Consider the following 144,179-nt stretch of genomic DNA (forward strand, 5'->3'; position numbering starts at 1 on the left):
AATTAAACCGAAATGAATAACAAAACATACACTATTCATTATTCGAGTATATTTTTTAACACAGCAGGAAATGGCAATGCATTTTCTCTCATTACGTGTGGCCGGAAAAATTGTGAGGCAGGGAAGCTTAAAAACACACAATAAAATATCGCAATAAAAATAAGCGGAATATTTGAGATTCTGTGAGTCTACCATCCCGACTGTGATTGCAGCAGCGTGACATCTCACTCGCCTGCTGAAGCTCCCAGGCTCACACCCTCCATCTCTCTCTCTCCACTTTTGTCTCTGCCCATTCCGAATCTCTTGCCTGTCTATCTGTCTCCCCCGCTTGTCTGTGTCTCCACCCACCTGGCTAGCTGCCTGGCCCCCTCTCTGTGTCTCTACCCACCTGGCTAGCTGCCTGGCCCCCTCTCTGTGTCTCTACCTGCCTGGCTAGCTGCCTGGCCCCCTGTCTGTGTCTCTACCTGCCTGGCTAGCTGCCTGACCCCCTGTCTGTGTCTCTACCTGCCTGGCTAGCTGCCTGGCCCCCTGTCTGTGTCTCTACCCGCCTGGCTAGCTGCCTGGCCCCCTGTCTGCGTCTCTACCCGAGTCTCGGTCTCTCCCCTGCGTCCTACACCCCGTCCGCCCCCCTCCACACTAATCCTCTGGTGGGCGGAGGGAGACGGGAAGCCGCGTGCTGTGCCCCGGGCCTCTTCACCGCCGCCGCGTCGTCACGGCGATTGCGCCGCTTGCCGGCTTGTGGTGGAGGTGGGTGGGAGGGTGGTGGTGGTGGGTGGGTGGGGGAGGTTCTCACAGCAGAGCCATTGCCTCGCGTTGCCTGGGACCGTCACAGCAAACGGCGTGGCACGTCCTGGAGAATTCCCTGCCGCTCGTGGCACTCTCTCGGACCCATGCTGCCCTCATGATGCTCGCTGTCACCTTCGACGGGAATCTCCCACCCGGCATGGAATCATGGCTCGATAACAAACGTTTCCTTCCGCTGGTAAGACGTTTTTTTTGCTTATTTCTCTGTGTATGTGTGTGTGTCTATCCTTCTCTCAGCTAACGGTGTTGTGATTTGAGTTTTGTGTGGTGTGTGCGGATTGATTAAGGTTTTTTTTTGCATTTGTCAACATATTGATAAAGCCGCGTCGCGTTATAACGCACGCCGACGTCCATCGTCTCTGACATCCCGTGTGCACTCTGCTACTTGCTTGAATGGATTCCATTTATATTCAGCACCCACTGCAAGCCATTTTTGGGCATATTTATTACCAGGGTAATTAGGCATGGGGCTGCTGGTGTCTCAACAGATGCATTCGCTTGGTGACCAATATCAACACGATTTCTGTCAAGATCGTCACCAAATGTGTTTCTCGATTAAAGTGAAACTAAGCTGTTTAGGTTGTACGCCTATTGCATTCACAAGCATTGTGACTAAACGTGGTTATTCCTTGATTTTTTTTTTAGCTTTGGCGATCAACGGCATTATGATGGTCGCGGGGTACCGATGAACGTTGCTAATATCTGACAAGGTTCCACGCTTCAGGTGTCAATGTGAGATTAATGCCCGGTGCTGTGTGCGCGTGTATCCGCTTGCAATTTCCAAAGCCCCACACTGCGTTGAATGCAACCCTCCACTTGATGAATCTGTCAGGCAGAATATATGACCTCGAGATTCCGAGGTGGAGTCTGTCCCGTATTGCTGTACGAGCCGCGTCGGTCCATTTGAATATCATTAGCGATGCAACGTGCCTTATCAGGGATTTGGCATTGAGCAGCGAGGCATTTTCAGACCTGATACTGGTAGCAATCTTAACGCAGTCATTTGTGTTTATTTATAATAGCAAGGGATGGCACGGGGGAGAGGATTTTATTATTCATTATATATTTTGTTATCACGACCGACACACTAATTACATTTAGCGAGAACTGTATACAGTGTATAAATAGTCACACGCGTGAATGTTTCCCACCCCCCTCCCACCACCTCCCCTTGCCGATTCGGGTTTTTTTTATATTTGACACGGCGGTCAGCCAGATGAAATGCTGTCGCCCGAATGAGAATGGCTCATTAGCTCGACCCGTGCAGACGTGTTCAAGCAAGGCGCTCTGCTCGTTTGACCGTGAGTGACGAATGGGGGGTGGGTGGGGGGGTGGGTTGCTCCTCGTGAGAAGGAGCCTGGGACCTGCACTGCGGTACGTCCCCGCCATATGCGCGGCTGAGGAGGAAAGGGTATCTCTCCGAGGAGCCTAATGGCTGAATCGGATGCCAAACAACGCCCCGCAGTCTCCATCGTCGCGTGGATGGCACCGCTCGCAAATCCGACGACCTCTCTGTGCGCGCGCGCGGGCGCGCGCGGTTTAGAAAACATTTTTGAGATTTATTTATTTAAAAAAAATTTGCGGTCAACTTTTATTTTGCACGGCCTCGTATATACAACAACAACAACGGCAACAACAAAAATCGCAACCTTTTTGGTATTCATTTTCAGTGATCGATTTTTGGTTCTTATTTTGAATGATCGATTACGATCGGAGCGTGCTCTGGAAATGGCACGATGCGCGTTACTGCGTTTCATCGCGAAAATGTGGCCAGGGTTCGAGACGCAAGTTCCACGACTGGCAGTAATTTACGGACGAGCATCGCGATCACCTCACAATTACGGGAGCGCACGGAAAGAAAATAATACACTCATCAATCAATCGCTCGTGTCCTCTATTTATTACCAGGCGAGATGACAACGATGACCGCCAGTAAATTAACGGCCGGAGAAGCCGTCCGAGAGGCGGTACTCACTGCAAGGCACAAACACTGTGTGACTGTGGGGAAACTGTCCCTGTTGTCCGCCAGTGGCTCCATGAATCTTCATGCGCACTGGACTGCCTTGTCAGCATCCAAACGCCAAGATGGCAGGTGTAGAGTTAAACGGCGTCAAAGTGTTTGTTTTTTTGCCGGAGGAGTGAGAAGATGCGACGGCTCTCGCTACCCCTCCCTCTCTGCCCTGCGGTGGCTGCGTTTAAGTTTGAGCTGCAGTGCAGTAAAAGCGAATTAAAAAAGAGAGAGAGAGAGAGAGAAGAGGCAATGTGTGAATTAATCATTGAAAGGGGGGCATTGCCTCAGTAATATTAGCAGGTGGGCAGAGGTGGGAAGTTAATAAGTCATGAGCTGCCCCTTTGCGTGATCTCGCAAAACACTCACAAATTTAGGCACAGCGGGTATTGCCAGCCGGTGGCGTCCGTGCCAAATTACAGTGGGGGGGGGGGGGGGGGAAACTGAGAGCAGGTAAACATGGGATGAGAATGACAGTAGAGCCCGAGGAGCTGAGACAGAATTGGTGTCATGCTAACAGGTGTTACTGTCACATGTTGAAAAATGAAAAAGAACACAAAATAAAAAAACGTGGCAATTATTTCAGATTGTAATTTCTTAACACGAGTGGCGACTGATATCTGAACTGGTCCTGGGTGACACCTTCGCCGAACCGCACCGGACAAAATACAGTGAGGGAAACAAATATTTGATCCCCTGCTGATTTTGTACGTTTGCCCACTGACAAAGAAATGATCAGTCTATAATTTTAATGGTAGGTTTATTTGAACAGTGAGAGACAGAATAACAACAACAAAATCCATAAAAATGCATGTCAAAAATGTTATAAATTGATTTGCATTTTAATGAGGGAAATAAGTATTTGACCCCTCTGCAAAACATGACTTAGTACCTGGTGGCAAAACTCTTGTTGGCAATCACAGAGGTCAGACGTTTCTTGTAGTTGGCCACCAGGTTTGCACACATCTCAGGAGGGATTTTGTCCCACTCCTCTTTGCAGATCTTCTCCAAGTCATTAAGGTTTCGAGGCTGACGTTAGGCAACTCGAACCTTCAGCTCCCTCCACAGATTTTCTATGGGATTAAGGTCTGGAGACTGGCTAGGCCACTCCAGGACCTTAATGTGCTTCTTCTTGAGCCACTCCTTAGTTGCATTGGCCGTGTGTTTTGGGTCATTGTCATGCTGGAATACCCATCCACGACCCATTTTCAATGCCCTGGCTGAGGGAAGGAGGTTCTCACCCAAGATTTGACGGTACATGGCCCCGTCCATCATCCCTTTGATGCGGTGAAGTTGTCCTGTCCCCTTAGCAGAAAAACACGCCCAAAGCATAATGTTTCCACCTCCATGTTTGACGGTGGGGATGGTGTTCTTGGGGTCATAGGCAGCATTCCTCCTCCTCCAAACACAGCGAGTTGAGTTGATGCCAAAGAGCTCCATTTTGGTCTCATCTGACCACAAAACTTTCACCCAGTTCTCCTCTGAATCATTCAGATGTTCATTGGCAAACTTCAGACAGGCATGTATATGTGCTTTCTTGAGCAGGGGGACCTTTGCGGGTGCTGCAGGATTTCAGTCCTTTACGGCGTAGTGTGTTACCAATTGTTTTCTTGGTGACAATGGTCCCAGCTGCCTTGAGATCATTGACAAGATCCTCCCGTGTAGTTCTCGGCTGATTCCTCACCGTTCTCATGATCATTGCAACTCCACGAGATGAGATCTTGCATGGAGCCCCAGGCCGAGGGAGATTGACAGATCTTTTGTGTTTCTTCCATTTGCGATTAATTGCACCAACTGTTGTCACCTTCTCACCAAGCTGCTTGTCAATGGTCTTGTAGCCCATTCCAGCCTTGTGTAGATCTACAATCTTATCCCTGACATCCTTGGAGAGCTCTTTGGTCTTGGCCATGGTGGAGAGTTTGGAATCTGATTGATTGATTGCGTCTGTGGACAGGTGTCTTTAAGAAGCACACTCTTAAAGGGAGTGCTCCTAATCTCAGCTCGTTACCTGTATAAAAGACACCTGGGAGCCAGAAATCTTTCTGATTGAGAGGGGGTCAAATACTTATTTCCCTCATTAAAATGCAAATCAATTTATAACATTTTTGACATGCGTTTTTCTGGATTTTTGTTGTTGTTATTCTGTCTCTCACTGTTCAAATAAACCTACCGTTAAAATTATAGACTTATCATTTCTTTGTCAGTGGGCAAACGTACAAAATCAGCAGGGGATCAAATACTTTTTTCCTTCACTGTAACCACCCTGACCAGCACAGCGCCGGGAGGCCTTCATCCAAGCAGTAGATTTTATTTAAACCGTGCGACATTCGGTTGGGGCAGGTTTTTTCGTTCAATTTATTTTTTGCACCATCTGCTCGGGCCAGTTGCATTGTTGCTTGCATTTGGAGAAACCTGCAGCAGCGTCTTACCCCGTGCATTGGGAGAAACCTGCAGCAGCATCTGACCCCATGGGATGACAGTCGCGTAGCTTAGAGGTGGCCGAGGAGACCCATCAGAGGCTCCAACAATAGCAGAAGCCATCCGAAGGTATTTTTAGGATCCCAGCAGGGAACTCTGATGAGGCCCCTGGGTACCATGTGTGCCACGATAGATGTTTTTGCTGTGTCATACAGTTAAATGCAATAGCTAAACAATGAGGAGGTGAACGGTGATCATTTTGGGGATATTTAAAAGAAAATCTAATCGATGTCCTGCTCAAATAAGTATCGAAGCAGTGCTCATTTCTAGTTTACAGCCCTGACAAAAGTGGTGGAAATTTCACATTCTTATGCTAAGGGCAAGCCTAGCTATACGACGAACACTGTCGACTCCCCAACAAAATGGTACTCATCATTATTAATCCCAGAGGGATGATAGACTGAGTCAAACGTCAACCAGAATTTAAGACAATCAGAGTCGTGAGATATATTTAAGTCTATCTTGAATACTCATCTTCTTTAAATTGGCATTTACTCCCTGGTTCTGGCGGTTTAGTCTGGACCTGTTCGTTTCCTGCTTTCCAAACATGGATGCATTGGTATCTACGGATGAAATACGCCATACAAAATGTCAATTAATATTAATAATTTGAACTTGCAACGGTCTGATTGAAAGCCGCTCACCCTATCACTGAGTCACTTGGCCATATTACAGATATTCTGGTCCTTGCAATAGGATTGTGGAACATCCACCCTTGGCCTAGCGTCAAGCAGTACTCATTTGAGCACACAGAGACGCTTTGGCTGGAAGTATGAATACAGTGCTCACGATGATGATAATAATAATAATACGGGTTGCACACAGCCGCTTATTAAACAAGAGAGGCGTTTAAACTACAAGATCAAGATGCCATCGTGGCCAAAGCCGTTGACGCCACCGTTTAGACTTCACTGAGGATAACAGTCGTGATCAGACCCGAAACTAAACATCCACACCATTGTGATGGACACTCTCCGGTATTTCGGATGCAATGTGTCACATTTCAGATTGAGCTGCATACATTACTGCTCACCTGTCCTTGCCCCTGCTCCGCCCAGAAACGACTCGCCTCCACGTCTGCTCAAGGAACACTGCGACATATTTGCGACACAGCCAAAGTGTTCTTACTTCTTAATAAATAGAGGCATGCAAATGATTTGACCGACGACTGCTTTAATCAACTAGAAAAATAGAATAAGTTATTGAAATCCACAAACTGAGACTTGCCTCAGCTTCCACCCGTTGTCATCGACTCGACTCGGACTGTAACTAAAATAAGAAATGCTGATTAAATTATCACTGGCAGGGAACCTTAATAATACCCCCCCATAGAGCCCCCCATGACCCCCCACGACCCCACCCCCATCCCATCCCCATAAGAAACACACAGTGACCTCACGCACACAGTGCCCTCGAAGCAGCGAAAATTAACAACAAACCACACTGTCGCCCGGGTCAATAAGACTGCGAGGGCCTGGAATTGGAATTGCCAGTACATCAGGTTAGATTAAAAGAGCACACTGCATGCCCCGGAGGATAAGTATGAGACCGCAAATGTGTCCCGTTGCCCCAAAAATGGTCTGGCATGGTGTCCAGAGATGGTGAGAAGGTAGCCATGAGTGCCGCGGTATTTAGATGTTTTCGTCTTGTGTACGCAAACGATAAAACACTTTTTTAACTAACATGCCGAGGGTATGAACGGATGCGAATGACACATCTATTTTCGTTCCATGCAAAGTTACTCCACCACCACCAATAATAATAATTATGGCAAACGGAATGGTTTGTTATTAACGAGTGAACAAATAAATCAATTCACTGTGTCATCATGGAACGGCCTTCATTCAGTGGTGGATATTGAGTGGCTGATGCAAACATCTCCTTAAAATGTAATTGGCCAAATGTTACGATGCCAAAGATGACTAAGAAAGCAGATTTGATTCGGCAAAGAATATTGCGGTGGGTGGGACATGTTTGCAAAGATTGAGGAAAACCAGTTACCAAGACAGGAATTGGAGTGGTATGTATGTTGAACTTCTTTCGCACCGTACTTAGCCGACCATGCTAATCCGATGACTAAAAGGAAGACCTAAGAACAGATTGTGGGATGCTGATGGATCAGATCTTGGAGGTTCATTGTCTACTCTGCAGTAGCTGTGAGATTTGGCACAATGTATAAATAATTGTCGAGATGTGGTGCCAGTGATGGCTCTGGCCATGATGATATCTTGATCTTAACTAAAAACAAGTTTTGAGTCTCAACCAGGTCTTCCTGTGGAAATAAATACATTAGCGCTAAAATGAAAAAAATGTCTAACGATCACACAATAGATTATTACTGTGCAGCCGTCGAACGTCGTTAAGATCTTCCGAGCAGAGTTTAGTTTCATTTATTTGGTATAGCCCTGTGTGCCATTTGGTTCTTGAATCGGGTGCAACCACAACAAACAAAAAACAAAAACATGAACAAGAAAACATCTTAAAGTGACTTTGTGCACGTGCAAACAGAAAATCCAGGACAAAAACATCAAAATATTCCTGAAATAGCACCGTACACCAACGCTGTGTGCAAAAATCCCAGTGGGATTTGAGTTGAAAGCCCTTTTGTCACGAGAATCACTCACAAAAGGGAAAATTAGTGATTTTGTGGAATTTGGCTATGACGTAAGCATAGAGCTTCTGCTACGTTAAATGATCCCATGAGATAGTTAACATTTGCAAAAAAAATCTGAGTTATTCAGATAGCGTTCCTGCATACTGCAATCGGGTTACTGCAGTTGGAGTTAAAGACTAGGATTCTTGCCTGAAATACCCGAACCAGCAAGTCACCGAGCAGAAATGAATGATGTTAATGAATGTCCCATTGTCAATCCATCGCTGAATGAAGACACTATGTCAGTCATGGTGGCTGTTTTACCATACTTTACTGCACTGGGCCATTTGGTTTGGTGGGTGTGGGGGTTCCGATAACACTCGTCAATGACGTTAGCTATGGCAAGGAATTTAAACTCGGCTCACCCGCTTCATCGCGCGGTGCGCAACACCCCACCACCGCCGCCACTGCTGCCACCCGCTCCAGTAAATGAATAATAAGGATAACGTTGTTAATAATAGCACACCGGTGAATCATGGCGCGTATCCTCCGCACCGATGGAGAAGAAGCAGTGGCTGACGCCGAATTAAAATAACGGCACCGCCGACGGCGCGGCGTGAGGCTCGACGCGACGGGAAACCGCAACCCCGTCGCGGCGAGCCTTGTGTGAATGTAAACTGCTTTCGGCGCGAAGCGCTGTGAGCATTCCTCTCAAAATAGACTGTTTGGTTTTGAGCTGACCGTAAAGCATGCAAAAACCGAGCCAGCGGGGACAATTGCTACGGTCCTCCGTGCGGGAAACTCGGCATTTGACCGCCGCCACCGCCGCTTTGCACCCTCGGGGGATGTCTCGGTGGTGCGGCAAAAGTGGACGCGTATTTGCGGCCACAGGTGGAGCGTTTTTTCGTTTTTTTTTAATTTTAGGCAATGTGTGGGCCCGATCCATCACGTTGTGACACACGTACACACCGCCAACATAAGCCAAACCGCTTATGTAAAGCAGGGGGATACAGAAAGATTGTGGAACCCCAAACCGTACGGGGTCCCACCTAGGGGGGAAATGGTAATTGTTTTTTTTTTAAGTTAGGAGGAAGGGTTGGCAAGGGGAGAGAGGGATATAACAAAAACACAGCTGACATAAAGAAAAGAAAAACATGAGGGGGCCTAAACTAACTTTTTTTTCTTTCCACGCCTCCGAATCCGGCTCCCATCCAATCTTGCAGTGATTATGTCCCCTTATCCTCAGTCCCGGCCTCCCGACCCTCCATCCTGCTAACTTATTTCAGGTGCTGTATGAGGGGGGGGGGGGGGGGCATCTGGCCTCGAATACAGGTGGAACGTTCTTAAAAAAGCAACAGCGGGCAGGTGAAAACGAACAAACCCCAAGACGTCCGTTTCACCGGATTATTGTCCCGTAGATAGAGGCACGACAAATAGTTCATAGTTCCATTTATTTGGTATAGCCCTGTGTGCCATTTGGCTCTTGAATCGGGTGCAACCGCAACAACAACAAAACATGAACAAGAAAACATGTTAAAGTGATTATGTGGCTGTGCAAACACAAAATCCAGGAAAAAAAACATCAAAATATTCCTGAAATAGCACCGTACACCAACGCTGTTTGCAAAAATCCCAGTGGGATGCAAGTCAAACAACAACAATACAACTAAGATTAAGGCCATCAGTCTAACTCCGTACTACAATAAACAAAAACATGGCCAAACCAAAAAAACTTTTCGAAATCACCAAAATAAAAGCCATAAATTCAATGAAACAGTGATCATAGGGACTGTGACCGAATTTTTAACAATAAACTATATAAATAGCATGTAACACCAAACCCAAGAGCCATATTTTAGGCCACTGAATAGCAGTGGCAGCTAGGGGTGTACAACTCCTCTAGAGCAGTTTTGAGTGAAGATCTCATAGGTAGTGATTCAAGTTGCAGTTTATTGGCAATAGCATTCCAGACCCTGGGGGCATCAATAGCAAATGCCCTTCCTTCGGTTTTTGTACGGCAATAGGGAATGTGAAGCTGGTAAATGAGCGAAGATCTGAGGTAAAATTTGTTCTTTGAAACAGAGAGGAGATCCAGTAGGTAGTCTGCGGATTTTTTTGTAAGTACATCGTGAATAAATAAGATCTGGTGCGCAAGCCGTCGAACATTAAGAGATGTTAAGTTTGACCCAATGTAGAGATCACAGTGGTGAGTCCTATATGGGCAGTTAAATGCAAATCTTAAGGCCGAGTGATAGATGGAATCAAGCTTCTTCAGTACAGTACTTGGGGCTGATTTATACACGATGTCACAGTAGTCAAGTAGAGGCAGTATGGTAGCTTTTATCAATTCCAAACGGAACATTGGGGGGAAGCAGTGCTTGTGTCGATACAGAAAACCAATTTTTATTTTTGTCTTTTTACCAATATAATCAATGTGATCTTCAAAATTCAGTTTTGAATCCAGGATGACCCCAAGATACTTATAGATCTTGACTTGCTCTATTTGATAATTATTTAAGGAATGTAATTGGGGAAAAATAACTTCCTGCTTTAGTCCCGGTGAGAAGCATAGCACCTTGGTTTTGGAGGTATTCAGGACTAGTTTAAGAGCAACTAGCTGATGTTGTAGTTTGTTGAAATCACCCTGGGGCTTAGCAATCACGTCATCCAGAGAGCGGCCAGCAGTAATCAGTATCGTGTCATCTGCAAAAAGATTTACCCTGGAATGATCCAGGTCAGTGCCCCAAGTCATTGACATAAAGAGAGAACAAGAGGGGGCCGAGGATGGAACCCTGTGGAACCCCTTTTGTTATCTTAACACTGTTTGACCTCCAACCATCTGTGAATACAGTTTGGGTGCGAGAAAAGAGGTAATTTTTTAACCATTGTACTGTGTTTTCGGAAAAACCGAGGCAACTTAGTTTACTAAGCAGGGTGTTGTGGTCAACTGTATCAAAAGCTTTGGACAGGTCAAGAAAAAGACAGGCACAGTACTGCTTATTATCGAGGCTACTGTAAATTTTATTCAGAGAGTCTAATGCAGCAGATGTGGTGCTGTATTTTTTTCGGAACCCAGATTGTTTTAGATGTAGTAGATTGTTGGTGGACAGGAATCTGCTAATTTGGTAGTTCAATAATTTTTCAAATCATCGCCGTCGATGTACGTTATTCTATAGGTATACAGTACAGCATTGATTTTTACAAATAATATGCTAATGTTATATTTAGGCTGGGTGGGCACCAGCGTGGCTCTGTGGTAACACGTGTGCCTCACGGCAAGTGGCCCCTGGGTTCAGTACCAGACTTGGGCACCTTTCTGTGTGGCGTTTGTGTGTTTCTCACCCCGTTCTGCATGGGTTTCCTCCCATAGCTAAAAAAATACAGCGTACAATGTAATTGGTATTGGCCAAACATCCCAATGCTGAAAGATTACCTGTAAGTTCTTCAATTTGGATTACACACAGCAGAAGCAACATCACCCCCCAACTGTGAAAACGTAGCAGGACCCTCCTGAACATTAATTTGAGACTCATTGTATGTATGCATGTTGAACTTCTTTTTGCAACGTACGTAGCCAACTGTGCTAATCGGAGGTGCGGGGGAAGGACAACATATTAAACACAAAATGCAGTGCCAAATAAATGAGTTTTCAATCCAGATTTAAAAGTGCATAGCTCCAGTGGCTTCTGAATATCGTAAGGAAGAGCGTTCCAGACGGCCGCAGAAGCGCATCTGAAAGCGCGCAATGCGATGACCATCTTTGTTCGATGGTTAGCCAAAAGCTGGTGCGAGGATGACTGGAGTTTGCGTGATGGTTTATGCTACTTGACCAGATCAGCAAGAAACTGTGGTTTATTTGTGGCAAGTACTTTGCGTGGAACGAGTGCGACCTTATGATGTAGACTTTCAGCAACCGGAAGCCACTGCAGCTCAGTGAGCACTGGACGGACATGGTCACATCTTGCAGTTCCCGTCACAATGCGTGCCAAATAATTTTGTACACGCTGCAGCTTTGTAATGTGTTTTTTTTTTTGCCAGATGTTTCGTAGAGTAGTGAGTTCCAACAATCGAGCCTTGTCAATAACTGTGCTGCATGCCACCGTCTTGGTTGCGTCACGACTCAATAGTGATCGAATCTGTTGAAGAGCCCTAATGTGAAAATTGCAAGACCGAACTATATTTTGCACGTGGTGAACAAAAACATATTCTGGTCGAGTATGGTGCCGAGGCTCTTTAGATGAATAGAAAACTGATTCCTGTGACCGCCACACCTGATCCCCCCCCCCCCCACAAATGTTTTCGCCTGAGCCCAAGTGCCAACCACCAGCAAAATCTCCGATTTTCCCGGCTTAAGAAGCATCTCGTGTATTGCAAACCATACGTGCGCCGCTCGTGTGCAATCTTGGAGATTACCGAGGCAATCCACATCTTCACTGTGGTTTACAATTGTGTATCATCAGCATAGTGACGGAACTTGTTGTCGCGTGATGGGATGAGATGGCATGACATCGGCGATTGGACAGACGTATGTCGAAATAGGATGGGCCCGGGGATGAACCACTATGGTACGCCAACTAGGCACGGCATGGGCGGTGACTGTTCGTCACCAAGCTTGACGGACTGTGATCGACCATGTAGGTGTGACTCAATCGACTCCAGTGCCGTACCCGGAATATACCGAAGCTCATTGATGCTTCTGAGTAAACAAGTGGAGTGATAATAATGGAGTAAAAAGACCAACAAAATCCAATGCAGTACATCATCCTCGTCATCACCCATGATTAAACCACTGCTTGATGAAGGCCTTTCTCAGCCGCGATAGCAACAATGCGCCCAGCTCATGCACACAGAGCCGATTTCATCGCTCCATCTACGCAGTGGACATCCTCCCGGATGCGTTTCCTTCCCTCCTTTGCCCTCAACTCCGTCGTTAATCTCGACCACTGGCCATCGTCTCTTCAAGCAATGTCTAGTTGCCCAAGCCCCTCTTACTTGAATTCTCAAAAACAGTTTAACAGAAATAGACAGCTCAAGCTTACCGATATTTGAATCGTTGATGGGACCATTCTCTATTTGCTACCAATTGATGTTTTTTTTTCTTGAATTACAAAGGCATGTAATGCTATAAACTTGAGTCATAAGGTTTTATGATACACCGTAATTATATTATTCACAAATGATCTTCATTAACATCTCCACACACACCCGTCACTGGTGAATATGGAATCAATACTCGTGCAAAATTAATATGTAAATTATCGTGTCAAGAGGGTTATAATTTCCCCGCATTATTATATACAAATACATTCCAGCAATATTTTACATTTTGAAAAAATATATATTAGGTGGCTCATGTAAACAAACAAACATTCATAATTGGGCATTGCAGATCTCATAAATTATTAAAGCTCCATCGTCATTTAAGATGTTGCTCGTACTGATCGATACCTCATCCTCTGTAGAAAAGAGAAATTGGCACCAACATTACATTACTTTACATTACACCTCTCAGCCTCCCCAATAAATCCATGCGCGGCTTTATTATGTATTTGTTAGGGCCTTCGCTATTTCACATGACTCAACTGTGAATATGGCTCATTAATGGGGCGGCGAGACAAGGGTATGGCACAATAGGTACAGGTGCTGTGGCGGGCGCTGATGAATTATCTGCGTGGGCCTGAGCACTAATAAACACCGCAAACAGCTCTCTAACGGAGCTCTCGGTACACAGCTGCCATTCATCATTGCCAAACGGGAAACGAGTGACTACTCGTTCGTTTGTGTGCAGAGCAATACCTGGCACAGCAGCCTGTTGGCACGGCGGCCTGACGGCTCGCAATCGGAAGGTTGCAAGCACAAATCTCGGTTGGTGGTTGACTCAACCCATCATCCTTATGGGCTCGATAAAATAGGGACTACTTTGTGGGGAAATCAACAGCTGTGGGACTTCCTCCTCGCTCATAGGAATCTGGAATTTTCCACCACTGGCTGAGGGCTGTAAGCGGGGAGATGACCGCTGGCTCAGTGCTTGCTTGAGCAGCAGGAACCAACTTTGAATATCTGATGAGCATCGCTGCGACTTTAAGGATTCTGTGGCTCTTAATCCGGGGCACTAACACAGGCTATGCCGCCCCCCCCCCCCTCTGTGCGTACGGTCGCTCCATCAGCTGCCTCGGCTTAGTCTGGCAGACGGTGCGAAACGTGAGCAGTGTGAGACCTCAAGTGTCGCCGGTTCACCGCGATTACCATTTTTATGAATTTTTTTCTATTAAGGCCCATTTTATGATTAAAATAAATACATATTTTCGGAGGATTTTTTTTCTGTTGTTGTTGCTCACGAATTCTTACTGAAGGACTGTTCAGAACAGAACCATGAATATCAATAAGCCACTGTAATTAACTTTGGCAAGGCAGAGAGCCAAAGCAAAATAAAACATTCCCAAGGAGACTTAAGGCCCGGGGTTGAGCCTGAAGAGAGCCTGGACCGGCAACCACCATGCATGCCAAGCTGCTATAGGCTGCTGCGGGCCTAAGTTGTCAGCAGAAGGCAGTGCAGCATTGTCTACTGTTGCACCAACCCGCACTGCTTCAGCTTGGTGAAGGCATCATCGTCGTCATCATCATCCTTCCCAAGCAGCCCCTATCTCTCACGATAGTGCAATGCAACAATCGCGTCTGCACAGAGCCGATTTCATCACTCCTCTCCCCTCGGTAGCCCCCTTCGACGCGCGCTCCGTTCCATCGATAAAGTATGGTCGGATAACCCCGATCACCTGTGCGGGCGCGGAGGGGATTGACAAAGCGTCTCGCGCGCGTGGCCCCCGCTCCGCTGGGAGTGAAGCCGCTCGCTGGCTGGCTCGCTCGCGGCGTTCGTAATGCCACGGGGAAGCTCCAGCCTGACGTGACCGGAATACGCTCCGAGGGTCAGGCGTGCGAGATAAAATAGCGCTTGCCCGCAGGTGCGGCTGCGATTAAAACATGACTCGAACGGCCGAGGACCTCGCAGAGGGCCGGTTCAAAGGCGCCGGTGGAGCTCTTGCAACCCACCTCTGGTCAGCTTGAAGGCGACTTTAAAGTGTCAACGCACAAAGGAGTTGGGCCACACCGCTCTCGCCTTTTGAAACCGTCGTCTGTGATCAATTTTGCATGGCCGTTGCCTCTGATCCTCGCGTGACCTCTCTGTGCTGACCCCCTCCCCCCCCCCAAAAGCTTCCACAACTTTCCCGTGGGTGGCAACTGCTGGGCATGTGCCAGTGTCTGGCGGTTTGGCGGCGTTGCCTTCGAGTGAAAGGACACCCCGGGCGTTTGTTATTATTTTTAACATTGACATTCAAGGCGATTCGTGGACCCGAGACTAACAATCTTGTGGAGATCATTATCGTTGTGTGGCACTACGATCAGTGAATTCTCCTGGTGAACCGCCAACCCCAATCTGGCTAGTGCCAGTGACAGGGCGTCTGTTCAATTTTACCCAGTTCATGATCTCAGCCGGGTCACCAATGACTGCAAATAAAGACAAAGATCCCCGGTGTAGCCTTCACAGACCACAGGCTGTTGGGGTGAATGCTGTTAGCGAGCACCTATGCAAGCCGGAATGACACACGAGGGGTGGGTGGCCAGAACCACGCCCGGCCGCCTTTGTCTCCCCAGTTGTGATGTTTACACATCGCATCAGGTACTAGTTTTAGGCTGAGTCGACCTAGGGGAGGCCTAGTACCGGTTCAGATTATCGTCACTGGTGTTGGCAATGAACGGTAATAAAATTCGGGTCACCGGATTCATAGCGCAGCACGCTAACCGCTACACCCCTACACACACACACAATATCACATTTAACTTTGTTCTGCACTTAAAGTGGCAAAATGCCAGCTCTTGAGAATTAAAATATTCTTTTTAATCGTCCTGCGATGACCACTCCTCAGCAGGTGAGAAAGCCCTGCTCCGTACTGTGTGGATTAGTGCTCCCTTGAAGGGATCTCAGAGGTAGCTCTGTGGTTTCCACTCCGTGGGACATTCCGTAACGTGCAGGGTTGCACGAGGCTGACGCCGATAGCAGAATCGTGATAACATTGTGAAAATATCATAAAGCGTTAACCCCGGCATTGCGAAACCTTCTTGCGCTGCAACGTCGGCCGTGCCCTCCCTTGATTTAAAGTCAGACCACCAAACATGGCTCTGTCGCGGGGAACGTTCAAATGAGTTCGGCCTATATGAGAAAGTGCGGTCACTGGTTGAATGCTATACGATTAATAGTTCCGTGCGGTGGTGCAATGTTGTAAGAATAGAATAGGTTTATTACTCTTTGGTTCTTTCGGTAAAGTCATGTAGAAATAAAATTAATTAAGTAATAGAATACGCAGTTTTGATTGCAACATAAGCAATCGTCATCAGGAAGGACTAAATTTGAGAGAGAGGCAAAACACAGACACGGAGACACACAGACAGACACACAAGCAGAGAGAGACAACACAGAGACACACAGAGAGAGACACAATATAGACACACAGACAGACGCACAAGCAGAGAGAGACAACACAGAGACACAGAGAGAGAGACACACAACATAGACACACAGACAGACACACAAGCAGAGAGAGACAACACAGACACACAGAGAGAGACACACAACATAGACACACAGACAGACACACAAGCAGAGAGAGACAACACAGAGACACACAGAGAGAGACAACACAGAGACACACAGAGAGAGACAACACAGAGACACACAGAGAGAGACACACAACATAGACATACAGAGACCCAATGCCTCTGTGTCGGTCGCTTCGGGGTGGATTTCCACACAACTCTCTCTAAAATGTTGAGACTTTCATTGACATGGTAATTTCTCTGCTCCAGCAGCTGCTCCAGCAGACCCACCTTTCTCTCTGCCTCACCCCCCTCTCTCTCTATTTACGGCCTCGACACAGAGGCATTGGGTCTCTGTGTGTCTATGTTGTGTGTCTCTCTCTGTGTGTCTGTCTGTGTGTTTATGTTGTGTGTCTCTCTCTGTGTGTCTCTGTGTTGTCTCTCTCTGCTTGTGTGTCTGTCTGTGTGTGGATGTTGTGTGTCTCTCTCTGTGTGTCTATGTTGTCTCTCTCTGCTTGTGTGTCTATCTGTGTGTCTCCGTGTCTGTGTTTTGTCTCTCTCTCAAATTTAGTTCTACCTGATGACGGTCGCTTGTGTTGCAATCGAAACGTCGTATTATATTATTTAATTTATTTTATTTTCTACGTTACCTTACCGAAAGAACCAAAGAGTAATGCTTGCAGTAACGAAAGCTTCAAATCAAATATGTTTATTGTAAGTTTGTACGATGACAGGTTAACGTAATTTAACATTGTTACTCTTCAGACCGGTAGCATAGCGTGGTTGGCATGCCTCCTGGTGCAAGGAGTGAAATGGATACTCTTTGGTTCTTTCGGTAAAGTCACGTAGGTAAAAATAAAAAATAAAGTTAATCAAATCACGACGTTTCGGAGGCAACACGAGCTTCCGTCATCAGGTGTAACTAGCACAGTTAAATTACTTTAAAGAGAGCTATTTGTAATAATAAAAAAAATTGCTCTCTTTAAAGTAATTTACTGTGCAAGTTACACCTGATGACGGAAGCTCGTGTTGCCTCCGAAACGTCGTGATCTGATTAACTTTACTTTTATTTTTACCTACGTGACTTTACCGAAAGAACCAAAGAGTATGGATCATTGCAGTCACGAAAACTTCAAATCTAGATTGACATGGAGTCACCCAACAGCCCCCCCCCCCCGTGTAATTGCTTAATTGCCCCCATCTCTTCATATTCCGGTGCCTGGGCCCCTTCAGTCCGTGGGGCCCTGGTGCAGTCTCACCGTCTGCACCACCCTCCTCGATAGCTCCGCCACTGTTTTACACTACGACCATGTGAAGTCATGCCGTAGGTGTTGAAGCTCGAGTCGATAAAAGCCCCCGCAAAAAAAATGGACTCTTAGCTCATAATTATGACTCACCATAGTCGATATGCTAGCTACCTCGTCTGCAGGAGGTCGTGTGTTCGATCCCGAGCCTGACGCCGGCGTATTCGGAGTTTGCATGTTATCCCCGTGGTCACATGGATTTTTCTCCGGATCCTCTGGTTTTTCCCTCCATATTTAGAAACACGCGTTTCGGTGTATTTGTCTGCAATACATTTCCACGCGATAAGCCACTTCATTGAGTTATCATTTGTGGCCCAGGTCGCTTATATTTGAGAGCTATGTGGCCCAGTGGGCATTATTTGGTAAAATAATACAAATAGGAGTAGTAGGTTTGAATGTGCAGATGACTTGGTCAGCAAGAAAAATATGGAGCATTACCCTTTGTTCTTTCGGTAAAGTCACGTAGAAAATTAAATCAAATAATAATAATAGAATGCGACGTTTCGATTGCAACACAAGCAACCATCATCAGGTAAGAATTAATGATAAAACACAGACACGGAAACAACATAGGCAAACACACATGCAGAGAGAGACACACACAAAGACACACCGAGCGAGACACACATCAAGACAATGGAGCATTAATTGTACAATGTGGAGTTGGTTGATCCAAAGATTGAGGCTTATCACAGAGCAAACGCACCGTTCACCTTACAGGCCCTCGCACAGTGCAGCAGTTCGCAGTGTAATGTGACAAATGTTCACCCGCAGACCTCATTAGAGGTATCGTAATCTGTATGGGCTCAACATTTGTTTTAATTGCCAATAAAACTTGAAAGTGCACTGCATATGCTTTCATTCATCTCTCACAGCAAAAAAATCCCAGCCGGGTAAACACTCCTTTTCGATTTCTGCAAAAATGCCCTCGCTCTACTGTTTTGAACACACCGTTAACCAGTGCCATCTCTCAATGCCAGAGCACAGTATTAAAGTGACCCTTTGGATAAAAAAATATATTTTTCAAGTTGCTTCATAATATTGGTCTGGATAGCAAATACACCGATGGACTGAAATATATTTGTATTTATATTTGCAGAGACAGAACGGACTTCTGCTTATCCTTGCTTATATCCATGATGCCTCAGGGCAACACAGAATGGGTTTTTGTACAGTTTGGAATATATAACATTATTATTATTTTTATCAAATAAAGCAACAATCGTCATTGTGAATGTGGAGCTCTTCATCTGGGAGATGACAAAGAGTAACATTACAGAGAGTACTAGAGGTATTCGTACTCTCCGGAGAGAGAACTAGAGTTATTCGTACGAGAAATGTTTAAGATAACAATTTGCGCACCGTTTATTCATGGGCAGCGCACGTGGGAAATGTAAATCTCCCTTTTGAGTATTTTAAACCAACACTGCCTCCCCCTTCCTCTTTGCAGGGCTGCAACGATCGCGGGATAATGAGTCTCGTGTCACGTTGATTGCCGCTCGGGCGAAAAACACAATTGTACACCCACCCACCCGCCAGTTCACAGCCCACGTCCTTGACTCATGGCTAGCAGTGACTGCCGGTGAGCAGAAGTCAAGGGCGAGTGAGAATGTGAACGAGGGAGTTCGGGACAAGCGGCCAGCGACGATCGACGAGCGACGCGCGACGAGCTCTCCGGAAAGCAAGCGTCGCACCATCGGAAGCATCGCGCCCGTCAAGCCCAGCGCCGGCAAGATGAGCGGGAAATGGACCACACTGAGTCCCGCGGAGTTCTCGTTGCTGCAGAAATGCACCCAATGTAAGTCCACCCGGTCCGACGGACAACCAGATCCATAACGCCGGCGCGAGATTTATGCCGCAAATTATTGCACTCCGCTGGTTATTCCACTGGGAGCAATTCGCCATATGTAACAGGGCTTTTAAAATTTGCTGGCTGCTGTAACGTGTGTAATAGATTTATCACATTTTTTTTTCTCCAGATTAAAGTTACAGGGCTGCAATGACGAGCGAATGGTAGAGGATAAGCGTTCAAGACAATTCATTCTGAATGCAATGCCTTATGCAATGATGATGCCCAAACAACCCCATCGGAGGAAAGTATTTTAATTTGCATTACAGATAAACGTATGCGTGAATGCAATTATATGGTACCATACCAAAACCACATTCCATGTGAAAGCGATAGCTCGTAAAGGCTCTGAAGTATTGCTTTCTGCTCAGCATATTTTAAGTCATTGCTTTAATGAGATTTTTTTTTAATCTTCAAAAAGCATAAAAAGGGAATAAAACTCAATATAGCCACTTTTGAAATACTGCATCTTTTTATTAAAATATATATGCGGAATGCATGTCAGATTTAAATCAAAGATGATGCTCGACTTTGTGTCTGCTGGGGGGGGGGGGGCACAGAAGTGACACGACCATGTTATTGCTTTCAATTTAAATTTACAGATCAATCAACAACAACAACAAAAACAAACGAAACGTTTTGGATCGTCCGAATTTTCATATCGAGGCCTGGCCTGATTTTCGTTATCTCTAGACGAATATTAAAATCAGGAGCAACATCCCTGACGCGTGTTAATAACCGTCGACACAATAACGCAGCTCGCAATTCAGGGAAGCACCCGGTGCCGGCTTTACAATGGATATACAGCCCCCCCCCCGCCCGGCAATGCAGCCCAAATAATCCCACGTCCCTCGTCCGTGTCCTGACAGCGGCACGCGAAAATCCCGGTCATGAATAATTGATGCGGTGAAACGTGGCCCCTTCACTGTACCCCGCATCGCGGTGGGGAAGGGGGCTCGTCTCGTCGCGTCGGCTGTGGTGGTGGTGCTGCCGGTGGTCACAGCAGCGGCGTCGGACCGCTGTGATTAATCCCAGCTCACTGTCAACTTCCCACGGACCCTGCCTGAGCCTCCCACGTCTCCCGGCCTCCTCCTCCACCCCCCACCGTGACAACCGCGGTGCCCTGGGTCGCCTCCACTCCAGCGCCGATCGATGATGGGTCGGCGCGGTGGAGACTGCTCCTCGTTTATTTTTTAATCACAGTTGTTGAGCACGTACAGCAAGAGGCCCCAAAATGTCCAAGTGGTCCAGCAACAAACAGCGCTATGAAAGGTGTAAACCCTGACTATTAAAGAGTCGAGGTTTAATTTCTCACTCGATAATTTTCCCCGAACGCTGGCTTGCAGCAGGGGTTATCAGAGTAAGGCACAAGCATGAGAGTACAAAGTATGCCTATGAATAATCCACATTATTGTAACCTTTGTTCAGTATAGGATATAGAGGCGAGATGGATGTGGCGTGTCAAAATAATTTGGGGAACAACATTCCGACTGAAATGAAACACTTAAAGGAGTCGATACGTATTTTTTGGGCGGGAATTGAGCAAGGTTACGATGAGAGCTTGGGAAAGAGACGGTGGGAGCAAATTCCAAAGTGGAGCAGTGCGAAGGGAGAAGCAGATAAGTATTGTGACCTGCAGTGTTCTGGTTGCACACAGTATAGATGAGACGGAGCTGTCACGAGCACACACACACCGCACACGTGAATATTGGTTTTGTCTGTGCTCCTCTAGCCGGAACATTTTCCCGAATCGCTGGCGCCACTCCTGTAAAATGTGAACCATAAAACCTGGAGTGGCTCATTGAGCTGTAAATGACGTGGCAAATTTACAGCGCCAAATTTAATTTTCTCTCCTCTTTGCCCCCCGAGGGCCTGATTTTTTTTTTAAATGGCACTGTTTACTCTGAGGCAGAGCTATCAATCGGCTTACAGTGTGAAGGAAAATGTTTGCTTCTTCTACTCAATGACAGAATGGCGATGCGTTGTATGAAATTTACCGCAGATTTTTTCATAAACCTTTGCAACTAGTATTCACCGCTGTTTATCGTCATCGGCTATGGTTAATCCAACTGCTTGATGATGATGATCTGCTGCTTTCTCCTCGTGAGCCTGTGATGTAAATATCCACCTGGCAGCCTGCAAATTAAACAATTGAATCACCACTCAATCTCAGTGAACGTCCTCTCGGACAAGTTCCATTCCTTGGCTATCACTCCATTATTATTCTTGACCATCGGCCATTCCTTTTGGCGGCGAGTCTTGCCCAAGCCCCACTACACTTTCCTTTAACGGTTTGAATGATGCACTGTTTACTGGCGTGTATGAATTACATATTTTCAATAATGTGTTTTGCATAATTTCTAGATGCCTTTTATTTCCATCATTTTGAGCTGCCTTGGTGAATTTGTAAAGTACATTTTTTATTTTATCAAGTCAGGCCCACTGAGCTATTTAACTATTTTTTAGAAGCGACCTGGCCCCAGATGATAGCTCAGTGAAGTGGCTTACTACGTGTAAATGTATAGCAGCTAAATACACATGTTGATTCTAAATGTGAAGGGAAAAACCAGAGGACCCGGAGAAGGAGCCACAGGACACATGTTAAACTCCAAATATATATTTTTTTACTTTAAACTTTCGTGACTGTAGGAATTCATATTCTTTGGTTCTTTCGGTAAAGTCACGTAGATAGAAAAAAAAATAAAGTGAATAAAAATGATAAATAAATAAAAACACTTAATAACCCGGCTATAGGCTACATTATAGATTGCCAGTACACTCACTCCTATTAAGAACCAGGCAACACTCTACATTAGTGTTTTTTATTTACTTTATTTTTTATTATATTTTTTCTATGTACATGACTTTACCGAAATAACCAAATAATCCAAATATACAATCATCAGGGTCAGGATCAAACCCACGACCTCCTGCACACCAGGCGAGGTAGTTAACATCTCGTCACCGTAGCATATATCCTCTAAGTAGTGTCGTCCAGCACAATGAGCTGCACATCAAGTGATTCCCCTGCCTCTCCTCCCCGCAGTGGCAACATGGGATTATCCACGGATGCTGCTTTCATCTGCCCTTGTTAGGCAATTATCCATCGGCTAATAAGGCTGCATCTCCAGCTGAGCTCATTAGAGACAGCTGTAGGTGTTGTCAAGCAGCTACCACGTTGCAGATCGTTGTCTACAAATACAGATAATAATAGTATAAAGTAAAAGCCTGCTGTCAATCCACTTCTCAATGAAGTCCTCCCCACGCCGTGTTGGACACGGGGGTTGTTTGACCATTCTTCATCGTGCTGATCGGGTTGGTGAGGGCAGATGATGACTAATTCAGATGCCCCTGATGTTATCCGTGGCCAGGAATATAACGCAAGTAATCGGGTTTATGGCCCAGTACGTTAACCACCGCACTACTATCACCCCACTCCCTGTTTATTAATATTTGTAGATGTCTAATTATACAATTAAACATCTACAGATATATTCTGGCTACCTTAACGAACGGCTATTTCCCAAAAATATTCACCAAAGCACCCTGAACGCACCCATTCCTGTCATATATCAGAAGCCAAGCAGGTTTGAGCCTGGTTAGTACTTGGATTGAGGATAGCCAGAAATTGTCAATAGAGCGATACATTCTTAAATGTGTGGAGCATTGAATACGAAGCCAATTACTCAATCATGAAATTGTCCAAACATCCCAATGGAATCAGCACCCTCTTGACAAAAGAGTCTCAAGACTCAATGAGGTTTTTAAGGATAAATAAATGGCATCGCTGATATATTAGTAACGTTTATATCTATTTGTGGTCACATGACAGTGGTAATGACATTGGCAGTGCTTTATTTTCGGTCTGCGGTTTTATTGATTTACTTTGGCACGGGAAAGCTCTTTGTACCTGCGACTAACAATCATGCCCTCTTTTCTAGACTCCAACAAGAAGCTGAAGGATGTCCTGGAGGAATTTCAAGGGGAGGGAGTGCTGGCAAAGTACAACCCAGAGCAGGTAGACAGCAAGTTATCATCGTCCTACGATCTGTCACGTGTCCAGCTCAATAATAAAATTATTCAAGGTCGGAGTAGAGCTGGGATATCTCATTATTTAAGTACAGCAATCAATTATTCTACTGATTATAGGTTTGATTACTCGGGGAACATGAAAATAGTTGAGAGAGAAAAAGTGTCACATCTCTTCCCACGTGTGATGCTGGACGCGATGTTTTGGGAGGGGGCTTTGTGATATCAGCGTCGTCACGCTGGACGTGGCTTGTAGGGGGGTTTCCCACCTTCGGGTTGCAGGATGTCAGGCGGTCGCCAATATTAAATGGGACCTGAGCAAATTCATGAGAAAGTGGTCGATTACAATTTTGTGTTCGATTCATCTGCTTCACCGACTCATAGTCCTAGCCGTAAGTCGGCGTGTAAATCTGGAAGGGACGTGAACCGCCTGCGATCAGTACTTGGGTCAACACTTTATTCTGTCCGACTTCCTTTGAGTACTTAGTTTACAAGATTATCTAGGGAGGGATGTAATCATTTTTCAGAGATGTGATCTCCATATTTTTTTTGCCTCTTCTCAAACCTATCCTAAGATTTAGATTTGGATGACTATTCCCCTTCAGATACTGACCACATCAGGCTGACGTCCTACGAATTGATGATGTGCCTTCGGTTCCCCCCTTCTCCCCCTCCCTTTCTATTTCTTTTCCTTTTTTCCCCCGGTGGTTAAAACGATTCTCTATTATCTCACCAAGTTGGAACACTGGATATTATTTCTATTAATTAAGGAAAAAAATATCAGTGCCTCGGTTATTCAGTGTGTGTTTTTTTTTCATTGCAAAATTTGTAATATAATACGAAAAAATACGTTAGGAATTTTACGCTGGCGGATTTTGGAAATTTTAATTTCGCTGTTTCATTTGGAGGTCATCCACATTTCTCAGTCGTCCGCCGCTAGTGTGGGGCTGTTGCTGCAGACACAAAACGTCTTGGGAGGGCATTGTCACAGCACAGGTTAGGTACTCGGTGTACTTAGAAGACGGAATCTCAGAGAGAGAGAGACAATCTCACCAAAGTACGGCGTTTTAGACGAAAAAGGGGGCCACTAATGGGCGGCAAGATTGTGCGCAAATTATTATGCCGCGCGCCGCCCTCTTGTTTGCGGCTATTACTGCCCACTAGTAAAACGGACATTAGCAGCGAGTGAAACGTGGACCGTGTTTTCCCCGTGGAAATGCGAAACGCTGAATAGCGCCAGCACAATGAAGCGCCGCAACGAGGCTGGGGCTCGTTTTTTATAAAAACCGTTGACATGGCGGCGCTGTGCAATTTATCAGCCTTTTCAGACCAAACTCACGGAGAAAATTCAAATTAAACGATTCATGTTTCAGAATAGTTGTCTTCCAACCACGTGCATGGTCTCCTGTTAGTTTTGACATTTTAACCCCAAATTTCTTTGCTTTTCTCACTGGGTTATAGGGAGGATTTAAAATATATTAAGAACCTACATTTGTATTACATTAATACAACCCGAAGATTCATTTTCCAATTTTTGACCAAAGTTCTCGTATATCACACACACATGGGGTTGACACAACATCGAAGCATTCCAAAGACTAATTGTCACTCTGCTCTTGATTTAAAATGACATCAGTTCATTATGGAATACCAGTAGTTTTAAATAAGGTGAGCAATTAAATTAAAAGGAAAATTTCGTGGGAACGATTAATTGGTTTAAAAACGAGTTTAATACCTATTACTGCATTTGAATGTCACCTTACCAGAACTCCTCAACCATGCTATGTTCACATCGAGTCACCAGCTGTCACCGTTTTGTGATTTTAACTCTGCCTAAATTTTTTAAATCTGCAAATGCCCACAGAAACCAGACGTTCTAAATCAGGTGAGTGCATTCTTTGGGGTCACCTGCATGCAATTAGTCACCCCATGAATCACATTCATATTTCACCTCCAATTTTAAAACAGCAATCTATTTACATTCATATATGCTCCATTTCTTAATGCGTTTTTTGTTTGGGTTAGATAGTGGAGGTATAATGTTCATTTGTAACTATAACTCTCCATAATTTGTAAAAGCTGAGCCTTTTGTTCAACATCTGATGGTGCTGGGTATAATCTCCAGTGAAATGTCGTACGTAAAAATTGTCAATCTTTTCATCGCTCTTCGGACCATTTCTCCTGTTTTGCTGATAAAAACAAATCATTTGGGTGTATTTGTCCATGACGTGATGGCACGATAAGATTGATTTTGTCGGGTGGTGGAGGGCTATAGTTAACAATTGTCATCATACCTAAACGATCTAACCCAAAGAAAACCGATCACGAATCATGAACATTGTTCGCGATAGCCGATCTAAAATAAAATGTCCCATCTCATTTGCATACAATCCGGACAAAATCTGTCTTGCCAAAAATTTCAGTTTGGGAGTCTTAAGCCTTCGTTGAGGTGACGGCTCTGTAAATGTCTTGTTTTGTTTATCACCTGCGCCAGGTGAGTCCCCCGATCCAGCGCCGGCGGAAACACCCGGCTTGCCCCCGTGTCTGAACCACCTCCATTTGCCCCCCACCCCGCTCAATGTGCAAGAGCACAGTAATACGCGCCACCCTCCCCGGACACATTTTTCCAAATCCCACGGCGGTCCCGAGTTGCTCAGCGCGCGTGCTCGGGTACGCGCGGTTGGGCTCCGCTCCTTTTCAAGTGAAAGCAATGCCTGTCCAGCCGTGCTGCGGTTTTTGTTGTTGTTGTTGTTGTTAAAAGCGCTCGCCTTCGCTCCCCAGCCCATCGACCTCGAGGGATTCCGTCTCTTCATGAGGACGTACCTGGAGACGGACATCCCTGAGGACCTGTGCCGCCACCTCTTCATGTCGTTCCAGAAGAAGTCGAGCCAGGCCAGCCCCGCCTCGCAGCTCCACCGAGCCACTTCGCTCTTCAGCTCCACGGGTACAAGCGGGCATTATATACACATCCGGCACTCCATATCCAGTATAGCTCTCACTATGGCTGTGGTTCCTAGTCACGTGCCACCTACTTCAGCCTACCAGCGACCCATACAATTATTTTGCACCCGGCACACCACCTATTTCACTCTACCAGCAATGTAGAAAATATTTAGCGAGAAATTAATCCCTTGGCCAAATCTCATTTGAACATTTTATTATAGGAATATGTAACATCTTGACGTATTCGATTGTTCCAGCTGCTCCTTTGTTATTGAATATCATTTTAAACAATGCGTGCAGCGGTGGGGGGGGGGGGGCGCAAACATAACCAGTCGACCAACGACCCATAATAAACATTCAACGATAAAATTAAACTAAACTTTTTTTTTATTTTACCAGGCAAGGCCCACTGAGCTAAATAGCTCTTTTTCAAAAACGACCTGGCCACAAATGACAGCTCATCGAAGTGGCTCATCACGTGGACATTTATATCAGCAGCCAACTACTCTAAACGCACGTTTCTAAATGTGGAGGGAAAAACCGGAAGACACACGTAAAACACGACACAACCAAGGGGAGAACATGCAAACAATGTAGTGGCTTATCCGGAAATGTAGAACAGCCAAATGCTCGTTTCTAAATGTGGAGGGAAAAAGTGGAGGACCCGGAGAAAAATCCAGGCGACCACGGGGAGAACATGCAAACTCCAAATATACAGGCATCAGGGTTGGGATTGAACCCAGGATCTCCTGCATATCAGGCAAGGTAGTTAACATCTCGCCACCGTGGCAGGTAGTTAACATCTCGCCACCGTGGCAGGTACGAGTTCTCCTTGCTTCAATTGACCGCGTGCACTCGCCATCTGGGCCGAGTTGCAACAGGCGCCGTATCTCAGCGACACTTCCTGAAAACAATCGTTAAAATTTCGTCGCGAACATTTGAAATGTGAAGGAGAACAAAAGGGCATTGCATGCAATCACGCACACCCACTAGAGAGAGAGACCTGTTGGATTCGTCACGAGGTTGTCAGTAGTCTGCAAATTTGTGCAGTGTGAAATTGTTAATATTTTTTACCTAATGATCTGTGAATTACGAGAAGATAGTCGCAACACGGGTATGTTTTAATTGATTTGCTGCCTTTCAATTTGCCTGAGTTAAAAATGCTTTGACAATCGATGAAGAGCATGACATGTCACGTTTTTCTTCATATTCTCATTTCAGAAGAAGCACTTTACGATTTTGTCAACGATGGGCTCTGATGATGTCATTAGCACATCTTGACACATGCCTTTAAATAACGTCTGTAAAAAGTAAATTGTCAGTAATTTAAAACGTCTACAATGTCTCTCTTTAGCATGGCTGAATGAGTAGAATACATCTATGTCCAGATTAATTATCCAGCAAATTACTCTTCGGCATATATTGGGTGCAATTCTTCAATGCCTCCTTTCAATTGCAACTATTAACGGTGGTTCACCCCGATGTGGTCTCACATAGTGGCACGTTGAGAGTGATAGACTCTCATAGGGGTCAACAGATTAACGTAGAGACCCTCAGGCTCACACAGGAGTCACATCGCTTCACCATTCTGTGGTCGATGGTCCAGTTGGCATATCTAAAATCCCACACAGGGCTTTCTCTAAACTTCCACTTGTGAAGGCAGTGGTGGTGGGCTGATCTGCAGTGAGACGTGCAAATTCCATTTAATGTGGACTGTTTGGTTTTCGAGGTATGGATTCAATCCTGGAGGCCCTTTGGTGGGATCGGCAATCAGGCGCTTGTTCAGGATTACCGGTGTTCGCCCAATCCCACAAAGTAATAAACCCTAATTCGTTAATTCGTTGGTGAAGCCTGAATTGTTAATCTGTTGGTAAACGTCGTTTTCTGAACCCTAATTGGTTAATTGTGTTGCAGAGATGCGAACGATCGACAGCGGCATCACAGCTCACACAGCGGTGGCCTGTGCTCCGGTGACGGGTGAGCCCTCCCACACCCACCCAGACTGGGCACCTCCCTACTCACAAATCAGAATAAAACAATGCCAAAAAGAAAATGTATTTTGCTCCAACAGCTTTGCCTAGTGGTTGGCGCCACACGACGCCGGGCAGTGCCGGATTAAGCTAGTGCGGGGCCTGTAGCATATGTTATAAAGGGGCCCTATTTTTTTTTTTAAACATGTTAAAACACACATTTTTAACTTGCATAGTAAAGTTATTGATTTTTTTTCAGCCAGATAATACGACAAATCGCTAACCTTAAACACCCAGTCGTTCATAAAAGTTGAAGGCATTGTAGTACTATAGCAATAGAGCAAGTGCAGAATCACTGAACCGGAATTGATAGCTTGAAAGCGTTTAGCGCGAGGCCCGTAGCACATGCTACTTTTGCGACCAGGATAATCCGGCACTGACGCCGGGCGTTATGCGAGGGGCTCGCTCCCATCTTTGGACGTTTGGGGGAGCGGGAGGGGGGGCTACTCGTGAACGCCGCTCGGTTTGTTGTTGGTCACATTACAGACGCGATCCGCGAAATTCACCCACGCATGATAATTATATCAGTTGTATGCAACGACTGGCTACTGACCCCAAAAAATGCAGAATCAAAAATACCATTATTTTCTGTGTCCAAGATGTCGTGGGTGTTTCTTTATAAAGCATTTTGGAGGTGTCCTGACATCCATAACACCCCTGCTGTCAATGTTTTTTGTAGTAAATTGAGAGTGCATTACCCTGACCTTTTGAAACAACTTTCCTGTGACTTTGACATCACACATGATGATGTTTGTTTTTAAAGACGTACTCCTCTTCAGTTTTAAGCCCTCCGAGATAATGGTGCCTCCCTTATTTAATTTCACACACCTCCTTGCTCAACCGCTGACCCCATTTTCTGCCCGAATGGCTCCACTGTAGTTTCCCACAGTGGAGTGAAGTGTTAATGAAACGGCTCTTCCTTTTGTCAGCAGTGAACTTCTCAATCTGGTCTCACCTTTTCTTGCAGGCGTTGCTGAATTGTTAACCACATCCAAAGGGTTTTGTACCGACTTAAGGATTTTTCTGCATTGCTCACAAATTTGACCGTGAGTGATGCTGCATCAACCCTTTTTCTAACCACATGTGCAACAATATTGACGTTGCTATCCGAATGCCCTTTGAAAAAGAGACTTGTTAGTCTCAAATTGCCATGTGTTTTAAAATCAATTATTGATAATAATAATGATGACGATAAATCTAAAAGTTTCTCCCAACAGCTACAGCCAGATACAATCAAGGCTTTTAGTCGAAGCCCCCAGAGTTAGCCATCACTCAATATGAGGTTGCTCCTTCTCCTCTGCTGCCCCATGATAAAGTATGCCCGTGGGCGTTACAGAAATAGAACGTGCTACCTAAGACAAATTTTGTTTCCCAAAGTCTGAGGCCAGCATTTTCTATTTTGTGTTACATCTGGAAGCGCCCTCTATCACGAACGGGATGGAACGTCTCTACATTTACATTCTTGTAACATCAAGATTTTTAGATAGCAACGGCTTGGGGAGGCCTTCATCCACCAATGGTTAGATCACAGCCGATGATGGTGAATCTCAAACATTTTAAAGCTTCGATCGGCTCACGTTTCTGAAACCTAATCAAGGTGCCTCCTAACGAATGCAATAGAGCTGAACCTTATAAATTATAAAAAGGAAAAAGTGATTTTTTTTATTTTACCAGGTAAGACCCACTAAGCTATATACCTATTTTTCAGAAGCGACCTGGTCACAAATTATAGCTCAACGAAGTGGATTATCACGTGGAAATTCATTCCAGCCGGAGAAAAATCCTTGCGACCACGGGGAGAACACGCAAATTATAATATACAGCAGGCGTCAGGGTCAGGATCGAGCTCACGGCCTCCTGTATCCCAGGCGAGGTATTTAACACCTCGCCACCATGACGCCCTCTGACCGCCCCAGGCCTGAACGGCAAGAGCATCATCCAGGCGATGAGGCAATCGGAAAAGCGGAGCCCACTCGTGTTCCACGGCGAGACGCAGGGGGCCCAGGGCACGGACGGCGCGGCACGGCTCGGCCAGTCGGACCAGCTCTCTCTGCAGGCCGTCGCCTCTTCAACGCCCACCTCGTCCAGATCCTCCTCGCAGCGCTCCACGGGCACGCCGGGCCTCAACAAGTCCCGCGGCTCCTCCAAGCTGCCCCAGTCGCTCCTGCCGCCGAAATCGCCAGGTATAGTGCGGAGACTTCTGCCGCCAATTCAAATCGGCTTAGCTTGGATTTCGCCCGTCCTTAAGTCATAAAATCAAAATTCTTCGGCGTGCGTCACCCTCCGCTCAATGTAAATCCCAAGAGGTCTCTGCGCTCCTTCTCTCCATTAAGTCAGAGCCCTTTTTTCTGAGATGGCGAGCGGCACCCTGGTTTGCAGCCAATTCACCACCAATGGCTCCTGACCTCAAAATTGTTGCGATAATTTGACGGTGATAAATTCCAAAGACAGTGATATTTACGCCCGTGCGAAACCATACGCTCTTCATTATTCCCTTCCAATTTTCACCGGACAGATGGAATTACCGCCTTTGTTTGCTTTAACAATCCCGCTAGGTTAAACCGGCGGTTTGAAGCACAGTCTGACGTTCAAAATAAACACGGCTCTTTGGACAAGCATATTTTTACAGGTGCCGGCGAGTGACTGTGTACATCTGATAACTGGCTCATGCGCGATCGCTAGCGCTCAGATTTTACGGCACAATGCAGACGAGAGCTACGCACAGTGTTGAGCATCCCTTACAATTGCGCCAAATTTCCTGTCTGCTCCGTCAGTAATGCAAGACGTTCCAATTACGCGCAGAGAGCAATAACGGTGGATGACGCGCCAGTGGCAGTGGCCAGAGTTTGGACGAACGCTCGGGCTCGAGTCAGGTTCCACTGAATAGCCAGCAGTGGCAGCGCGTGTGTACGTTACGGGGAAAGCCGATTGATTCGGAGCTCAATTGGAGGAGGCTGCAAGGACCGACTCAGCCCTCGGTGAGCTTTGGTTGCTCTGCCACCTGGTGGCGGAGATTGAAAAATGCAGCACGGAACGCTGGGTGATAGTACCTGGGAACCACAAGAGACGCTTTAAATGTTATCAACATGAGTAAGGGGATGCGCGAGCTGTGATTTTATTTGACCGGTTTGCACTCGTGCCACTCTCGAATCCGTTGGGGATTCATTTTAAAATAAACCATGCTAACATCACAGCAACGCTCTACGATCCGCTGTTCAAAGCCGTTATTGTATCATCTCCCCCACATACGGTTGCACAATGTATTTCATCATTACATTTATCCATTGACTTATATCTGCCCACATTCATCTAACAGTTTGCTTTCTGGACAATGTGAATTTCTGGGGTATACGGGTTTTCCAAATTTTTATATTTCATACAAATTCAAATGCCTTAACAACAGCCGTCATTCGCCACTAAGTGGCGGTGACATCACCACAGCACTTGTGCCAGGCTAGGTGCACTTTGAGGCCACGTGAAGTGTCCAAGGCTCGCTAACAGGTCACAGGGCAGACCAAAGTGACCGACTGAGATGACTGGCAGATACATAATCTGTGCTTCCGACTGTCCCAACTCGCGCTGTATTTTAGGGTCCGGCACTCCACTCGTTGTAAGTGTCGCTCCTCTGCCCTCCACTGTTGTTGGATGGCGGCTGCGTCCAACTGCCCAGTAGCGTCAACCACAGAGGGCAATCTTGACACCGCTGCTGCCGGTCATCGGTGATGACTGCCTTCATATCACTCTGTTCACACACGCACATGAGACCGTGTTGGTGTGGATTAATGGAGCCCGTAGCCACCGTGGCATTCCATTCACAGCAGGTGCGTGCTGCGCTGGACTGCACACAACTCTGGGCGTGCGAAAGGTTTTTTTGGCAGGGAGTTCCATTCCTGGACCGTCACGAGGAAGCCCAAACTCCTCTGGTGTCGGCTTTCGGGATTTCACAGATTTGTAAATGTTACCTCCACCTGGTAAATGTCACCCCTATGCAAATGTTGTGGTGACCCGTCTCGCCAATGTGTTTGGTGACACGTTCACGGAACGTTGTCTTGTGGCGTGGTGGAAAGCTTCATCATTACCGCTACCTTAAGTCACGATCTATCCACTCCTGGATGAAGGCTTCTGCAATGATGTGGTTGTTTTTAATCGCAGTTTTTTTTCCGTCTGTCAATTACGGTACAGTAAACTGAAAAAGAGGGAATGATAAATTGTATCATTTACACAAATAATTATATTCCTTCCACTAAAGTGTAAATAAAACTCCAATTTTGTTTGTCCAGTGAGAATAAAACTAAATTTTAAACAGTTGTTTTGGAACAGGTCAAAATATGGTGTAACCAGAGCTTGATTTCCCACCAAATATTTTCCGCGTTGCTGTTACACTTGAATAGGCACGTGACAAGCAGGCACAGCGAGTGGTTTACCGTTGGATGTGGTGTGCCGAGTACAGAAATATTTCCTCCGTCATCAACCCGGATATATTTGGCTGCAATTAAGCCCCGGGTGTAAATAAAATTTGTCCATTATGGTTTGGTGTAACACTTGCGGGAAATGCCTAATGCACACTGCATGGCCATTTCTGAAAGTAATCAGCAGATGGCAATCGAGTCGAGGAGAAGATGCTTCCCGAGTCTGCCCGTTAATGATGCCGTGTGCTCGATGTTAACAGAGCCACATGCCAGGCCTCCCAAACGAAAATAAACATTTAAGTTTCAATGAGCTCTCAACTGATTTTAATAATAATCACATCTACCTACCAATCCAACTACTTAACATGTATTCTTAGTTTTTCTTCAACGTGACTTTACCGAAAAAACTAAGAATATGAATTACTGCAGTCACGAAATCTTTAAATAAAAAAAAATACTTAACATGTGTTAGATGAAAACAGTTTGGCGTTTGTCTGCTTAAAGCGATGGTGCCGACCCACGTTGGTTAATTGAGTCCAATGTTATTTTATATTAATGATGGTGATACAGACCTGTTTCTCTTTATTTATCCATGGATATTATTATTTTTACCACAAACACTCCAAGACGTTATAATTACTTGCCTGCCCGTCTAACCACCTACCTTAGCTACCTGCCCGCCTACCTCTTCACCTCTACCCACCTACCTACTTCTCTGCCTGCCTAACGACTTGCCTGCCGACGTACTTGCTTGCCTACCTGCCTGCCTATACACCCTTGAATCTACATACCTAGTTCCTAGCCTGACTATATACCCACCTGAGTATTTACCATTCTGCACCTGTGAAGGCCATGCGGCCGCCCTTCACTCGCCCCAACAGTCTGTTAAGGCTACACGGTGGGGGAGGAGGAGGGATCTTTGTCTTTGGGGCCGTCCATAAATGACGTCACGCGATTTTGGACGATTTTGGACCCCCCTCCGTCACACGGCGTCACAAAAAGTCAGACCCCCCCCCTCAAATATGACGTCACAAAGCTCTGCCCCCCCCCCCCAAATGAAACATGCTTCAAATCGCTTTAAACTATTGTCATTGTAGTGCCTATTTAATGTGGCGCTGCACTCTGATGTTGTAGGAGAAAACAATTATTAAAAAGTCTATTTAATTAAGTAGAACGTGTTGTCTATATTTATTTAAAGTTGCGCATTTTGATGTGACGTCACATTTCTCAAACACCACCCCCCCCCTCGTCACGCATCGTCACAAATGTCTGACCCCCCCCCTCCCCCCCTTTAGGTGCGTGACGTCATTTACGGACGACCCCTTTGTGTGTGTGTGTGTGTGCGTATGTCGCAGCCATGCGGGAGCGCAAGCTGGGGCTGAACCTGCTGAAGGGAAGTCCCGGGCGGTCGCGCTCCGTGTCGCTCACGCAGCCCGCGCTGCCCCAGGTGGTCTTCCTCAAGGACATCGTGTGCTACCTCTCGCTGCTCGAGGGCGGACGGCCCGAGGACAAGCTCGAGTGTGAGCGCCCGCGACTTACGGGCGCGGCGTCTTCGGGCCGCAAAAAATATCCGCGGACGTTGCAACGCACGTGGTCGAGCGACACGCTCCCCGATTTGTTGGATGAATCCGTAGAAGAAGTCGCACCTCCAATTAGCACCTGTTGGCCTACGCGTGGTGCGAAAGAAGTTCAACATACGTACAGATATTACATTTGTGGATGATCCGAATTAAAAAAAAACAATTTCGGACTGTTAGAAAGTATGTCACGGGAAATTATATCACGTGTTACGTTACTCCCCCCCCCTCCCGCACAAAAGTGGCGGTACGTGGTATCGGGTGATGTCACTTTTGTTAGCACAAAGACCCGTGAAATTGTCACGTAACATCTGATTTTAATTCATATGGAATTATCTTTAAAATGAAAAAAATCCCAAATCTCAAAAGTTTCAATCCGTAACTCATCGCTGCTATAGTCCAAAGTTGCCAAATTAGAAAAAGTCCCACATAACTCAATTGAGAAAACACAGAGCAACAACCCCACCCCCTCCCCTACTGCCGAACACAGCGGAACCCTCCTGCAAAAAAAATGAGGAATGATACGATCCGATTTTGTCTGTCGTGCATTCTGTTCTAGCTCACTCTCTCTCTCACCCCCTGTGTACATGAGGAATATAGCTCCAACACGGGCATCTGAGCTTCCAGCAGGAGGGGCGGAACCCCTGCCAGCCCCACAAAGACAAAGATCCCCTGTGTAGCCTACGCAGCCTGTTGGAGCAAGTGCTGTGTTAGCAAGCACCTACGAATGCCAGCGGTGCCTTGCCGCCTTTGTCTCCCCAGCGGTGGCTTTTTTTTTGCGCCACACCAGATACTCATTTAAGACTGAGATAAAACTAGGGGAGGCGCAGGGCTGGTTCAGATATCACTACTCACTTCCGATTAGCACGGATGGCTACGTATGGTGCAAAATAAGTGAAACACATACATACTCATGTCCGTCACGTCGGGGGAATCAAACTCATGGTCGCTGGGTTTCATAGCTCAACGCCCTAACCACTGCACGACCACTCCACGCAATCACAACAACAACAACAACAACCCAACGGTCCACGACTCCGCAGCCGCAGCTCCCAGCGGTGGGAGTCGCACGATAGCCACGGGCCCTGTTCAAAGGAACGAAACGGGGCCCTTCCGCTCTCTTCGCAGCGCCGGCGACTGGGCCCCTTCGGCCGGCCTCGGGCGCAGTGGTGCCGCCTCCGCATTCGATAGCCAGACGGCGCTGGGTGGCACGAACTGCTCCCCACGTGCACGCCGCCAGCACGCGGACGGCGGTTCCTCAAGGGCCGCTCCTCAGCGCGCATCTTGGTCGCGTGTTCGAGGCGGGGCGGGTCAGGAACAAAACGCGCCTTGAACCGTGCCAAAGCGGTTGATGACAGACTCCCTGCACCAACGCAAAAGAGGCGGCGTTGATGCGTCGCGGTGTTTTGCGACGATTCGTCGCGCAGAGCAGGCTCGGGAAACTCCGAACGGATCGATGAGGGTGTTCCGCCTCATCGGGGCGGGGGGCCTGGTCGTGCGGAGTGACCCCCTAGTTGCCTCCCTGACCCCGTGCATGACTTGCAAGCGCCTGCCGTGTTCCACCTCCAGTGATAGGGGACGGCTAATGAGGCATGTCAAGTTTGAGCGGTAGGCAAACCCTGAGGGCTTCCTGCCACTCCTGACCCCCCCCATCTCCCCCCCGCCACCACCCCCATCCCTCCTCTGACCCCCATCCTCTATTCCGCTTTGTGGCCCATGGGGAGCGAGATAAGATCTCAAAAGAACGCTCGCTGGGATGGCTTGTGTTGCTGCTGCACATACAGGCGAGGGGTAAGAAACCAGTTATACCAAACGCCTCGTCTTTTACAATTGTTCAAATTCTCAGCGCGCAGACTCGTATCGCTACTCGTATCACCGCTGGCATCAGTGCCATGTGCCCCTATTTCATTACTTCTTACCTATCACCAATCTGCTTTGTAAAGGTTCATTTTACATCGGCAAACAGGAAAACTGCACGCTACTTTTTCTGGGGGGGTTAAAACATTTTTTTTTAGCGGGAGAGATGATAACGGGTGTTTACAAACGTAAATAAACACTGCCTGAGGAAGTTGAAATAAAGACCTCTATTCATTTCTCCACATATAATAATATATTTCTATTCCCTCAGCCGATTGGACTGCCAAAGCAAAATTCTGCTGCATTTGTTTAACCATGCAAACTCTGGACTGGTTTCAACCATCTGGGTATCATCAGCAGAGTCAGGCCAATTAATTGAATACTGCTGTATTGCCAGAGGCGGTTGACTTAATATTATTGGTCAAGAAAGCCCATAGGCAAATAAACAAAAACTTATTTTATGTGGAGATAATACAGATCTGTTTATTAACAGGGAACAAACACGAGTTAAATATCTCATCTTGCAAGTTGGCTAGGGCAGGACATGTCACTAAAAGGAATAGTGGCTCGTGGTCAAGACTAACAATGGAGTTAGCATCTCGGCTCCGTGGTGGCGAGATGCTATCTAGCTCACCTGGTACACAGGAGGTCGTGGGTTTGATCCCGATCCCGACCCTGACACCTGTTTATTCGGAGTTTGCATGTTCTCCTCGTGGTCGCGTGGATATTATTTTATCCGGGTCCTCCGGTTTTCGCCTTCACATTTAGAATCAACATCACGCGTTTAAGAGTATTTAGCTGCTTTCATTTCTTCGATTCCCACTCACACGCCTCCGATTATCACGGCCGGCTACATACGGTGCGAAAACCTCAACATACATATATACTTGTGTTCAGGTCACTTCTGTTAAAAGAGCTATATAGCTCAATGGGGCCTTACCTGGTAAAATAAAAAAAAGTTTAGTTTATTTTTAGACATGGTGGTGGTTTGTGATGCTGTGAATTAATGCAGATTGCATTTATTTGCGTTCCGCAGTCATGTTCCGGTTGTACGACACCGACGGAAACGGACTCCTGGACCACTCGGTGAGGAAACCTCAACATCGTTCCTCAGTAATTCAAGGGGGTCTCCCCTTTTGTCCAGTGGTGGTGCAGCGATGGAGCGCGCAGGCGGTGTGCAACGGCACTGCGTTCTACAGGTCGGAGCAGGGAATCCAGGCACGAGGCTCTGAAGAGAGATAGGGGGAAAATTAGGATGGGGCCCCCATTTAATTCCCTGCACCAGGGCCCAGCGCCAAACGCGCTACGCCACTTATTAACGCGGCAAAAACAACAGCTGTCCCATCGCCTCTGTGGTAGAGCTATCACAGCTATCACAGCATGTCACTGTTTGGCTGCAATACCCAGAAACATAAGCTGATATTTTATTTGTCTCCCAATTTCACTCTTGGCACCATGTCATGAGGTGAAGTTGCTTTTCAGAGCTCTCGCGGAGGGATTCATCGCGCCGTGTTATGGCACGGCCTGCGAAAGGGCACATCACAAACCTGATTGTGAAATTCCTTCATATGGGCTATTTTACTGTATGTATGTTGAACTTCTTTTGCATCATACGTAGCCGGCCGTGCTAATCAGAGGTGCGTAGTCCATCATGCTGTGAGGGAAGCTGCACTTTTCCACACACCCTTCTACGGAAAAATGTCTGTCCAGGAGACTGATATATTTCCATTCACAGTCCTGAAATGTAGAAGGAAAAAAATCACATTAAAAAAGTCATTAATGGACATTGACCACATCATTCTACACGGTGCAGGGTGGCCTCATCCTGCAGTGGAGTGATAAAAGTACTTTATATGTACACATAAACGTCGGCTATACTGCACTAGAGATACTAGTACTTGCGTCTTGGTCCATTCTCCGAACACCTCGCCGATGTTTTAAGCAACGCTGAGTTAAGGCTGTGGAAGTGCCTCAACGGCGGAGGGCGGACACGGGAAATCAAACCCATGAGCGTCAAGTTAGAACGCCATTGACACCTAAAACGTGACCGCGGCACATTCACGACGGTACTAAAGACTACAGCCGCGCTTCGCACACAGTTGCTACCACCTGTGCCCGACCGCCGTGACGTTGTCGCGCAGGAGCTGGATCGCATCATCACGCAGATGATGCACGTCGCCGAGTACCTGGAGTGGGACGTGACGGAGCTCAAGCCGGTGCGTGGCCACGGGGACGCCGGCGGGCGGGAGGACGCGGCGATCGCGCCGCGACAAAATGCCCACGCTAAAATCGAATCCGCGTGGACGCACGGCAGATTCGCCACCCCCCCCCCCCCCCCGCTGCCGCTATCTTCGCGAGCGGACGTTCGAAAAATTAAACTAAAGAGAAACATTTTTTTTTATCTTACCAGGTAAGGCCCACTGAGCTAAATAGCTCTTTTTCAGGATCGACCTGGCCACAAATGATCGCTCAACGAAGTGGGTGACCACGTGGAAAATGTATGGCTGCGAAATACTCTAAATGCACGTTTCTAAACGTGGAGGGGAAAATCGGAGGACCCAGAGAAAAATGTACGCGGCCATGGGGAGAACTTGCATACTCAAAATATACGGCTGTCAGGGTGGAGCTCGGAATCGAACCCACGACCTCCGGTATACCAGGTGAGCTAGTTAACATCTCGCCACCGCGGTGCCTCAAAGAAAGCACGGCATGCGATTGCAGACACACCAGCCAGACCCATCGACCACGCAGGAGTGAACGGGGCTTGATTTCAACTGAAGCTCTGTAAAATATATTTTACCCTCCCCACCAACCCCCCTCCTGCTGTCGGGAAGGGAGGGCAGGGTCCGAGAGGTTTAGAGTTGGGGGGCCCTGGAAAATATTCCGCGACAAATTGGGCAATAGTATTGAGCCGATGTGAAATCTGAAAATGTATTCAATGGAGGCGATGAAGCAATACACCTCACATCAGCAAAAGCCATTCTCTGGCCAATGAGTTTGGACACGTCGCTATTCATTCAACCACAGGCAAGAAAGCAACACTACGTTTGTATGTGTTGAACTTCTTTTGCACCGTACGTAGCCAACTGTGCTAATCGTAGGGGTTGGGGGGGGGGAAGGACAAAACCCGTGGCTCTCCCACATGTGCTGATGTTATCGGCATCTGCAATGTGCAGATTCTGCAGGAGATGATGGAGGAGATCGACTACGACCAGGACGGAACGGTGTCGCTGGACGAGTGGATCCGGGGAGGGCTCACCACGATTCCGCTGCTGGTGCTGCTCGGCCTGGAGACGGTGAGCGAGCAAGATCGCGTGTGCTGGACTGCAGGGTAGGGAGGGGGGGGCGGCCGTTTTCCGCAGGCTACCGATCCGAAGGGGGCCCTTGTAAAGTGCAAAGGGGTTTTCACCCCTCACCTCCAAAACCTTTCTGCAGCCCAGCCCACGTGCGCCTGTGTCCACTCGTGTTGTTGTTTCCTCCATCACCCCGCCCCACCCCCCTACACACAGACAGCTCAAACGAGCACTCGCTCTAATCCAGCTCACACGAGCACTTTCTCAATGTCTACCCCAACCCACGTGAGCGCTCGCACGCTCGCTTTGTTACACCCAGCTCACACGAACACTCGCCTCCCTCTGTGTAATCCTCCGTGCAGAACGTGAAAGACGACGGGCAGCACGTGTGGAGGCTGAAGCACTTCAACAAGCCAGCGTACTGCAACCTGTGCCTCAACATGCTGGTTGGGCTTGGCAAGCAAGGCCTGTGCTGCTCCTGTGAGTCCGTCCGATAGCCCACATGCTGACACGAGCACGCATGTCCTCGCACACGCACCTCCGATTAGCACTGTTGGCTACGTACGGTGTGAAAGAAGTTCAACATACTGTACATACATCCAGCAGACCGGCCTCCTGAGCACAAACTCATGATACATATGAGATATTTTGGGCTAGATCGCATACATATATGTCATTAAACCCGCCACCACCCAATTAGTAAGGTTTGTCACGTAAACAAACCATGCCAGTTCGTTACTAGTTCAGCACACTGGTGTGTTGGAGAGTAAACCCACAACATTTACTATTCGAGTATGACGTTTCGCTGATAATTACAACCAGCCTCATCAGGCGACAGACAGAGTCTATGGGCCAGAGCAGAATTCATTACTGCAATAGGTGGCAAATATTCAGTGATTACCAGTTTCTGTAATATGGTTAATAAAAAAGTGTATTATGTGATATTGCGTAATTCACTTTCATTGGCGATGTAAAGATGTTGGTGCAACTCCAGTGTTGCCATCTCAGCTGTTACAATCGAGTAAAATATTTGGTCTGCTTCCCATGGACTAACATGTGTTGCTGTGGAGCGTCAGGAGTAATTCACAGACCTCCGCTCTGCGTCTCTACGCACAAATAAAATGCGTCTTAATTCATCGGCCACTTCTGAATCAGAATGTTTATTTATACTGGAGGAATCCGATGAGCTATAAAGCTCTTTTTTTAAAGATGTCCAGTAGGGGCAGGTAAGAACGTCACAACAACGAGTACAAAGACATGATAGTAATGTAAAGAACAAGTAAGGTAAACAAATCACCAAAACACAAACACAACTAAACCATTCCCCATCCTACCAGGGAAATCTTACTGAGGTATTAACTTATTATTTATTATATAAACTTAACATTTATACAGCAGCATTTGTTTAATCCAGCAAACGCTGGGCCGGTTACCACCTCCTAGATCTCATCAGCGGAGCCACCCCCTGAATAGTGTTCTATACCTGCTACAAGGCTTAATGACGGGTTGTCATAGTTCAAACCAACCTAATTTAAGTACAGCAAAGTTCTAACGCAACCGCAATCAAAATACTGCGCATTACCTGGGTTGTACGTTTTCCTACGAGTAGACCTCTTAAGTTCCATTCACAATGAGTGTTGTTGTCAGATCTGTGCACGTGAACACTGAGAAGTCAACGAGTGGCTTTAATTTGCCCAGAACCCCTTGAAATTGGTCGCTCAGGGTGACTCGTGACTCTAGACTTCGCGTGCTCTGCACCGAAGCATAATTTTCGCAAACAGCTCATCTTAACCTCGACGCGAGGTCGCAAATAGCTTCCGTTTGACGTCGCGCGGGTTGTCGAGCGAGCGATCGCGCAGAGTGACTCACGTCCTCGTAGCGGCCCTTGACACACCTGCACGGCACCTTGCCGTGGCGCCTTCAGAGAGCGACTTCCCAGATGACCGCACGAGCCTCCGCAGAGGGGCCCCAGCGTACCTCGGAAAGGTTTCGCGAGTAACATCGCGACTCCTCATGCTCCCCCCCCCACCCCCAACGGTGTTGTCCCAGTCTGCAAGTACACGGTGCACGAGCGCTGTGTGGCACGGGCGCCCCTCTCCTGCATCACCACCTATGTCAAGTCCAAGAAGGATGCCAACGTAAGCCCTCGCCCCGTTATACTTCACCTGTGCGCCTCGCTAAACAGTGGAGTGTGTGTATACGCAAGCCGTAGTGTAGCATTTAGTGCACTGTGCTATGAACCCGGCGACCCAAGTTCGATTCCCACTCACGGCCAACACCAGTGACTATTATCTGAACTGGTCTTGGGCCTCCCCGAGATCGACTCAGCCTCAAATTAGTACAGTACCAGGTGCAGAGTGTAAACATCGCCGCTGGTGAGACAAAGCCGGCCGGGCATGGTGCTGGCCAGCCACCCCCTCGTGTGCCATGCCAGCCTTTATCGGCCCTCGCTAACTAAACGTGCCCCAACCGTCTGTTAAGGCTACAGGGGTGGATCTTTGTATAAGCAATTCAGAGTTTCTTATGGTCATTTTAAACAAACCATTGACAATGGAATTTGTTTTTGCCAGGTTAGGCATGTTTACATTTACTCCGTGGTAAATACATAACTCACTCTTGTAACCCCGCGATGAAATCACACGTGTATAATCATGTCAGCCTCTTTGCCAAAGCCACTGCTGGATGAAAGGCCCCCTCATGCTGTCGGCAGTGAGGGTTGTTTGACCATACTTCACCACGCTGGTCAGTGCGGGTTGGTTAAAGTAAGTCGGGGGGTTGGCGGGGAGGGGAGCCTGGGACCGGTTCAGATATCAATCAATCATCACTGATGTTAGCCGTTGCCGGGAATTAATTGAGGTAATTGAGTTCATAGCACAGTGCGCTAAACCCTATGCCATCACACTCACCCATTTGTTAATTGAGAAGGTGTCCCTAAGAAAGCAATGGTAATTATCTCCAGCTACTTTCATGAAGTTCTTCAATCATTTTCTGCAGCTCAGTAACGTTGGTTGTGATAATGACTTTGCCATAGGTTTAACCTGCCATGGTTTAATACTTTTACCGTTTATGTCAAAGCAAATAAAAATTGTACAGCTGGCCCATATATGACAAGGAGAAAAAAAAACCGTCTGGAGAATGGGATGCTTAAAAATTAAAGGGGGAAATCAATAAATATTTCCCAATTGCCTAATGCTCAATTTGGTTGAAGTCCCTCTCTCTCCAAATACTGTCCTCTTCTCAAACTTACGTGGCTGCCCATCGAACGTTCTGCACGCAGATCTAATTACATTTACTAAACCTGACAAAAAAATAGCTCAACTTCGAACCATTCTCAAGATTTGCCGATATATTTTCTTGTCAACATATTTCAAAATAACAATGTAATCACACAATGTTAGTGCATTGCTTTATAAACCCCGGTGATTAACGGTGGCGTGAGGTTTCTAAACCGGTCCCGGCTCCTCCTACACCCACCTGCACTGACCACTGCTGTGGTGAAGTATGGTCAAAAAAAACCCTCGACCTGCACAGTGTAGGTGGAGGCACTCACTCAACAGTACATTGACAAATGGGAACGGACATGTACATCATTATCATGATTAACATTACTGACACGATGAATATCTATGAACCACAGTTGCATTTTTCTCCGTTTAACGTGGCCTTACAGAAAGTGATGCACCACTTCTGGGTGGAGGGAAACTGCCACACCAAGTGCCACAAGTGCCACAAGGCCATCAAGTGCTACCAGGGACTCACCGGACTCCACTGTGCTTGGTGCCAGATCACCGTGAGTCGGGGACACGGGAGATTGGGCGGCAGAGACCAGCCTAGCGAGCCATGCGGGCAGCAAGGCTGGATTAACCGAGATGCTTTAGGTGCCTGTAGGCCCAGGGCCTTGGATGTGTTTTAATTATCCCCAAAAAATATGTATAACTGTACTTGTTTATCCATAGTAATGCGGGGTTTTTTGGGGGGTTATATCACAGCCAGTAAGGTTTGTAACGTAAACAAAACATGCCAATTAGTTACTACTTCAGCACAACGGTGTGTTGTAAAGTAAACCCACAACATTTACAATTCTAGTGCGATGTTTCGCTCCCAAAAAAAAAACGTCATAGATAATATTGGTCACGAAAGGCTACGTGTTATGCTGCTTTTTAATAGCTGAAACGCACTTCTGTTTGCGCTTTGAGAAATCCTAATCGGTCACGTGGTCATTCAAGATGTAGACCTAAAAATGCGTTATTTTTTGTTTGTTTCAGATCTGAATTGGCTTTACAATTCGTACGCCACAATTAAAAGACCAGAACTGAAATAACTGTGGCGAAATTAACAAATGCAAAGACATTGGGCATACAATAGTGGTCAAACAGTAAAGGGATGAAATTTAATATTACAAAGCGGAGGCCCTTCTAACTCTGACAGCCCTGGGCCCCCATCAAACTTAATCGCTTAATGCCTACAGCAAGGATCATGGGTCGAATGGAAATGCTGCCATTTGCCATTTAATGTCTTGTTTAAACGATTGTTTACATGCCATATATATGACGGGGACCTACAGCAAACTACGCTACGTACATGAGGGTATGCGGGCGTTGAGTGTGCTGCTTTTTCTTGTGATCACGGCACTGGGTGCGTTTTGAGATGCAGTGCGGCGTGCATACGCGATGTAATCCCACGTCATATTATATGAGGGTCAGTGTGTCACACAGCTGCAAAGGGCTTATAAGACTGAAAATAGATTGCCACCACTCTCATAATGTCATTCATGATCATGTGCATGGTCCACCATAAATCGCATCTGCACATTTGATGCACAAGTGCGAGTGTGGGCATCCAGAACAAACCATACAATATATAACGATGGAATGCCCAAGCCACAAATACGAAGGAGACATCACAGCGATACACTTCGCTGCTCCTGACGCAGTTATCTGGCTTGACCACCTGAATGTGAAATTGTAGTTGTTGCTCTCCATCTACATCAGCCATACTCAAGAAGATTTGCTAAGATTTGTTTGATGATACCTAAAAAACACAATTTCTGTCGTTTTGAGAGATTATTTTGTAAACCATTCCGAATTGGTCAACCTAGAACTCTGTCAACCCGAACAACTCCCCACACTTAGTACGGTTCAACGTGCCAGAAAGAGGATCAGAACTTCTCATTGACCTAGCTACGCCATCATTATCCAACGTTTAACACTCTGGCAGCAGTACTGATGTGAAATAACAAAGGCTCATCAGAGATCGTTTCCACAAGCAAGCACGCACGTTCGCGAACAAACAAGCAAGCAACGCGGCCACGCTAATTCGTCACATTCTGTTCCAACAACAACAAAACCCTGAGTCACCCAGCGCCAGCACATTGAGAGAAAAGGTCAATATCTAATCTGCTGGGTCAGGATTTGGGAGCGCAGCAGGAGTTGAGTCGCCGCTATGCTGTGTTCCCGTGGGCGTAAAGGGGTGGATGGGGGTGGGTGGTGGGGTGGGTGGAAGGATGATCGAGGCTGCAGCGCCATTACCTTCAACCGCTTAGCACCGTTGCCAGTGTGACCGGCAGTGCGGACGCAATTACCCGTACGTACGTTGTATGTACGTTGAACTTTTTTCGCACCGTGCGTAGCCAACCGCGCTGAGGGGAAGCACTACAGACTAAACACAAAAATCAGTTCGAAAGAAATTAGTTTTAAATTTAGATGTAAAAGTGCACAGCTCCAGTGGCTTTATAATATCGGATTGGAGAGCGTTCCAGACAGCCCCAGAAGCGCAATCTGATGAAAAAGCCACCACTGCTGCTGCTGCTGCGAGGATGACCGGAGTGTGTGCGTGATGGTGGTTTACCCGATCCCCTCCAGCTCATTAAATTAGGCCGTGCGTGCCGCCACCATTCACAGCTGCAGCTGCTGCTGTTGCTGTGACACATTTCTCACATGGCCTTGCAGCCGATGCTGCCATTGGGGCATTGCCGCTGCACGCAAATATTCTCTGTTTGTGTGTTCTGTATACGTTGCGTGTCATGTGTTGTGCAGTGTCACTGTTTGTGTTGATAAACAGCACGACATGCATTCATATTGTTGCAATTATTATCGTTGCCACATTTTACTCGGCAGCACAGATAAAAATAGCATAACTGTACGCGAAAATGAATAAAGGGGATCGTTAGTTGTTATTGTAATTATAACCTGAAGCCTTTTTTCAGTCATACATGATGTTGGGTTGTGGTGGTGCACGCCAGTGATCCGGCGCTTTGGAGGCAAATGTTGGTAGATCACATAGAGATTTGTGAAACTCCCAAACGTGCTGGGCTGCGAGGTCGGCCATGAGGTGACAGCAGAGAGAGTGGGTCCACGAGTCCAGTACGTGTTGTCCCCTTACACGTGTGGGCTTTCTCCGGTTACTGCCGTTACCAACGATTTGGACAACACTCCGTAAAAATAATAAAAACGCGAGAGTAATGGGCCCACACATTGCCTCAATAAAAATAAATATCTTTTAAATATGCAAGGTACCCTCCTGAAAAAAATGAGTTGTTATAGAGTTAAGAAGACCCGGGTAAATATAAAGAATAGTATGCTTATGATTATATCGTAGTCACGGGAAAAGTTGCTCATTTTGCTAGGGATTGCTCAGAAATCCGTAGCAATGGCACTGATCGACAGCTGAGCGAGTGCGAGTTTCACGCACTGTGCTTCCCACGCCACGCAGCTGCACAACAAATGTGCCTCGCACGTGAAGCCGGAGTGCGACTGTGGGCCCCTCAAGGACCACGTGCTGCCCCCCAGCTCCATCTGCCCCATCGTACTCGTGAGCTGCACCCACCCTCCTACCCCCCTGCCCCCGCTCCCACACTGAACTCAAGCTGTCAATGTGGCTTTATTCCACATGGATGTAGTCACCGGCTCCAGTCTCTGTGTTGTGCTCAGCACATCCACACATTCATACGTGGGTGTACGTGATTTTTCCACCTTATGGAAAATTACGCCGCTACTGTATTTACAAGTTGTTCTCGACCACTGTGTGTAAAGGAAAAACTGGGTCGCTAGCTCTCTGATATTGAAGACATTTATAGATGCAAATATACTCTTTGGGTCTTTCGGTAAAGCCACGTAGATATAAACAAAATATCACGCTGTTTCGATCGCAACACAAGCAATCGTCATCAGGTTAAAAAATATAGCGGGAGAGCCGCTGGAGCAAAACCCAAAGGGGATGAATTCCTGCAGTCACGAAAGCTTTAAGTCAATATGCAAATATCTTAGTGCGAACAGCACTTGCCCCAAAAGTCTGTAATGACGCTCCGGAGTTCTTTGACTTTTATTGCCATGCAGCATTGATTGTACAAATTGCATCCATTAAAATGCCTGCATTTCTGTGAAACAGGATTACGACCTTCCAATGATACTAAACTTAATTTTATAGATATGCATAGCTAAGCGTATGCACCCCATAATCGATACTTTATAGAACTGAGCAAGTTGATGTACATTTTTTTGTAAAAATAAAAAAAACTGGAAGTGAACGCATAACACAGGTTCGTTAGCAAAGGCAGCAGTGTGTGTTAATAATCATGTATATGGGCATCGTGTTTGTATACATGTGGGGAGCGGTGGCGCAGCGGTTAGCGCACTGTGCTACGAACCCGGTGATCTGAGTTCAATTCCTGCTCACGACTAACACCAGTGACGATAACCTGAACTGGTCCCTGGTCTTCACTCGACTCAGCCTCAAATGAGTATGTGGTGCGGTGTGTTAACATCACCACTCGGGAGACAAAGGCGGCCGGGCGTGGTGCTGACCACCCTCCCCCTCATGTGACGTGCCGGCCTTTATAGGTGCTCGCTAACAGCACTTGCCCCAAAATTCTGTTAAAGCTATACGGGGGAATCTTTGTCTCGTACATGCCACACGACCTTCATATGTGCTCGCTAACAGCACTTGCCCCGGCAGTTTGTTAAGGCTATACGGGGGATCTTTGCCTGTGCCACATCTGCCGGGCGGCGGCGGGCAGGACAGGAAGGCTACGCTGCAGAAGTCGGAGAGCAGCTCCCCGACCCAGCAGCGGCGGACGAGCGAGAGGAGCAGCATGCGGCGCGAGAATTCAGTGACGCTGGAGGGGCAGGGCCTGCAGGTGTCACTCTCTCTCCAACCGCGTCACCCACACAAAACCACCCAACAAACCGCGCCGACCACTCAAGAACCACGCCGACCACCCATGCAACCGCAATAACCGTCCAAAATATTCATGCAAACTACTCTACAACCGCACCAGCCACTCTGCAACCACACCGACGATTCCACAACAACACTGGCCACCGTCTGTGACAGCAACGAGCACCCCTCAACCGCACCAGCACACCAACCACAACGCAACTTCGCCAACCCGCCCCCCCCCCACCCCAACCTCACTAACCACCCTCTACCGCAACAACCACCCCCAACCTGCCCCAACAACATTAACCGCACCTGACCACATCGACCACACAACCTGGGCCCCCCGAGTTTGATAGAATCTCCCATGGTTTGTGAGAACGCCGATCCGGCACGTCGGCCAGGAGTGCTGATGGGAGTTCCCTGGAGGGGCGCTCGAGTTGTGAAGCAGTCCCAGGGCTAGACTCGGGTGTTGGCTGAACAGCAGTTTCCGCAACTTTTGCTGGGACGGATGGTCAAATGATTGATGTTTTTCTGCTGATTTGGCATTTTCTTCTTTTTTTTTCAACGATGACTAACAGAAGAATGGTTTCCATCAACACACGAATGTGGCGCCAGATGTCAGAAACAAAGATGTCAGATGCGGCGTCTAATTCTGGCACTGGAAACTCGTAAATGTACTTCCTTCTACGTGAGCCTGTGTTAAAAAAAAAAAAACAATAAGACCGCTATCGCTGTTTAGTCTTCAATTGTTTCGTCGTTTTAGCAATTATATTTCAATTGTGCTTATCAGCATCCATTCAGATCCCCCGGCGAGAGCAGTGACCCCCATGTGAGAGATTGGTCCGTGGAAGATGATATCGCAAAACTAATTCTCAGATCCATTCAGTTGCATCTTATCCACACTGGATTAATTGAATGATGTAGTTCATTTGGTATTCGCGCCATTCTTACAGTGCAAGGCCATCGCGATGGATGGCGCAGTTGTTTCACGGACACAGTCCTGCAGCTGTTTCCCAAGCGAAGAATGCTTCGTACTCAGAGTTGGAAAGGCACTAAACGAAGTGGCGCACCAAATTAAATATGATGGGTGTGGGGCAGGGGGTGGATTCATGAAGTCACTGGTGACCAGGCTGAGACCACCAACTCTCTGCACTTAATAACCCGGTTTTGATCGTGGGTTGCTCCGTGGATTTGATCGCTGATCCAAGATCTCAGCGGTTGCTAGCTCATTGCTCCAAGCCATCTGACCACATCTCACTGTTTCAAATGTATAGATCTATATCTGAACAATTTTTTGTTGAATAAGGATTATTTTTCGTCTAAAACTGCCACCCAATTGGTGTAAATCACCTTGAGTCAGCAGCGGAGATACACCTTGCTATTCTGGATCAACCGTTGCTTTAGAATTGCTGTGTTCAACAAGAAGTAAACATTTTTGGAAACCGGTACAGTATTCTTTCGTTATTCGTGAGGGATACATTCCGGAGATGCTCGTGAAGAGCAGATTTTGCGGATAATGATATTGGCCTACAAAAAAAAACAATCTTTTGAATTAATTACCTTAAATAACCATGTAAATAAGCTATTAAGTACATGAAAAGTATCATAATAACACATCTCTTTAGCTCATCACATTCTCTCTCGTCACATTATCTCATCACTTTCATTCTCTCCCTTCCTCTCGATGCAGTCGTGTAGAGTTCCAGATGCGATTCGCGGCGAGCCAAAATCGCGGATAGTGAGTTCGTGAATAACAAGGGAATGCCGTTGCTTGCAGAAAAACAGCACTCAGCAGACGGTGCCACAAACGAACCAAAAAAAAACTGCATTGTGGATCGGCAACCGTTTGTCTCCTTTCTCAGATCACGCCTGTGCTCGGGACTCATCCACTCCTGGTGTTCGGGAATCCCAAGAGTGGCGGGAAGCAAGGCGACAGGTGAAATACCACTTTTAATCTTGATTTGAGGCTTTCGTGACTGCAGGAATCCATACTCTTTGGTTCTTTCGGTAAAGTCACGTAGGTAGAAATAAATTAAAATAAAACAAATCACCACGTTTCGATTGCAACACAAGCGATCATCATCAGGTGGGAAAACCACAGCAAGAAAAACTTTTTTTTTGCTGAAGTGGGAGAGAGAGCTGCCGTGGCAAGAGGTTATATACAGTGAAGGAAAAAAAGTATTTAATCCCTTGCTGATTTTGTACGTTTGCCCACTGACAAAGAAATGATCAGTCTATCATTTTAATAGTAGATTTATTTGAACAGTGAGAGACAGAATAACAACAACAAAATCCAGAAAAACGCATGTCAAAAATTTTATAAATTGATTTGTATTTTAATGAGGGAAATAAGTATTTGACCCCTCTGCAAAACATGACTTAGTACTTGGTGGCAAAACCCTTGTTGGCAATCACAGAGGTCAGACGTTTCTTGTAGTTGGCCACCAGGTTTGCACACATCTCAGGAGGGATTTTGTCCCACTCCTCTTTGCAGATCTTCTCTAAGTCATTAAGGTTTCGAGGCTGACGTTTGGCAACTCGAACCTTCAGCTCCCTCCACAGATTTTCTATGGGATTAAGGTCTGGAGACTGGCTAGGCCACTCTAGGACCTTGATGTGCTTCTTCTTGAGCCACTCCTTTGTTGCCTTGGCTGTGTGTTTTGGGTCATTGTCATGCTGGAATACCCATCCACGACCCATTTTCAATGCCCTGGCTGAGGGAAGGAGGTTTTCACCCAAGATTTGACGATAGATGTTTGACGGTACATGGCCCCGTACATCGTCCCTTTGATGCGGTGAAGTTGTCCTGTCCCCTTAGCAGAAAAACACCCCCAAAGCATAATGTTTCCACCTCCATGTTTGATGGTGGGGATGGTGTTCTTGGGGTCATAAGCAGCATTCCTCCTCCTCCTCCAAACACGGCGTCATTTTGGCCTCATCTGACCACAACACTTTCACCCATTTGTCCTCTGAATCATTCAGATGTTCATTGGCAAACTTCAGACGGGCATGTATATGTGCTTTCTTGAGCAGGGGGACCTTGCGGGCGCTGCAGGATTTCAGTCCTTTACGGCGTAGTGTGTTACCAATTGTTTTCTTGGTGACTATGGTCCCAGCTGCCTTGAGATCATTGACAAGATCCTCCCGTGTAGTTCTGGGCTGATTCCTCACCGTTCTCATGATCATTGCAACTCCACGAGGTGAGATATTGCATGGAGCCCCAGGCCGAGGGAGATTGACAGTTCTTTTGTGTTTCTTCCATTTGCGAATAATCGCACCAACTGTTGTCACCTTATTCTTAGTTTTTTCGGTAAAGTCACGTTGAAGAGAAACAACAAAATAACAAAATATATATAAAACAATAAAAAATTCTCACGACGTTTCGACCACCTTCTCACCAAGCTGCTTGGCAATGGTCTTGTAGCCCATTCCAGCCTTGTGTAGGTCTACAATCTTGTCCCTGACATCCTTGGAGAGCTCTTTGGTCTTGGCCATGGTGGAGAGTTTGGAATCTGATTGATTGATTGCTTCTGTGGACAGGTGTCTTTTAGGAGCACACTCTTAAAGGGAGTGCTCCTAATCTCAGCTCGTTACCTGTATAAAAGACACCTGGTTGCCAGAAATCTTTCTGATTGAGAGGGGGTCAAATAATTATTTCCCTCATTAAAATGCAAATCAATTTATAACATTTTTGACATGCGTTTTCCTGGATTTATTTGTTGTTATTCTGTCTCTCACTGTTCAAATAAACCTACCATTAAAATGATAGACTGATCATTTCTTTGTCAGTGGGCAAACGTACAAAATCAGCAGGGGATCAAATACTTTGTTCCCTCACTGTAGGTAAGAAGGGGGGAGGGGCAAGGGGGGAGAGAGAGAGAGAGGGGGGTGTGGGGTAGGGGAGCACTGCGTGAGCGCTAGGGAGAGAGAGGACTTGAGGCTGGGGGGGGAAGTGGTCGGGGCTGGAAGTGGGAGGTTGAGAGAGCTGGGGATGCAGGGGGGAATTCACTCGGAAAAATAGACTAGTACCCGGCAGATATGATAGACACAACCATAAAGCAGTTACGGTTTTACCTGCTTAATAACATCCTTCCAATAATTGCTCAATTGGTATAATTTATTTCTAACTACGTGACTTTACCGAAAGAAACAAAGAATATCGGGGTTTTTTGGGGTTAGATCGCGTAAATATAAATGTGTCGTTACAACAACCAACGTTGCCAGTATATGTAATCTTGTAAGTCAGGCCTCAGAACATAATGAGATGGATGCTGCGATGGTGTGACAGTTATCACACTGGACCTGAAATCCATAAGTGGCCCGGTCCTTCTTCCGGCACTGCAGTTAAAACAACGGGGCAGGTTTCTTAAATCCAGACATCTGGCCACTGTGGAAGAATATGTCGAGAAGGGCTCTCCTCGAGTCCATCTAGTGGAGGCCTTAACACCAGCAGTGGCATCAGCACCTTCACCTGGATAAGGGGTCAGCAACCTGCGGCTCTGGAGCCACATGCGGCTCTTTAAGGACTGCTTTTTTTACCGAACTCGAAAAAAATGGCTCCTGTTGTTATTTTGGTTGCTGACCCCTGACCTATACTGTCCATTATATCTGCTGGCATGCAAAACTAAACTATTTTATTTGCCAAGTAAAGCCCACTGAGCTATTATCACTTTTTAAGAAGCGACCTGGCCACAAATGATAGCTCAACGAAGTGGCTCATCATGTGGAAATTTATAACAGCCAAATACTCTATATGCACGTTTCTAATTTTGGAGGAAAAAAAACAGAGGATCCGGAGAAAAATCCACACGACCACGGGGATAGAAATGCAAACTCCAAATATACAGACGTCAGGGTCGGAATTGAACCCACGACCTCCTGCATACCAGGCGAGGGAGATAACATCTTGCCACATCAAACCTATGGCGACTCCACGGTCAAGCCTCAGCACGTCGCTCTGCTACAAGGAGTTTTCAGTCTGATCAGGGTTTGTGTAGCGAGTGACTGAATGTGCCACCTGAGTGAATTTGCATGGCCGGCAGTGGAGTGTGGCGTGAAGAGTGCATGAAGGATGTGCGTTACGGTGAGGCACCTCGGAGTCGGTGTTGAACAAAAGGTGTGGTGTGGGTATGATTTATTATTATTATTTCCTGTGGGATGTTTCATAGGTCATTAAATGACTTGTTTTTCTGTTGCTATATTTAGTTGCTTTTTTTTACATTTCGCTCTGCAGGATATTGAGAAAAATTCAATATCTCCTGAATCCAAGACAAGTTTACAACCTCGCCAAGGGGGGCCCCATGCCAGGGTGAGTATCTTGCGCGTGTCCAAAAAAAAAGTTAATTTATCTATAAATCACCTGCGAAACAGCTTTCAGACTCAATTAAGCATGAAAAAAGCGATTGACGGAAAGAACAAAACAAATGCGGCTCGAATCCAAGGGAGAACTCGCATTGCTTGCCAGAGAGGGGTCGAGGATGTTCTGCTAAATTCACAAGAAAGCAATCTGGCACGTATTGTGTCATGTGGGAACACGGTAAAGGAGGAGATTGTAGTCCTGTATTGTCATTGAGGACCTGAAAGACAAACATGGACACTTGGAATGGGTGGACGTGCGTTTGTTGGCTTTCTACCGCAATGCGGACGTGAAAACAGAGCGCCCTTTGACATTCGACTACACAAAATAAAACTGAAGTCTTGCATCTGTTTGATTACATGAATAAATAACCACCGTAAGTGCATGTTTATAAGCACAATATAAGCACCCAATATGAAGGGAAATCTTACTTTGTGACGTATACATTATTTAAGCGTAAAAAAAAGACAAAAATATAAAGATGTCCCCGAAAGCTTTTAACGGACTGTTGGGGCAAGTGCTGTTAGCGAGCGCCTAATAAGGCCGGCACGGCACACGAGGGGGTGGGTGGCCAACACCACTCCCAGCCGCCAGTACTAATATTGAAACACCGCACCAGGCACTGTACTCGTTCTCTACGATATTGACGTTTGTGTCTTTGTTTTGTTGTTCGCCATTCTCACGGCACCTCGGATCTCCCTTGTAAAATAGCCGGGCAGCTGGCTCTAACGGGACCATCTGTGTAACGAATAAAATAATAAACTTGCAAAAATATGTAAGGCGTCAGTCGAACCGAGGGGAGGTCCAGCGTGAGCGGGAATTGAACTCTGGTCGCCGACCTCTTGGGGCAGCGTTCCAGCTGCTACGCAAACCGGCTCCCCAATTTTGAGGCACGCACGCCTCACATCGCGGCGGCGACGGCGGCGACGTATAAACGCCGCAGTGCCTGCAGCTGACAACGGAGGGGGGAATGTCTCTCGCCCTTTCTCACGGACAGGCTGAGCTTTTTCCGGGATGTGCCGGATTTCCGGGTCCTGGCTTGCGGCGGCGATGGCACCGTCGGATGGGTCCTCGACTGCATAGGTCGGTCCGGCCGCCACCTCTCTGACTCGACATTAGGAAACAAAAACAACAAAAAATAAACGCATTTCCTTGGCCACTTGTGCAAACACAGACTTTTGGATGGTCTTAGAACTTACCAATTTTTTTTTTTTACAGGGTATAAGCGCACACGTGTTTTCGAATTCTGCTGGCTGTGGGGACAGGATGCTGTAGTCAGGGCCGGATTAAGTTTAAGGGGGGCTCGGGGCTATTATAGTTTTGGGGACCCCATCTTTGGCCATTCTATTCCTTCCCTTGACTGTTTACCACCACCTGTGCCCAATGGTAAACACTTTCAATGGTGTTCACCTTGTTTATTTGAGTTCTAATTTTTTAATGCGATATACGAATTGTAATGCTAAATCAAATGTTTACACGAACAAAACTATATTAATTGTGGTACATAATTGGAAGTTATACACACATTGATGCAATGGCTTTCATTACCAAATGACACGGATAAGATCTATCATAGTGCAACAGCATTGCATTTCAACCATTATAAAGCAGACGCTGCAATATTGTCATAATTAATCACACAAGACTTGCAATCCAGAGGTTGCCGGTTCCATTTGATTTCCTGGCACGGTAGCTGAAACAACCGGCAAGCTCTTTAAAGTCCTCCACTGCCTCCGTCCAGCCATAAGTATAAATGAGTAACAACACAGTTAAGTCCATCGGCAGGTCATGTGCGGTGAGCTGAGGTGTGGGCCACTGCCACGTCTTGCAAGACATCGGGCCAGCATGGAAGAGTGGGCCAAATTCCCTGGAGAGAGGGGGTTCTCTAAACCTCCCTCGAGGGGAGGCCCTTCCGCCAGCAGGGGCACGAGCAAGCAATTGCAGCGCTGCGCCTTTGCCACGCAACCTCTCAGATATATCTCGGGGACTCCTCAAAATTCGAGGCCTCGGGTCACAGCCACTAAAGGCCCAGCGCCCATTCAGCCACGGCTGCAGTAATAGCAGTGACCCTCAGGCAAAGCATTCTTCGACATTTGCAAAGCATTTGACTCGTATTCAAAGCTCCGCGTTCAACATCGGAAAGTGTTTTTCCTTCTCTCTTTCTCGCTCCCACTTCCGCGCGCTGCAGACAAGGCTGGCCTGACCAGACACCCGCCCGTGGCCGTACTGCCCCTAGGCACAGGAAATGACTTGGCCCGCTGCCTGAGATGGGGAGGAGGTACTGTATGTTTACTCTCTGCAATGGGCGTCTGGCTTAAGAAACACAGCAGAAATCACGACTTGCGTGGGTTTTAACTTTTAGGTGGGGAGGGGGGTATATCTTTCACTGCCGGGCACACACATGTTTTGGACTATTCTCATCAATACACCAAATTCATGCACATTCTCTAGCCGAAGAGGCTGTTCACGCGTGAGGAAAAAATGCATGCAGGCGGGATAAAAATAAAGTAATGCATGCAAAAATGTGTCCTAAATGGGAAAAAAACATTACCGGAATCCTAGCAAACCACGGCCTATGTTTGTGTGGTTATACTGTATGGCTTGACGATGTAGGTTGCACTACTTGTTGTTTGGCACGGTGCCTGATGTGTCGCGGATGTTTCACTCCATGTGCTGGGAGCTTCTGCCGGAACAGTTCAGGATCAGTTCCTGAAACATTTTCCAGGAACGTTTCCTGGATTAGTTCAGGGACAGTTCCTGAAGAAGCTCCCAGCAAAGTGGCGCGAACATCACTGACACGTCAAGCGACATTATTCCGAACAACGTGGCAACTGAATGGCGGTTTCATGCTTATTTGGACTCATCGGCACGGTATATCATCATGGTCAGCTGCTTCAGGTATGTACAGCGTCATTTTGTGTTTAGTTCATTGACCTTCCCCCCGCACCTAAGATTAGCACGGTTGGCTTACGTAGGGCGCGAAAGAAGTTCAACGTACGTACATTTATCTTGATTGCTCAGTCATTCTAGAAACTTGTTGGAGGTTTGTTTTGGAGTTCGTTGCGTAATGTTGCTGGACTGTTTTTTTTTAAGGCACCGACTCCTCGCGCTGGGTGTGTTTTGTTTGCCGTGAAGGTTACGAGGGTGGCAGTTTGATGAAGGTGATGAAGGACATCGAGAACAGCTCCGTCGTGATGCTCGACCGCTGGTGGTTCGACGTGACTCCGCACACCTCGGAGGAAAAGGGTGACCCTGTGCCCTACTCCATCATCAATAACTACTTCTCCATGGGAGTGGTGAGCAGTACTGGTCATTGCAGGCAGTCCTGATGTCGCCAAGCCATCGAGCCAACAGTTGTACCAGCAGCCTCAGTTCGACGGGAAGGATGATTGGACAGCATACAAAAAAAACACGGCATTTTAAGCGAATGAAAATTTGGCTGCATTATTTCTTACACTTTTAAATAGAGTAAACGGAAAATTTGCCTATACTGAGAACTGCGCTGAAGCGGGGGCACAGTGAGTAGTGTACCGCACTATAACTCTGGCGAGCCGAGTTGGATTCCCGGTCAAGGCTAACACGGTTTTGCGAGTGATATTTGAAGCTGTACTGGGCCTCCATTTACCAATCCAGCATGGCGATTCCCATGACCGAAACAGAGTGGGGAGGCCTTTATCCAGCAATGGATTGACAAAAGGGTTGAAATTATTATTTTTATTACATATGTGTAAATGTTTCAGTGGGGGTACATGAGTTATGTATTTGCCACAGAGTAAATGTAAACATGCCTAACCTAGCAAAACACATTCCATTGTCAATGGTTTGTTTAAAATGACTGTAAGAAAATCTGCATCACTTACACACACACACGTATTTGGAGTTAAAGAGTTTTCAATAGCTTTGAGGGAGGAGCGGTGACGCAGTGGTCAGAGCACCGCGCAATGAACCCTTGCGACCTGAGTTCCATTCCCGGCCACGGCTAACATCAGTGCCGAGTGATACCTGAGAAGGCCCTGGGCACTCCGTTCACCAACCCACACTGACCAGTGTGGTGAAGTATGGTAAAAAAAAAACACGACTGAAGCAGCATGGAGAGGGCTTCATCCAGCAGTGGTTAACAAAGGCTTGTAAATTACAGCACACGTGGTAAATATCTTTGACAACAGCTTTAACTATGGACCGTATCATATTCGTACTCTTCTGCTTTCCTATCCCATGTACCGCATTTAATCCTATTCCAGAATGTAACGCGGAGTGTGTGTGTGTGTGCGTGCATTGTTTATTTGTTTATCCCAACCACAAGGACGCGTCCATCGCACACCGGTTCCATCTGATGCGTGAGAAACACCCGGAGAAGTTTAACAGCCGGTACGTGGATCATCAACACTCGCGGCGGCCCCTGCCACTCACTTCCTCCCCCTCCCAACCCCTGCCCCCACCCTCCACTGCTGGCTGCTCCCAACAGCGGTGGCACTGCCCACTCCGCTGGCGATCCTGCTGCCTTTTAGAGCGTTTCGCCTCTTTAAATGTCCACGGGACGACGATAAGCCACTTCGTTGAGCTGTCATTTGTGGCCAGGTCACTTCTGGAAAAGAGCTACGTAGCTCGGTGGTAATATACAAATGGTTAAATACTTAGTCAGCAGATTTCCCCACCACAAGGCGAAGGAAAAGGGAGGGTGGGTGTCCAGGGAGGTGGTGGGGGAGCAGTGGGGGGGGGGAGCAGGGGGGAGAGAGAGGTGGGGGGGGTCCTTTGTTGCCTCCTGGCGTGGCAGGGCCGCCCTTTTACTGGCATTTAGCTGCAGTCACACATCGCCGCTCCGCTTCCCATTCCTACTGGTTGTGCCGCCGCTGCTCAATTCACCGTCCTGGTTAATCTTCAGAGGGGAGAGGAAATGAGAGGGGGTGGCAGGCGGGGGAACCTGGGCAATAAAGCTCACTCGCCATGTAATTGTCAATCAGAATCCGTCCCTGTGATCAAGCAAGCCCTAACTCCATCACCGCATCGGCCCCCCACCCACCCAAACCCATCCCCCAGCCCAAAACCGCAAAACCCCCTTAACCACTGCCACCACATCCAGCTCATGCTGCGGTGTTTTAATATTTGTCATTTTTATTATTTTGGAGCGGCGGTGCAGTGTTTTTTTCTATTTTCATTTTACTAGGTAAGGCCCACTGAGCTATGAAGCTCTTTTTCAGAAGCGACCTGGCTAATCACAAAGGATAGCTGAACAAAGTGGCTCATCACGTGTACATTTTATAGCAACAAAATACTCTTAGCGCACTGCAAGCTATGAACCCGGTGATTTGATTTCGATATCCCGGCCACAGATAACAGCGCTGGTTAGTGATATCTGAATAGATCCTATGCCTCCTCCCATCCCTTCAGCAATCCGCACTGACCGACGTGGTGAAGTATAGTCAAATACGCCCGATATGGCATAGGGAAGCGTTCATCGTACACCAACAATATATACTGCTGGTGAAAACAAACCCAGCTACGTTTTAACGCACAGTCAAATATAGCCTCATTTGATATATCATGTCAACAAATGTTTGCTTTTTATGCCAATTATTTTAAACATAACGCAATGTAAATCAACTATGTTATGATCTATTCTAGAGTATAAAGCCATACATATTACTTGTTTTCATTTTACCTCGCTAGATAATGGACCGATACCATATGTATGTATATTAACCACTTAATGATAAAACCATGTCCTTGTGGCCAACTTTATAGCGTCTGTTATTCAATTATAATTAAATCAGCATACAACATGAGTAATAAATAATGAAATATATTTCAATTGCACCACTTCAAAAAGACATGGCTTTTTATGGCTTTCCAGGTATCAATCAAAGTCCCCCAACGTTTAATTACTTGTATGACATCTGCGTAACATGTTGGCTTATTTGCTTTCATATGTTTCCGTGGCCATTTTTCTAGATCTCGCCAATTAATCGAAGATCGATTTAACGTAGGCTTTCGCAAAGCAATATCATGCATAATAAAGTTTGTTTTTTTATTGTAGATCGATTTAATTTGAATAATATTACCAAGACGTCAGGTGGGTCTTGCAAAAAATAACCGCCGGTAAAAATATAAATAATGAAGGTGGCTGATGAATTCGGAGGAGGCCTTGTGCAGTGTGCCCTGTTTATGAGAACGATGAGGTCACGTTGCATACATACAGCTCCTGATTGCATCATCGAGCGGAGGGGCTGGAGGAGTGCCGCGGTGGTGAAGCGCACTGCAGTATGAACCTGGTAGCCTGATTTTGATTCCCGATCACCGCTGACATCATGGCGAATGATATCCATACAGATCCTGGGCCCCTTTCAACCAACCTGCACTGACCAGCATGGTGAAGTATGGTCAATCGTAGCATGGGGGAAGCCTTCATCCATCAATTGATTGCCAAAGGGCTGTGGATGATTGAAGTTGTTGTTTTATCACGTCATGAGCTCAACGCAGTGAGCAGCGTTCATTGCTCACGTAACTTCCTACAAAGCGACCTAACCTGTCAACATCAGTGGTGATTTATCACGGCATCAATGGGGCAAGATTGTCCATCAAGCTGTAACTGTCACTTTTTGGAATATTGCATAGACGCTCATCGACTTTTGAGGACAAAACGCTCACAGTGTTACAACCAGTGCTTCATTTCGTGTCTATCCGGGTTGGTGAACCGGAAAAAATAAATTCGGCGCCCAACTAGCACACCGCATTCAGTATACGTCTAACTGTGGCTGTGGCTACCCGTCACGTGTCACATGCTCCAGTCTGCCAGCGGCGCAGATAATATTCAGCGAGAAATTAAGCCCTGGGTGCGACCCGTTAGCGCGGAGCCTCCGCGTGCAGTGTTTATCGTGCAACGTTTGGTGAACACTGACGTGACGCGCAAACCACGCCATCACCCACCGTCACCTGCTCGTCGCACACAATGTTCCTGATGCTAGGCTCACTCAACATATATTCGTTTACTCAGCGCTCCCTGAACCCTGTTTTGCTCGGTGATTAGTGTTACATGTTTAAATCATAGCACATGGCATCTGCTGTTATTGTTTGTAGTCACACAATTCAGCCAGTTCTCTGCAGGGCACATAGGTAGATAGTCGGAGTGAGTTTTGGGGGGGATAAAATCAAATGTTAGGATTTTTAAAGACAATTTTGGATCTTGTTTGGATTTTCAGATCATTACGAATATAAAATCTCCTCCTGTTAACAAAAGTAACATCACCCGATGCCACGTGACACGACTTTAGGTGAGAACACCGCAGAAGTTACGTCATATTAGCGATGCCACGTCCGGGTTTTTGGATCAGACCAACATTTTATATCTCGGCCCAATTTCCTGATTGTTTTGGATTCATCCAAAAACTTGGGAGTACTTCCCTTGTAGTTAGGCAGATGCAGAGCTAGAGAGAGGAGTTCGATACATGTCATTAAACTTTCTCATAATCATCATCTGCTACAATACACACAGAAAGGATCAAAATACATATCGTTAAACTCGGCGGTGGTTTTGTGAACATTGTCATGTTGACACTTGTTTACACGTGTTTACTCTTGTTTACACGTGTTTACACTTGTTTGTGCATGTTTACACGTGTTTTTTTTAGATCGACACAGCATTGCATTCACACCTCTAAGAGCAGAGTTCACACTGACAAACGCAGGCTTCCGGATGGTGCTACAATGATAAAGCCACTCAACAATACCGGGCTGTTAGAGCGCACAATTTTAAGATCACGAGCAGGGCGGTGGTCCTTCCTTTTGAGAAATAGAATGGGATTGTCGTCGGGCTAAGCCCTTCTAAAACACGCGATCGATGGCCACGGCAAGCCTTGTCAAATACATAATATTGTTTCTTTGCGCATCAACAAACTGGGGCGTCACCAATAATGCCGTCCTTAATTTGGTAGGGCTATCTCGGCGATCGCCGAAATGAGGTCGAGCGCGAGAGGAAGGTGGGCCACGACTGACCTCCAGTGTAAACGGCGGCTGCGACTGTGACTCGGTTGTGGGGACGCGGCCTTCATTGTTCCGTGTTGTCGCCCGCCTGTGTCTGTTTGGAGAGACGTTTGTGTTGGTGACAGTAACCACTGTTATGACGGAGGAAATCCCAGCGGCGGTGAAAATCAACCCTGGAGAGGGCGTACGTCACGTCGATTGAAAGGCCATCGCGTTAAGAAATTGTGGCGTGATTTTATTTTTTTAAACATTCGTTCGATGAGCGGCTGGCTCCCCTCTCTGAGCGCGCATCCGAAGCGGCGCGCGCGTTAATGTCCGTACCACGCAGCATCACGCGCCGCGCTTATTGCCGAGCATCCATATCCGTTGCATGCCGAGAAAGAGCACGGGATGTCACGTCAAAATTCTCGCTCGACTCTTTTTTTTACTGCCACATTAATTCCGCCTCTACGCAGAAGTACTGCGACGCGCAATAAAAACGATGGGCGTCATTGCTTGTCACTTCCAGCCCCGGCGACTAAAAACAGCATGACTGAGCCGCACTTAACAACTGGTGGGGCCCGTTAAAACGCTTTGTAGAATTCTACCCATTTGGTTCAGACCACCACCCCGACCCCACCTTTGTTTTATCCAGCTCGCACTGCAGCGTCATTTTCTCTGGCCCTGCGCTGCGCAAGAAACGGATAACGTTGATAAGTAACTGTATCTCCAGCGCTGTCCTACCAGACAGTCTCGTCCCTTCACCTGATGAAGGCCGCTTGTGTTGTGGCCGAAACGTCGTGAGAATATTATTGTGTTATTTTATTTTATCAATTTATTATTTTATTCTCATTCTACGTGACTTTACCGAAAGAACCAAAGAAGATTAATCATTGCAGTCACGAAAGCTTTCAATCGAAATTTAACTGTATTGTAGTCCACATGCAAGTACAGTGCATAAGGCACCAGTTAATAATTGCTGACGTGTTTTTGTTACGCATTTTAAGAAAAATAAGTTGGAAATATATCCAAGCTTTAGAATAAACAACCCATGCTATGTGGTTGCAACATTTCGTTAGCCTGACCGAATTACTCTTTGGTTCTTTCGGTAAAGTCGGCGAATGTTCTTATGGAATTATGCCGATGTCTCCTCCATCAACAGCAATGGAGCAAATCATCATGCAAATGTGTTTCAGCCATTTCATTACCACGTGAATCTGGCTCATACTGCAGAGCATATGGTTTTCGTGCGACCAGGTCTAAGAAAATGGGTTGAGTGGTTGTAGGGTGGATATCGCACCGCACTACACACTCGGCTCACTGGGTTTGATCCCTGGCCATGACTAACATCAGTGCAAGCGATATCTAAACTCAGTCCTGGGCGCCCCCTTAATCAACTCGCACTGACCAGCCTGGTGAAATCAAACTAAGCTGTTCATTTTACCAGGTAAAGCCCACTGAGCAATGTTGCCCTTTTTCAGAAGCGACCTGGCCACAAACGATAGTGCAACGAAGTGGCTTATCGCGTCTAAACTTACAGCAGCCAAAAATACTCTAAACGCATGTTGATTCTAAATCTGAAGGGAAAAACCAGAGGACCCGGAGAAAAATCCACGCGACCACGGGGAAATAGACATGCAAACTCCAAATATACACAGGCGGTAGGGTCATGATCGAACATCTCGCCACCATGGCAACCAATGGTCAAACAACCCCCCACAACCGATAACGTCATGGGGCGGCCTTCATCCAATGATGCGTTGACAGAGGGCTGTGAATTATTATTTATAACGGTATAGGGAATAAAACATTTTCCGTCACTTTAAAAAATTACACGAGGTTGCTACTTTTGACAGCTACGTGTCCGCTGACCAGGTATAGACCCTCAATGGAAGGGATTATTCAAGTGCCCCAGCACATCACTAACGCATCGCTGTGATATAGAGCCAGACTGGCCAGGCAGGCGTGTGGGTGGCACAAACAAGCTAGGGGTTTGGTTGTTAGTCGGCACGGCATTCTCTTTAGCCACCGGATGAAAAGGCTGCTGCTGTTTCTGTCGCTGTCACCTAGCGATGTCAGAGGTGAGGGAGAGGAGGGAGGGAGCTTTTCAACTTGTGGGAAATCACCAACGGCGATTGATCTTTAAGATGTGACCTCCGGCTAAACCTAATAGGCCATCATTATAATCTTCATAAGCCATGTTCTGTCCACTCCTGGATGAAGTCCGCCCCACATCATTATCCTTCATGGGCCTGTGATGCCACAATCCACCTTACTTGCTGCATTGTTTCTCAGCCATTGTCTCGTGTAGTGATGCATCCTTCCTGTGTCCACTAACGTTTCTCAACAAGTCAATATTATTTTCTTGATTTGCGGTCGTTATCTGATGCATGCACTCCTCTATCCATCGCTCAGTGTAATTTCCTCTTTACCCACTTTTCAGGTTTTGTTGCGGATATGTGATAAGTAATTGCTATTTCATTTGTTGCCTTTTTTATCACTTGGGCTCCATTCATTCCGACAATATTGTGCAACGTACATTGACAATTTGGGACAACCATATGTTGAATTTATGATAATGCAGAATGTAATCAATACGTAAATCTTAACGCAGCATGCTCTCAGACTCTGGGTCTCTTTTTGAAGGACCTTTCTCTCTGATTGGATTCACTCTGTGTCATTCGAATGGGTACTCGGCTCTAGTGATGTGACGGGGTGCAGGGATGGCACAGTGGTAAGCACACTTCACTATTTACCCGGTGACGAGGTTTGATTCTCATTCACGGCTATGTATATACGTGATGCATGTTGAACTTATTTCGCACCGTACGTAGCCAACCGTGCTAATCGGAGGTGCGGGGGAAGGACAACAAACTAAAACACACAAAAAAACTGTCCTAAAGAAATTATTTTTCAATTCAGATTTTAAAGTGCAGAGCTCCATTGGCGTCCTGATAACTGAACCGGTCCTGGGGTACCCCCTTCACCAACCCGCACGAACCAGCGTGGTGAAGTATGGTCAATGAAGCCCTGTGACCAACACGGTGTGGGGAGGCCCTTGTCCAGTAGTGGATCGACAAAGGGCTGTTTATTACATTAAACATTAGTTGTGAGAAAATGATCATGCGATTCTCTTTCCTACAATGGTTTGAACCTTCATTGCATTCACATTTACTTTTCACTGCTCATCCAGTCCTGATGTAGTTCTGCTGCCCTTGCACAGCACTGTCATCTCCGTGACGGCCGTAATTATAATTCTGCATCACGAGCCATTGTAATTGCTGCACTGCGTAACGCGCCGAGGAAAGCGATCAATTAACAACACCGTCAAGTTTTTTTCCTCTCTCCGAAGTGGGAATTTCACACTTGTCAGGGCAATTTTAGGTGGCAGGCCACAACGTCGTGCGCGCACGATAGCGGCTCTTTATTCTGCGGGCCCACCGTGGATGCTATCCTCCCCGCTGCGAGAAAAGAGCCACCCGTTCTCTTCCCACGTGGCCAATTAACACGCGGCCGACGAAAGGCAGTAACGATCTGTTTGTGATTCTCTCCTGAGATGGAGGGTTCTGGGGGGGGGGGAGGGAGGGAGGATAGGTTGTGTGAGCGGACGGATTATTTAACCTTGTGCGTTATCATCGTATCGTCATCGTCGTTTTTGTTATCACGATCGCCGGTCCGTTCTTATTAAGATTTTTTTTAATCTTCCAAATGCCATTTTATGCATGAGGGGCAAAGGGGAAAAATGTACACAGTATGTTTGTGCAATATGACGCTGTCACTTGTTTCTGAGAGTCAAAACCAAAATGGTTAAATCAACAGTTGCCGAGTTTATTTATTTTTTGACATTGGGCCACCCTTCACGAAATTTACCGTTTAGTGTCAAGTCACAGCAACATGGCCGAGCAGTAGTGGGCATCGCCGTTTGTTGCAGAGGTTTGTGGTTCGAGCCCAACGGCCTCCCCAGTTAATGCTGTGGCGCATTGACCATAATTACTCACTGTCTGCTTCACAGTGGACTTCAAAGATCCCTGACATTATTCGAAAAAGTGGAGGCAATGGGTGCCGGCAATGCGTCACAAATTTGCCAACCAAATAGCGTCTTTTCCCACTATAATGTGAAACGACTGCAGACCACATTCGTTTGTGAAACAGAACGCCTTCGTGATACGAATGGCGCGAACGATAAACGCATTGCCAAAATTCTGACGGCTAGATTTTACTCGGAGTTTATTTTCCAATGTAAAGTGCGATAGACTCCTGCCGCCGAAGTGTTCTTACTTGTCTCCGCGCAACGCGAAACCTCCGCCGCCGCGAGTTGCCATTGTGATGCGGGCAGCTCCGGATACCCGCGGTGGTAAAGCTACCAACGCCACGCGCTGCTACGTCGCTGCTTCTTGGAAAGTAACACGCCTTCGCTGAAAAGTACCGTTTCGGAGAAGCGCGAGAGGGAGTGTCTATAATACACAGTCCCGAGCGACGTTGCACGTCATTGCAACTTCACAACAATTGGGCCGAGAGGAGAGGAATTGCCTCCTGAAATTCCTTTGCGCCGCCCTTCACACGCGCTCCTTTCGCTGCGTGTGTCAACCGCGAGTTTATCCGAAACAACAGGAGTGTGAGGATGTAAACAAACACTACAAATGTGGGCAAATATTGTTAATTACTGCTGTGGCGACACTTACTTTCAGCATTATTTCCGGTTTACTTTCCGGCAAAACATTTTTAAATTTGCGCTCGCGTTCCTATTTCGAGGCTAATTACAAATCGCGTCTCCATCAGCAAGTGGTTGGACACCTCTGTGTTAATTTCCGTAATAATTTGTTTGCGTATATTTCTATTTAATTTGTGCAAATATCATCTCTCCACAGAAGACACGCTGTGTTACAGCAGCAGCTCATTTGCAGTATAATCCTGATTTCCACTACAAATTAAGTGTTTGCACCACAGCACACTTACCCTCCATCAATAATAATTCCACAAAAAATATGATTATTTTTAAAAATCAATCAAGTGGCCTGGGGGGCTCAGGGGGTCAAAGCACTGAAGCGGTGGCCATCAGTGATCGAACCAGTTGCTCAAGTGTAGTGATTTGGTGGTCTAAGCCCAGTTACCACTGAGTGCACACGCACACAAAAAACAAAACCGATCGTATGAAATTAAGTTTTCACTTAATTTGTCAAAACAATTTAATTCTGAGAATTGCCAACTTCAGTTTGACTGTCATGCGATGCACATTTCTCTACAGCAGCATGTTTGGGGAAAGTCGAGCATGCCCGGTGTGTATACGAGGTCACTGGAAGGGATCTCAAAAGTAGTTCTGTGATATACATTTCTGCCGACTGTGCTCTAACACATGATGTACTGTCCATCGAGATCCAAATGAACATCACATACCATGATGCCAATCCCACAATTGAAATATAATTGTGGTAAATATATATAAAACACTGCTATCAAATGAGTAGTGAGTGGTGTTCAACCACTTTTGTGCTGCCACTAAGTGGTAATGTCAAACTTGATTGTACTCATCGAACAGACTTCAGAAGCATGACGATTCAGCTGAGATACCCTGATAATACACAATAATGCTGATGTGAAATGTTCGCGCTTGGCACACTTCCCACCACTGTGCGAGGGCAGCATGAAGAACAAGCTGTGGTACTTTGAGTTCGGCACCTCGGAGACGTTCTCGGCCACCTGCAAGAAGCTGCACGAGTGCATCGAGATCGAGGTGACGTAGGCCTGGACGGGCGCTGTGCGCGTGTACTCCCTCGCAGTGCCGAGGGGCGGCAAACGCCGACTCCCCCGTGGAGACCGACCGACGGCAAATGTTGCGCAACGTATCCACCGCACGCCGCAGTGTCGTTTTATTTTTTGTTGCCCTTCAGTTGTATGAGAAATCACCGCTAAGAAGTAATTCTTTTGCAATGTTCCACAGGGCCAATCCGTAGGCTGGGTGGCTGGGTGGGTGGAGGGTCAAATGAAGGAAAGCTGCACCGAGTCTCACGCAATTAAAACAAAACTTACTACACTCATTTAAATATTAAAACCCTTCTTTAAAGCAAAGAAGTAGGTCAGAAAGACTGACTGGCATATAAAACGTATTATGGACTGTTGTGGAGCATTTTGATAATAGATATTTTAATTTTGATTTAAAGCTTTCGTGACTGCAGGGATTCATATTCTTGGTTCTTTCGGTAAAGTCACGTATTGTTTCCCTTCTACGTGACTTTAACGCAAAGAACCAAGATATTTTAACGATCAAATAAATGAAGCACACAACGTTCCCTCTCTCCACATGAAAATAAAATACTTTATAGATCTTCTTGGTTCTTTCGGTAAAGTCACGTAGAAGGGAAATAATAAAATAATAAAAATAAAACATAATAAAATAAAATTCTCACCACGTTTCGGCCACAACACAAGTAGCCTTCCTCAGGTGAAGAAACAGATGAATCCCTGCAGTCACGAAAGCTTTAAATCGAAATTTACTTTATGTAGCTTTGACCTTCCGGACCTTCCAGACGATGAGAGCTCAGAAGGTGGAAACCGATGCAGATCTCCACGTTTGTCGGCTACGTGCGTGTGTGTCTCCCTCTCAGTGCGACGGGATGCTCCTGGACCTGAGCAACACCTCCCTGGAGGGGGTCGCGCTGCTCAACATTCCCAGCATGCACGGCGGCTCCAACCTGTGGGGCGAGAGCCGCCGCCGGCGCAACTACAGGCGGCAGAGCAAGAAGCGGCCGCCTGAGCGCGCGATGACCACCGTCACCGATCCCAAGGAGCTCAAGTACTGCGTGCAGGGTGAGGTCACACTGCGCAGGGTCGTGCCGCCATCGCATTAACATGCACTCGGCATCGCCATCATCATCATCATCATCAGAACGTGAGCAATCCACTGCTGGGTAAAGGCCTCCCCATGCCATCGCCAACTCTCGTGGTGCTGCGATGTAACAATGCAACGAGCACCGGCACGATGTGACTTTTTTGTTTACTACTTTTATTTAAACAGGGTAAGGCCCACTGAGGTACATAGCTCTTTTTCAACAGCGGCCTGGCCACATGTTATATCCCAACAACAAAGTGGCCTATCATGTCGAAATTTATAGCAGCGAAATACTCTTAAACGCACGTTTCTAAATGTGGAGGGGGGAAAACCGGAGGACCCGGAGAAAAATCCACACGATCAATAATACAACTAGATGGAGCTTTCCTCGCTCCACCTCTGTGGCGGCCAAACTTGCGGAGCATTCACTCCCTCCCGAGGCTGCCACTCCGTCATTAGTCTCACCCATCGGCTATTGTCCCTTCTGGCGACGTGTCCTGTCCAAGATGACCTCTCGTTAAGAGTTGAAGTGACAGCCCTAACTTACACATGTTCATCAAATCCATGTTTTCCTCATCCTCTCAGTGTCACGAGATGAGGTGAATTCCAGATGATTTGGTCATGGACAAATATAACATTTCACAGCCGTCACACTCGTTACGTGTGTGTGAATGGCAAGGGCTCTGCTTAATAGGCATGACTGTTGCATGATTCAGATGAACATGTGGGAAGTCACAGTTCCATTACATCTGTATTAATAATTCAATTCATGAGAGTGTGTCATGCATTCGGCAGTCAATAGAGTGTCATATTGGCTGTCAGAAAACTCAAAGTAAGTTAGTTCCTATGTAGGATAGAATTGTTTGTATTTTGTGCATAAAGTAAGCACTCTGCCAATGCGTTTGGCTGTGTCCAGAAAGTAACATATTGTAGGCAAGGAACAATACATCATTCTAGATTTGAAGCTTTCGTGACTGCAAGGATAAATTTTATCTAAAATTAATTTTATTTTACCTACGTGACTTTACCGAAAAAAACAAAGAACAATGCATCAATTGAAATGAATTGTTCATGTGGAAGATACATACAGTCCATCAAGTTGTGCGTGTGAAAATAAATTATTTGTAATTTATGCAATACTGTACTGTATATGCAAATTATGGATCGCATCCGAGAGTACATCCACAGGAGAGATGGAGCGACGGACATCAACTCTGGGGCAGGTGCAAGGTGAATTTTTACATCACAGGATGGCGAGAGATGGTGGCGGCTAGGGCAAGTTCATCCAGCAGTGGATTGACTATAGCTGATGATTGATGATGATGCAGATGATCGGCTAATACAGTGGACAAAACATTTTTTTCCGAGATGGTAAAAACAATACAAAAATCAATTCAAGATCAATAGCAACCTTGAAACATGACAATTCATCAAATCGCTGATGGGCTGCAGGGGTGGTTAAATGACAAGGGCCTGTGATTTAAATGCCACTTTCAATTCATACTAATAGAAGGTTGGATGGATGCTGCCTTGGTTTAGCGGTCAGCTAGATCAAGTGGTCAACTACACGGTGGCGAGATGTTACCTACCTCGCTTGGTATACCGAAAGTCGTGGGTTCAAACCCGACCCTGACACCTGTTTACTTCGAGTTTGCATGCTAGAAACATGTGCTATACATTTCCACATGATGAGCCACTTCGTTGAGCTATCATTTGTGGCCAGATCGCTTCTGAAAAAGAGCTATATAGCTCAGTGGGCCTTACCTGATAAAAAAAAAACTGTTAATAAAATAAACAAAAAATCGATCTCCCGGCAGTGGCAGTTGAAACAATGGAGCAAGTTCTAAAATCCCCCCAAGACCTCGCCTCTGCCCACCCAGCAATATACATGGGTTCACTTATAGTTAGTTCATCAGCAGGTCATGTGTGGTGGAGTAAAGTGTGGGTACTCCCAATTCTTCAAACCAATCTGCTCAGCGTGGAGCGAAGGCCCTTCTGCCGGCAGTGGCACGAGCAAGCATTTGCAGGGCCGCATCTTTACCCGAGAATTTTTCATTCTACACATCGAAGGCAATCTGTCAAGGGTTTGGACCCCGTGCAGATAATAACGTGAACAGACCGTGCTACACGTACTGTGGCTTGTTTTTTATGCCAGCCTTCAGATGATGCCACGCCACATGTCACCGCCGTGTCTGCAAAGCGCCGCATTTTGATCTCGCCAGGGACATCATTATTCAAGGAGCCTCATTATTGCTTAATTAGTCACGACATGCAGTAATTGCCTCCCCTGTGCAGGCAATCAGAGCAAGAACCACTTTCGTAACAGATAATGCAATTAGCAGGTACACCTCACAGGCGGCGCCTGCAGGGCCTGGCTCGTTTACTTTTATTTTGGAATGAAGTAGCACAGCGGCTCTTGAACATCAGTTGAATTTTCCCATCTAAGAGCATGTTCGTACACATGTGCTTAGAAGACTACGAGCGGTTTTTGTTTTACCTTTGTAAACAAAAAAGGGGAGAATGAAAGTAAATAAACTAAATAAAATAATAAAAGGACTGATAAACTAAATCATTGCCACTGTGTAGAATTGTAAGACATATATACAATGAGATCCGCCGTTAGTCGATCGGAAAGGTGTCATTGGGTTGGTCTGGGTATCCATAATATAGGTTTTTGGGTTATAGCGTGTAAATATAAAAGTGTCGTTAAACCCGCCACTACCTGACACAGCCAATTAGTAAGGTTTGTCACGTAAACAAAACATGCCAATTATTTACTAGTACAGCACACCGGTGTGTTGGAGAGTAAACTCACGACATTTACTATTCTAGTACGACGTTTCGCCAGTAATTACAACCAGCATCATCAGGCGGCAGCCAGATTTGTGCAGAAATCCTCTTTCGGTCTTAAATAGAGGAATGAATGTGATGCCGTCATTTGTGAGCCAGCTCCCAACTCTTCCCAGATGTCTGGAACAGCGTGAACAAGCAGGCCCACATACCCTCCAGGGGCTCTATAAGACACTCCCTCTTGGAGGCTTGCACCTTTAATTTTACCCTGAGATCAAGCTGCAAAACTAGCAAAAAGGTTTACACACGTGCAATTAAGACGACATTTGTATTCATTACAGTCCCACGAGAAAGATATAAGTAAAAAAAAAGAATGTAAAATTGACTAATGAATGGCAAAATGTGGTTAGACAGAATTACAACAGCAGGCCCTGCCTGGCTACAACCCTAGCACAATAATTCCTAATTCCTAAACACATGGAAGCTTTGGTGTTCCCAAACTTTCATCTGGTCCCAACAAAGGACATCAAAGCCGCAAGGGAGTGGATGCTGCAGTCAGCTTGTTTGTCTGTTTGTTTATTCCATCGCCCGTGTCCAGACATTTGTCTCCTTGGGCTACAAAATGGCTGCACCTTAAGGCCATCTCCCAGCAGCCCTCTCTACGTATTCAACCACTGCCCAACGAGGCAATTAGCGGTGGCCTAGATTTATTGTCTCCTCATTCTTCTCTGCATCTGCATTTCATAGACACCCGCTTGAATATAAAAGCTCCCATTGTTGTCTTTTGATATGCCATGGGTGGAGTGGGGTGGGGTGATAGTTAAGGGGGGTGGGGTGATAGTTAAGGGGGGGGGGTCTAAATGACATCTGACATCCACGGGGGCATGTCCTACAGACCTTCCTAACAGCCAACTTCCTTCAGCCATGCCCTCCAAGTATAGCGAGCGAGCCTTGCCTTTGATCACTCCCTGCCCCTTCGGTCCCCAAGGCATCATCACGTCACCCCCGAGCTCCCCATAATTCCTATTTAGCATGTTCTTTTGGTCATGATGACTTTCAACAACCAGTGTGGAAAGAAAAAAAACGATGACCTTATCTTGGGTCGAGTTTTAATTAGCATCGCGTCCGTCCGGGACATTTAAGTGTTAAATTTAGCATAGGGAAAATTTGACAATTTGAAAGTAGCGTGCCTAGTCGTTTCAAGTACCAATTTTAATGAACATTTTATTGCCGAGTCTTAAATATTTAACCCAGTGGCTATATTTTTTTTGATTAGGTGGCAAAAAATATGCAGTGTGAATACTGTATGTACAGTCCAACACCAATGAAGTTTAAAGTAAGCTTGGCCATCTATTCTGTTCTTTTTTAACCAAATAAAGAGATGCCAAAATATACTCACAATTGCAAGTTCAAAACGGGTTTCTATTTTTAAATGGTCAAACATAAAAAAAAGTGTGAACAAACAAAAAAACAAATACTCTTGCTTTTATGAACAGTTAAGTCTCACCAGAGTCCATGTGCGCATCGCTCACACTGGACTCACATCGAAACTGTGATGTCAGTGCCCTTCCAAGCGCACGTTACGATGGACTGGCAACACTGCGAGGCATACAAACGCATATCTTAGTCTTCTATTGTCACGTGCAGTCGCCATCACCATCATCAGTGGCCATAATCTAGCCACTGTTGGATGAGACATTCCTCTGCTCTTGCTATCTCGCACAGTACAGTATTGTGATGATCTGGCGAGTCCCTGCACGTGAGTTTATTCAATCGCTCCATAAAGTACTTTTCTTCGTTGCAGCAATTCTAATGATACGGTATTACAACACTAACGCAATACTGTAACGTAATATTAACAAATACAATAAAGTTATACCATTAAATTAGGATTACAGCTACAGCGTAACGATAGTAATATCTAAAAACAGAATTATATATCATGTGACAAATTATAGAGTATTATTCACACGCAGTATATAGACCACATTTCACAAAGCGCCTAAAATAAAATTCTACTTGCGAACAAAAGGAAACGTTTCAAGATTACTATCACCGCCATGGTTTGTCTGTTCATCAAAATTAATGTCCACTATCGATCCACTGCTGGATGAGAGCCTCCCTGAGCCAGACTGCTAGGTTTGCTCACCTGCAAGAAAATTGCGCTGGCTTTTCAAATATCGGTAGGAGTGGAAAACTCAACTAAACGTGTTAATCATCCCAGAACTAGCACTGAGCCCCATAATAAAAGCACGTTTCGGTTGTCCTTTGCCTGGCTATCACCCATAAGGTGCCGTGCCAGATGGTCTGACTGGGCAGGAGGGGGGGGGATGGTGAATCCAGAGAGAGATACAGTTGCACATCGAACTGTGCTCCAGTTATTATTTTAAACGCTCTCGTAGTGGCATATTGTTTTTGTTGTTTTCATATTGCAGTATTTGAATACTTTATTCTGATTATTTTCTGTTGGCGCATTCGCAAGTGCTTCTGTGCTCGGAACCCAGTGATCTGAGTATAATTCCGAGTCACAGCTAACATCATTGGCGAGTGAAATCTGAAACCGATTTGTGGGGCCTCCTGCCATCGCCAACTCGCGCTGACCGGCACGGTGTAGTATGGTCACATAATTCCCATGACCGACATCTGCCACCGGATCGACAAAGGGCTGTTAGTTAGAAGTTTATTTTTACTAAATAATTTGCTCATCTTGAGGCAATCGTACATGTTGACAAAGTTATATTTCTGCTTCAATTAACTTATGAATAAAAATCACAGGTAAATTTCAAATAATAATAACGGTATTATATGTTTCTGTCGCTTTCTAAAGTTTTTTTTTTTAAAGGGCAACTACGGAAGAGAAGGAGCGATGAAATCAACTAGTGTCCAGATACGAGGTGGATTCATACATCATCATCTGAGAGATGGTGGTGGCTTGAAGGAAGCCTACATCCAGCAGTGGATTAACAATGGCTGATGATGATGACTGAAAATTACCAGTTGGCAAAAATATCGAGCTCTTTCCACTCTATGACAGATGGCAAAAAAAAACCTACGTCATTTTTTATATAAATGAACTTGTATATTATTTTATGAACATCAAGAAATATTATAAGTGCCTGCAGAGTTTCCACACGCACGCACACACTGCCCCAGCTCAGTACGTAGGGTGTTGAAATTAATCTCATTAACATATTAATTCCAAAGGCAGAAGGCAATACACTGAAAACTTCCAGGGGGGGATAATCTAGTAGCAAGGCAGGGAATAATGAGGGCAGCATTATTATGGACTTGGCAATGCATCCTCTGTCAGAGTACAATAGGCTGCATTTTTCTTTTCACTTTAATTTATAATCAGCATAGGTTTGCAAAGGTGCGGGAACAAAACAGTCATGCACCACATTTTTACCTTTTCACTCTTCACCAGGTGACAGTTCCCATCGAACTCAAGGTCTAACGAGCTGAAAGTTAATATAATTGTTTTTGTGTGCGTTTTGTTTTTTTCTGTGTGACAATTCAGATCTGGGCGACCAGCTGTTGGAGGTGGTGGGGTTGGAGGGAGCAATGGAGATGGGCCAAATCTACACTGGGCTGAAGAGTGCAGGGAAGAGAATGGCTCAGTGCTCCTCTGTGACCATCCGGTGACCAGCACCCCACGCTTCGAGCATGCACTCAATCGACTCACTCTCCCTCTGCGCTTAAGATATTTATTTTCCACTTCAAGAATTATATATATACCTCGTATAAACTAGAAAATGCCTGATAAATGTCACTGTTTAAGTGCAAAGTCTACATATGTCCTGCACGTGTTACCAAAATTTGCATTCATTTTATAAAAAAAAAAAAACTATTCCTGGTACTTAACTAAAATAAATAAATACATGAATGGAAAGAAAGGAAGTGTGGCAATTTCTAAAACCCAATGAGATTAGCGTGGCGAATATGTTCCTTCATGGTTTTTCTGACCTAGGTCGAAAGCCATAAGTCATACATGTCATAAATAATGCAAACACTAAATTATTTCCGATCAGAATGAGCCATTGCTTGACTCGACTCTACGGTGAAAAGTGCCCGAGTACTGTGACTGTAAGTTTGATACACAGAGGAACGTTAATTAACATTAAAGATTATATATTTTTTAACTAGTAACATTTCTTTATCTTAAACCAAAGGAAGCCTCCGATATAAGTTAAACTATAGGCTCTCAATTGTATTGCTGCCCATAAATTACATTACAGAGGGTAAACAAAGTGTCCCTCTCCCTCCCCACTCCGATCGGTACCGATCAATAATATGTGATCAATGAAGGTGGTTCATCTCGTAATGGGCCTTTATCTGCCCGCACCAACTCCCCACACGCCGCCCCCACAAAGTCTCATCTCATCAGTGACACGAGAAACGAACCGTGCTCCGACACTTGCCTTAACATTCCTCTTGATGCAGTTGCCAGATGCCGTGCTAACGGCCAAAGTATAACGGCCACGATAAACTTGGTAAATTTTAAGAGCAATAGCTGCAAACAATCATCACCCGGCAGCAGTTGCCGCGACGTTTTCTCATGAAGAAAATGTTGTCACCAAAACATGGACAAATCTGATCCGATGCTCTCCCTAGTGGGCAACTGTGATGGCAAACTTCCAATTAAATCACAGACAGAGGTCACATGGTTCATAGAGGTTGTATGATCTGTAGACCGATTAATGTTCACCAAAGTCACTTTAAACAAACGATGTTATCATTGGGTAGTCAGACTTCCATCACTAAACACCACTCCCCGACCAAGGTGCCATAGTTATTGCTCTAAGAACAATAAATGCATTGCCAGTGACAATTGCCAGAAACAGCTGGCCTAGTATGCAGGCGGTGCAACTGCACCAGGGCCCACAAGCCAGAGGGGCCCAGGCATTGGGCTACGAAAAGTAGGGAGAACATCGGTGGGGGGGTGGACACCCATTTAATTCCTTGCACCACCAGCCACCAGGGCCCATGCCGAACAGGCTACGCCACTGGCCTTAACGGCTCGCTCTGTGTCACTGTGTTCCTCCACCGCAGGACGACCAAACTACTGCCCATGCAGATCGATGGGGAGCCCTGGATGCAGCCGCCCTGCACCGTATGTGATCCCACCATTGCTTTTCATACTGATGGTGTAGCAGAATCGATCGCTAGCCTCGGCTATACTCAGGATAAGTTGGACTCATTCAATCACGCATGCACGGGCCTTTTCCCACTCCACTGCTAAATGACGGTTCTACCCATGCCGTGTGGGTCGCATGGGGGTTACTTGACCTTGCTTCACCACACTGGTCAGTGCGGGGTTGGTAAAGCTAATTCAATTAGTGATATTTATTTGGCACCTTCATTGCGTCCATTGAAGATAATTACTTTCATTTAAGGCGGACGTGGGATAAAACACACGAAGGCAAATAGAGTGCACGTCAATGAGCATGCCGGGTCTTCCCCGTGTCACAGTATAATCACGAATATTTAAAACTAACAAAACAACAAAAGGTGCTGAGTTTTAGTGGAGACAATCACGGTGAGATTTTTGCATGTTTCGGAGTTCGGGATAGAGGCACGATTCGTCACAACAGCGGGGTTTTTTGTTGTTGTCAGATGCCACCCCCTAGGTGTGGTGCTAATTGAGGCAAACAGAAGACTTTAAATGTGCGGCATTGTTATCGCCCGAACCCCATTTTGGCCACACCTGGAGGCGAGGTATGTGCAAAACCCGCGTTGGATTGCCACCACGCCCTGGGCTGGAGCTCTGCACCAGCTGTGGAATCTGCACATGTGTGGGGTGTGCACCGTTTCTCGCAGGAAATGTGATCGGCCAACGCACGTGCCAGGCTGCACCGTGGCTTGTGTTTGGGTGGATGTGTGTGCGCGCACGCGCCCGTGCGTGTGTGTGTGTACGTGTTTGGGGAGCGGTCGTGTAGCGGTTAGCGCGCTGCAAGACGAAACTGGTGGCTCGAGTTCGATTCCCGTTCACAGTCAATACCAGTGACGATTATCTGAACCGGTCCTGGGCTTCCCCTAGGAAGACTCAGCCTCAAATTAGTACCTGGTGCAATGCGTAAATATCGCTATTAGGGAGACAAAGGTGGCCGGGCGTGATGCTGGCCACCCACCCCCTCGTGTGCCTTACCGGCCTTCATAGGTACTCGCTAACAGCACTTGCCCCAACAGTCTGTTAAGGCTTTACGGGGGATCTTTGGGTACGTATGTGCTGCGCAGCCGCTCGGCACACCCTTCTCATACGCAGGTATTTTTTTTGTACCAAAGTTGCCTAAGCCCATGTCGCCTATTTTCTGGATTATAAGACACGCCCCAGATTTGTTCCCGCTGTCAATAAAGTCAGAGATCTGGTCACACACACATACGCACGCGCACACACACACATACCCCGACCAGAACATATACGACTCGCTTTCATTTGTTTTGCTTTAAAATACAGGGGAATCATTTCGTCTTGTCGTTTTTGGAGAACTTGGCGCATGTACAGCCCTTTTGCCGATCTGCTGCTGGATGAGGGCCTCTTCCCATGCCTGTTAAAGGATGTGGGATTTATCTGACCGATTTTTTTTTGTTTACCACGCTGGTTCGCTGCGGGTTGGCTGAAGGCCTGAGGAACATGGACGGTGGGAATATACAAGTAGGGTAACAACAACAATAGATTTTACTGCATTGCCCTTTGCTTCCCACAAAGTTGACTAAAAGGTAAAGAAGGTGCAGACCTTGCGATGTCTTGCTCAGGCAACTGCTGGCGGAAGATGCCCCCACTAAAGACCCCCCACCTCGATGGTATTTTGGCCTACTCTTGCATGTTACGATGTAGAACGTACGGTGGAAAATGGTTCAGTGTTGCCCTCCAACCGTCTTAGTGATTTTGGGGGCAGCCTCTGTGTAAGAGCACCGGGTGGGTAACAATGAGCTTGGTATCACCATCTGTTTGTGCAGAAGTTGTTTACAGTTTGACAAACGCGATGCATCCCTCACACCTGTGCTCTTTCCCAGCCTAATCTCCTGTGTAACTATTGGAAATATGGTCAGCCCGTCTCAAAAAACTAGAAACGAAAACTATTTTTTTTACCAGGTAAGGCCCACTGTGCTATATAGCTAATTTTCAGAAGCCACTTGGCCATAAATGATAGCTGAATGTAGTGGCTTATCTGGAAATGTATAACAGCCAAATACTCGTTTCTAAATGTGGAGGGAAAAAGTGGAGGACCCGGAGAAAAATATAGGCGACCACGGGGAGAACATGCAAACTCCAAATATACAGGCATCAGGGTCGGGTTTAGAACCCACGAACTCCTGTATACCAGGCAAGGTAGTTAAAATATCGCCACCGTGGTACATTCTGAGCGAGCGAGCAAGCCGTCAATGCAGTTCGGGTTTGTCGAGGCTCAGGGCTGGCTTGCCTCGCAGTAAATGTTGAAATCTGAAGGCATAAAAGTATACGGACAATCTCGCTTGCCATTTTTTCCTGGTTATTTTGCTATATTTTCGCAATGACTACGGGGAAATGAATAAATGGAAAAAAATTAACACATTTGGAGAGAGAAAAAAAATTGCCCTTGCCATGTGCAGTGTAAAGTAACTGCACCGGATATAAGTTTCCGCCTGCTATGAAGGCAAAGTAGTGTACATTATCTACTGCAACATTTCGCAGAGGCTAGGAGTAACGCAATACTGCAGCGAGCGAGCAAGATGTTTGTTTTGTTCGCCTTGCCCACGATCTTTAGTAAAACTGGTGTTTGCTAGCTATTGAATTCTATCACAGCGCCGTGTCAATTAGCATCTTCGCTCGGCATGCGATCACAGCAAACGCAGTGGCTTGAGAAAGAGCCCCCCCAGTGGGGTTTCCATAGCGGTGGCAACGTACACACACGCACGCACATATCGCTAATAGGGTGCTATTGTTCCAGTTCTATGGCGGATTCTTACACTCCTCAGCTTGTCTCCAGTCCAAACAAGTGAGCATTCTGAGCGAGCGAGCGAGCGAACAAGCCGGCACTGTAGGACGGGTTTGTCAAGGCTCATGGCTGGCTTGTCGCATCGCACACCAGGCACGCAGGAACCGCACACAGGATCGGACTGTCATCTAAAAATAATTCAAAAATATTTCCACGATTGTAGACCTGGAAACAAATCTATATATTTTTTTTACTTTCCGAGTTTTTTTTTTATTCTATTTCATCCGTTCGTATTCAGTCGTCGTATGCCGTCGTCGTTTTGTATTCATCAAGCCAGCTCAACGTTGTGGCCATGTTTTGGTTTAAACGGCAACCAAAATGGGGCGTTTGATTTTCGCAGACTTGTGATGAAACGGCGTGATGGCTTTGTCTCCCCCACAGATCAAAGTGACACACAAGAACCAGGCGCCCATGCTCATGGGGCCACAGCCAAAATCCAGCCTCTTCTCTGCGTTTTTCCGCAGCGGGCACCACTAGGAGCAAGGAGCGGAGAGGTGGGGTACGACGAGGGAATTCCGTCAGAGCCCAGGGAAGGTGGTGGTGGGGGGAGGGAGAACGCAGCATTTGCCGTTCAGTCGTGCTTATTCAGTTGTTGCGGGGTTTTTTTTTTCCACTCGGGTTGTTCATTTACGGCGGGCGAAAGATGGAAAAGAAAAAAAGGCAGACCGAACGCCAAAAAAAAAAACTCGGATGTGAGAAGTTTTTTGTTGTTGTGGATTTTCACCAGAGCCGCCATGTGTTGTGTGCATTTGCCCAGAGTTAGCCAAGTCAAGGGGTTCCACGAGGGTCGATCTCAACTTTTTTGTGCCTGGCCTGTCCGTGAGCGCAGTACGTCCCGTTTGGGAAAGGTAGCCTGTTGTACCATGCAAATATTTGGGATGCTTTTTGGACTGTATAATTATTCTTTGACAACGATACAGATAAATTATTACTTGTTGCATATTTTGTAGGGAAACGTTTTTACACAAGGTTTACAGCACAACATTTGTACATTGCATCATTACGGTCATTAGGTCCCAGGCGATTACGTGATTTTGTATTTGCGAAGGTTGTTATTATATAGTCCACCTGGCAAACCTTTCAATTTTAACAATCATCTACCGCGTATCATTTTTCAGGTAAAACCACGTAATACACTCCTTGTATATAGTGTATCGTGTAAAATTGGATTTAAATGGCATATCGACTTTTTACCTTGTTCGAGTTTACCGTGTGGCTGTTAGCCACACTGTTAGCAGTGTTTAAGCAGTGGCAATGTTTGCGCTAAGCATTTCAAGTCCCGTGGTCATCTGATGCTGTGTTCAAACAAGGAGAACACCTCGTGCGTGCGGACCCAATTGTGCATGAGGCACCGCGGGGTCATTTCACCGCAGAGCCTCATCCAACTCCATCGAGAAGCTTCTCCCAGTGCCCACGGGAACTGGAAAACATCCAGATCCTTCTGACCAACTGAAAAAAATATATATACGTTAACGGCAGCTTATAAAACACTCGGCTCTAGGCAGACTTTATTTCATTATTAATTTACAGTCGCACAATGCTACGACAAAGTAGGATGTCAGGGTGGTGATGCATAGCTCTCCGATGTGTTTTCAGGTTGTACCGCAAGTTATCCTGCATGATGTCTAACATTTCGCTCTACTGTGCTGGGAGCTTCTTCATGCCAAACAACAGGCGGTACAACCCAAAAACACGGCGGAAAATAATCTAACAGCCCCTTTATCCATCCACTTGTGGATGAAGGCCTCCCCGTGACAAGTCGTTCACGGGAGTTGTTCGACCATACTTCACCACACTGGTCAGCGTGGGTTTGCGAAAGATATGCCCTGGACTGGTTCAGATACCACTCGCCACTGATTTAGTCGTGGCTGGAAATTAAACGCAGGTTTCCTGGGTTCGTAGCGCGGTGCGATCACCAATTTGCCACCGCTTCGCCTATATTAGTTCAGTAAACGTGAACATTTTGTAAAGATTTTGCAAATATTAACTTTCATTAAGTACGGTTCCAGCCAACTGAGGTGTACATGCCCAATGCACCTGCGGAGCCTTGCTCGCTGTTAGGTGTGCGGCGCTGTGAGCTTGCAGAGTTCTATGCGATGCTTGCGAATGGCAGCGGTACGTCCAGGAGCTGAATGCCAATACCGAGGTCTGCGAGCCAAGACGGGGATGGGTGGCGGAGGGCTTCGAGCAGAGAGTTTCGTGTCGTTTGCTTGGAACGGCGCAGCGCTGATTGTTTAAGAGTGCGGCGCTCTGCGAGGCTAAATCACTGTCGTCGCAAGTCGTGCAGCGAGATTTGCTTGTGAATAGAGAGAAAAGTCTGGGTGTGAGCACAGCATTTGTTGTTTGAAGCTACTTGGGAGTTCAGCAAACGGTGCCGATAATGCACAGCTACGTTTTGATGTCTTACTAGAGGAAAAATAAATTGTGTGCCTGGTTCGACAAAAAACGTTAGAGTGACTTATTTATCTATCTATATATTTATTTGTATGTATATTGGACAATTGTGACTTTTTAAACGATGCTGTATGCATGCAAATTCTATTTACGAATACTTATAAAACTGTACAATAACTTGATGTAATTAGAGTACATTATGGAGTTTAAAAAAGGGTAATTCATTCTTTAAAAATATATATTAAATGTAAATACACATTGAAGAGGCAGTGTGACAAAATCAAAAAGCCAGAAATGTTACTGAGGTGCTGTTTACTAGGACGGTAACAATATTTGACTTGTGTTGTTAAACATTCATCAATTTTATAACATTCTAAATTGGTACTTAATTATTTTAATGCAACATTTGTAGGCTTAAAGAAAAATATGAATTGATCAGATATCCCTTCAAGGACAACAATTTCCATTGCAAATGATAATACTTTGAATGGTATCCCCCTCAGCCATGGCCAGAAGACGTGACTGGTCTTATAATTGCTTACACACAGGACCAAGATGTGAAGGGCCAGAGAGCCATTATGAACGATGTGGTGCCTAGTTGACAAAAACATACTGTATACTGAATTATGCCTCAAAACATAAAAAGCTTCCCCAATGAAGCAAATGCAGTACATTAAAATCACATTGTAAAAATAAAATTACATTAATTGATTAACCTACCTTTTGGCTAGCAGGCCTTCAAGGCCATTATAGCTACTAAATTGAATAGACAACTGACTTTTGTTGTTCCATCTGGTATGTAAGATAATGGTAATCGGTTGTAGGGGTTTCTCAAGCACTGTACAATCTAAAACCTCTACTACACAGGATGCAGACTCTGTTGGTTTGACACACACACATGGATTGTATAGTATTCACTTTCTTGTGCACTGTTGCAATTTTTACCTGCCATAAATTTGTGTGGATTTAATGAATCTACAAACCAATTTTGTTTTCTTCTCCACAACCACATTCAATATTGCATGCACAAATGTGTGCACCACTTTGTACTGTACATTGTATTGAACACGCATGCTGGTAAATTTTCTGCATCCGCACTTTTTGACACGGTGTGTTGTTGGTGCTAGCAGCAGCACCGTTTAGTCAGTGTCCTTTATATATTGACGTGGCCGTAAATTGTGTGGTTTAAAAAAAAACGTGATTTGTACAACCTGACGAGCCCGATGCAAGATTTATACGGACGTTTACAAAATACACTTATTGTATGCGCCACTATCGTAGCACCTAGAGACTACTCGAGTATTTGTTAGTTCATGGTATTTTTCTATTTCCTTCTTTTGATGCCATGGTTTCACATTTTAAACTTAGCGAAAGGGGGGGGGGGGGTTACTTAACAGCAGCATCGGCAGGTTTTGACTTTGTATAATTTTAACTGTTAAGTGGTAAAGCCAGGAAAAGAAAATAACAATTACCAAAACACGAAACATTATGCATTTATTTCATCGACTTTATGTGCATTATGAAGCCCACAAAGATTGTACAATTATTTTTGAATTTAGACTTGCAAAGACTTTTATTTTTCAACACACACAAACACTTGGTGTCTGACTTGAGCTTCACACGGCTCCGATGGTCCAGCAGCAGCATCAGTAGCATCGGCAGCCTGCGATGTGTGCCGTCTCTCACCTCCAAATCATCATTCAAGAGCTCAGTCCGGGACCAAGCACGCCCGATCATGCATATTGCAGGCCGGGTAAATGCCCCCAAACGCTCTCGTGCGGGAAGTCGTCGTTCTTTTTTTTTAATTTGCCCGTGCTGTTTGCTTATCGTGAGCGCGGTGCGAGTCCTATCATTTGCGTGTTATATACTACGTACAGTATTACCGTTTGACATGTCTGTGAGCAAGAACTTCGCTTTGCTAAGAAATAAATGGGCACCAGATGAAACCACTCGTGCAAGTTGGGTCAGTTTTTTTCGCTTTCCGCCGCACGCCACAACGATTGATGAACGTGGCACCAACGTTCCCACAGACAACGTTGGGGATATGCATAGCACTCCATCTCTTATTTGTTAGGCTGCAATGTACCCGCACGTTGAACTTCTTTCGTACCGTACGTAGCCAACCGTGCTAATCGGAGGTGCGGATGTAATGTAATGTGTACAATAATTACCAGTTTTGAGAACAGGATATTTCAAGTTCTTTCCATGATTACAGTCACATCCAATAATTAGTATGCTCCAATACAATATAACCTTGGTATGTTGATACGGTACACGGGGGTGATCCATTTACAAATACCCCACTAAAACGAGATAGACAATACAGCATTACATTGCGACGCCTCCACGTTCTCCCACCGATTTCAATGCAGCACAGTACACTTGTTAAATATGATCACTCTTTTTCTCTGTCACATATTGAGCCATCGCCTTCACAATATTCAATCACTTGTTGACAACAAAGAGGTGGTGGGGCTTTAGCATTGAGTGTGGTATCTATAAAAGGATCGCCCTTGTATATACCTGTGGCCTAGAAAACCAATATGCCGACGGACTAAATATAGTTTTGTTTATGTGGAGAACGAGAACAGAGTTCTGATTATAATTTACATATACTTTTACCCATAACGCTCCGCCACTTGGCATAATGTGCACGGTACTTTGTTTACACGCAGCACTGCACTGTAAACGCACGGCCCTTTAAAACACACGTGAACAATTTTGACATTGCGAGCGAGTGCTTGCAGTCGGTGTGTTCAGGCATAACATACACAATTGTGAAATCCCTAAACAAAGGGTAGTAGTGTGTGGCTCTCTACACGGCCTGGTGTACACACGAAGGTAAACGTGGTCTATAAATACCTCTCACCCCCTCCCCACCACGGAAAGCCCCCGGTGACAAGCAGTGGGTTTCTTGTCAAGAGCTCCCTTGCCAGAAACGGGTTCTCATTTCTCAAACTCCACACATACCGCCAGTGCTGCCCACGTCAGGCCACAAGTTCTGAGGACAAACACCACTCGCCCAGGGGGGCTGGGGGCGGGTGGGGTTCGCCAAACACGACTTGAGCCTTTACAAAAGTAACAGGTAAAGGTGCAGCACTGCAATTACTCACTCAAGCCACTTTGTAAACTAAACTTTTTTTTTATTTTAGCAGGTACGGCCCAGTTTGACAAACACGATGCATCCCTCACACCTGTGCTCTTTCTCAACCTAATATCCCGTGTAACTATTGGAAATATGGTCAGCCCGTCTCTAAAAACTATATATTTTCTTATTATTTTACCAGGTAAGGCCCACTGAGCTACATAGCTCTTTCTCAAAAGCAACCTTGCCACAAACGATAGCTCAATGCAGTTGCTTATCACGTGGAAACTTATAGCTGCCAAATACTCTAAACGCGTGCATTCTACATGTGGAGGGGGAAAAAACCGGAGGACCCGGAGAAAAATCCACGCGGTCATGGGGAGAGAGACACGTAAACTCCAAATATACAGCAGGCATCAGGGTCGGGATCGAACCCACGACCTCCTGTATACCTCGCGAGGTAGTTAACATCTCCTGGCCACCGCGGTGCCCCTTGCTGGGTGGATGGGCCTCTCTCTCTCTCTGTACTGGAAATAGCCCTTAGAAGAAAGCCACTCACTATGCGAGGTTATTTGGGCTACCATTCCACGCTGGTCAGGCGTCTTGGAAGAAATGGGAGTACCCATACTTTACTCCACGCCAACGCAGCCTGTCATTAATGTACAGTAAATATACCGTTTATGTAATTAAAATACAATCTAATAAAAAAACTTCCGCGCTAAGAGATCGAAGTGGCAACCTCTGGATTGCAAGTCCTTTGTGCTAACCATCCATCACACCACGGCAGTATTCTTCATAACAAAAAGTAAAAAACATAAGTTCAATTCTCTCTGTTACACACATCGTAGGAGCGGAATTGTCACGTTACAATGTTTACCTTGTGTGAGCCAACGTATCTAGTTTTGAGATTTTGAACAAACGTATCCTTATCGAATCACCTACCCCGCACAAACCAAGGGTGGCGAGGTATGGTCAACCAACCCGGCATCACCGACACGGTGTGGGGAGGAGGGCCTCATCCAGCAGTGTGATTGGCAAAGTGGCTATAGGTTTTTAAAGTGTTTAATACCGTACAGTGGAACATAAAAGGCCGTGACTAAGGGAATGGTCACTCCGATAATTATCTCTCTAGCCAAGTTAAACTTACACGCCTTTGTCTTAAGGGATGCAAAGGCAGGCAGGTACAACGACAATAAAGTGAAGTGCGCAACAATAAGATGAAATTTACAACGTAAAATGGCGAATGTAATGTCTACATTGTGTTCTAGAACGGTGGCATGTGGTACAATTATAGTCGGGTGTTAACACAGCAGCGCACATCGAGAAATAAAATGTACCGTATATATATATTTTATTTGGGCCACAAAACGTTATGGCTTGCTTAGAAGGCTGATTGGTTTCACTTACGCTGGGTAATTAGGGCAAAACAGCGTATAGTTTTACAATCCTTAAGTCTTTTGCTAAACTCTTTAGTAGAAGTATATCCCAATCATCAGTGAGTATAGTAATGAATACACATTTGTCTCCCGTTGAGTGTGACGTTATTGGCGATAGTACGCGGGCTTTGTCCGCTACCTGTTGTTAATGTATAACGTGGGTGTTTAATACGCAAGACAAACTGTTGGGGCAAGTGCTGTTATGAAGGCCGGCACAGCACGCGAGGGATTGGGGTGACCAACACCACGACTGACCGCCTTCGTCCCCATTTTACATGCACGAACATAGATTCAGTAATGTATGCACATTACAATGAAAACAACAATGAATAAATTACGTTTCAGTGGTAAACCAAGCAAAAAACCAAACTCGCTTTTTACTCATTTACCACGAGGTTAGGAGAGGATTTTTTTAAGGCAGTTGTTAAATGAATGTAGATCGCTATTTGTGTTTACTTTATGTGTGCTTATTTTTGTTCTACTTTACCTTTACGAGTGGGTAGTTTAGAATGCACAGAATGACACGCGTGTATGTGGATTGTGAGTGCACGCGTAAAAGTTGGCACAAATATGGTTTGTTTTAACTCATCACACGCGAAGCCGTCATGTATACCTCTGTGTGACACGCACGCACACAACGCATTTACATGCACGCACATTTCTGAAAACATCTGCACGCATTCCCATTACTCAACCAGCGATTTTTTAAATTATATATTGAAACCACTTTCGCAACATTCATGCAACACGAACTGTGGACCGTATAGTAAACCGTCTGTAGTCTGCGCTCCTTTCAACGGACGAGGAGGAATCGAAACACCCCACGAACTCTCTCCTGAAGCCTTCTCGACATTGTGTGGGAATCTAGCTCCTAAATGGCAACAATATACAGCCATTTGATGCACGGGTGCTGTTCTTTAATCTATTATTTAACTACACGTTTAACTTAATGAGATCAATCCTATCGTGTGTTTTTTTGGAAGTGGTAATATTATTACTGAATACAAATTGCTGTCGTCACGAGTGATTTGTTTAAAAATTCTTAAGATGGTACGTTGGGATAACACAGAAGTGCACGAGTTTACCTCTTGTGAAAGTCACAAAAGGTGCTACTTCCAGCAAGTTGGATAACTCCCGAGATAATCCCAAGCGCTTGCCCATGGACGTATTCATCTGCTTCCATAAGCCTTATAAACACACAACACATACAATAAAGTTTAACAAATATGCATTGTCATACAATACTCCGTAAAGTATTTTTTTTATTGGGGAGGGTTAATTTATATTCTTCATGTTAACCTAGAAATGCATTAAATTTGTTATCTTTTACAAGGAATACATTTGCTTTTTTGGACAAACTGAATCACCTTAAGGCTGGGAATGTTGAAAGAAACACGAGGCAAAGAGATCCGCTTTTTTTCTTTTCAAGGCTTCCATTTTATGAATGGAGCCACCCTCCCCCAGTTCCATTTTGTGAATGAAACCTCTCCCGTCTCCTCATTGGCCCGAGTCGCGGCGGTGCCCCCCCCCCCTTCTACCAACTCAAACCTCCCCACCCACCGCTCCAATTGGTCGGCGAAACCCCGCGAGCTGGAATAATTAAATAATTATATTCGGCGCCTCCGAGCCAATGGGAGGGCTCTGGTGGGGCGGGGCCGTGGGCCGGGGTCCGCGTGCGCGAGGCGCGAGGCGGTCACTCGAGCGCGCGCGCCCGCCTACGGTGGCCACTCAGTGTCGCAGCAGCAGCAGGAACAACAACAACAACCACTTACATTGTACAACAATTATTAACAATAGTTTATTCAAATACAGACTTAGTAATTAGCTTAGCTTGGTATGATTTAACGACGCTGCTTTCTTCGACTCGTTAATTCTAGACGAGGTGGCTTATTTCGAGGCGGATAAGCATTCAGCCAACGCGCAGGTAAGATTTATGGATGCAGTCTGAACAGTGCGCGTGTCACTCACTCTTCTTGGCTTTTAACTCACAGCAATAATACAACAGTGAGGTTATATTAATTCGCTTTGTTGTCAAGTCGAAACGGACTAGGTTTGGTCTCGCGTAGTTTCCACTCGCGTTTAAAAAAAAAAAAAGCTGTAATCTTTACGTTTGCTTAGTGTGTGCTGTGTGATGGGTGCCTGTTTAGCGGATGTTGTTTAACATCGTTGAGCGCCGATCGAGTTGGCTTAGCAGCTGTGTTTCGATCCGCTGCTGGATGAGAATTAGAGCGGTGGCGCAGTGGTTAGCGCATTGCGCCATGAACTCCGTCGGCTACCGCACCTGAGTTAGATTCCTTGCCACGGCTAACGTCAGTGGCGAGCAAGAAACCAAGTCGAAAGGCCCGCCCCGCCCTTCAATCCGCAATGACCAGCGTGGTGAAGTATGGTCAAAATAATATATTTATACCATTGGCCCTAAAGGCGTGGAGACAACATGTACAAAGGGCTGTACATCATAAATATGACTTTGATAAAGTTGTTTTTTGCCAATCAAAATCGCATATATCAATGTATAATACTAATGCATTGGACAAGTTGTGAATGCAATATAATTATTGTGCCAACAAAGGCGTACGTGCTAATTAAAATATTTCTAAAAGTTAAAGGGTCAAAACTTTAAATGAAAAAAAAACATAAACAAGCATACATCACAACCATCGGTAAAGTATGCCGTATCATCATAACGGTAATGAAGGACTTTTGCGTAAACATTTGGTGCAGTGACGCAGCTATTATTAATGCACTGCACTACCAACCTCACCAGCTGACCCGAGTTCGATTCGCGAGCTACGGCCAACATCAGTGACGAGTGATGTCCCACCACCCCCTTTCACCAACCCACACCGACCAGCGTGGTGAAGTATGGTCAAAGAACCCTGATGACAGACGGCGCGTGGAGGTCTTCATCCCGCAGTGGATTGACAAATGGGACATAGAAAGCCGTGCAAAGTAACTTTGAAATCATGCCAGACACCAGTGGTGATGGATGTGCCGTCCGCTATAACGGTGTTTACTAAAGTAACCACTGTAACACTTGCCAGTATTTCTGCTTGCTGTGGTTGTGTTTAGGTGTTGATATGATCGCCGTCTTTTGCTGCTGTTTCGATGGTGCAGCTGCCGATGTTTTATGTTCTGGTGGTGGTGTTTTTTTTGTTTGGGGGGGGGTTATTTTGATGGTAGAGTCTGTTTATATGCCATTTCTGGTGTTGCTGATTTTGTTTACGCTGCAAGAGTTTTGTTCGTTGTTGATGGCGTTGGTGTCGCCGTTAATGTTGTTTGTTAAGTTGGGAGTAGAGTTGATGTTCATCTTATATAAGTGGTAAAATTACTATCGTTTTATGTTTTACTAATTAGTGTTCTGGACGTTTCTATTTTTGCTTATACTTTAGCCGGTGGTGCTGTTGTAAAAGTTACTGGCATGATCATCGGCGTGATTATCATTTGTTGGGCGGTACAAAGTTGCGAGTATCAGTATGATTGCGCTGGTGGTGGCGTTGTTGTTGCGGATACTGGCTTGCCTTTCTCTGCTTTAGCTGCCCGTCTTGAGCAGCAGTATTGTGAGTTTTCTCTCCATGTGTCTTGAAACTTGACGTTGTGCCGAGCCCGGGGCAGTTACGCCGAGGTTGTGCGCGCGGGCGGGCGGGGCCACGTGTTGTGGTTGGGGTTTTTTTGTGAATGGAGCTCCGGTGCGCCTCCACTCGCCCATTCACAAACCTCGCATTGGCTTCGCTCACGTTATAGCTCAGCGTTGTGAGAGTTTGGTGCGTCCGTGTGTGTGTCTGTTGCAGAGACTTGGGGTGGTGGTGGGGGGTGGGAGATTCTGAGGTGGGAGGAGGAGGAGTGCGGGATGGTGGGGGATTTTTTTTTGCCTTAGGTTTCATCAGCTTGTCCTTCGTGGGGGAAGGGCAGGGTTACTCGAGCTTTGAGAGCAAGGATAAAGCAGCATTACAACCTCCGCTATCGAACTGCGGTCTGCCTTTGCCTGGGTTGTCTGCTCAGCCACTGGCTCCAGCTACACACTGTAAATCTCTACATACGTTTATTCCTCGTCGTTTAATTACGGACGCGCTTTGCGCCAAACTTGGCCCACTTCACGAGTCGGGGTTTCGTTGTGCGCGCTCTTCTTGGTCGCCGTTTCTCACAAGGGTCTCCACTCTCTCACCCGCGACTTCTCCTTATTTCCCCTATCCCTTTCCAACTTCTACTCTCCATCACTTTATACTCTAATGAAAATGTCATCTTCAATTATTCCAAAACTTCTATAAAACGTAACCTTTCTCTGCTGATTATCCACTCTTGCTGGAATCCTCGCCATCTCCTCCCCAGCTATTTTCCCGTTTCTTATCTCCCCCCTTCATCTCCGCTTCTGATATCCCCCCCCTCTCCTGCTCTCCCCCCCTCTCCTGCTCTCCCCCCCTCCACTCCTTTACCCATCTCCTACCCCTTCAACATCACCACCACCACCTCCTCCCCCTGTTGCTTGCACCTCCTCCCCTGGCCACACATAGGAGGACCTGCCGTGGCGTCACATCAAAAGGGGCCTCCAGACGAGCATGGAGACCATCTACGACCAGGAGGTCCCCTACGCGAACACAACGGTGCGTTGGCCATAGCGCGCGGGTGATCTGGATAAACGGCATACGTTGGATAACGTGGCTAGTTTTTCTTTTATGATTTTGGGCGCCCCGACTTGTGGAGAGGTTGGGGTTTTGCGGACCCGCTCCGAGCGACGGTAATGATTTAGGTGGGTAGGTTCTTCTCTGGTTTTAATTACCGAGCGTGCTGTATAAAAGGTCCTTCATTGTTTTAGGGCACGGAGAACGAATTAAGGGGTTCTGGCACTACGCCCACGACTCAGCAAAAAAATGCGCATGGAAATCCGAGCGCCTATTTTTTTTTCCGAGTGCTCAAGATGCCCTAAATTGTTACATTATACCGCGATAATTATTTTTAGTTCGAGGTGCTCGTTATTGGATCAAATCAAGACGTTTTTGCATGGTAGGTTTTTTTTTTTTACGCAAGTACACCAGTGCATTAATACAATGGTACTTTGCCGCTGCTGCCAAGTGGGCCCAGTGTGTCGTGAGGTCTACACAAGAGTGCCACGGGAAATTCCTTAAGGGCGATGAAATGGACTGCGCGCCTTCCGTGTCGAATTCTCAGAGCCAAGACGGTGGAGGAGCTCAGCGCCTAGCCGTGGAGCGCAAGAGGAAGTGTATGGATCTCGATGAAGACCTGGCTCAAGACACTGAAGGTTTGGAATGTAGCGTGGATTAATAATATTTATTATTATCTGTTGTGTTTTTTTTTGGCTTGTGCCGCATGACATCATGCCGAACGACATGCAGCAAAACCAGAAAATGCATCGGAGCGCTATATATGTTACGTCTGCGAAAAACCTCGACGTGGTATCTTTTTTGCTGTTAATAGTGCAACGCAAGCAAGTTTTGTCAACAAATATGAAACCTGTTGACTTGATATATATATTTTTATAATTATTTTCACTGTCTGTCTCCACAGATCTCTTTCTTACTCTGAGCCAACTGCAGGAAGCCTGGCTGGTGGAGGGTGAGTGAGCCATTTACTTCTACTGAATCAGAAGCCTCATTGGTGAATGGGATCGGGTGTTAAAATCTTCTTAGAATAAAACTTGTTATTCATGCATATCAAAAAATGTGAAACTGCAAGTGTGTGTTTTGGTATCGTTTGAATTCACCATGCGATAGTTGGTGAATTATACGGGTCTATGCATGTACTATGTTGAACTTCATTCGCACCGTCCATAATCAAGCGTTGCTAATCGGAGGTACGGGGGGTGGAAGGACAACAAGAACCAAACATCAAATAGCAGTTCTAAAGAGATGATTTTTCAAAACTCTGGCGCGTGCTGGCGTTACTGGCCCTGTTGTTGGGAGTTTCGCTATAAATCACCACCGACTTGATGATGGGTGATGCCTGACAGGGAGGGGGGGTGCAGACGAGGAGGTGTTTGACAGCCGGGGCTGTTGAGACTCGCTAAGGCTGGTGGTGGGGGTGCTGCTGGTAGAGAGGAGGAGTGGGGCTTCTCTGTGGGGTATTGCTTGTTTGGGCGGCGCTGGGGCCAGCGCAGACGAGAGTTTGCGTCCTGTTATTTGTGTGTGTATGTGATGACAAAGTAGAGTGCACCGAGATTTATTTTATTTGCCAAACATTTCTGCCAAGTTAAACTCACCTTCCAGCCGAGTTCAACGGCTTTTTCGCATGTCTCATTCTCTTATTCTGTACGAGAATGTGTAATGTGTACGTACGCATTTATGTATGAATGTGTTAGGCTTTATGTGAAATGTGTGTGTGTGTGTGCTAAGGTTTGATTTGTTGAAGCCGTGTCGCTATGTACTTTAATCTATTGTGTTTTTGACGGAAGTTGCCTTGTGTTTAAAATACGTTGCTGGAATAAGTTTATGCAAAGTACATTACAGAATAAAATATATAGTGGAAGAGAAGACATCCACCCACGTGTAACATTTGATACCGAAATATATACAAAATTAATCCCTAGTTCTGCTTTACATCTGTCTGGTATAAGTATATACTAATTATTAGAGTACAAAGATGTATAAATCAAATGTGATGTTAGATATAAATATTATGTAGTGTGCACTTTTTGTATTTGGCATGAGAAGATTGTGTGTTCATATATATTATTTGTAAGTCACAGAAATGGCTTTTTTTTGATAGTCATTGTTCTTATTTTACAGCCAAGGTTCCTGATGAGGAGGAACCGTTCATTCTGGATTTCTCATCAGAAAATTGTAAGTTTTAACCTCCTTTACTTCTAATTTAAAAAAGAAATTAGGCATGTGTCTTATTAAACATGAAGAAACTCTGCGCTGTGGACTAAAGGTAGTAATTATAGACCGCAGACTTTATAATAACAGGTTGAGAATGTACGGTGCTAATTGAACCAATGATGATGAAGCCTGTTAACTTATGGTCTGTTATATTCTTATTTATAACAGTAGGAATTATTGAAGAGCTAACGCTCTGATTTGCGTCTCTGTATTTGTTGACTTTCTAGATGCATTTTTTTGTTCAATATTTAGAAATATATTTACGTTAATACGATGCCCACCGATGTATTTTGAGGGCAGCCTCTGCGCGTAGTGCATTTACACTGTCTCGTTTCATTATCCACGGTTATCTGTTGTTTACAACAAGGGTAATACTTAAAAGTTAAAGCAACAACGAAAAAAAATACAAGGCATGTATTTAAACAAAAACGTATGAACGTTGACATTGTTAGTAAATAATCAGAGCTCGCCCCCCCCTCCCTCCCCTTTACGGCGAGTTGTCTCGCAGTGTTTGTCCAGCTCGGGGTTTTTTTTGGTCGGAAGTCGCACAACCGGTCTGGTCCGACGCGTCGGCGTTCAACTTGAACGGATTTTTCATTCTCGTCTGTGGTAGCGTCGCTCAAAGCCTCCCACCCCCCACCACTCATTGTTTCTCGAATAACTAAAAACGCCGCTTGTAATGCTCGCAAACTCTGCGCTCGTGCGCGTCGGTCGGCGTGCAACTTTACAGACTTTTGCTAAGTGCCTGTCGGCTTAGGGGAGTGAGATGGAACATCCCATTCCACTTAAGCAATTAGCAGGGTGAATAATCTAAGGGATTTTGGGGGGGGGGGGGGGGTGCCAGTAGTATCCATTGAGATGTATGATGATGTAGATCAATGAGATTATAATTATCACTTCCTCGGTTTACAAAACGGGATACTTTTGATGGATTTAAAAAAAAATTGCAAATTGTACTACAGAGCAGCTTTTGTGATAGTCGATGTGGCAACCAGCAAAATGGATCCGTGGTCATTATCGCTGGATTTCGCTTTATGAAAAAGAGTAGGGCATTGCAGAAGATTTGAGAGATAACGAAATGTTTAATTAATTAGATATTAAGACATTTATAGCAAAGCTGACTCGGTCACTCAGTTGTAATCGTTAATCACTGCGGGGCTCTACGTTGGCTGTTCAGAGCCGTATATTTTACTGCACAAAGAAGTCGGTTGTTGCATAACAGGTCAAGGGTTTTGTACGGACGCATTAAACTGCTGACCGCTCAAAAGCGCCGCAATGAGGTCACGAGTACTGTACTGTTAGGGCAGTCATAATTCTGTTATAAGATCAAGCGTACACCAGTGCAGAGGTGTCAGCTGCTCGAGAACATCACTCGCATATAGGTCTGGCAGCGGAATAAAACATTCCCTAGTGATAAAATCGCAGGTGCGGGGGCAACATTTACCTTGCACAGTGTGCAGAGTTAAAATTTGTTTAAATTATTGGTTCACACTATCGGGACTTTCAATGGTCACACGCTAGACACGGTGGGGGGGCGGGAGTCACCTTTGCAAACAGAGATTGTTGCCGTTATTGATGCGTTGCCATTCCGCTTCAGTAGCTGCCCGCTTAATGCCATCTCGTGCCAAACACTGTACTGGGGGAAGTGCTGGGTCACTGGCTGTCACTGCAGATTAACTTTGACGCAGTGGTGTGCCCTCTTTGAGTGTTTTCCCAGGTGAAAGATTTAGTGCAGGGCTAATCTGCAACAAATGGTTGCATCATGCCCATATATACACATATATATGTATGTATGCGTCCTTGCTATTGTGCGCTGAAACTGATGTTTTGCAATGATTTCTGTACCGTCAAGATGTTAAGAATTTGGGCAAAAGTGAAAATGGTAAAAGGGTGTGATTTAACATTCGGTTATAGACTGTTTTGTTACATTATGCATTGTATGGCTACGCAAAATTGTGTGTAGAAGCTTGCCAAAGTATTTGCTAAACTTATATTAACCTAATTTGCAATGTGGGGATACTTGTGTCACTTCTAGTGGTTCTTAACAGAGCACTATTGTGAAATGTGACTCGAAGACAAACACATTGCTTGCATTTCACCCACCAAGCACCTGTCCAAAAACAATGCGAAATTTGTGACATTTGGTGTAGTTTAGAAATGTTTCATTTTTTTCCCATCATTATTTATAATGCACACATTCTCAACACAAGGTCTCAATGCTCCAACCGTCAGAAACACCGAACACGTTGAAATTAAAATCACTGAACGTGATCACTGTCACTTTTAAGTTGTTTGATTACTTCAAAAGTAATGTCACATATACCTTAGCTCTCAAAGAAGCAGCCACTGATTTTTAAAGTCTGTACTGTAGCAGTGGAAGCTCCTCGTCTTCTTTTGGAATTAAAAATGGAACCTGGCTATTATGGTCCCTATGAACCAGTATGACATCGTCAAACAAACTCAATCTCCCTCCGTCGCAAGGATATGCAATTCAAGATTAACTTCGCAATAGTACTTTATATTTTAGTTTGACACGATACCAACATACTCTACTGACAACAATAATTTCAACTTTACTATGAAGCACTATTTATTACATTTTATTCTATTTATAACTTGAAATGTAAGTAAAAAAATGCTGCTTGGCAAAGTAGTCCAAAATGTATTGCAACTGCACTATGTTAACTAAACATGTAATTTACTATGTTTTGTCATGTTTATTAACACGCGCAGAATATACGTTGTCTTGGCTTTGATGACATAACAGTACTACCAGCAAGGTAAATAATTGGCATGCAGAATTGTGCTTTGGTTTTGAATTAGTCATGATACTTTAAGGAAAAAGAACATGAAAAAATATATCGTGTGCTGCATTTACGTACGGAATTTAATTATTTACTTTGACTAATTAAGCTATTGCTTAATTAAACATCGAGCTCCACTGCCAGCACAATATGACAGGGAAGGGGTGGGACACACAAAGGCCATTAGCCTCATCTGGCCAATTGTGTCGAGTGCTAGCCGTCGGAAGATATTTCACAAACACTGCTGCGGCTCACATCGGTTGACGTCCCTTCGTTGTCTCCCAGTGGCATTCCACGCCCCTGTGAAGATCAAGAAGGAGGGCCGAGGCACGTGCCTGCAGGCATCCACGTGCGCGCAGGAGCACATGCAGGGCCTGCTGTCCGCTGCGACCTGCCACTCCAGTCCCGGGTGAGTGGCGCCTTCGTGTGCACCGTGGGGGATGCTGCTTTGGCTCAACGGTTTTTTTTTCTTCCCGACGTCGGTATTTCGTACAACCCTGCCAATCGCACCTCCAATCGCAATCAGCACGGCTGGCTACGTACGGTGCGAAAGAAGTTCAACGTACATTTCTGCGCGCATCGGGGTGTTCGTTCGCCTGTTTGTCATGACACGAATGTTGGAGGGAGGCAATCAGATTGAGTAATCATTTGATTTACTGATCATCGTACATTCATTTACTCGACAAATGAAATAATATGGAAATAGTTGCGGAAAAAAAAAGCCTCAGCCCTGTTCCCACATCTGCCACTGGACGGTTGCATTGATGGGCGTAACCTGACGATGTCATTGACATCATCAGCCTTGTCACCGAGAGTGGCTTTTATGGAGTTTCCTGCCTTCGAGAGGCAGGATGTCGAGGGACAGCTGCCATTTTTAAAAGGGGCCTAAGTAATTGACCACAAAAAAAGTAATCAAGTACAATTTTGGTTTGTTCATCGAATTTATATTCAAAAAACACATCTGTGATTGGTGCTCACAGTGAGTTAAAATAAAAGCATAAAAATGAAAAATAACAAACCGTGACTAACAAAATGGGGGAAGGGCTTAATTCAGCAGTGGATTGACAAATCGTTTGTGAATAATTATTAACGTTTTGTTTTGCTTGTCTTCCAGTGGCTACTCTCTGAAGAGGGATGGGATGCTCAGTGTGAGTGGCAGCCCTTCGCCCTCTTGTACAACGCCCGTGTCATCACTCCAGCAGCAGCAGCAGCAACAGCAGCAGCAACAGCACCAGCAACAACACCAGCAGCAGCAGCAGCCGCAGCCGTGCAGCAGCAGCAGCAGCTCGGCACCGTGCTCACGCCTCATGCCCAGCCCGGCCCCGGCGCCCTCGCACACCGTCGCAGGGCCCTTTTCAACCCCGTACCCCACGGCGGCCCCTTCTCCTGCCGATGTCAGCGGCTACAATGACAGCAGGTTGGCAGAAGCCCTTGTGGTGCAATTAAAGCAGACTACGGTGGAATCACCAATCTTGCAGATATTAGCCAATCAAATGAAGGGGGCGTGTCGCATCATTACTCAATCCATGGATCTATTGGCGATGAATCGATACAGCGATTATACCCGCACACTCTGATTAACCCGGTATTTTTTTACGTTAGTTTATTATGGACGTTCCACAATACCAAATATGGGGAATGCCACGCCTATTTCTGTGATTGGTGGTTTCGTCGGGTGTACGATTTTATCTTATTACAGTGCCCCGTCATTCATTCTCCATTACGATCACTTCAAACATTTCCCTGTGACTCACTTTCCAAGCGTCTGGCCCACATCGATTTTGAGATTGCAAATAAGTAGCACCAGCGTCTATGCTAATCATGTAACATAGTGTGATCATATATGTAAATGTGGAGGTGAATAAAATTAGACATAACAAATGTCGATCATATTTGTACTTTCCCCCTCGTATCTCAGTCGTACCTTATGTATGGAAATGCTTTGAGTAGCAAGTCACTTCTTGGCCAGCATTCCAAAGTACTCAATGGTTTGCTTGATTTTCATCACATTACTGAAATGAACTGCTGTGCTATAAACACCCATCATTCGTATCTCAACCACCACCACCATCATCATTAGCCATTACCAATTCACTGCTGGAGGAAAGCCTCCCAAAGCCGTCACCATCTCTTCATGGTCCTGCATTGTAACAATCCACCTAGCACCTGCACGCGAGCTGATGCCATCGCTCCATCTCCATGGTAAAGTCCTCTTGGACAACCTGCCCTCTTTTAGCTGCCACTCCTTTGGCAAATTGTCTCACCCACCGGCCATCATTCCTTGTAGCGAGCGACGTGTTCTTCCCAATCCCACTCACTTTTTTTATTGAGGAAATGCGCGGGTCCGTTACATCACGTTGTGACGTACATACACACCGTCAACTTAAACTCAACCGGTTATGTAAAGAAGGGGATAAAAAGATGGGGAGCCTTGCTCACTTTTCTTAATAGCAAAGATTCAGTCGTTATCATATCATGACCGATATATAGCTGCACTCTGGTTTCTCCGCGTCTGAGCCAAGTGTAATTTTTTTCTTCGACCACAGGTTTCAGAGGCATCTGTCGGAGCCGTGCTCTCCGTATCCCCCCTCTCAGCACATGTCTCGCCCAGGCTGCATCCCCTTCCACCGCCAAGCCTCCGAGCCGCTCATGGCCCCTTTCCCCCCTCCGCCGGGACCTCCGGGAGGCATCAAGCAAGAGTACACGGGGCCCATGGGGTACCCGGGCGAGGATGCGTACCCTGGCCACCTGGGCCAGCGTTCGCATGGGCCACAGCCGCCGCAGACGCATGTCATGCACGGCAACATGGGGAGGCCAGACTTTCGTCCACCACCCCACATGGTGCAGGAGCGGTCAGACTGCCCTTACCAAACGGGTGAGGTTTGCCAGAGCGCTTGCGTTTTGTTTATATTCCCGTACTTTTTTTGCATAAACAGTTTACTTCACCATCAAGACTGACACAAAGAAAGTAATTATTTTAGTTTACAGATTTGTTAGATAGTGCATTAACGTGTAAACAAATATTTGGTACCGTAATGTAATGTTTCGTGTAAAAATTGTAGCTTGCTCGTGGAATGCCGTTGTGCATTGTGTATATTACAGATTGCGCGTATAAACAGGTTTTATTTTATAGTTAATTTTCATCTTTAACTTACATTGATATACCGTCATTAATATGGGTAGTAAGTATTCAATAACAGTACATCTAATTTTTCATATCTTCAGATCTTAACAAAAATGTACAGTACTTTGAATGGGATTTTTTTCAAGGGAAAACTAATTAGCAATGCACTTAATTGCAGAGGAAAGGGTGGATCTGCAGATTGTGTACGGGTGATTTAACAAAATATAAACACTATGGATTGAAGCCTAATTCGAGATTAAACCAATACTGTACTTGTATTTTATTAATTACAAAGTTCTCACAACGATCTTGATCAAAGCCTCTGTGGTGCTTTCACGAGAATCCAATTCTCTCGCTTGAAAACTGAAGAGAGATCGTCCAGGGAATCTCTCTGAAATATCCACAAATAAATTGAACCTTGGATTTTGCCCTGCAGTAATGGAGGGTGTCTGCGGTTGGGCCCCAGTGAAATTGTCCCCCCATCACATTGATCTAACGTGGCCTTGAATCCATCTTACAAGACCTTGTCCATAAGAATAATTTCTATATCATCCTCGGCCGTAAAGGTTTTGTGATGCCTCCAATACAAATACCCTTTTATGCAATTATTTTAGCATTGAAATATTGCTCTTGTTTGTGACCCACAGGATGAGATTTTTTTTAAGGTTTTCAAATACTTAGACAAGATATATAGAATGATTTCCGAATTAAACGATTACATTTTAAAGGTGAAAATTATTAGACGGACCTTGAGTGTTAATGGTTATACTTTACCATCTAACGTGCAACATTTCTATTACATTATCCCGTATTGTTCACTTAAAAAAATTGTGATTTATATGGAGAATACATTTACAGCTATTTTGTAAACTTTTTTCATGATCTTGCTGACGTACTAAGTTGTTGTTTTTTGCTCTAGATATGCCCACCGGGCAATCCATGTACATGAATGGAGAAGGCTATTCGTCATCACATAATGAAGGTTGGTATTTAAACACCAGACTGATTCGTTACAAAAAATGCATATCCCTTTGCTAAAAATCTATCGATAACAATCGTAAATGCAACAGTAGAGTCCAATGTACACATTAATGAATACATACACGTGTGTGAAACTACATGTCAGTAGGTTCCACGTGATTATGTATGCACGTTTATATTTTATGGAAAACACTCCAGATGGTCATCAAAGTATGTATTGTTTCCTTCCTGGGTACGTGCTGCTACTTTTGTGGTTCCAAGAACAGTGGGTTTATTTTCAGTTTGGAAAGAGTGTTCCACTCAATTAACACCTATCCCCACTTAGTAACGACCCACATTTATAATTATTTCATCTAAACATGCTAAATCTTTCTATTTTCGGTTTTATAAGTAACAACTTAAATATTCAGTTTGGTGTCATTTAAATGTAATTCCCAGGACTTGGCTAATTACGCTGTTAAATGGCACGATTTGTTTAATCGTTCGGGCAAATTTATTTCCTGGGGCATTGGCGCGCATTGGTTAAGGAACCCAGCGACCTCTAAGTACTATTTCTGGCAACGAACGTCGGTGGCGAATGAACCGGTCCCCGTTCCCCTCCCCTCCGTAACCACCACTGATGAGCGTGATGAAGTATGGTCAAAACAAACTGCCCCCATGACCGAAACAGCATGGTGTAAGAGACTGCATTTTTTTGCAGCAAGGGCTGCAAATACATTTCCTTCCCAATGTATTTGTGCGTGGTCGCCCGCAGGTGATGTAAGCGGATACCGAAGCGTGCCGCCCCCCATGTACCAGCGCCGTGGCTCGCTGCAGCTGTGGCAGTTCCTTGTGGCGCTTCTGGAGGACCCTGTACACGCCGGCACCATCGTGTGGACGGGGCGTGGTATGGAGTTCAAACTCCTCGACCCCGAAGAGGTCAGTTGCTGTGCCTCAGCTGTCAGCACGGAATACTGTTGAGACAAATGGTCAGACCCGTGGGCTCTTTGTTTGACCAAATCACCCAGAATTCACCAAATTGCAGAAGATGAGCAGTCTTGAGCCTGCATATTGCTTGGTTGGGTGACCGTCGTGCACAAACATGTTGTCAGAGCGCTGTAAGGTTTACATGGTGGGCAAAAGCGGGCAGTGCTGCAAAATCGATTGTCGTCTTACTTTGTACTCGTCCACGCTCACCCACCTGCGAACACTCGGAATTGACCAGTATGGAGAAGGACCATCAAACAACCCCCACAATCCCACATAGCATGGGGAGGCCCTCATCCAGCAGCAGATTGATAAAAAATAAAGGGCTGTAGATGTTTCGGTGGGTCTGAAATTGGCAAAATTCGCCTTCCCCTCTGGCCATGTCAGAGTTCTCTTCATTGACCTTTATATTTTTTTTCCATGACACAGGCTAATACCGTTACGAGCAGTAAATATTTCATCTTCCCCTTTAAGCTAAGCATTGTCCCATTGGTGCCATTGCACTGCAGGTGGCACGGCTTTGGGGAATCCAGAAGAACAGGCCAGCCATGAATTATGACAAGCTGAGTCGCTCCCTGCGATACTACTATGAGAAGGGCATCATGCAGAAGGTAAGCAATGTTCCCTCATCTCGTTTAACAAACTCATGTAGGACTATCCCAGAACACACAATCTGGATGTGCAACTGCAAGATAAGAGCTATGGTGCAAGGATACATATCCAGCTGTCATATATTCACCCTCACCAATTAACCACCGATACACATTGCAATATTTGTGCATAGCATAACTAATTTTCTATAGATGTTGACAAATCCCCACATTTCTAATCCACCTATGTATGCTTCAGTTCTCAACAAGTTGAATATGCAACGTACTGTATGTCTTTTTAGTTTAACAGAATATCGTGGTCAATGTGGCATTCAGTACAAGATAATTGTATATTATATAATAATTTTAAAAGGAACGTATTTATTGTGTGCTAATCAACTCTGCCACCAGCTATAGAGTGTGGGCTCGTCTCGTGTAGAACCATCTGATTTTTTGAGTCATCGATTACTCAAGCAGATTACACGAAAATAATCAGGAAAACCAATCTTACCTCTGGCCCCACATGTGCGACCGGATCGGACATGATAGTTTGGGCTTTGCCACATTAACACGATAAACACTCAGCACGGTCTGTAGGTGGTTTCCTGCCTTTCGGCCGGATGTGGGGGGGGGGCTTCCAATTTATTAAAGAGGCCCCCTCCCGAATACTTGACCACAACAACAAACTTGAGCTCTTTCCCGTTGCGCTAATCAACTCAACTTCCATCGTGTCCCAACTCTGATCCCGCGTCGCTCTGCGGCGCGTGCAGGTGGCGGGCGAGCGGTACGTGTACCGCTTCGTGTGCGACCCCGAGGTGGTCTTCTCCCTCGCCTTCCCGGACAGCCAGCGCGCCGTGGTAAAAACGGAGCGCCGCCGGGCCCCGCCAGCCGAGGGCAGCGCCCCTCCCCACGTGCACTTCAACTCTCACGAGCATGCCGAGGTCACCTACAGGGACACCGGCGTCTACTGAGTATGCCCCCCCCCCCATAAAAGCTGGAACGCCGAAGACTTCTTGTGACCTCCGTCTTAAAAGCTGCCTGGCAATATGCCTACACCACGGTAGAGCCAGGGCTTAATTTTTCTCCAGTTCTGTCCGGGTGAGTATACCTATATAGCAGCTCTGGCTGTGGCTGATATTCACGTGGCCAGCCCACCCACCCATCCCAAAGCCCTGGTCTATGGGCAATCCCAAAAATATATTTGGTGAGAAATTAAGCCCTTAGTAGAATGTTGTGGGCATTCTGGAACGTGTGACTACGAAGATGGAGAATCGGGTGTCCTTTACAGCTCGCCTCCTCGGTGCATGTTTTGCAACAACAAAAGAGTTCCCATGTGGATGCGTGTCACCGTTGTGGCTGACGGAACTGTTATTGCTATCCCATTGTACTCGGACAGCGTCGGTTTATGTACCACTTAGTACGCAAAAAAACCATAAGTAAAAGCTGATGACAATCATTTGATTTGTTAGTATTTGTACATACATTCAAAGTAATTTTAACACGACGCAAACTATGGTATATACGGTATGTTTTGTTATATTATCATTTACAAGTTTATTTTTGGGAAGGATTAAGTTCAATGCATTATAGAAAAGATGTTCTGTAATAGGATTTGATGAATGCGGCTTTCCGCAATCCCTGGGTAGCTCGCTGACCTCGTGCGGAATATAATTTTTTTGTACAACGCAAACGCATCCCAGCGTTAAGATATTAAGAAGCCGTTTGCAAACGGTGCTGTAAAGAGATGGGGGAAGGTTGGCCAACTGTTGCAATTCAGCATTGTTGGTTTAGAGGGCAGTTATACCCTGCTCATTCTCTTCAGCATGCTAACACTTGTCATTTCACCAGACACTTGTATGCCTTTTTGTTCTTTCCGTACGGGCACACGTAGAGTTATTTTTGTCAATCCACTGCCAGATGAGAGCCTCCCTACACTGCGGTTTACCGGGCTTTTGTCAAACGTGGGTCACCGGCCACGCTGGTCAGTGTGGGTCAGTGAAGGCAGGAATCATAGATTTAGGAGCATAGTACAGTGCAACAATTGATTTGTCGGCATTGTCCTCTGCTAACAATGCAGCCCTGCAGCGGCTTTACATCCAAGTAATATCTAGGCTCAATTCGACTTGGCGTTCGAGATCTAAATGAGATCAGGTGCATTCTGGGTGATTTGATCAAACAACGGTACCTTTTTTTATTCATATAAACAAATAATGAAATTAGAAGTGTTGTTAACATGGCCTGACCTGCATACATTCGGAGGTACAACGCATTTATGGGATATTTGTAACTTTTTAAAGAGTTTTTGTAATTTTGTATGTACTGAAAGAGTATTTTTTTTCCTCGTATCTAAAAATGTGTGGTACAGAGTATTAAACTCGTGGTTATGCACATTATTACTCTTCTGCTGCAGGTTGTAAGTTCTTGCAAAAATTTGCCTAGGAGGATTGTATGCACCTGAGAAATATAGTACAGTACAAATGTTTCTGAAATACCGACTTTTTCGCCGACATGTATACCAAATGTCTGTGTTAAAAGCTATGGTATCGTCATTTAAAAGCTGTTCACGTTCAGAACAGCTGGAGTTAAATTGTCAAACCTTGTACATAGACACTGTATACTGACACGAAAGCTTTTACAAGATAAATGTAACATTTCTCAGTGAATTTGTTCTCGCCCTTCTGATGTTGTTTATACGGTGCTTTTGTTTTACAATAAAACTCAAAAATGACATTAATACAAGTCTAGCGTGTATTTAACGGGCCCGTGTTCAAGAAGCGATATCCCAAAGACCGTTTTTGTGTTTATTTTTAAAGGCCAGTCTTAGGAAATGATGCCCACTTTGTGCTGTTTAAACAATTACAGTACTGTGGGTTGTAATTGTAGATCCCCTCCGCCCCAAGGCCAGGTGGTCAACCAATTGCTCGCTGTTCATGCCAAGTACCAGGCACGAGGGTGGCACCGACTAAATGTATGTGCACAGCTGTAGCGTTAGCTGTGAGCCAGATGCTCCGTGACGAACGCGAAACCTGCATATCCAAGCGCGTTTTCTCATAGCTCCCGGACCAGAAAAAAATACATCGAACAAAAATACACTCAACTTATCTTTATAAGTTAAAATGTCGACATCTTGGGATGCGTGGTGTTAATTTCAATCGATGCATAGCTGCTTTGATTGCACCGAATGGATTCCATTACTGCTTAGCATCGTGAGCCACGATCAATCCACTGCTGGACAAATGCCTCCCAACACCCCCCCAAGCCGTAGCCATCTTTCGTGGTTCTGCGATGTAACGATCCATGCGAGCAGATTTCATCATCGCTTGATTTTCTGGTGGGCCTCCCATCTTGAGCGCGTTACTCCCTTGTTAGTCGCGACCACCGCTTGCCCTCTTCACCGACGTGTCCCTTGCTTAAGCCCGCTTTTCTTAATTCACTCTTCCGAACACTCAACGTCAACCCGCAAATGTTCTCTAAGCCACGTGTTCCTTTCTCTGCCTCTGGCATCTCTCATTACTTATTTGCACAGAAAGCAGTAACACGCATACATATGTATAGTGAATGTATGAACCAAAAAATGTCAAATGATTCGTACATTCACGTACATATTTTTCTCTCCATTTCTCACATTCATGAAATGGCTCACTTCACTGCGAACAGCCTGAAAACAGCCAGGCATGATGCATCTGGAACTCGTGATGTTACTGATAAACGCTTGGAAGAAGAAAGTAAAAGTAGCAAGAACGCAGAATGAAAATGTAAATACTGTAACCATAAAACATTTCGAATGTTTGTTAGGCGGGGTGAGGACTGCCATGCCAAGGAAACCTTGATCCATCTCACCGACTGATGTCACCAAATTCACTTGGGCTTTTATATTGATCTTTCACGAGAGTTTTAACACAGAATCGTGCGTCACTTTGTCCTCCCAGCAACCAGCTATTGCGTCCAAACAGTTTTGGCCTCAGATGTGTCATTTAAAAAAAAAAATCTTAACTCAGGCATGAAAGTGACCATAAGCCGCTTGTTACAACCCGTGTAGAGCGAAATAATAAGTAGACTTTGATCAAGTAAGTGGGTTGGATACATAAGCCATGAGTATACGATTAGTTAATTATCATAAGCCATGATCAATCCACTACTGGATGGTGGCCTCCCCAAACGTCACCATCTCTCAAAATTATATGATGTAATACGCTCTATCTCCTCCACAGTGGACATCCTCTAAGTCACGTTCCCTCCCTTGGCTGCGACTTCTGGTTAAATAACAAATATTATTTAGTAGACTTGATCCTCAATCATCGTCCACCCCTGGCCAATTATTTCATATCCTGCTTATTAAAATGAAATCTATTCACGATTGGGAACAGTGATTCAACTTGTTCTCACGTTTTTTTTCTTGTGATAATTTCGGCCATAACCCATTCAGAATCAGAATACATTTATACTGGAGTAATCCGATGAGCCCTAAAGCTCTTTTTCACACGTGTCCAGTAGAATTTCGCGCGTGCGGAGAACTGCGTGCGTAGAAACTTCTTAGCAGGCACGGCCCCTTCATGATTCTCTCAGATAAGGGGTGGGGACTTATTAAGTTATTGTGTGTTGGGGATATACCCCGCTAAGCAGAGTGAACGTGAGTCGGGCCAAAGGGGTATTTGGTGGTGCCAAACCCAGCCCAGCGACCCGCTAGCACCGACCATGCTTCCAAGTTATCTCACGCATGGTGCAGAAAATTTAAAACCAAGGGAGGTTTGAAGAACACCGTATCAACACGAGTACAATGTAAACTAGAGTATGCACGGTGCTCCGGATGCCTTTGTGACCCCCCAATTAATTGACCCTTAACATATTTTCCTGTGCTTATTCATTTCTGTTTTCACAACCAATGGTATGGGGGGGGGGTGTAACGAGACATCTGGACCACCCTTAACTGTACAGTGTCAGAATACAGTGCACGCACGGGCCACGTTTTATTTCCTAATCCCCTCTTACCCACGGAAAAAAAAAGTATTACATACTGTACGCGAACAGTATTATCAGCATTACTGCGCTTCCAGAAAGCACGCGCGTTAAGTTGCTATACCCCATCTCCGCATAAAGTATAGTTCGTGCGATAATGTTGATACGTAGTGTCGAACACGCTAGTACCCGGTGTGGCCAATGCAACCCCGTACGATTTCATTCTACAAGGTGGTCCAGATGTCTTGTGACTCCCCCCCCTCTTCCCCCCCCCCCCCCACCATTTAATGATCTAAAACTTTTTTTTAAAGGGGTCAATTATTTGGGGGGGGGGGGTCACAAGACATCCGAACCACGCTGTAGAATCAAATCGTACGGAGAAGATTCGATGCGTTTCAATCCACCGTATACGTTGCAGGTAATGAGGTCCACGTCGCCACTGCAGGTGTCACCATTCACTGCAATGTAAAACAAAACACACACAAAGTCGCTCAACGCACAAACATCCTTTCGATGTGTTTACATTTTTATGCCAGCCACCCACTTTTATTCAGCACATCAAATGTGATTAATTCTGGGAATGTATTTTGGGTGCAAATAAAACCATGTCCATGCAATACACGAAAGCATGCGCATTGCTACACAACAACAGTCTACGTAATGAAAGGTTGATAGCACGCATCACGGATATTATAACAATTGGGCCGACTGCAAAGTCGTGAAATTACATTTAGAACAACACGAGACGTATAACGCCTTTAATTGTAGTGTTTGCGAGCAAGTTAACGCACAGTATCAAAGACGGTAAGGACACACACAAACTGCAATGCTTCCACAATGCGCGCATATACGGACAGCAGTGCATATCGCGAGACCGTATTCAACGTGCACAATATTCATCACTTTAATTTGAAGCATTCATATGGATAGAAAACTGTTGTCAATCAAAATAGGGATGAAAAATTTAGGGCAATTTAATTGTAAAACTTGATCACGGTTCTCACCTGCAAGCTCAACTTCAGCATAACCGTGATGCCCTCCGCGCGTCGGACCGGCCGTGGAAAAGCAAACGATGGATGCTCTTCATTAAGATTATAACTGTGTCATTATTTTAGCAATCATCATCATCATTATTATTGTAAATTGTTGGTCCTAGCGGCTAAGGAAGTGGGAAATCACAGCGGCCGCTCAGGCGCCATGCCGAGCGTGCATTGTGAGCGCGCGCGCGCCTCTCATTGGTCAGAGGTTGCCCAGCAACAGCGGGGCGCTCTCATTGGACGAGACACTTGTCCTCGTTACTGGGCGCGACCATTCGAGATTTAAAACAAAAAGGGAGGGGGTATAAATTTTAACTTAAAACTTTCGTGACTGCAGGAATTCATATGTGGGGGGAGGGGATCAAATGAAGTCGTAACATTATGTAAAACATTTTTTTTCCTGGGTAGTAAGTGCTATTTCGTAATTGCGTATGCCTAAAAAGTATAGAAAATGGCTATTATTGTCTTTTCGTTTACATAAAGTCAGAAAAAACATATCAATCAAAATTAACATGTATTTATACTAAAGTAATACAAAAATGACTACAAAAGATAAGTGAGTAGTTCGAGATTTACGATAATACTGTAAATCACTTTCACGAATCAGCCCCCAAATGTAGTCTCCCATCATATGTTCTCGTGATATTGTCCTTGGTAGCGGCGTTCAAAGTCCAGTATATCGTGGTGGAAGCACTCGCCTTGCTCCTCCGAGTACGCTCCCATGTTCTCCTTGAGTTTATCAAGATGAGCATCAAGGATATGGACTTTGAGGGACCTACTACAGCCCATTGTGCCGTAGTTCTTCAACCAGAGTCTTAACCAGCTCCACGTAATTTTAGACCTTGTGATTGAAGAAGAACTTCAGTTCCACATATAACAAAACTAGACGTCAACAAAATCGTCATTAATCAGAGTAGCACCCCGATTTCGGGCAATCTGAAAACAGTACTGGCTAGGGGGCTAAATTTTGCTGTCACCCCAAAACACGTACCAGTAGATGATATCATCTCTCAGGTCGATGTAGCCCTCAAAGGCGTAGGACACATCCAAGCAGACGTTGCAAGAGCTGAAATAGCCACTATTCTTAAGAATGCTCAGAAACCCATTAGCAACATCAGCAAAAATGAACGCTCTGAACTCGCGAATTTAAAAAAAACCAAAAAAACAGAAATGATATAGTCATCCTCTCAGCCGATAAAGGCAACGCTACTGTAATTATGGATAAAGATTCATACAACAAAATCCAGAACCTGCTCAACGATGGAAATTACTCAAACATTTAAAATGACCCTACTAATAGCCTAACAATAAAAATCACAAGTTCAACCTTCCTAATCGAACCAACTAAACGTCCCTTCCTAAAACCTTCTGCTGCAAGACCCCCTAGATTCTATGGTCTTCCCAAGATTCATAAAGAAGGCACCCCACTACAACCCATCGTATCCACGATCAACTCCCCTACCTATAGACTAGCACGTTTTCTGTCAGATACCTTGCTACCTTTCACTGGCAAGACCTCCTCAGCAGTACTTAACTCAGCCCAATTGGTCTCTATGGTCAAAGACTTTGTACTGTCCCCTGACGATATCCTTGTCAGCTTCGATGTGATTTCTCTGTTCACCAAGGTCCCAGTACCTGATACCATTGAAATAATTGAAAATTTGGTCCAACATGGACTAGACCCCGATACACCTGCGCTGGTTAGGCACTGCCTCACCAATACCTACTTTACTTGGAATGGCACCTTCTACAAACAAAATGAGGGTACCCCCATGGGTTCCCCCTTGTCACCAGTGATAGCCAATATTTTCATGGAGAAATTTGAATCAGATGCCATCCAGACTTCCACCCTCAGACCTTCCCTGTGGAAGAGATATGTAGACGACACTTTCGTCATTTGGCCACATGGCCTCCCAGCTTTGAACCTTTTCCTAGACCACATTAATTCCAGACACCCCGCCATCAAATTCACCATGGATGTGGAAAAAGATGGCAAGCTGCCGTTCTTGGATGTTCTGTTTGAGAGGAGACCTGATGGCTCATTGGGACATTCTGTCTACAGAAAACCCACCCACACAGATTCCTACTTGAAACCTGATTCCCACCACCACCCGATGCAAAATAATTCTCTCATCAAAACGTTATACCACAGGGCTCATTGCATTTCGGACCAACACCACCTGACCAGTGAATTAAAACATGTACATCTGGCCCTCAAAAGGAATGGATACTCTGACCGTACCATCCGCCAAGCTGTTTCTCCCTCCATACAGAAACAACCACTTCATACTCCGATCAAAACCATCACACTACCATATATAGCAGGCGTTACTAAAACGATCTCCAATATTCTAAACAAACACAAGATCCTGGTCCGGTTAAATACAGTACACAAAATCCGTGACCTGATCCCTTCCGTGAAAGATGTCATTCCTGACTTACAGTACCCCGGGGTTTAAAAATTGTGACTGCTATATCGGGGAGATGAAACGACATGTCTCTGACCGAATTCGCGAGCACAAATAAGATTTGAAACATGGCAGAACGAATTCTTCTGCCGTAGCTGATCATTGTTACAACGCTGTGGGTGATCACGATATAGTTTTCTCCAATACCAAGGTCCTCTGCAAACCCACGGGTTTTTATCAGAGATTTATCCACGAGGCAATTCAGATTTACAAACACAGACACAATTTCAACCGAGAAGATGGTTTCAAATTAAGCAACCATTGGAAAGATGTTCTAAATCGAACCAAACATTAAACTAATTTTCAATGGTACAGTGTAATGTAATTTTATGCTAATTCCAAGCTTTCACAGTAGTACATTTTATGCTAATTCCTTTGTCAAGGCGTTTTCTGTTTACCCCCTCACAGCTTAAAGGAGGTGACCTGCACTTGGCTTTCTTCACTCCAACGCTGTCCTCTGGACAGTTTGGTCCCTTCACCTGATGAAGGCCACTTGTGTTGTGGCCGAAACGTCGTGATTTTTTGTTGTTTTATTTTTTACCTACGTGACTTTACCAAATAGAACCAAAGAGTATGGATCCTTGCAGTCACGAAAGCTTCAAATCTAGGATTGCCCAGGAAGCCACGAACCAATGCGACAAAGCTGTTCCAAGCCGCTTTCTCCTTACTAGTGAGCTTCTTGGGGAATTCATTACACTCCAGGATCTTCTTTATCTCTGGTCCGACGAAGACACCAGCTTTGACCTTTGCCTCAGACAGCTCAGGGAAGAAGTCTTGAAGGTACTTGAAGGCTGCCGACTCCTTATCGACAGCTCTGACAAATTGTTTCATAAGGACCAATTTGATGTGCAGTGGTGGCATCAGCACCTTCTGGGGGTCCACCAGTGGCTCCCACTTGACGTTGTTCCTCCCCACAGAGAACTCGGTCCGCTGTGGCCAGTCCCGCCTGTGGTAGTTCGCCTTGGTGTCCCTGCTGTCCCAATGTCAAAAATAGCAGGGAAACTTTGCAAAACCACCTTGGAGACCCATCAGGAATTCTACCATTTTGAAGTCTCCGATGACCTCCCAGCCATACTCATCATACTTCAAGGCGTCCAGCAAGGTCTTGATGCTGTTGTAATCCTCTTTGAGGTGCCAGGGGAAGAGACGGGTACTTGTTACCATTATGGAGCAGCACGGCTTTAAGGCTCCTGGATGAGCTGTCAATGAAGAGACTCCACTCATTCTGGTTACAGGCGATTTCGATTGCCTCGAACAGATTGGTCACATTGTGGCAGAAGCAGAGACCATCTTGACGGGTGAAGAAGCTGCAAAAAGGTTGGTGACGCTTCCTCTGATCTGCGACTTGCACACTTTTATCCAACAAGTTCCACTGCTTGAACCTCGACGTCAAAAGCTGTCATGTGTGCGGTACTTTTAATCCCGCATGTACTCAACGTAGACCCACGTGTCCTCTTTGCTCATCCTATTCAACGAACTCTCGTCGCTTGCTGTTGTTACAAGCCACACAATAAAAAAAAGCTTCCCCGTTGTAGCATGTAACAGACTGTTGGGGCAAGTGCTGTGAGCGAGCACCTATGAAGCCCGTTCAGGCACACCGGGGTGCGGGGGGTAGTGTGGCCAACACCACGCCGAGTCTCCCTTTGTCTCTCCAGTGGCGATGTTTACACACCGCACTGGTGCCTAGGTGAGGGGGTCCGGGACCGGTTCGGATAATCGTCACCGATGGTGGCCGTGAGCTGGAATCAAAGTCAGCTCGCTGGGTTCGGAGCGCAGTATGCTAACCGCTGTGGCCACCGCTCTACACAGCTCGACCACAGTGCACGTCTCTCAAGCGATTCCTCCCCACCTAGGCTGATCCTTAACAAACAATACGCTGGGGCCCAATGAAATGGTAAAGACACAAGCCACGGCAGTTGCGACTCTGCGGCCATTGCAACCCAAACGACGGACCGCATTGTAAACCACTGCATCATGCGCTCCTTCAACGGAGGAATAGCAAACTTACACCAACGAACTCTCACCTGAAGCCACCTCTTCGTGGCTAGCAGCAGACCTCTGACATTGCTATTTTAGTCCTGAACAAATTGCTGCCCCTACGTGAGATTATAATTGGCCCGAGACAGAAGCAGTCAGTGTGGGACTGCCCATTGTGCAGCTGGATGCGGTTGGTCTCACTCACGAAAACTGGCGTCAACTCTATGCCCACCTTGGAATAAATCTGAAGGCTGACGCCCAATTGTAACAACTCAATCATCTCGGCCTGTAGTTTTGAGAAGGTTTTTTTTTGCCTGGCACCAGAACAATGTACGCGCGACCAAGGCAGATAATATAACTTAAAACAAAGACAACAACCAAACTTCACACTAAATCAGAAGGCTCCACAAGTCAACTGCAGCGGCACTTGCTCCGAGATGATATAGTTGTAGACGTAAGTAGAACCCTTATTTTTGCGAGATACTGCTAGCCGGGCGCGCGTCCTTCAATTACTGACCGCTATATATAGCAGGAGTGTTAGCGAGCACGGTCGTGAGTGTGGATCCTCAGCGTCGAGCCCAGAACGGTGAATTAGGGCGCGCGTTTGCCTCCTTCCAGCAACGCGCAATGCAATCAATGCCGACTGCGATTTAATTGTTGCTTTGGGATGCAACGCCCCGTTATCCCCGCTGCGCTGCGACGGGTGGTGGTGGTGGTGGCGATGGGGGGGGAGTGGGGTGAGCTGTAAATCCATGCAAATCTCAGTTCTCGCAAAGTGAAATGTAACGCAGGCCAGCTGCCTCTAATCCCGGCGGCCTATCGGATCAGCTGCGCGGTGCCGTCGGCCGTGCACGCGATGTGTATGGGGGGGGAGTGGTGGCATAGTGGTTAGCGCGCGGCGCTACGAACCCGGCGACCCGAGATCGATTCCGGCTCACGGCCACCAATACCAGTGACGACTATCTGTACCAGTCCCTCCCCCCCCCCCCCCCCCCAGGTCGATTCAGCCTCAAATGAGTACTATTCACCTTCGCTGAGTATGGTTTGCCACGTACGGTGCGAATAGAAGTTCTACATGCATACATTGTGCGGTGTGAAAACATTGCCACATATGGGGCCGGGTGTAGTTTTGGCCACCCACCCCCCTCGATTGCCGTGCCGTGTCGGTCGGCCTCGGCAGTGTAAGGTAATTTACCCTTTTTACCGGGTAAAGGTAAAGGTGTCGACATGCGAAGGGTTAAGGTAAAGGGTAGGGTAAAGGTAGCGCGAAGTATTACCCGGTAAATACCTTGTTTACCGCTCGCTAAAAGCTCCGTGGCGCAGTCCGTGGCCTCAATTTAAAATTGGAATCACCGAGAGTATTCTATAGATGAATAAAGCGCTCTACCTAGCATTTAGCTGTTATAAACCTTGTTCATGTGTAGTAGTACCCCAGTAATTGCCCTGTAATCGGGTAATTTGTATGGGGTAAGGGTAACAGGTAGGGTAAAGGTAGGCTCGTTGCTTTTGACCTTTTACCTTACCTTTCTAAAGGGTAAAAGGTAAGGGTAGAGTGATTGTATTGTGGTAAGGCAAAAGCTAGGGTAATGGTAGGCTCGTTGTTTTTACCTTTTACCTTATCTTGTGTGACTTGCATCCCAATGGGATTTTTGCACATCGCGTTGAAATACGGTGTTTTTTCTGGAAGACTTTGCTGTTTTTTTCCTGGATTTTTCTGTTGCGTGTAGTCACTTTAAGATGTTTCTTCATGTTTTTGTTCGTTGCGGTTGCAACCCGAGTCAATAGCCGCATGACTCACAGGGTTATATCTAATAAATGAAAGTGAAACCTTGCCGAGGCCTACGTGTCGGCATTCATAGGAGTTACGCGCTCACAGCGCTTGCCCCAAACAGCCTGTGTACGGCTATACGGGGGGGAAATTTGTCTTTGTATTTGACATCTTGGCGAACGGGCAGTGATCACACGGCCCGGCGGTTTGTCTTCTTCAGAAGCCACTCAGAAGCCACGAGATGGTTATTCCGTTCCACTCCTCTGCCGCACTCAATTGCGTGAGCACATTGATTAATAAAAACAATTCGTTTTAACTCCGCTCATATACCATTATCGATCGAGGAGGGGAGGGGGAGGGGTGAATGATATGAATTGTAAATGAGATGCAAATACACGGACTCAATTTACTAGAGTGATTTTAATCATTAGAGCGGCGACAAGACGCCCAGCGGTTCAAGGGGATGCTGCCTTTGTCACTTTTCGGTCGCTCGGCCACTCTTCGCCGCCCTCTTCCCCGTGTGCTTCGTTGTGGCACACCGGTCCCATCGGCCGAGGAGCAGCACGGCACGGCAACAACAGCGCCACGGGGTGACAACGAGAAAACGAAATTTCGCTCATTGACGAACACGGGGTTCGCATATTTGCAATCAATTGCATCCCCAAATACATCCGAAAGGCAGCGTCTTGAGGTACAGTATAATTACAGCCTAATGCGACCACAGCATCATGCCACCAGTTGCCATGGAGGCATGCTGGGAACCACGGTAACAAGGATGATACACAGGGAAAAAGGTCAATTCCCTCTCCTCATCGCCCCTCCCCGTCGATCATCTCCCCTCGCCTCCCCCTTCACGAATTGCTCCACCTCGTGTCAGTCGCTAAATGCCACGAGCGCATTTCAGTATTGGCGACTAAAATGCGATCACGCCTTTTGACGCATTACACCGATTCCAGTTCAAGGCAGCTTAGCACGAGTATGGCCCTTCACTCGATACCTAATTTATCCACGGCTAGTTACACACTGCATTTGTTCTGTTCGTACGGCTCTCACCACATGATAGAGCAATGGTGATTGGGTAATTTTGGTTTGTTTACGAACGCGCCGGTCACCGCACGCTTACCGAGTGCACTGAGCGCACACTTGAACCTTATCGCGGTACCCCGGGGTTCCATAGTACCCCGGCTCTCGCATAATGTCCGTGATGCAGTCGTCTTTAGTCTGTTGATGGTCGGCGATGCGGCAATCGACTCATCTCGACGAGCTGTACTCACGATGCACCACCACTACGGCGCGTACCCGCGAACGTTCAGGGTTTCAGCACAATCGTCTTCGCTGCGTTTCGACATCGCGGAGTGTGGCACCGATTTCGGATTGATTGGTACCCCAGTCGCGGGGAGTTAAGTTACACCCCCGGAAAAAAATAGTGTCCCAGAAATAAAATATTTAATTGCCTCGGCCCATTTTTGTATTATTTGGTACCCCAGGGTACCGCCATAAGGATCACTTGCTGCCGAACGCTCGCACGTAGTTATTCGTAACGTAGCACTCCGCTTCTTAGATCACTACATTTGTTTCCTTTGAGCAAATACAGGAGTTTGTATCTCTCTCTCTCTCTCTAATCGGCTTACTCCTAATAAAGCCCTCTGGAACTCACTCAGTAGTTGTCTCCGCCTGTGCCACCCACTTCCTGAGATCAAATCACTATTTAAAACTCTTCTACTTGACCGACCGCGCGTTGTTTTGTGTATGTTGAACTTATTTTGAACCGTATGCGTGCAATGCAGACTCTTCTTCCAATTGCGCGACGCTTCGCGATGTTTGGTTACGGGATTTAGCGCCTTATAAATGACAGTTGTTATATTTACAATTACTGTTTATACCTTATGCTCGTCTCGTGGTTAGCGAATGCTGAAAATTTGGTTGGACCCTATAAGTCGCCTAGAACCAGGAGGGTTCAATTGCTATGCCCCCTGCCTCTGGAACAAAATTCCAAATCACATCAGGAATGTTGCTGGCAACATTAATATTTTTTTACAAAAATGTTAAAACGTATCTGTTTGAATAATAATATTGGGGCAACGGCAGTTTTTTTTGCATAGCATCTATGGATTTTCTGTTTGCACAGCCACAAAGTCACTTTAAGATGTTTTCTTGTTCGTGTTTTTTGTTTGTTGTGGTTGCACCCGATTCAAGAGCCGAATGACTCACAGGTCTATACCAAATAAATAAATAAACTGAAACTGAAACTAAGGATGCTGTTCATGAATAGCGCTGTATAAACGTTGTATTCGCATTACGACTATTACTACAGTTTATACGCACAGGCCCAAAGGCACAAAATGTCAAGCGACCAGCAACAAACGGCACGAGAGTATACGGTAGAATGGTGAGAACGACAGGGTCGTGTATGCAGCACCACCCCCAAGTTCCTTCCTCCGTCACTTTGCATTTAACGCTGACACAATCGCCTCCCCCCCCGCCCGCCCGCTCCACTGCTCCTCCTCCCACGGCTGTCATGGACACAGTCACCTCCCTGCAACCCGCAGCGGTGACGTGCATGCCGTAGTCAAGCACCGGCCTAATTGCGTAGATGCGTTCCGCGTTGTTTTCGACATCGCCCACTCTGTAGGAACACGGCAGGTGGGGGGTGGGGGGTGGGGGGTGTTTACGCTTTGTAATTTTCTCGTGTTGTTGTTTTTTTTGTTTACGTTCAGAGTGAGAATGTATATTTGTCAGGATGCGTGTTTGTACTACATATAAATTCTTGTTTATTTCATTTTACTGCAAATAAACACTAACTATAATTAGAGGGAGTGCTCTCACTAATGGCATCTGGTTAATAACGTTAATATTTGTTTAGGCAGGTCTGGCTTTGCTGATGAGACTCAGAAGATCGAAACTGGCCCAGGGTTTACGCGCTTAAACAAACAATGCTGGTTAATACAAGTCTGCAGGTCAATAGGCCTTCCACACGATAACAAAATAAATTGCATGCGGAGAAACAAATAATAATTATCCATAACGTCCGCTGCAATGAACATTTCGTTTTTCAAAAATCATTAAAGTGAATAGCAACCTATCATATAATAATGGGGAGGGGGAGGGGGTCATGTGATTACAGGTCAACGTCAGGCGCAATCGGAGCACATGCCATGTGCAATAATTCAAAACAATGCACACACCACTTTGTCAATTCAGGGCTAGATAAAGGGTTGTTGACCCACACTTTTCCAGGCTGGTCAGTGCGGGTTCGTGAGAGAGGCTGGGGTAGCTAGCACCTGTTCAGATACATGACTCACCACTGATGCTCCACGTGGCTGGCACTCAAACTAACTACTGGACCACCGCTCCAACCCCATCCCATATATTGGGACGTTAAGGAGAATGCGTATGTGTTTGTGTGTGTGTCATCTTGTCAGGAGCGGTGGCACAATGGTTAGCACACTGATCTTTGAACCCTGCGACACGAATTTGATTCACGCTCATGGCCAACATCGGTGGCGAATAGCTGAACCGATCCTGGGCTTCCCTTAGGTCGACTCAGCCTCAAATTAGTACCTGGTGCGGTGGGTAATCATCGCCACTAAGTGGCCGGGCGTGGTGCTAGCCACCCACCCCCTCGCGTGCCGTGCCGGCCTTCAGAGGTGCTCGCTCACAGCACTTGCCCCAAAAGTCTGTTAAGGCTATACGGAGGATCTTTGTCTTTGTGTCTCATCTTGTGACTTTTGCTGAACTCCAGGGTCAGGCTCATGGTCAGAGAAGATTAATCTTTCAGGGGTTGCATTCACAGCAAACCAATGCCATTGTTAAAATGACAATTTAAGAAACCACAACAGTAAATGTCTGCCCAAGGCGGTCGATCACAACAGATCATAACCGAATTGTAGAGATGAAGGGTACAACTGAAGCAGTGTGCTGGGCTCGTGGAAAAAAAATCGATTTTCGCCATGAAAGGGGAAGAAATGTCATCATATCTGAAAGAGAATGCGCTTAATAAATTACAGTACATGTTGCCAGCTGTCGTGCTTACATCATTATAAGAAAACACGTGGTACCAGCCAGGGCTTCGTTTCAGTACGAGCTGTCCAACTGTCTGGGGTTGATCTCAGGTAAAATATTCCACCCCACTCCCCTGCCGAAGGAGGTGGGGGGCAGGGCAGAGTCCTGGGTGCTGGGAGTTTGGGATCCGCAGATAAACTCCATAAGAAATTAAGCTTTGGTTCCAGTAAATGACATCTTCTTATTGTGTAATAGTAGGCCAAAATACCGGACAGAGGGGCCCTCTAGTCGAGGCCCTGCCACCGGCAGTGGCATGAGCAATATATTGCAGGGCTGGGGAGATGGAATATTGAAACTTCACGATACTAAACAGCAGACTTGAGCAGAACGGCACACACTCCATCAGAAGTGATGGCAATCGATGAACAAAACTTGTGACGCGGTTTGCAAATAGGATTGGAAACATGCATTAGGGGGCGACTACACGGAAATGGAGTGATGAGATCATTTAAGGATGCAATGGAACTCGTCGGCATATAATGGCAGCAGCAGCATAAAGACCTTGATCTAGCAGTGGATGAAGAATGATAATCACTAGGACGACAATGATGAAAACCACTAATGCTTAGGACCATCGTGATTAGCGTCCGAAGGCACGCTGTAAGAACTGCGCATGCATAATTGAAGGGTGTAAATAATTAAGCAGTAAATATGCTCGTGCATACATTTTTAAACGAGAAACGTCGCCGCATTCCGCCGGCCCTGTCCGCCCTCGTGCCACATTGAGGGCTTCTGCGCTCAACGCGGGGCACAGTTCAGCAGCCAAGGTCCGAGAGAGGGCATCCAATGTGGAGGAGATGGAGCCAGGGTTGTCCATGGGGGGTGGGGCCCAGGGCAAACCACACACCGCGTGGACCCCCCCCCCCAAAACCGTGACATTGAAGCGCAGGAGCCCCCCGGGGTCCAGGGCGGTCGCCCCGATTCGCTGTATTCTACCTAGGGACGGCTCTGGATGGAGTGATGAAATGAGCTCGTATGCAGCTTTCTTGCTGGATTACTGTAGTATTAATATTATTACGCTGCACATTGCAACAGGGGCGTACGAGATGTCTTCAGGCAGCAGTGGATTGACCACGGCTGATGATGATCAGGGTTTAATTTCACATGCAATATATTCATGCCCCCCCCCCCCCTCAAATCCCCATTACCCTCCGAATCCCATTATTCTCATTGAATGCATTTCATAATTAATTACCAGGGGCCTTGGTTTTAAGAAAGGCACCTTTACATGAACACACTGATTGCTTGATCTGACAGGAGGGAGGCGGGGCCAATATTTTCCGGAGCTCAGCCCGGGACAGTAGTACCAACTTGAAATTAAGCCTTACTGAATATGGTGAACTCCTGTACAAGACTTGATGCTGATGATGATGAAAACCAGCTAAAGGAACCGGGCACGGGGTTGGTGGTAGTGAGGGTAAGAGGCATGGGACTTCGCCCTCCCCACACCCCCCCCGCCCCATGGGAAGTACACAACAATCACACACATGCTTCTACAAACGCACTTGTATCGTCATCGGCAGATTTCCGTGGAAACACGAGCGAGGTCCCTGCCACCAAGGTGCGCAATCAAGGGAGGGCTCGCGGCACGTGGCGAGAGCTGTGGGCGAGTCTGGTGCTGGTCCCAAGGCAGCAGCAGTAGCATGGCCAAGCGGCAAAGGTCTCTGTAGGTATTCCCCAGTCTCACACACACGCCACACACCATCCCTGCATCCCTCCCTCCCTGCTCCACGATGTGTCTGTCTGGTGTCACAAATTAGAAAGCCTTTGTTGTTTACTTTAGGCTCACCATCTCTGGGTAAGTGCTGCGCGATCACATCTTTGTACACTAAATGTGTCCTCCATCATCATTGTGCTTACATGGTTAATCCACCGCTGGATGAAGGCCACCTCAACTCAATACGAATCTGATCTCACGATCTCGCGATGAAAAATAACCAATCTACCAGCACCTAAACCGCTAAATCTTCGTTGAATAACCGCCTATTGTTTAACAATCGCCGTGTGTTTTGCGCATATGTGCGCAACGGTAAAAGCTGAAATCACGCTACTAAATTCCGTTTAGCAGCCTAAATGCCATTTATTTATGACGGTGTTTGTCATTTATGGTACGGAACTAAAAATGCCACCTAATTGGTGAAGAGCAATGGCACGGGGCGACCCCTGTTGGCGAACAATCGCGGATCGACGGACCACCCGATGCCTGTGAACTCTCCCGAGGAGGGCAGAGAGGTGCCGCTACGCCCTCTAGCGGCGGACATCAGACAACTCGCTCCTGGTTGGAGGTCGGAACAAACAACTCACAGGAGTCCTTACTCTGTGGGTCTTTCGGTAAAGTCACGTAGGGAGAAAAATAAGAATGATCTATTCTTATTTCATTAATCGCGTGTTTTTTTTACTTTACCGAAAGACACAAAGAGTATGGATTCCTGCAGTCACGAAAGCTTCAAATCCCAGGAGTACTGTTACTTGTACGTTAATAATTAGAATAAGACTACGAATCTACGTTTACAGAGTAGCGCCGTAATTCCGAATGTTATCATTAATCCGTATTGACAGTGGCAACGCTGATGCTGGAGGCTGCTGCTGATGCGGCACCCTCCATTAAACAGCAACAAAACTCAAACACCACTATTCAGTAAGCACTGCCCGAAAACGAAATACTTTATATTTACGTATTTGATGGTGCAACTATTCGGACAATGTTACTACTTCATTCATCGCGTGTTTTTTGGCTTCTGGAGGACTAAATTGCCAGCAGGGACGGTGCAGCAAAAGCCATTGTTGTACTGCACTATGCTCCATGGTCTATGCTCCCAGTCTTCAGTATGGTTAATTATCCACCTTGAGGGCACGATATGAGGAGGTCCTCATCCAGCAGTGGATTGGCACGCACAAGCAGAATGTCTCATTCTTGTCTTCTGAGCTTTTCGGTCAGCCTCATGGGCAAAGAATATAAAATTTTCAAGGATGTTTTCTCAGGAAATTCGCTGGCACTCACAGAAAAGAATCAGAATCCACTCCGATAAAAATTTTATATTAAGCCGGATTCCACACCATACGTAACAAATGTTAAAGTCTCATCAGTTGCGCACGCAAATCGCTCGCGAAATCGCGAGACTCTAATCACCTGTAACCGCTTTGTCCGCATCTGAGCGACTAGTTGTGCAACAAAGACATTTTGTGATTTAAATAGTCACATTAATACGAATCGTCGAGGAAAAAAACGCAACACCTTCGTCAATAACACGGTGACTTTAAAAGGATTAACATATAATCTTCATAGCACGTTTATAGAGAGAGACAGATTGACTAAGAGTCACAGAGTGCACCTTCTAACACCATGGGGTCTGATAAATTTTTATATATATTTATTTTGTACAAATGAGCAACTTCAATTGAATGCGACTCGAGAATCCCTGTGGCGTAGACCGAGGCTTTGCTGACAGACACTCGCACTAGATCGTAACGGCGACGAATTCGGTTGCAAAGCGAAGCACTGAACGCGGACGAATAAGGAATCTGGCATCGAACGCGCGCCGAGGTGAGCTCTCAACCCCACCCCCGCGGGTGGAGAGATTCGGGTCTGAAACACCTGCTCGTTAAAAAAAAAAACCACAACGAAGAAGCGCCACCTCTCCGTGATTGCACACCTGGGGGGATTTGGGGCTCACTGCACTAATTGCACTAATGACTCTTACACGAGGGTTAGCGCCAGGGTCCCATCAGACAGACACAACAATTAACGCCTCGCACTCATTATCCTGGCAGGGGTGCACGCCAGGTAGATAGGGTTTGCAGAGTGCACTAAACGCCTCCTTCTAATCACGAAGATTAAATAAAAAAAGAAGATATTCGTGAGAACGCGCGTGGGTTTTTCTTTTCACGTTTTAGTCGTTTGCACGCACTGTAACGTGTAAGGGCTGTTTTGTCACTCCACTGCTGGATGAAGCCCTCCTCCCCGCGTGGAAATATCGGCGGACGATATTTCGCCGCGCTGGTCATTGCCGGTTGTTGAAGGCAGGAGGAGCATAGACGTTGGAGCATTCCGTAGTACAGTACAACAATGGATTTTGTTAAACGGTAGTCGCCTGTCCAGGGGCTCGATGCCTGCTTAGCTCCTGAGGTCTGACGAAATCGGGCGCATTCCGGGTGATGTGGTTTTAGTCATCGTACTGGGCATAGAGCAGAGGTTTGCAACTGCGACTAATAACGTTATTTTTTCAGAACCGTCTCGTATTCACATGCAATGCGGCGCTTTAAATATGTTGGTTTCCGACCCCTGACCACGGGAGTAAAGTTGCCCATGGAAATCCAGTTCACCATTTCAGTTTTCAGTTCATTTATTTTGGTATAGCCCGGTGAGCCATTCAGCTCTTGAATCGGGTGCAACCACAACAAAAAAAAAACACGAACAACAAACATCTTAAAGTGACTATGTGACTGTGCAAACAGAAAATCCATGAAAAAACACGGCAAAATATTCCTGAAAAAAGCACCGTACACCAACGCTGTGTGCAAAAAATCCCAGTGGGATGCAAGTCAAATAACAACAACCACAAGAAAACTTAGATTAAGGCCATCAGTCTAACTCCGTACTACAACAAAACAAACATGTCCAAACCAAAAAACGTTTTCGAAATCACCAAAAAATAAAGCCATAATTGCAATATAAGTGATCATAGGGACTGTGACCGAATTTTTGCAATAAACTACATAAATAACATTTAACACCAAATCCTAGAGCCATAGCTGGCTGCATGAGTTACTCCACAACAACAGAAGCATCAGTCGGAGTATCAAATTTTTCAATGCACCTTTAAGATCAGCACGCTAAATCAAAATACAGATAATACTTTGCAGCATCATCCGGAGCAAAACATTTTATTTTATTTTACGCCAATGAATAGCAGTGGCAGCTAGGGGTGTACAACTCCTCTAGAGCAGTTTTGAGAGAAGATCTCATTGGTAGCGATTCAAGTTGCAGTTTATACTGGTAGGAAACGTAGTGGACTGGAAGCCCAACCGGGATTAATTCACAGGAGGCAGAGGATTAATTGTGTATGTCTGTGGATGTCTGTCCACGTCGGAGGGGTGGGGCTGGGTGGAGAGGGGAGGGTAGGGAGGGGCTGGGTGGGGAGGGGCTGGGTGGGAGGGGTGGGGCTGGGTGGGGTGGGGCTGGGTGGAGAGGGGCTGGTCACCCCGTGGTGCCCTTATATGGACTGGAAGCCCAACCGGGATTAATTCGCAGGAGGATTATACACTGCTCTTTCTGGTGCGACCTCTTTTACACTGCACTTTCTGGCGTCGTTTTATAATTCTGCTCACTTTTCATTTTGCTTTCTTCTGCGCACGACCCTAACAAGTTTGGCTTAAATATCCGTGCATAATTATTTCATAATTACTTCAAAATTTCCTACCAGCCCCCTCCGCAGGAATGTGTTTGGCAATAGCATTCCAGACCCTGGGGGCATCAATAGGAAAGGCCCTTCCTCCAGTTTTTGTACGGCAATAGGGAATGTGAAACTGGTAAATGAGCGAAGACCTGAGGTCAAATTTGTTCTTGAAGTCCAGTTTACCATGGTAGTCCAGTTCACCATGGGAGACCATTTCACCATGGGAGTCCAGTTCACCATGGGAGTCCAGTTCACCATGGGCAGGAGCTGCATGCGGCTTTTCGTCATGTGTTTTATTAAGGAGCACCGTCTCGTATTCACATGCAATGCCGCTCTTGAAATATTTCGGGTTTTTTTTACCGAATTCGAAAAAAATGTCTCTTCTTGTTATTTTGATAGCCGACCACTGTAATAACGATTCACAAACACGAAGGAGGAGACACTATCACAGCAGCGATTCACTACTCCGCTGCTTTTGACGCAATCATCTGGCTCAATAACCACCTCCATGTAAAATTACAGCCGCTGCTCTGCAACAACATCAGCCATACAACGTTTTCATTGAGTAGTTAAATAACCAGATTACGTAAAAATATTCATTACATCAGTATTAAGAAGAGAAAAGTTACGTTGAACATATTGTGCAGGATTTTGATTTAGTTGAGTGTTACATTGAAATGAAATACTGTATAAGGATAACACCATCGACCGTCGTAAAGACTGCCCTAATGATAACAATGTAGCAACCCGCACTAACCAGCGTGGTGAAGTATGGTCAAAGGACTTTTCAGCACCCACACGGCGTGGGGAAGCCGTCATCCTGCAGTTGACTGGCAAAGGGCTGTACAGTACACGTTATACTTTGACTGAAAAAAACAAATGCCTCTGGACATCCGACTACGCAAGCTGGTGTATGGACACCTGTTAGGAATGAACAGGGCATGTTTTTAATAGGTCACAGCAACTAAGTTTAAATACCGAAGTAACCATATAGCATCTACGATATGATTGCACATTAACACGCAAAACACTTGACACACTCGTTACCAACCCTGCCTTAAAATAATAATTCATATTCTTAGCTCTTTCGGTAGAGCTAAGAATATTAACTAATTTATGTTAAAATGTATTTTATTTTAAAATTGCTTGCACAATGCACGATTGCTAATGACGCTCTAGCGTACGGCAGAGGGCGCCCCAGGATTCTGATTAAAAGTTCTTGCAAGTTACAAATACAGTACACTCCTGGGGAACCTATCGTATATTGAGGGCCAATACGGACTTACAAATACCTTCCATGTGTCAACACGCACACCTCGGCGTTTTCGAACAACAACAACAACAATAGTAATAGGTTTTACCCTTTTAACTGGCACAAAATCTGACACCTTTATTCAAGGCATCATGTTTGCCAGTTAAAAGGGTAAAACCTATTCCTATATCTTGTTACTGGCAAAGGAGGTCTCATAATGTAAATGCTCACCCCGAGCCCTCAATACTCTGATAGTGCGCTGTTTTTTTAGTTGTCCGCCTTTTGGCGTCTTCTGGTCCAACACCAGTGGAGACTAGGCTCTAAGAAAAGCCGTCTCGGGTGTGGACCAAACAAATTCAATGACAGTGCCAATATTATTATCAGAGTTGTTTCTTTTTGTTTGCATTTTGACTGCTTGTGTTGTGGTTATTGCAAACATAATGCCTTGAATAGAGGTGTCAGTTTTTGTGCCAGTTAAAAGGGTAAAACCTATTCCTATATCTTGTTACTGGCAAAGGAGGTCTCATAATGTAAAAAACAACAATAATAACAACGATGTTGATGTCAAAATAACGTGTGTGTCGCCCGGGTATAAAGAAACCTCTACCAGCGACATCGGTGAGTGCGCTAACATTGAAGAAGAAGAAAAAGCATAGTGTGGTCAGGTCTAGAATACCCTCCCCCTCTAGCACTCCAATTAGTACTGCTACGATACTTTTGCAGTGACGGATAGAAGCAGAGTGAGTTGACGGATGAGGGCCGTGTTGAAGCGGTGGGTTTTGTTTTTGTTGATGAACGACGATTCAAGAGTTTCTCGGCTCACAGAGTACTTTAAAATAATCTGAACTGAACTCGTGTGGTTGACGTGGTGGTGTGAAAATGAATTAGCAGTTTTTGTACGCAAGGTGCATAATATGACACACTCCGCTATACATGCTATTTGGTTGGAGCATTATGGCTGTTAAGTAATGAAACAGATACCCTGTTCAACTCTAAACGTAAAAAAAAGTTAATCAACTGATAGGCTTTTCCAAGGCAAAATGCGTTTAAACAAACACACTTTGGACAAGCAAACGACCTTTTGGATCTCGTAAGCAGAGCCAGGTCTTGTTAAAGAACAGGACTGCTGAGTGTTCACATGCTATTTGGAAAGAGTCATCTCCCCGATGGGACCTTGTGACGGGACAAAATACATTTACTTGCACGATGTAATAAACCGCAGTGGCTGTTTGGCAGATGCCATCGGTTGGCAATCCGCTCTTTGAAAGAAAAAGCAAATCCGTGGCCGTACTGCCCTTGATGCTGCTGCTGCCTTCATTACTGCCCGGCGCATGAGGGAATTTCACAAATTCAAATTTGAGACAAAGCCTCTGCTCTGTCTCAAAATGTGATTTCAGGGCCACGATGCCAGATGGATGTTTCAGCCTCAAGAGAGGAGAAAGCGAGATGTTAATTGAAGACACACGTGAAACGCACCTTCTTGGTGTGTGGTTTTGTTGTTCCACGTAGCCCCCCCCCCCCCCCCCCCCATCAATGTGGAGACACGTGGAAGTGGCCATGCCTGGGCTGGCGAGACAATGCAGCAGCACTTCTTCCATAGCCTCTGCCAAAACGGTGATTAAATTGAACGGGGGGGGGGGGGGGGGCGGGGGGGGAGCTACAGTTTCCTCTTGCCCCGTCACTGTTTGGTACACGTTGGGGCAGTGGCGTAATAAGGACATTATCAACTCAGGGGGTGCGGCAATCGGTCAGGTGGGGGCCCCCCAATATTTGATTTGTCTCGCGCGGTCGCGCCTGGGATATTATATATCGCGCATCCTCTTGCCTCAGCACGTCATTACATAAGCTTAGTTATTTTACACCGTTGTTGAAAACATATCTCATGGTGGTTGTTAAGGGGGCCCCAACTCGTAGCTTTGGCCACCAGGTAGGGGAGGGGTTGGGCAAGGCAGCCCACCATGCCCTCACGCTAGTTTGTTGCTACTTCCTTCGGGCGAACACAGGGCGAACAGCGTATGCCGTAAAGAATCACTTCACGAAAGCTTCAAATCAAAATGGAACATTCGTGTTGAGCCTATGGGCAGTGGTGGAGGCGTGGGGGTTGCTGAAAGACCTGGTGTAAGGAATTAAATGGGGGGTCCAATTTTCCTCCCTCTTCGTAGCCCGGCGCCTGGGCTCCTTCAGCCTGGTGCAGTTGCACCGCCTGCACACTCGAAATCGACACCACTGTGAGGGTGGTGGAAGTAGGAGGAGGTTGAATTTTTCTCCCACCCACCCCCCCCCGAGCCCTCCCATTTTGGTTCCCCCTTCGCCTGGAGTTTCCCTCTGTTACGAATAATCTGCTATTTTCTAACTCGTGTTTTTTTTTACCATGTTTGTAAAATAAATTACATATATAACATTCATGACACACCTGACAATAGCCATCATCTTCCTGTTATCTCTGAGCGAGAGGGAGTCCCAAACAGTGACTTGGGTCACGTAAAACGTGACCTTTCGTGGTTGGTGGCAAGTAGCTTTCACAGCTGCCAAATCGCAAGCAAACACGGAATGTTTATTTGGTGAATTGTTCGGCGATATCTATTCAGCTGCTGCAGCCATCATCAGCGTGCATGACCTTTCTCACATAACTGTGCAGAAAAAAAAAACATCTGGAAAAATACATATAGTATATGTGGATTATCGGGGAGAAGCTGACGAACCCAGATCACACATCTTAGTATGGCTGATGTTGATGTCGAGTAATAATTTTGCATTGAGGTGGTCGAGTGGTCGAGCCAGATGATTGCGTCAGGAGTAGCGGAGTGGTGAATCATCGCTTGCTCCTTCGTATTTGTGAATCGGGCACAATGAAGACAAAAAAGCCTCCCATTTTGTTGGAGGATGCAACTCGAGTACAAAGACTCGTGAGAGAGGCGAGACGCATGCAGACGCACCACGGAACGCACGTGCAGGCAGACGCACGCGTTGCGAGTGCCCTTACATCCACGCGGTCATATTCAGACGCATACACGCTCATCACGTTGGCATGCAAATGTATTTACAATAAGATTTTTTTTCAATTAAAAATATTTTTTTAGGGAAGAGTTTTGTTGCCATTTTTTTGCCAAAGGACGATATATGTTTTGGCATTGGTATGAAGATGCAGTGCGTTTCGTGGCCATTGGTCACGGGGTTTTGTCGTCTTTATGGAGCCTTGTCAAGTGTCCACAGATGGACGGACAGACGGAGAAATGGACATATTTGCCTCAAAAGTATACAAAATTGCTATTATTCTCCAAAAAATTTGCTTTTGTGACCAGGACAGTGATATTCAGAAATGTACCTATTTTCAATGAGAAAACGTGGTGTGCATTTGTGTCTTTCGTTCACATAAAGTCCCGGCCACAAAAGCAAAGTTTGTGGGGAATAATAGCCATTTTCTATACTTTTTAGACATAAGCAATTAAAAAATAACACAATACCCAGGAACAAAAATTGTGTTAATAGCTATTAATATTTACCTCCAATTACTTGCAATTAAATGTTTTTTTAAAACCCATGATTAGTTTGAATAAAGATGTGTATTAATTGTTATTACCCACGCCTGGTTAAAAAGAAAATCAATTATGCAAATTAGACTTTTATCAGTGCTGATGAGCAATGCCAGCCGCACGTGTTATATTTTATTTAATTCAGGGTAATTTTAATACCAATGCATCTTCCCTGACTGAAGTGATGATGCGTTAAAGCAGAATAAGTGCTCGGGTGAAAATTGAACAATGCGGCGGTGAGCGTCACTAAAAATTAATTGGATCGCTTTGAGAAATTAAAACTCCGTAGAAATTCATTACCCGTACCTCCATCCCAAATGCAAATTATGGCGACACATTTGCGAAAGCCTCCGATCATTAAGCTGATAGTTTAATTCTCATTTAGAGGACAAGTCATCTCCATGACAATGGACTACTCGTGCCGATGAAGCCTGAGTCATATGATAACTTATTCGTCTATGTATTTATAATCTCACGCAATGATCAACACTGTATACTGAGCAGCACTTCTGGAAGTACCGCAACCAATATGGCAGCACTGCTGTCGACCGAAACCTTAGACCGGCCTTTAATTTAAACATTGACCAGCATTCGCTCTCCTGTGGTCATGTGCTCGCAGCCGTCATGAGGGCATTAAACTTTAATCAGTCTTTGCACTTTTCCATTCGCATAAATATTCATTGGCTGTAATGGGAGCTAACAGTCATGACGCTACTGTGTCCACTTACCCAATCGGTACCCCTTACCACCCTCCCCACCACTTTTTATCTCCCAAAATTCACACTTGTGGGATTTACGTGATGCCTCTCTGGCAGTTTCAAATAACTGCCCATTACTAATATAGATCCCACTTTTTTTTTCTCTTTCCATAATTGCATTTTTATAATCCCCCATAGTAGATCGGAACAATTACTCTCAGGAGGGTCGCCAGGGCTTTGTAAAAAAAAAATCACTCCTCAGCACGCGGCCCACTCACTGTGGGCTTTTATTACCACTTCCGCACCAGACACGGACGTGACCAGAGCCGAGAATGAATTTTGCGGAAACTCAGAAATAAAAACCTATAAGAGCAATTCCTCGGGGACCGCAAAAGCAGTGACCCCCCCGCCCACCCCCTGACGCACTCCCCCACCGCCCCCAGCCCGCTCAACTCCACCCCCTCTCACTTCATTGTGCACGATGATCAGCCAATTCAATTTCAAATGCTCCACCTAACCCAACGGCGTCATTCAGCGACGTTAATATTCCGCGAACGCAGCGGCGAACGCTGCGATCCGTGCACGCTTCTCGTTTGAAAAAAAAAGGGCTTGGTGCCTCGAAACGATGCATTACTTGCGTCTGTCTAAGCGCGAGCAACGAATGGGCAAGCGGGCTGGGTTGACAGGAGGCGGTGAGGACCTCTTGTCACTCAGCTACTCCGCAACCATTGCCCAGCGACAGTGCTCCAGGATGAAGGCTCTTGGCACATTCGCAAGCAGCGTGGCTTTCCATGTAAATTCCAGCTCCAACAATTAAACACATTTGGTGTTTTACTGCCATGCGACGATTATTTGGGGCGCCGTGGTGGCGAGATGTTAACTGCCTCGAATTGTATGGAGGAGGATCGTGGGTTCGATCCCAACTCGGACGCCTGCTGCTGTTTATTTGGAGTTTGTATTTTCTCCCCGTGGTCGCGTGGATTTTTATCCGGGTCCTCCGATTTTTCCCTCCACATTTAGAAAAAATGCGTTTAGAGTGTTTGACCGCGAGACATTTCCACGCGATAAGCCACTTCTTTAAGCTATCATTTGTGGCCAAGTCGCTTCTGGGAAAGAGCCTTACCTGATAAACAAAAGAAACAAGGTCGGTTTTTACGTAGCAGCGTGGGTGGGAAGGTCCTGCCCCTTATTTGTGTGGAACAGAGGTCACTTTAAGGGATTTCTTCGGTAGCTCCGTGGTGTCCACTTCCCGCAGCCTGTTCCCTGACACGAACGGTTGTAACGACTGAAAGCATCATCGCATGGCGATCGCAGAATAGGGATGAAATTGGGGAAAAGGGCAAAAGAAACACGTTGAAGTTTCCATTTACTTTAGAGAGTGAACAAAGGGCAGTCAGTTAAACTGCCACGTCAGCCAATGGAGTGACTCACCTAGCCAACACGTGGAACTGAGACACTGCTGACACCGTTCTTCACCCAGAGATGTTGGGCAGCAGTGTTCTGTCGCAACAGCCGACTGCGTGATGAGCTCCCCACTGCCTGAGACACCGGACACTGACGTTGTCAGAACCATGATGGCAACTTTTGGCACATTCGAGGATCGGATTATCACTGTCCGCAGGGAATTCAATGCCAATCGTGAGGTGACGTAGTCTTGCTGTAATGGAACGGGTTTGACGGGGGAGGGGGATATTTAACGCTGAGTTGGTACTAGCGGGTGAGCGGAGTGTTCCACGCTGCTAACATATGGTGCATGCATGTTAGTAGTGGAACTACCTGGCCACACTATTCCCTCGTTTTTCTCGGACTTGCTATTCCCGAATCGCATATTGAACTCGACACGACAGTTACATCGAGAGAGAGAGAGAGAGAACAATAAACTGATGAGATAAAAGTGATGAGAGATAAAGTGATGAGAGATAAAGTGATGAGAGACAAAGTGATGACAGATAAAGTGATGAGAGATGAAGTGATGAGAGATAAAGTGATGACAGATAAAGTGATGAGAGATGAAGTGATGAGAGATAAAGCGATGATAGATAAAGTGATAAGAGATAAAGTGATGAGAGACAAAGTGATGAGAGATAAAGTGACGAGAGATAAAGTGATGAGAGATAAAGTGATGAGAGATAAAGTGATGAGAGATGAAGTGATGAGAGATAAAGTGATGAGAGATAAAGTGATGAGAGATGAAGTGATGAGAGATAAAGTGGTGAGAGATACAGTGATGAGAGATAGTGATGAGAGATGAAGTGATGAGAGATAAAGTGATGAGAGATGAAGTGATGAGAGATAAAGTGGTGAGAGATACAGTGATGAGAGATAAAGTGATGAGAGATAAAGTGATGAGAGATAAAGTGGTGAGATATAAAGTGATGAGAGATAAAGCGATGAGAGATAATGTGATGAGATATAAAGTGGTGAGAGATAAAGTGATGAGAGATGAAGTGATGAGAGATAAAGTGATGAGAGATGAAGTGATGAGAGATAAAGTGGTGAGAGATAAAGTGATGAGAGATAAAGTGGTGAGAGATAAAGTGATGAGAGATAAAGTGATGAGAGATAAAGTGATGAGAGATGAGGTGATGAGAGATAAAGTGGTGAGAGATAAAGTGATGAGAGATAAAGTGATGAGAGATAAAGTGGTGAGAGATAAAGTGGTGAGATATAAAGTGATGAGAGATAAAGTGATGAGACATAATGTGATGAGATATAAAGTGGTGAGAGATAAAGTGATGAGAGATGAAGTGATGAGAGATAAAGTGACGAGAGATAAAGTGATGAGAGATAAAGTGATGAGAGATAAAGTGATGAGAGATAAAGTGGTGAGAGATAAAGTGATGAGAGATAAAGTGGTGAGATATAAAGTGGTGAGAGATAAAGTGACGATAGATAAAGTGATGAGAGATAAAGTGGTGAGAGATAAAGTGATGAGAGATAAAGTGATGGGAGATAAAGTGGTGAGAGATAAAGTGGTGAGAGATAAAGTGGTGAGAGATAAAGTGATGAGAGATGAAGTGATGAGAGATAAAGTGGTGAGAGATAAAGTGATGAGAGATAAAGTGATGAGAGATAGTGATGAGAGATGAAGTGGTGAGATATAAAGTGGTGAGAGATAAAGTGAAGAGAGATAAAGTGATGAGAGATGAAGTGATGAGAGATAAAGTGATGAGAGATAAAGTGATGAGAGATGAAGTGATGAGAGATGAAGTGATGAGAGATAAAGTGATGAGAGATAACGTGATGAGAGATAAAGTGGTGAGAGAAAAAGTGATGAGAGATAAAGTGGTGAGAGATAAAGTGATGAGAGATAAAGTGATGAGAGATGAAGTAATGAGAGATAAAGTGGTGAGAGATAAAGTGATGAGAGATAAAGTGATGAGAGATAAAGTGATGAGAGATAAAGTGATGAGAGATAATGTGATGAGATATAAAGTGGTGAGAGATAAAGTGATGAGAGATGAAGTGATGAGAGATAAACTGATGAGAGATGAAGTGATGAGAGATAAAGTGATGAGAGATAAAGTGATGAGAGATAAAGTGATGAGAGATGAAGTGATGGGAGCTAAAGTGGTGAGATATAAAGTGATGAGAAATAAAGTGATGAGAGATAAAGTGATGAGAGATGAAGTGATGGGAGCTAAAGTGGTGAGATATAAAGTGGTGAGAGATAAAGTGATGAGAGATAAAGTGGTGAGATATAAAGTGGTGAGAGATAAAGTGATGAGAGATAAAGTGGTGAGAGATAAAGTGATGAGAGATTAACCGATGAGAGATAACGTGATGAGAGATAAAGTTATGAGATATAAAGTAATTATCTAAAGTTACGAGAGATAAAGTTACAAGATAAAGAGATGAGAGAGATATATAGAGAGATCATTTATCGAAGATTTCCTATTCACGAGCATCTCCGAAACATATTCCTCGCGAATAACGAAGGAATGCTGTACAGAAGTCGCTGATCTGAACGTTTGTCCAGAACACTCCACCAATTTTAACGATTGGGCTATCATTTGAAAGATTTTTATGTGTAGTTTATGTGGCCGCCGTTGAAGTTTTTACAAACGTGGCCACTTTGCTTGACAATTCTACTGTTTCAGCGTATAATTATCAGCCCCGAAATTGTTTATTCAATCTATCATTTCCAATCTATCAACAACTCAATAACGAACTGATAACTCTGCATGTGACGTGTGTCGAAGTCTAAAAATAATGCAACATATCGGCATATTCTATTCTTGCGTATGATGGCAGCAATATTCTCATGAGCCAATTGCCAATGTTGAGGTCTGACGGCCACGACGAGAGGGCTTCAAGTCGTTTTACTGATCCCTCCTCCGTTGAAGGAGGGCGCTGGCTTCAATGGCTTCTCTTTGGACCCATAGGTTAGGGTTCGGTACAACACAGCCCCGTTGAATCTCGATGGGTTTTCTCCTCGTATAATATAATAGAATTGACCAGTGAAGCGGAATGTGCCTAACATTGTTACCGGGTGTGTTCTAGAACAGGAGAGCTGGCCAAGGAATGTGGAATGAGAAAACTTGGCCGAGGAGAATGGCTGTGTTTGTGGGAAGCGCCTGCCGGAGAACATGTTTTGCTTGTTTCATTAAAAACTAGCAGCCAAAGTCTGATAAATGGACGTAGATGTGAATTTAAACACACCAATCACTTCATAGTGCACTTATTTTCAGCCACTTATCGGAAAACATTGCACGTGAATTAGGTCAACGTTGAAACTTTGTCTGCGTGTGGAATTGCGGTCGACGAGCAATTTAAACTTGATGACGATTGCCCGTGAAGCGAGGATGCTGTTTAAAAAAAAATAAGTCGTATCTCGGTCGGACGGAAAGCAACCATCGTTTTGGTTGCAGTGCGGTGCTGTAACATCATTGCAGACGACAAATAAACTGGCAAAACATATTGCAAAGGCATCCCACGAAGTGGGGAGCTTCCAACAAATAAAGGCAAGCTCCGTGGAATATATCACAAGCCAATGAAAACGGCTGTTTTCAATTATGGCCCAGGAGACATGCAGATCAATATCATCAAATGGGATCCTGCTGAAAGTATATAGCGGAATGATCAGAATGCATTTGAAAATGCAAATTGTTACGTCGAGGGCTTGATGTGGGGATATTTTTGTCCTTGCTCTGTCCAGCTAAGAGCAAGATGCTTCCAAGACTGAGATGAAAGATCTCAGAGAGGGTCAGGCAAGACAGTCGCACTGTGGCTCACGATAAGAGCCTCCTGGTCTAAAATTCAAAAAATTGAGAATTTTAAAAATGAGAATTTTAGACCAAGATAGACGAGGGTTCGGTTATCTGCAAGGTCGCCAGCTTTCATATTAACCAGTGTCGACCTAAGCCTCCAAAGGTGGTTAATATTTTCCCCAATTCATGTTAAAATCTCAGTGAATGTTTTGTTTTCTAAGTCTACTCCGGTTTGTTTTCTCGAGGAAATAGACTGACTCAGATAACAGCACAGTAGGAGCATTCCCCAGGGCATTACGGGAAAGCTGTGTTAATTATAAATCACACAGTTTACTTTGACAGATTATTTGGTCAATTGATTTATCTGGCTATTTATTTTTTAGCCCAGGGAATTCTTGAAAGTATTGTCTATCATCTTCAATAGTAATCAAATTAACAGGAGGATGCCATACCAACAATTCATTTCAGTTTGTAAGTAATGAGCCAGGTACTTGTGTACTAACTACTTTGTAAAGTTTACATTTGTAACTCAATTTGTAAATACATGTGTTTTAAACCCCGACTCATCTTGCCAACATCCTTCGTCCCGTTATTTCTGAGAGAAACATGAGCACTTTCGTAAAAAAAAATATAATCTCTGATCTCAGTGCCTTGTATAATAATACAGCGGACTTTGTCAATACACTGCCAAATGAAGGCTTCCCCACCTCCGTTTTGATCGTGGGGGTTGTTACTTCACCGCTCTGGTCAGTATGGGCCGGTGAAGGCAGGACATCTAGAAGCAGTTCCGCTATCACTCACCACTGATGTGAGCCGTGCCCAGGAATTAAACTCTGGTTGGCGGGTTTCATACCGCAGTGCGCTAACCACTGAGCCACCGCTCCACTCTCGGTAACTTTTAAAGGTCACGAACACTCTAATAAACCATAACATTGTTGTTATTATTACATAGCTCTTCAACCGCAGCAGCAAAAGCTTGGTACCAGGTAAGATTAAATAAACAAGACAAGTGCCCTTGGCGACAGGGAAAGAGTTCACAGTGATGTGAGTTCCAGGCCTAATTTACTCATTTTGAAGCCAACATTGCGCTTCATCCAATCTGAGCTGTGTATATTTAAAAAAACTGAAACAAGTTTGTGCAGCCGAAGGAAGCCGAAGTAAACAGTAAAAAAACGTGTTTCTGTGCTTGATTTGGCCGTGGTGCACAAGCACCAATAACAACACATTATACAATAACATTGCCCTAAAATAAAATAAAAATTAAATAGAAGACATATATTACTAGGGAAATGGCCCTTCATCGCAGAAATTATCTGCTGTGAGAAAATACTTTTACTTCGATGTGCAGAGACAAATGTGGGAACAAGGAGGAGGAGGTGGCATTGTCTGATTATTAATTTTGTTTCTCATATTATAACCAACGACGCTCAATTATTATTTCATTATCTGCTTTATTATTATTATTATGCTGCTATGCGATGAACTCTGAAATAATAAAGATCACTGTATTCCATACGTGACTTTACCGAATGAATTCCTGCAGTCACGAAAGCTTTAAGTCAAGATTTACCGGGTAACGTAAATAAAAGAGTTTGGTTTAGAATGTGTCGAGTCCAAGTAAAGAAGGATTGAGCTTCTGGCCACGCGGTCAAGGGGGGGGGGGGGAAAGTCGGCTGAACTCGGATGCCGCTTTAACAGGCGGCACGGCGCCCCACTGTTGGCCGTCGCGCGTAAAGAAAGTACACGTTGGGACGGACGCCGTACGGAATAGTTTCACCTGCGGAAGAAATGTAAATACAAGCCAGTGAGAGCAGTGCGATTGTGGCCATGCAACCAACACTATGGGCCCGTACAGTAAAACCATAGAGACCCATCGACATGCGTAGAGACTACAGACATGCCGAAGCAGCGCGATTGTGGTCATGCAACCCAAACTATGCACCGTGCAGGAAACCTACTGTAGTCTGCGCTACTTCAGTGGAGGAGAAGGAACAGCTAAACAACACGAACTCTCTCTCTCTCTCCTGAAGCCCTCTCGTCGTGGCCAGCAGCAGACCTCAACCAACATTGGCATCTAGCTCCTCCAACATATCGCTGACATACGCAAGAACAGTAGTCTACACGTGAATATACATCAGGCGACTATTAGAATCGCGTATGTGCTGTTATGCTGCATAGTTCTCCGACGTGTATGTTTTTCGGATTGTTTGGAATTGGTGTCCGACGTTTCGCTCCATTGTGCTGGGTGGTAAGCTTCTTCCAGAACTGAAAGGGCCGGGCAACACACGCTTCGGAGAGCTCCGTATATATTGTTTTACTAAATTCTTTGGTGACGCCACTGCGTTGGCAATGGTGCACAGGTACAATTAATACAACAAACTAACACATTGGTCAATAACACTACCTTAAAATAAAATTTAAAAATATATATATAATTTTCATTTATTATATAATCGCATGAAAAGGGTCGTTTCCCGAAACGTCGCCGATTGTATATATTTGTTTTCCTTTAAGCCAGTGTCATTGATGAGTGTGCTTTTAAATGTGATTCCTGCTTGGAAGTGTTTACTGGAGCATGTGGTTGTGGGAATGCTTGTCCATGCGGAGTGGACCATCAGGCGGGGTGGGGGTTTCAGTGTGTCGGATCGTCCCCGTGGTAATTCTGTAATCCTCAGTCACGCGGGAATGCAGCGGCAGCTGGAGTACGCGACGCGATGCTTATTCGTACGCGTCCAAACGATTGAAAAAAAAACTAAAACAAGATTTTGTTTTTATGTTGCCAGGTAAGGCCCACTGAGCTCTTAGCGAGTACCTATAAACAAAATACAAAGAGTCCCCTATAGCCTTTAACAGACTGTCGGGGCAAGTGCTGTTAGCGAGCAGCACCTATGAAGGTCGTCACGGCACACGAGGGGGTGGGTGGCCAGCACCACGCCCGGCCGCCTTTGTCTCCCTAATGGCGATCTTTGGGGCCGTCCATAAATGACGTCACGCACCTGGGTGGGGTCAGACATTTGTGGCGATGTATGACGTGTGGGGGGGGGGGGGGTTGAGAAATGTGACGTCACATCAAAATGCGCAACTTTAAATAAATATAGACAACACGTTCTACTTAATTAAATTGACTTTTAATTAAATAAATGTTTTCTCCTACAACATCAGAGTACAGCGCCACATTAAATACGCACTACAGTGACAATAGCTTAAAGCGATTTGAAGCATGTTTTATTTTAGGGGGAGGGGGGGCAGAGCTTTGTGACGTCATATTTGAGGGGGGGTCTGACTTTTTGTGACGCCGTGTGACGATGGGGGGGGAGGGGGTCAAAAATCGTCCAAAATCGCGTGACGTCATTTATGGACGGCCCCTTTACACCCCGCACCAATACTCATTTGAGGCTGAGTTGACCTAGGGGAGGCCCAGGACCGGAGCACCTATGAAGACACACACACGGACCAGCCACCGGCACAGCGTGGCTGACGCATTTGGATCCCGATGCAAATGAGCGTCACGGTGGCAGCCCCAGTGCCGGATTGTCTCAGTAGCAAAAGTAGCTACATGTGTAGTAGTAGCTACTACATGTGTAGTAGTAGCTACTTCTACATATGTAGTAGTAGCTACTACTACACATGAAGTAGCTACGGGCCCCGCACTATCAAGGGCCCCGCGCTAAACGCTTTCAAGCTATCAATTCCGGTTCAGTGATTCTGCACTTGCTCTGTTACTATAGTACTATACTGCCTTCAACATGTATGAACGACTGGGTGTTTAAGGTTAGCGATTTGTCGTATTATCTGGCTGTATACAAAATGAAAAAATAAATTACTATGCAAGTTTAAAATTTGTGTTTAAATATTAATGTTTTTTTATATATATATTTGGGGCCCCTTTATAACGTATGCTACAGGCCCCGCACAAGTTTAATCCGGCACTGGGCAGCCGGTGAATTGAATTCTTACCTGAAGTGTTGCACGACTGACTGACGCTAAGCAACAATTAGAGAGGTTTAACAATGGAAACAAGAATTTCATAGATGTAATTACAGCAGGGATCCACCACGGCACGTCAGTGCTTAAGAGCAAAAAAAACCAAACCCTATTGTCTCAGAGCAACCCGACTTAAATAAATACCTTCACGTACATTTGCGAGAGAACAGAGGTCTCCTGGCTTTGTGAGGACGCATCATCTACAATATTGTAGATGATGGTTTAATAGGGCGCCATCGTTTATATGAAGTGCTGATGCCAAGAGGAGATGGTAATTCAGGAGCATTTGTTTAACAAGCCTGACTCTGCTGATGGCACCTAGAAGATCCCAGAGTTTGCTTTGCTTAAACAAATGCTGCTTGCATGATAACATTGGTCTAGAAAGCTAATAGGCTGATGGATTCGAATATATTTGTTATTTATTCATGTGCATAGACAGATTTGAGTTCTGCTATTTTGCAGCATATCAATGCGAAGTGAAAGCGAAAAAAGAAAACCCCCAATATCGCAGACAGACTGCAAATACCTTCACCTGCGTTTGTGAGAACAACAACAACAACAAAAATGTGTCCCCTGGCTGAGGACTCGAACCTTCGCGAGAGTTCCGGCAACCTGAAGCCAAATTTGTGTTCAAATTTTGTTTGTTGCGGTTGCACCCGACTTAAGAGCCGCATGGCTCACAAGGCTATACCTAATAAATGAAGCCTGAAAACTTGAATAAACTTGAAACACAGTGTCAAGCGCAATTCCAGACGCTCGCTTCTTTTTTTTGTGTGCAGCATCTCTGTTGGGGCGCGTTCCCCTTTCTTCCATCCCCGGACGTCATCGCGCGCACCGCTGCCAAATAAATCCACCGCGAACTCGCGATGCAGACGGACTTTTTTGGGGCAGCCAATTTTCTCGACGGCAGCTTTTCACGCGCGGCGTGTCTTCGTCGATTTGGGGGTTTCGCTTTGCTCGTTGATGTACGTACAGTAGTGTCTGCACACAGGCGCGCGCTCATCGCAGTGAATTTCACTCGAGCTTCCGTCACCCTTTCCTATTTTAACGATGAAAATAATCGAATAATTTCAACTTGAAATGCGCCAGAACAGTATTTGCTCACTCTCGAGGAGAAAGTTGCGACTTGCAGGCGCAAGCAACCACAGACACGCGGGAATGCAGCATCAATGATCGCCCAAGCTCTGCGGTCCTCAATATATATATAAAAAAAACTCAACAATTGTATATTTTAGCAGCCAAGGGCCCCACTGAGCTATATAGCTCAAAGAAGCGGCTTATCATGTGGAAATGTATATCAGCCAAATACTCTAAACGCGCGTTTGCAAACGTGGAGAGGAAAGAACCGGAGGACCCGGAGAAAAATCCACGCGACCACGGGAAGAATATTCACACTCCAAGTATACAGCAGGCATTGTCAGGGTCAGGATCAAACCCACGACCTCCTGCACATTAAGATATTGCACGGCCAAATAATGAGTGTTTACATGTGGGAGAAAACAAGAGCATCCGAAGAAACCCACTCGTGCAATGGGTGGAGTTCACATTTGCTGTACCACGTTCTCCTGGCAAACCAGGGTACGGCACCTTTATACTGCCATATAGGGAGTTTCACAACATCTGTGTAATCCACCAACAGTCGCCTATCTAGTGCTGGAGTCAAGGCGTGCGGCACCAACCGTGCTCCACCACCATCAGCGATGATCGATCCACTGCTGGATAAAGGTGTCTCCAAATTGTTGCCAAAACTTCGAGGTCTCGTGATGCAACACTCTATCTAGCCCCTGCACGCGAGTTTATCGCATCGCCCCACCTCTGCAGTGGGTTGTCTAACCCATATGTAAACGCAGGCGATGCGCAACATCACTCCTTTTGCTTTGCATTATCAAGTTCCAAAATAACTTCAACCAGGTCTCACATAACAAGAATAATAATTATTATTTTTCTTTCAGAATTTTGATCCCGGTCTGCCTTCATTAATTACACAAGGTACAGTATATATGTACGTCCATACATAGATATGTAAATGTATTTTTCTTGGGCCCCACTTTGAAGCCTTATTCATTTTGTTCTTCAGTGATTTCCTGCAATGAACTTTCATTGATGATGGGCAATTGATTGTCGCCGGCAAAACTGAAATGGTACCTTCATTTCTCCAATCCAGATTTCGAAACAAAGTCTCCCTCATGTCGCCACAAATAACTTTGGTGAGAGGCCATCTCCTTGCCCGACTCTCCTTCTGATTTGTAATTTGTGACTTTCTTCATACAATCTGAGCGGCGCCATGGTGGTGAGATGTTAACATCTTCACTTGGTATACAGTACATCCCGACCCTGACGCCTGTATAATTGGATTTAGCATGCTCTCTCTCCCTGCTGGTCGCGTGGATTTTTCTCAGGGTCCTCCAGTTGTTCCCTCCACATTTAGAATCAACATGCGTTTAGAGTATTTGGCTGCTAGAAATGTTCACGCGATAAGCCTCTTCACTGGGCTGTAATTTGTGGCCAAGTCGCTTCTAGAATGAGCGAAATAGCTCAGTGGGCCTTACCTGGTAAAATGATAATAGTTTAGTTGAATCACTGTATTATCTGTTAGGCTACAGGCATTTACATTATCAGATAAATTCACCTTCTTGTACAGTAGTCCTATATATGAAGTAGAAGTGAAGATACAACATTTAATTACACCTCAACCCCCTGCACCCATCCTATCCCCTTGTTATTTTCAAGGAGACTCTGCAATTTTAAACCAAACCCAAATAGCTTCAATCAATCACAGGTCTGACTGCAGCCTGCGGTGTGCGCGTGTGTGGGTGGATGGGTGTTACATTTTTGTGATGAATACGTCCTCTTTACATTTTATTCCAGAAACAGTCAACCTTCAAACAAGTCTGATGATTGGATAAATAGGTGACGCTTTCCTCTTTGCCGTGCTTAAACTGCGCCGTAGTGTGCGCCATCTAAGCGGGTGCCAGCATTGAATCGTCGTACAAACAACTGAGTAACCGCTGCACTCTACCTGCTGTTTAACCTATGGCCTTTACCTCTTGTTAGACCCCACCCTACTGGACCGTGCAATGCCACCCCCCACGCCCTGCCATCTCTCCCGCTCCCATCTCACTCTAGCGCCCTGCACGCGCTCTCCACTGCAGTGGCCAGGGCATTTTGTCGAAGCCCGCAGCCCATCTTCTCTGCACTTTGTTGGAACTCTATCTCCCAGACGTCCGTGCTGGTTGTTCCCTGCTCCGGCTCGATGTCCCGGCTCAAGATCTTCCTCTGCTCCTCTGGCTACCTTTTATTTCGTCAAAATAATGATATATAAAGGTCCCCGCCCCCCCCCCCATCCTCCGCAGCCATGGTTCACGTATGGCACTGTGTTGTTAAGTGTTTTGAGAAACGGTTTAGAATTAAACCCCCTATATATCCAAATTGTAATTGTTGCATTTGTATGGAGTCACACCTGCAAATCTCTGAAGTGTATTCTTTATGCCTTAAACAGAAAGTTGCAGTCTATCACATACTCCTTTTAGCATTAATATTTATTTATATTAACTTTTTAAATAAATAAGCTGCCTCGATTGAATTCACTCGCGGAAAATGGCATGGAGCTTTCTCAAATGCATACTATGACTGTTCATCCACAGTACAGTTATTCATCTTGTTGTTTTGGATTCCTGAGTTACTACCACATCACGCACGAAGTTATATATAATCATCCAGCTAATAATGGCACATTGAAAATATAAAAACCAAGTTGGTATAAAACAGCATTCCTGCGACAATGGATGGGCGAGGGACCTGCCAAAGTCACATTAAGCTCACAATAGCCGCATTGTAAACTCTGGAATTATTGGATTAGACCTGAGCGGACTTTGAATGCTTGTTAACTCAGACCGGACTCTATCTCCTGCAGGCATCTCTCGTGGCACAAGACCTCGTGTGCACTTTGCCAGCAGCAACGCGATTAAGAGCCGGAAGCCGAACGAGATTCGTCTCGCCATTCACAGTTGGTAATTATCAGAGAGAGACGAAAAAATATCTCCACTTACTCACTGCGTCATTGCCTGTACGCATGCACTGGGTGCAAATGAAAACACGTGCCCCCGTGTAAGCACGTGTCTGTGTAAGCTGCTCACAGGCACGCGTGCTTGAAATGCAAAATAGGATCAATGCATTCCTATAATTAATTAATAATCCAGTTTATAGTCTCGTTAGCGCTCAACTCTGGCACTCTACCGCCGACGGAGTGTGCACAATCCGAGGGTTGTGATTGATTCTGAGCTCTCGTTCTTTTCCTCCGTCTCTCAACTCGGTAGGAGCCTCATTCATCCATCTGCGCAATATTTCCTTGCATCCACCATTCGTTTGCTTCCCTGAGACGACTCCTGCAACTCTCTCCTCCTACGGCCTTCCCAAATCTTGACGTCTCAAAACTCCAGATGGTCTAACATTACTAGAATATACTTTTAATATTGCCAGGAAAGGCCTACTGAGCTATAAAGCTGATTTTCAGAAGCGACTTGGTCACAAAATCATAGCTCAACAAAGTGGATTATCACGTGGAAATGTAAAGCAGCCAAATACTCTCAAACGTGGAGGGAAAAACCGGAGAACCCGGAGGAAAAATCCACGCGACCACGGGGAGAACTTTCAAACTCAAATTATACAGGCGTCAGAGTCGGGATCGAACCCACGATTTCCTGCATACCTGGCGAGGCAATTGGCATCTCTCCACCACGGCAAACTCCTCGCCCACACCCGTTAACGAGAAATCTCCCCAATACTGTACCCCAATTCCTCGAACTGGCACCGAATCCGGCCCTAGATTAATTTAAAGATCATACTAGCCTGCTTCAAGATCCTTCACGGACCCCACTCCTGTCTACCTCTCACCTCACTCTCCTCCCCTCCACACACTCTCTCTCTCTCATCTCACACTATTCCCCTACACACACTTTCCTACCTCTCCCTCTCATCTCACTCCACTCCCCTCCACGCACTCTCCTCCCTCTCCCCTCTCATCTCACTCTACTCCCCTCCACGCTCTCCTACCTCTCCCCTCTCATCTCACTCTACTCCCCTCCGCACTCTCCTACCCCTCCCCTCTCATCTCACTCTATTCCCCTCCACGCACTCTCCTACCTCTCCCCTCTCATGTCACTCTACTCCCCTCCACACACTCTCCTACCCCTCCCCTCTCATCTCACTCTATTCCCCTACACACACTCTGCACTCAAAAAAAGAAAGCTTTCTGTCGAATCTCACAGTCAACTGTCACTGAGCGGGAGATTGCTCCTTCTCCTCTGCTGCCCCCATGCTCTAGAACTCCCCTCCCCCAACAATTGGTGCTGTCGACTGCCTGTCCCTGTGCACGTCTAAGCTCGGTAACTTCATCTTTTGCTCTACCAACGACTGCCTCTATATAAAAAAAAAACAATAATATTCCCCCTCTTGCTGTGTAGTGTCTTGAGATGTCGTCGAATTGATATACTATCAATATAAATCTATACGTTATTAATATGGAAAGCCACATTGTATTGGATTGCATGTACTATTATTGTATTTTATCAGTCGGGGTCGGATGTCATCCTGCATAGCTGCTATGCACCACTGCCATGATCATCCATCTCTTGTGACCAGTCGTGCCCCACTTCGCTCCGTTTCCAAGAAGTGCTCGTTTGTTCACGCGAATGCATAGGTCTTCGTGGTTGTATGTTGAACTTCTTCCGCACCGTACGTAAACAACCACGCTAATTGGAGGTGCCATCGCTGCCCGGGAGGTGTTTGGCTTGTGCCCCGGTGTTGTTCAGCACGGAGAAGCTCCCAGCACTTGGGGCAAAACGTCAGACCTCATGCCGAGCAACCCGAAAACACATCGGGGAACTGTTTTGTTTGTTGGTTTTATTTCTCTGGGGCGAATTCAGCGACAGATGATGGGCACCACGCATATGACCTCCAGTATGTGCCTGTTAAAAAGATACGTGTGTACATGTGGCTTAATTATGAGTTGATCTTTTATTGACCGATGAGAGACTCGCTCGCCTCCACACTCGCTCGCCTTCACACTCGCTCACTCGCCTCTAGCCTCCCGGGGGGGGGTGGGTGGTGGCTTCACCCTAAAGCCGTGTGGGCGTGACTGGCACCTCCTCGTCGAAGTCCCGCGTGGAGAAAAAAAAAAGAACCCGCAGGACAACATTCCTCACCAAGTGGGTATTCGCTGATCCCACCAGCGAGCGAGGAGCTCGCTCACGCCGCAGGCAGGAAGAAGACACCGCCGCAAAAAAAAAACGTGAACCCGCTCCGAGCCCGCTGCTCGAGTGATCTTTCACCGCGTTCCGCTCGCTGCAGATTGCGCCTTGCACATTTTACTGGCCAACGTCAGAGGCGTCGCGGTGGCTAGGAGATGTTAACGACCTCGCCAGGTGTACAGGAGGTCGTCGATTCGATACCGAACCTGACGCCCGCCGTATATTTGGAGTTTGCGTCACTCTCTCGCCGTGGTTCACGTGAGCTTTTCTCCGGGTCCTCCGGTATTTCCCTCCACATTTCGAATCAACGTCACGTGTTTAGAGTCTTTGGCCGCTGTACATTTCCACACGATAAGCCACTTAATTGGGCGATAATTTGTGGCCAGGTGGCTTCTGAAAAAGAGCTATATAGCTCAGTGAGACCTGGTAAAATAAAAAAATAGATTAGCCCGTGTCCCCTCTGACTGAGGATGGCTCTCCCGCTGCCCCATGGCTGTCGTTGGGAGCACAGACGTGGGGGCATGGAAGTACGGTACAATACAGCACATCTGCTGGC

General features: G+C 45.8%; 2 protein-coding genes across 6 annotated transcripts; both read left to right on the forward strand.

The window, feature by feature from the left end:
- The first annotated feature begins 763 nt into the window (after positions 1–763).
- LOC116941046 (diacylglycerol kinase beta-like) lies at positions 764–83,167 on the forward strand. 4 transcript variants are annotated; one of them, XM_032951632.2, is made up of 27 exons: positions 764–982; positions 19,227–19,574; positions 23,567–23,643; positions 25,519–25,539; positions 26,436–26,598; positions 28,512–28,574; positions 30,544–30,810; positions 34,392–34,556; positions 37,507–37,556; positions 38,612–38,686; positions 39,647–39,766; positions 40,126–40,243; positions 41,813–41,901; positions 43,434–43,553; positions 46,475–46,573; positions 47,778–47,897; positions 49,783–49,856; positions 53,154–53,228; positions 54,274–54,359; positions 55,465–55,554; positions 56,412–56,572; positions 57,580–57,644; positions 66,873–66,963; positions 67,835–68,036; positions 74,366–74,486; positions 75,898–75,958; positions 79,206–83,167. In XM_032951632.2, the coding sequence occupies exons 2-27, from the start codon at positions 19,511–19,513 to the stop codon at positions 79,299–79,301; spliced, it is 2,733 nt and encodes a 910-aa protein (XP_032807523.1). In that variant the 5' UTR covers positions 764–982; positions 19,227–19,510; the 3' UTR covers positions 79,302–83,167. The 4 variants fall into 4 exon arrangements, with proteins under 4 accessions (XP_032807523.1, XP_032807524.1, XP_032807526.1 ...); XM_032951633.2 differs by having other exon boundaries at positions 19,347–19,574; XM_032951635.2 differs by having other exon boundaries at positions 19,350–19,574.
- Positions 83,168–87,398: 4,231 nt separating this feature from the next.
- Positions 87,399–103,764, forward strand: LOC116941045 (ETS translocation variant 1-like). Of its 2 annotated transcripts, none has more exons than XM_032951630.2 (12): positions 87,399–87,663; positions 90,248–90,337; positions 90,903–90,993; positions 91,260–91,307; positions 92,477–92,530; positions 95,659–95,782; positions 96,488–96,790; positions 97,920–98,248; positions 99,417–99,479; positions 100,233–100,396; positions 100,954–101,055; positions 101,805–103,764. In XM_032951630.2, the coding sequence occupies exons 2-12, from the start codon at positions 90,293–90,295 to the stop codon at positions 102,003–102,005; spliced, it is 1,524 nt and encodes a 507-aa protein (XP_032807521.2). In that variant the 5' UTR covers positions 87,399–87,663; positions 90,248–90,292; the 3' UTR covers positions 102,006–103,764. The 2 variants fall into 2 exon arrangements, with proteins under 2 accessions (XP_032807521.2, XP_032807522.2); XM_032951631.2 differs by lacking the exon at positions 87,399–87,663 and adding an exon at positions 89,619–89,760.
- Positions 103,765–144,179: the final 40,415 nt, after the last annotated feature.

Source organism: Petromyzon marinus, chromosome 10 (genome assembly GCF_048934315.1).
Source record: "Petromyzon marinus isolate PM22_M1 ecotype Great Lakes invasive population chromosome 10, UKy_Petmar_22M1.pri1.0, whole genome shotgun sequence".
NCBI classification, from domain to species: domain Eukaryota; kingdom Metazoa; phylum Chordata; class Hyperoartia; order Petromyzontiformes; family Petromyzontidae; genus Petromyzon; species Petromyzon marinus.

Excerpts from the sequence above, each read along its gene's own strand:
- LOC116941046 (XM_032951632.2), top strand. The coding sequence starts at position 19,511 with ATGAGCGGGAAATGGACCACACTGAGTCCCGCGGAGTTCTCGTTGCTG. Across the intron at positions 34,557-37,506 it reads GCCCGAGGACAAGCTCGAGT|TCATGTTCCGGTTGTACGAC; the intron begins GTGAGCGCCCGC and ends TGCGTTCCGCAG. Across the intron at positions 43,554-46,474 it reads GTGCTTGGTGCCAGATCACC|CTGCACAACAAATGTGCCTC; the intron begins GTGAGTCGGGGA and ends CACGCCACGCAG.
- LOC116941045 (XM_032951630.2), top strand. The coding sequence starts at position 90,293 with ATGGAGACCATCTACGACCAGGAGGTCCCCTACGCGAACACAACG. Across the intron at positions 95,783-96,487 it reads ACCTGCCACTCCAGTCCCGG|TGGCTACTCTCTGAAGAGGG; the intron begins GTGAGTGGCGCC and ends CTTGTCTTCCAG. Across the intron at positions 98,249-99,416 it reads AGACTGCCCTTACCAAACGG|ATATGCCCACCGGGCAATCC; the intron begins GTGAGGTTTGCC and ends TTTTTGCTCTAG.